This window comes from Akebia trifoliata, chromosome 3 (assembly GCF_017979445.1).
Source record: "Akebia trifoliata isolate Shusen 1 chromosome 3, ASM1797944v1, whole genome shotgun sequence".
NCBI classification, from domain to species: Eukaryota; Viridiplantae; Streptophyta; class Magnoliopsida; order Ranunculales; family Lardizabalaceae; genus Akebia; species Akebia trifoliata.
Genome location: NC_141377.1, coordinates 28,047,687 through 28,191,865, shown reverse-complemented (window position 1 = coordinate 28,191,865; position 144,179 = coordinate 28,047,687). Strand labels below are relative to the sequence as shown.

At 33.7% G+C, this 144,179-nt stretch overlaps 6 protein-coding genes across 6 annotated transcripts; 2 read left to right on the top strand and 4 right to left on the bottom strand.

Annotated features, from left to right (window-relative positions):
* Nucleotides 1-54,294: 54,294 nt before the first annotated feature.
* LOC147406273 (ABC transporter C family member 3-like) lies at nt 54,295-56,223 on the bottom strand. Its single transcript, XM_086432526.1, has 6 exons — nt 56,057-56,223; nt 55,939-55,946; nt 55,551-55,679; nt 55,121-55,335; nt 54,811-55,031; nt 54,295-54,563 (listed from the first exon to the last, which is right to left on the bottom strand). The coding sequence occupies exons 1-5, from the start codon at nt 56,221-56,223 to the stop codon at nt 54,861-54,863; spliced, it is 690 nt and encodes a 229-aa protein (XP_086288652.1). The 3' UTR covers nt 54,295-54,563; nt 54,811-54,860.
* A 3,377-nt stretch (nt 56,224-59,600) lies between these two features.
* LOC147406272 (pentatricopeptide repeat-containing protein At5g15010, mitochondrial-like) lies at nt 59,601-61,319 on the top strand. Its single transcript, XM_086434233.1, has one exon. It carries the CDS (start codon nt 59,655-59,657, stop codon nt 61,140-61,142), a length of 1,488 nt encoding a protein of 495 aa, XP_086290359.1. The 5' UTR covers nt 59,601-59,654; the 3' UTR covers nt 61,143-61,319.
* A 4,388-nt stretch (nt 61,320-65,707) lies between these two features.
* LOC147406271 (SEC12-like protein 2) lies at nt 65,708-82,958 on the bottom strand. The gene is made up of 10 exons (XM_086434232.1): nt 82,461-82,958; nt 81,903-81,997; nt 75,824-75,974; nt 69,057-69,148; nt 68,864-68,963; nt 67,975-68,050; nt 67,778-67,898; nt 66,627-66,743; nt 66,439-66,509; nt 65,708-66,190 (listed from the first exon to the last, which is right to left on the bottom strand). The coding sequence occupies exons 1-10, from the start codon at nt 82,722-82,724 to the stop codon at nt 66,108-66,110; spliced, it is 1,170 nt and encodes a 389-aa protein (XP_086290358.1). The 5' UTR covers nt 82,725-82,958; the 3' UTR covers nt 65,708-66,107.
* Nucleotides 82,959-101,532: 18,574 nt separating this feature from the next.
* Nucleotides 101,533-104,344, top strand: LOC147406270 (uncharacterized). Its single transcript, XM_086434231.1, has 5 exons — nt 101,533-101,770; nt 101,926-102,013; nt 102,127-102,200; nt 102,291-102,353; nt 104,081-104,344. Exons 1-5 carry the CDS (start codon nt 101,660-101,662, stop codon nt 104,264-104,266), a joined length of 522 nt encoding a protein of 173 aa, XP_086290357.1. The 5' UTR covers nt 101,533-101,659; the 3' UTR covers nt 104,267-104,344.
* Nucleotides 104,345-105,621: 1,277 nt separating this feature from the next.
* Nucleotides 105,622-112,411, bottom strand: LOC147406269 (putative aquaporin NIP-type). The gene is made up of 5 exons (XM_086432767.1): nt 112,148-112,411; nt 111,801-112,022; nt 110,055-110,252; nt 108,953-109,014; nt 105,622-106,088 (listed from the first exon to the last, which is right to left on the bottom strand). Exons 1-5 carry the CDS (start codon nt 112,280-112,282, stop codon nt 105,869-105,871), a joined length of 837 nt encoding a protein of 278 aa, XP_086288893.1. The 5' UTR covers nt 112,283-112,411; the 3' UTR covers nt 105,622-105,868.
* Nucleotides 112,412-121,458: 9,047 nt separating this feature from the next.
* On the bottom strand, nt 121,459-126,461 carry LOC147406268 (ARM repeat superfamily protein). Its single transcript, XM_086434230.1, has 2 exons — nt 126,058-126,461; nt 121,459-122,730 (listed from the first exon to the last, which is right to left on the bottom strand). The coding sequence occupies exons 1-2, from the start codon at nt 126,324-126,326 to the stop codon at nt 121,878-121,880; spliced, it is 1,122 nt and encodes a 373-aa protein (XP_086290356.1). The 5' UTR covers nt 126,327-126,461; the 3' UTR covers nt 121,459-121,877.
* Between the last annotated feature and the right edge of the window lie 17,718 nt (nt 126,462-144,179).

The window sequence follows — 144,179 nt, the reverse complement described above, 5'->3', positions numbered from 1 at the left end:
AATTATTATGGATTATTTTTGGAATTAGGACATAGATTAATGGTTTTTTATGGATAAACTAATGATTTTTTATGGATACATTAGAGATTTATGATATGAAATTTTATGTTTATTATATGTTTGTTTTTTCATTAGAAAATGTTACGATATATTGAATATTGGCAACCCATAGAACCTAACAAAGCTGACTTTAATTCAGCTTGAGTTGATTTGATTTCAATAGGATTTGGTTCGATTCTAGTTTTTATTTAATGGAACTAACCTATGTTGGTTCGATTCCAATTTGACCTCAATCTGAACCAAGTTGCACCCCTAGTTTTGGCCATGAGGTTGAAGGTGATACTAATCCAACATCTTTGATCCGATCTCAAGAAAAGAGGAATAGAGGTGAGAGAGAGAGAGATGTGACCTACATTATAGTCATTCCTCTTATAAAAAGCTTAGGAGGCAATAAAAAAAAGACAAAAAGATAGATTTAGGTGCTATTTGTTAAATTGAAAAAAAATAAGTGCTGAATAGCATCAAGCACTGAAACTTATAAATGCTAAATTTAAGTATTGAAAAAATTATTTGTTTTGATGTAGAATCATGTTTGTTACACATTACTGAAATTGATAAATTATCTTTTTTACCCTTACAATCATATTATACATTATTTACATGTTTCAAATGCCTATTTCTTATTAAATATAATAAAATATATTATTTCTTATAAAATTAAAATACAATTCATTTTTAAATAATAAGTAATACTCAAAATTTCAATTTATAAATAATAAATTTCAAATTAAAAATAATAATGTCATATAAGTCACAAAAATTTGAAATCAACATTGAAAGAACTTAATTTGGGATGAATAATTTTCGATGGAAATGAAGGATATATAATTATAAAAGCACCCCACACCATAGTCAATTTTTTTTGTCTTAGATAGGTTAAAGTTTTTGGAATGAACCAGTTTTTGGTGAGGATGATCTATATGGTCTAGAGATCATACTCACAAAAAATTAGCCCATTCCAAAACTTCTAACCACGTCAAAACTAATTTCTAAAAAAAAAAAATGGATGATTTATGATTCTTAAACTTGTTTTGATGGGGTTAGAAGTTTCGTGAGGGGCTGATTTTTGGTGAGGATGATCTCCTCATTGTAGAGATCATCCTCACCAAAAATCAACTCATTTCAAAACTTTTAACCCATATAAGACAAAACAATTTGACCATAGTGTGGATTTATTAATTTGTGGGGTGTTTATCTACTTATTCATGGGATATAAGGGGTAATATCATTTTATGTATAAAGGCATACTTATCCATGCCCAAAAAACGAAGGGTATACTTGTCCGTGTTGAAAAAAGCGAAGTGCTTACCGCTTCAACACTTTTTTCAGCATCAAAATAATGCTGAATTTTTTTTCACTTATTTTTAGCAATAAGCACTGAAAATATGGAGTAAATAAACGCGCACTATTTTGACAAAAAAGTGCTAAATTTTTTTTTCTAGCAATAAGCACTAAAAAATAACGCAAACAAATACCACTTTAGAGTTATGGGAAAATTTTATAGAGGATTTTCCACAAACTTTCATGGTAGAAAAATAAGGGATAGTGGTCATGAGGATGGTGGTAATCCAATATCTTCGATTTGATCTCAAGAAAAGAGGAAGATGAGAGAACCATTAAAAACTCAAGAATCGTAAAAATTGTACTCGATAAAGGATCGATTTTTAGAGATTTTAAATTTTTTTAAACTTTCATACAAAGTGATTGAAGATTCTATTGTAGATTCTATTCTTGAAAATCAGGAAACCGTAGAAATTTGAAAATCAATTGTTTTAATTTTATTAGCAAATAAATATAGAATCCTACTAAAACTAAAACTCTACCATTAGTAAATAAAAAATGTCAATTTATTAAATTAATTTTAGTTTTTTTTAGGAATCTTTACCTGTAAGAGAAATTTCTTTAATCTTAACAAATACAAAATTTTCAACGATTTTTTTAGTTATCAAATGTAAAACTCTTTTGACATACATTTTATTATTGTATATATTAATAGAAATCGGTTCGACCAAATTAAACCTCGGTCGAACCCCGATCCAACGATATTAGCAAAATTTCGATTTAATTATCAGTCTGATTTTTAAAACATTGAGAGAGATAGAGAGCTCACCCACATCATAGTCATCCACCCCATAGAGAGCTTTAGGAAAGAATGGAAAAAAGAAAAAACAGATGGATTTAGACTAGGAGGTGGCAATCTTAATATAACTCAAAAATGACACAAAATTAGTGGGTTTGATTCATAATAGTGTCATCCCATCTCACATTATTATTAAATGGGTTGTGTCTAAGTTAGGGACATCAACCTCCTGAACCTATTTAGTTATTGTGTCATTGACATGTCATTTTAAATCTGAAACATACAAGGTATTTCAAATATCAACATTTATTCAATTATTTTTTACTAGAATTTCATATAAAAAAAATGCATAATACTTTTTTTTTCCCAATTTTATAAAATAAATATGATGTTTTAGAATATTTTTCAAATTATTAAGGGTTAAACTTTTAGTTTAGGAAAGAAAAAAAACTTTTCTTACTAAATTAGTAAGAAAAGTTTCATGACTGCATTGCCTCGTGGCATCCAAAAACAAGATTCAATGCCATAGAGATGTAGAGGATAAAATCTAAAGAACTTTAGAAAAAATTTGAATGATAATTAATTTATATTTGATACTTAATTTATGTTCGTAGATTTGGTTTATGGTTCTGTGACTTTATTTTTATTAATGAGTTATTATTTTTGGTGGATGAAATAGAACTTATTTTTATCTTTCAAGATTACAATTTAACTAAATGGGTTACATGGGTCAGGTCAGGTTAATAATTTAATAAATGTGTTTCAAGTTTTTTGACACGATTATTATATATGTAGGGTTTGGATTGGATAAATTTTCAGAATACCCTTACCTCAAAATGACACGACATGACCCTACCCATTGTCACCTCTAATTTAAACTTATGGGAAAATTTTGTAAAGGATTTTTGCCCACAAACTTTCTCAATACAAAAATTAAGGGGTTTTGGTCATGAGGTTGATGATGATGGTAATCCAACATCTTCAACCTGATCCCAAGAAAAGGGGAATAGAAGAGAGAGAGAGAGAGCTCATCCACATGATAGTCATTTGGCCCACAGAGGAGAGAATAAAATATAAAAATAGATGGATCTATTCTTATGAGAAAAGATAAATTAAATTTTCATTTGTATCTCAATGAAAAATTTAACCTGATTATGTTATTGAGTCGAGGAGCCTTGATCAGTTTTTTATCCTCTACATATCCAAAAGTCTTAATAACTCTGGGATATGACTTTGTTAGTCATGTTAATCCTGCTTTATCTCATTTAGTCTATTTTTTTTTTTTTTTTTTGTATCATAAGATATTCCAAATTCCAAATTCCAAAAAGATGTGGATCCTACAAAAGTTTCTTGTTATGCAACATGATAAATTAAGAGGCCACCCAATTTTGAACACACAATTAGAGGAATCAAACCCTTGTTGTTAGTTTTACCATTGAGCTAATCAGTTTGAGGTACCTAATTCAAATCTTGCACTAATAATCCAATAGTCTAGAAATATAATACAACTAGTCACAATATACCTTACTACAATGTATCACAAAATAATTCTTCCATTCTTTATAAATAAAATAAGAAGAATGTCTAAATGTATGATTTTTTTTTCAAAGAGGGTAGTAATTATTTTATTTTAGTGTCACAGGATTTATGTTGCAATTCTGAGATGAGATGATGCAACATGTCAACTTGATCTCCGTGGGTCCCAAGATGAGATGAGAAAAAATAAATAAATAAATAATTGAAAGGCAGGTGAGGAGAGATTAGAACCAATTTTGAAGAATTAATTGAGTTTTTCAAATTCTTGGACTAGATGACGGGTTTTGTTTAAACTGACATCCATTACTCATTCATTTTTTTTTTTTCCAAAGAATTCTTGATCATGAGATTGCCCGAGCATCAAATTTGTATAACAATCGAGTCATTCAGGACATTAGACCCATCAAATATTGTCTATTTGTGTTCGATAAGATTCACTGTATTGAACCAGTTCTACAACTAAGTTGGACTAGACTAAGTTACAAATGGTGGCTCCACTTGGTGCCTTGAAAAGCCTATAAATAGGAGGGTCGGGGGTCTCTCAAGGCTTTAAACCAACTCTGCCAAGCCTTGAAACTCTACAAAACCTCATCACATTACCCTCTTTATCAAGATTTGAAGATTAAGGATAGGAGAAGACCCAAAGATCTTGAGGAAAATAATAAAGGTAGGAAGCATAATTAGGTATCTTCTCTAAGATTTTCACCTTTTAACCCTCTCTTTTTATTTTTCATTAGTCTAGAAACATTTGTGTGTGAAAAAAAAAACCTCAACTCCATTCGAAACAATTGATAAAACCATGTTTGAGGAACACCTCCGGACAAGGACTCAAAAGTGGATTAGAGGAAGAGACTCTAGATATAGAACTGATTTTTCATTAAATCATGCATAAGAGGTAGGATGAACATATTGAGGGGGGTTCACTTTAGAGTCAAGCCTTTTGTCCATGTCCAAATCATAATCCCTATGTAAGGAAAACTTGCATTCATGTAGTATAATTCTCAATAAGGTAAAATTAGAGGGATCCCCTCCTATGAAATTGTCTCCCTCCTCATCATGCCAAATTGAAACTCTCTTGAAGGACACAACTCATGCATCATTTCGTAGATTTTCACTTATAGAATTTCTCCACATTAATGGAAAAATGCTACTAAAATGGTGGTAGAGTTGAAATTTTTGGGCTGATTTAGGACATGCGATTCACCCAGATGAGAAAGGATTTTGGAGTTGATTCCAATTAGAAGAAGGTCCTCTTGAAGTCAATTTCATGCCTATCAAAAGTAGTTTGAGAGTTATAGTTGAAGGAAATTGCATATGTCAATCTTGGCAACAAGATGAGAATAGAAGCCCCCCAACGCTATATCTCTCAAACCAAAAATCAAATTAGGTTGGTTCTATTTTCTATATAATCATTATGAAGTTTGTAAATATGTAGGCATCAAAACCTTTGGGGGTTTGAGTTCATCTACACGGATTTATGAGTCACCATCATTCAATTAAGGTGTGAATGGACATCATAAAAGATTTTAAAATTTATTTTTCTTTGACTTATAGTGACTCTCATATCCAAAGGATAAGGGATTTTGGTCTACCTAGAGAACTAAAGTAAGGAGGATCAGTTGAGGGACAAGGAAGGTGTTAGGTACATTGTCCCTCCCATCCTAAGATGGTTACCAATAATTGATCAAAAGTGAAATTAGAAACTCATTTTTTTGAATAAGATAGATGAAGTTATTAAAAATTTAGGTAAAATTGACTATAATTTTATTTTGAAAAATAAGCAAAAGAAGATGATGAGCAAGCCTCTACTAGAAGTAGGTGTTTGCTGAATTTTTTTGTGAGCTTGGGACTTTGATGGAAATCCAAATGGATTTCATCATTTGGGATCCCAAAGCTTCAAAACAAGTTTATGTGCTCCCTTGAGAGACTTTATTTGTTAGTTTAATCCTTATGTGATGTTCATGGATTGAACAAAATAATATTGGAACCAAACATTAAGCATGAAATTTTTCTCCATTTTTTGAATTGTTTTTGTTGACTCTAAAGGTTAGACATAGATTCACAAGAATCTATACGATCATTTATAGCCCTTTTAAAAATGGGTGTGTGTAAGGTGTATGCATGAGATGGACTTATCAAGAAAAGATTACCTTTAAGGAGGGTTTACTCTCTTGTTCGATTGCCATCGAAAGAACAAGAAAAATGAACATCTAAACTATAAATTTAAATTGCAAAAATATAAATGCATCTACAATAAAAATTAAATTGCAAGTATAGACATCCCAATTTGAACGAACAACTAAAAAAGGGCTAAAAAAGACATATTTTGTCAAAAAATAGTCATGGGCCTAAGGGCCAAAATATTCACAATTCGATATTTAATTCAAACTAAAGGCCTTAAGATTTTCCTAATTTCTAAAATCCACCCTCATTTCTAATCAAACCTCAAGCCTAAGTTTTCACCAAATCCAATCTCAACTCAACCCTATCCTATACATATCAAATCCAACCCCTATGCCCATTGGAGTTAAACAAACCCTAAATGCAACCCAACCTAAACCATTACCCAATCCTAAGTCCAAGCCCATACTCTAACCCAAACCCATGTCCATGATCATAACTAATCAAGATTCATACAATCATTGATCATCAAGGTGGACACATGTCACCCCCACAACCAACCTCACAAAAGAAATCATTCTCATAACCTTATCATTATTCCTACATTATACCACATGCCACCACCTAATCTCATCACATTCTCTTCAAAACACTCCACAAGCCATCTCCATACCCCTCCCACATCCTTTCTTCTTAATCAATTCACCTAAAAAAATATAATTTAGCTTTATATGTTTTTTATAAATTTTCTTGTATATCTAAATATTTTCTTCAGAAGCCTGTAATATGATTGATTATCGAACTATTGAGCATAAACACTTTGTCTAAATAGATGTATCAAACAAGTCTAAGATCAATTAAGTCACAAGCATTGTGCACTCATGCCATTCATACATTTTACGTCATAATTGGATTTACCTAGAAACCTATAGGAGGGGTTCAAAACTAAAGCATTGGATGTTTTATCATCTAAGGAACAGGTAGAGAGTCCCAACCCAAGCCACCATCCAAAGACTCAAGTCATTAATGGATCAACGATGTTTGAAGGCATGGTAAGCCTGGGCCTAGAGAAACAAAAGTCGAGCCATGCATTAGACATCCCTAGATTAGATTTTCTTAGGACAAAAATATACATATTTTCTAGAAGTTCGATTCGGAAAGGTGCATCTTCCCCATTTTTTGTGCTTGTGTGTTCAATAAACTTGATATCTACCCGGACTGGATCTACAATCCAAGAATCAACCTGATCTGGATCCACAATTCAAGCATCAACCAGAATTGGGTCCACTATCCACGAACAACCTTAATTGGGTCAGACATCCATATTCGACCCTAATCAGGTCCATGATACATATTCAATCATAATTAAGTCCACGATCCATCTTCGATCTCCATGTATTCTACAATCATCTAATCCACTCTAATTAGGCCCATTATCCATCATTCATCGATCTAAATTGAAAGCAATACTCATAATGGACCCCCATGTGGTCAATCATCATCTAATCGACCCTAATCAGATCCATTATCCTCAATCGAGTTTAATCAGATTTACTATCCACGATTAATCCAAATCGGGTCCACCTTCTGTGATTAACCTTAATCAGGTCAACCATCATCCAATCAACCCTAATCGGGTCTACTATTTATGATTGACCTAATTGGGGTCAATTATCCACGATTGATCCAAATGAGATCAATAATCATCCGATTGATCTTAACCAAGTCTATTATCTTCAAGATTAATCCAAATCGGATCTATTATCTCTAAGATCGACCCTAATTGGGTCTACTACCTTTCAAGTTGACCCTTATTAGGTTTATTATCATCAATCAAGTCTTCCACTTTTTATCAAATCACGATCGATCCCAATTGGGTTCACAATCGCTCGATCGACTTGAATGAGGCCAACTATCCTTCAATCGAACCCCAAACAGTCAACTATCCTTCATCGATCCTTTAGACACCCAAATTTGGATGGGCTCTCAATACAAAATGTCTCAAATCTACAAAAATGGGAATGAGCCCTAAAGCCCAAACCTTCAAATTTTTTATTTATTTTTAGTCGGATTTACTATCTATGATTGATCCTAATCAAGTCCATTACCATTCGATCGACTTTAAAATGGTCCGTTATCCTTTGATCGACTTTAACGAGATTAACTATTCTTCAATAGACCCCAAAGAGGTCAAATATCCTTTATTTGTCCTTAATCGAGTCAACTAATAATGATCGACCTCAATCATGCCCACCATTATCCGATCAATATTAATCAAGTCCATTATCATTCATCAATCCCAATCAGACTCACCGTTCCCAATAACTTTTTTCTATAAAAATTTAAAAAATCGAGGAACTACCTGTAAGGGTCATAAGAACTCAAACACCTCATCCTCTTGCTTCGTGTTGATGCCAACTCCATGCTGATGGATTTTTCTCTCTTTACAAACTTTTTCAGCTCCATGCTTATGCTAGTTCCATGCTGATGAACCTCCAACTCTGTGCTAATAAACTTATCATTTTTCAAGCATTTTAGTTTTGTGTTGATGCCAGCTTCGTGTTAGTGGCAATCTCATATTGATGTCAACCTCATACTAATGATCTTCTCACATTCCATTTTGAGAATATTTATCAGACATTCATCCTCAAGAAGGTATTAATTTAGAATGTCCATCTTTAAAAAAAAAATTCAAAAGAAAAAAAATATGCATTTCCTTCCTAGGAATATTTATCGGACCTTTGTCCTTAAGAAGGATATTAATTTAGAAGGTCCATTTCAAAACAAAAAAAAAATTATTATTATCTATCTCAAAAATATATATTTTTTCAAAAATAAAAAAATCAAAATATTTGTTTCAATTATGAGCTTCATGACTACAAATAATTTGGAATTAATGAACGACATGGGTGTCCTATTAAATATTGAAGGGTTAGACTCGATTCAGTTAGAGAAATAAAGATGACCCAAAAATTTGAAGATTATCGTCATACTGTTTTTCAACCCATGTTGCTTACTTTTGACCTGTATGCGTATAAACTGTGAACGATAAAATCATAAAAAAATTTGTATAAACTGGGACGTTTTCCATATTTCTCAATATAAGACAATAAAAAATCTCATTCATCCACCAAAAGCCTTTATTTTCAAAATATCAAGTCTGATTTCAACCAACCACTTATACCTCAATGTTAAATTTCAAGTAGAACTCGCAACTTGAAAAAAAGTTGATGTCAACGATGTACTGATTTGTTCTTCCTTAAAGACCTTTCTTGCAAAACTTATCTAAGATGAGAAGAAAAAAATGTATGTGTCAATTTAGGGGCAAGCCTAAATGAGCAATCATAGGGATACTTAGAAAGCATATCGAAAAGAAGAACGTAAAAAAATATCGAAAAGTAGAGCAAAATAACGAAAGTATGGCAAAATAATTCAACCATTGTGCGAGGAGAAAATTCTAGTCAAATCATTTAAGGACCAGTCACCATCAAGGATTCAAATCTGTAAAATTTATATCTCTTGAGCTGACAAATATTAGTTACAATCAAAATTAAACATTCTTGAAAAATCAAATCTCGAAATAAAAAGAGGTCTTCCTTCTACTGCCCTAATATATCTATCGCTAGTCAACCCACTCGAGCATTTATTATCCTTCAATTACCTAGAATTAACGGGTGTCATTCCATACTGGGGAAATTTAGAAAAAATGAAAAAAAAAAGAAAATGCCATTTTAAAAAAGAAAAAAAAATAAAGAAAATAGGATCATGTTCAAAATGAATCGGATCAAACTCGACAAAACATAGTTAAAAGCATCAAGTACGAGATTTCAAACGAGTTTCACACCATGAAATTGAGGAATTAATAAGCGAAACCCTGTTCGACCCTATATTTGGGTAGTCATTTTCTATCAATCACTCAATTTCATAAAATCCAAGATTTCAAATAAGCTCCATACCACGAAATCAAGGAATTCAATGAAGGTAAACTCTGTCAAATCCCATGCTTGGGCAGTTGTCTTCTAAATTTACCATCCCACTTGATGTTCTCAAATGTGCGTAAACAAATTCTTTCTGACTCACACAAAATGAGATTTAGTTTCTTTTATAAGAAAAAAAGGAATTAAAGGTAAAATCCCAGTTCAACCTATCCATTATATCAAATTTTATATTTGAACCTATATCATTTCTTTGTGAACCTCAATTTTATCCACGTTATCTCCTAAAATTAAGCCATTTCTAATCGAGAAATGATTTGAAAAAAATACTTCTACCTTGAATATTCATTAGCAATGAAGTAATATCTATCTATGAGAAATTTACAAGAAGTGTATCGTGATTTGAAAGGACACAGTGAAAACCTACAAAGGCACTGTTAGTAAAAAAAAAAAAATCAAATTATGCAAAATCAAATATGATAGGCATGACAAAAACCTAAAAGGGCATCGATGCGTAAAAAATTATGGAGCTGGGCTTGGTGAAAATCGTAATTGACACCAGGGGCATAAATAACAAATAAAAACGAAAAAAAAAAAAAAAAAAAAAAAAAAAAATATATATATATATATAGATATATATATATATATATATAGATATATATATATATAGATATATATATATATATATATATAATATATATATATATATATATATATATATATATAAGAATTATAATCTCTATTCACCAATCACTTTCTACCTTGAAAATGTTTAAAGTCTGAATAATCATCGATCTATCAATATCTCGAACAAATTTTAAAATCTACTACTAATGATCACACAATCATTTATCCCATCATCAAACACCATCCAATCATTTTATATCATTTCATTGATAGATGATGGTAGAGATGACTCTAGAAGACCTTAAAGAGAATTGAGAAAAACTACTCTCTATTTGATAAGCACACCCTGGTCAGTATTAAAGAATATCAGATTCTTGATTTAGTTATTTTGCTCATACTAAAAAGATGATTTTAAAAAAACAAACACAAAAAATAAAAGAAATAAAGAGTTTTCTACATGAATCATGCGAACTAGTATTTTGGACCTGTTACAAAAAGTTAAAGTTATTCCCTAAAAATAAAATATCAAATTACATGATCCTAATAATTATCAAAATTATTTTGTATAAGCACTTCCTTTGCATTGTTGTTCCTTAGAAAGAGCCTAAACTACATATGCTCATTAGTAAAAGCCTAAACTACATGTTGCTTCTTAACAAGAATCTAAACTGTATACTGCTCCTTAGTAAGAGTCTAAATTGCATATCACTCCTTAGTAAAAGTCTAAATTATATTTTACTCATTTAAAGAGTCTAAACTGCATCTCACTCCTCAATAAAAGCCTAAACTGCATGTTATTCATCAACAAGAGTCTAAACTGTATTATGCTCCCCAATATGAGCCTAAAAAACTCTTACTCATTAATAAGAGCCTAAACTACATGTTGTTCCTTGTCATATGAGTATAAAATATACAATATTCTCAATTTATAAAAAATAAAAAATAAAAAAATAAAAAAATAAAAAATCGAGGATAAAAGAATTTTAATTTCCTTTATATTTCACAAATTTGTCATTAAAGCAAAATGTGTCAAATCATTCTAGTCAAAACATACTTAGATTGTAACTCGCATCTCACTTTTCATAATTGTTTCAATCTCTGTCAGACTCCTAGCCTGAGAGACCGTCTTATTTATAATGGATTCCATCCCCTATTAAACTCAAAGCTTAAAAGGATCATATTTTTTTCCCAATCATTGCAATTAAATAATATTATGGTGAGTTTAAAAAACTCTTCCGTGTAGACCTATTAAAGGATCATCACAAACTCCTTAGTTCCTAAAAAAAAAATTTCTTATTTGAACATATCTCATTTTTTTTAAATCATAAAAAATCAAAATTTTCAAAAAAAATATTTTCAAGTTACAATCAATCCCAATTTTTTGAAACATGACCAGAAACACCAGAAATTCAAAATTCATCAAATTTTTATCAAATTCGAGATCTCAAATGAGATTCATACCACAAGATCAAGGAATTCCAAGGCCAATCTTGTTAGATCCTATGCTTAGGTAACAAATTTTAACAAATCATCAAATCATGCGGTGTTTCAAAATTATGTTTTAACGAATTTTTGAAGCCGTACACATGGGTTAAGTTTATTCTTTGTAGTTTTTGCACGCAACTCCTGCAAAGGGGGGCAGTTGTAGACACTCCAATTTGAACAAATCCAACTATAAAAAAGTTAAAAAAGACGCATTTTGTCAAAAAATCATCAACGGGTCTAAGGGCCTAAATATTCAAAATTCGATATTTTATTCAAAATAAATCTCTTAAGACTTTCAAATACTCATATGGATCCACTATAAGGCTTATCTAATTTCTAAAACCCACTTTCATTTCTAATCTAATGTCAAGCCAAATTTCTTACCAAATTCAATCTGATCCTATACATATCAAATCCAATCCAACCCCTAAGCCCATTGGACCTAAACTAACCTTAAATGCAACCCAACTTAAACTATTACCCAATTCTAAGCCCAAGCTTCTACTCTAATCCAAACTCATATCCATGATCATAACCAATCAAGATTCATACAACCCTTGATTATCAAAGTCGACATATGTCACCCGCACAATCAAGTTCCCCAAAAAAATCGTTCTTACCACCCCATCACTATTCCCACATCATACCATATGCTACCACCTAACCCTATCATATTCTCCTCAAAATACTTCACAAGTCATCTCTATAGCCCCTATACCCCTTCTCTTTAATCAACTTACCTAATTTATATACCTTTATCATTCACCCACCCAAAATCAAAATACCTATCCCCTTACATAATCATTTTTTCAATCAACACCCACACCCCTTAACCTTACCTAACACTCAACTCATTTGGGTTAAGAGATCCAACTCACATGGGTCAAATAATCCATTTCAACCCCTTTTTACTAAGGTTACCCTCCCCTAATTACAAATTCCTTGCATTTTATTCACAAATTTCAAGTTATTTACCATCATTTTTTTATTTTCGCCCTATTCTTCCCCTAAAAAGTCTCTAAAAAAATATGTAAAAGCTCACCCCTCCCTTACAAATCCACCAATGCTTGAACAACCCCCTCAAGTCATCTCTCTCAATCTCTAATTCTTTCAAGCCCCTCAAGTCTTATATCTCTTCTCATCTCAATCTCTCTAAAAATTCATAAAAATCCCTACAAATCTCTTCACTCTCTTTTCCTTAAAATACAAAAGAATTCTACATATTTTCCTAAAGACCTAAGGAGAAAAAAGAAAAGAATACAAAAAAGGCTCAAGTTTCAAGGTGGGTGTGGGATAGCATCGTAAGATTATGTAACTCCCCTCTTAATCCCCATCTTCTATCTTCCTCTCCCACTTCTTTATTTGTTGTTTAGAAAATCCAAAAATGTAATGTCAACCCTCTCCCAACTCTGATAGATCAAACATCAAATCAGTCAAAAGTGTAGGGGTTGAAACCCTTTTAAAATAAAACGTAGCATTAATCCCTATTCATAAGTGCACACACCACAAAAACATTTTGAGGCAAGCGATAGTTGAACCCTTCTCATTCTATGAGAATGAGTCCATAATCACAAAACCCATACTTTTCCCAAAATTATGTGAGTTTGAGACAAAAAACATGATGGGATATGTTCTCTTAATGAGACGACCCCTCTAGTTTAAGTCGATATCAAAAGCCCTTCACATCCGAGGGCACAAAATTGTTGTTTAATCAAAAAATTTATTTTCTTTTATTTCTTTAAAAATGACTAAGCCACAGGTTACCACTCAACGTGAAGGAAATAGGGTACCTAGCACCTTTCCTATTCCCTAAAACGGACTCCTTACCTAGATCTTAAGTAGATCAATGTCCATTATTCATATAAGAGTTACAACAAACAAAAATGATTTTTCAAAACTATTTTTCGGGTGTCTATTCACACTCTACTTTTTTTTTTAAAAATGGCGACGACTCCAAATCCAAGTAGAAATTAGATTTTCAATGAAAAACCTATGTTTATAGCTTGGTGACTCCATTGGAGAAATGTAGTTCATAAATCATCTCTCATTGGCCTTGACGGTCTTTCACTCACTTATGGGTCTGACTAGCTATGATGGTCAAGGGATAAATTAGTAAAAGCTAATAATTTCTACAGAATTTCTTACGGAGAGTAGAATGATCTTAGACCCTAGGCTTTGAGTCAATTGTGAAGGAACCTAATCAAATGACATGTAAATAAGTGAAGGTTTTTTTATCTTTTTAGTCATTTCCTTTGAGAGAATCTCCAACAAACTAGGGATTAAAGAGTCATAGCCATAAATTCTAAAGAATTCTCTAAGGTGGATAAAAGTATCATGGGTCCTTGAACATGGTAAAATCATATTGAATGCCATAAAAGTTCTTTGAACTTTTGAAAAATGTTAGAAGGATAAAAGAGGGATTAAGGAGGGATTTCTTAGAGAATAAGATAATAAGAGAGGGGTTTAAGGAGTTATTTTTCTTAAAAAAATTCGAGTGCACATGGGTTCTAATTGTTTTAATTGTCTTAGCTAATCCTAAGTTCGACCAAGCTAAATTTAATCTTGGCCGAACCTAAGGTTCAGCCAAACAAAACTTTAGGTTCGGCCATACCAAAAATTGTCTTGGCGTAGGTGAGGTAATTCCAAAATTAAATATGGCCTGACCAAAACAATGTTCTACCAAGTTTAAAATTTTCTTAAAAAATAGCCTACGGGCCATCTGATTTCTCGAAAGCTAGGTTTTAAACTTTTTTGAAAAATTCCTTGGGTCAAATCCATATTCGAAAGGTTTTTAATGCTCTTGGGCTCGACCTAGGAAAAAAATAAGATGTCTACAGTTACCCCTATTTGTGAGAGTTGCGTGCAATGAATTACAAAGACGTAAACTTTGACTCATTTTTTGTCTGGTCGAGCTCGAGCATCCTTGTTTGTTCGCATCTCACTTTAGTGAACTCATATTGAATCTATTAAATCAAAGACTCAATTTTCCCACGTTCGAAGTCTAACAGGGATTAAACCTAATTTCTAGGTTTCTTGGCACGATGCATGGTATTTAAAGCTTTTGAAAAAAACAAGTTTTGTGATATGATGTAGGGCTCTTGAAATTATTTGATAAAAGAAATGATTTGAAAGTGAAAATTTTAATATGCGTTCACTTTGGTAAAAATTGACTTTACATTTAGAGTTTAATAAACTTTTCAAGATTGGGTTTGACCTAGGAATTATTTTGATGATCAAAAATCCACAGATAGATTTTAAGTGAAGAGAACTTGTTCGAAAAATAAAAACCTTACTCTTTTGAAAATGTGCCTTAAGTTTGAACACATGCCTTTTTAAGGGACCTCAAGTTCTTACACCAATGCCACACCCTTGATGGTAATATCATATTGGATTTATCTTCAAGAATTTCTCATTTTTTTATTATGTTATATTTACATTCTTTCACATCCCTTTGCTTATGTGTTTCGAAATGGTTTTCTAGACATTTTTCCTTCTTCCTAAGTTGTATGCCCCTACATTAAACCAACAAAACCTTTTTTATTTTAGTTTTTTGGCTTTTTTTACTTTTTTGAATTTTTACCTTTTTTTTGTTTTGCTTCTTTGAGTTTTTTTTGTTTCTTTTTGAATTTTTACTTTTTTTTTATCTTTTTTTTTTTCCAACTGGATTTTTTTTCATTTTGATGTACTCGTAGGGGAGGATATTTTTCGTGTATCATGTCTTACTCACTTGTCTCCATTTTTTGTTGTTCTTGATGAATGTACATGTAAGAATAATCATTTAAAAATTAGGAAACTTCACTAGGGATTAAATAAGACTAATTTGCGAGAATTTATTATGACCATTAATCGATAAGTGTACGTTATATTTTGAAACAAAATCGATCAAATCTTTATTCAAAAATTTAGGGAGCTCCCTTGGGGATGACATAATTTTTTTTTAAATTAATGCTTATAGATTCATCCAAAATGGGTTGTACTCATTGGGGATAAGATTTTTATTTTTATTTTTTTGAAATAAATGTTGTCAGGTTTGACAAAAAGGTGAGGATGTAGTCCCTAGGGAAGAAAAATCAACTTTTTATTTGGAAAAATGTTTGGGGGATACCACTGGTCCTTAGTAAACTAAAGAAAAGTGAGAGCTTGTTCTAGTCTACGGGCAAGCCCACTCTAAAGAGTCTCTCAGACATATCATAACACTTTCTGACTGTGATGATTGAAAAAAAGAAGAAAAAATGATCTTCCCCTGTTTTGAGTTTGATAGGGATGGGATCTGTTGAAAATGATTTCTCAGGCATGGAGTCTAGCAAAGATTGAACCGTTGTTAAAAAAATGATTTCATAGGCACGAAGTTTAACATGGATTGGACCAGATAAAAAATGATTTCCGAAGCTCGGAGTCTGATAGGGATTGAACCATTTCTAAAGGTAGAAACAAGCTTTGTAGTTTGAGTGTGTTTTGATATGAGTGATTCAATGCTTTTAGCTTTAAGAATGAACTAGTTAAGATAGAGGTAGGTTAAAATTCATTTTCCAATTTTTTTTATATTTTTTTTTCAATTTTTGAAAAATAAATTTTTTTTAAACAATTTATACTCATGTTGAGGAGTGACAAGTAGTTTAGACTCGTACTGAGGAGCAACATGCAGTTTAGGCTCATGCCAAGGGATTGTTGATGGAGGATTCCTTTAGAGGTATTTGTGATTTTTTTAAAGAATGCATTTTGTAGACACCCCATTTTTGCATCCGCCTGATTAATCAACTCGTCAACCGATCGCAATGATTCCCAATGATGGATGTGTATTCCATTGCTTTACTTTGTTACCAGATTTGTTTCAGAAATCCAGATGAGGTATCTCGAATTGACAAAACCTTAGAAACCACGCTACGCTAGGAAAATACGACCCCAGAAACCTAGAAATCATCATCTTGCAGACCAAAAAGAAGCTTCACGATAAAAATCACTAAAAATTGACCAAATTACCAAAATACCCCTAACCTCAAAATAACCCTAGAGCCTACGTTACGCTTAGGAAAACTCTCTCGAACACATAAAATAACAAATCGGAACCAAATAAATCATTTCACCAATTTTAACAGAATTTGACAAAATTACGAAAATGCCCCTCGTAAAGTTCACAACCATTTCACACAAAAAAACTTCATAAATAACAAAAACTAATATTTCCATTGAATTCCTTACGAAAAATCGATTCTAAAACATCCTGGAACATTAAAAACCGACTTGAAACGTGAAAAGTCCTCTCCGGGGGTAAAACAGTAATTTCACAATTTTCATAATTAAAAAATTCGAAATTAATAAATAAAACATTAAATAATTAAAGTGAAACATTAATGAAATTAATTTAAAATTTTGAACCTAAAAAATCGATCAATTGGGTTCTCAGGCAAAATTGTTGAGGGTTCGTGAGATATTTCTTTAAGAACCCCTCAATTTGGGGGTCCAAAGAATTAAAGAAATAATGAAAGGGGCCTTCTCCAAAAATTAAAAGTAAATCAAGCAAGACTAAAGTCAAGGTATTAAAGTCAATCAAGTGAGACTGAAGTCAAAATTAAAGTCAATTAAGCAAGACTGAAGTCAAGTCAATCAATTAAGACTAAAGTCAAAACATTAAAAGTCAATCAAATAAGACCAAAAGTCATAATAGAATTCTAATTAAATAATAACTCTATCTAATAGAGTTCTAACTTAAAAATAATTCTACCTAAAACAATTTGAATTAAAACACAATTCTACCTAAAACAATTCTAATTAAAATACAATTCTACCTAAAACAAGTCAAATTAAAACACAACTCTAATTAAAAGATCTCTAATTAAATACTAACTCTATCCAAATCAACCCCTAAAAACATCTATAAATAGAGGTGCTCACACCCTATTTTCGTATCAAATAATAAACCCTAGGAGAAGTAGGTCTAGAAGCTCCCCTAGCCTCCCATAAACCCTAGTTTTGGAGCCCCAACTCCTTAACTAACATCCCTCCTTCAATTTTAGTCTAGAAAACACCCAAAAGCCTTCTAAAAACACCCCCAAATCCGCAACGAACTTGAAGAGTTCAGATTCAAAAATAAGGAGATACCTTGCCTCGGAGATCCGAAGTCAAATCCGGAAACAGAACGAAGCAAGGGAGCACGGTACAAGGAGCTTTTTTGTCAGATCTGAGGGAACCAAGTCCTTGCCATCGGAAAGGTAAATTTTTATTTTTATTTATTTTTTTTATCTAGGTTTTAGCAATGTAATTTACTTGGGACTTTAGTAGAGACCGGCTTTGGCCGGGCGGGGTTGGTGCCTAACACCTTCCAACCCCGTAACTTGATCCCCGAATTCAGATTTTTTATGGTAGATTAGTTCTTTTTATCCATGTTAGAGTCAGTATGGTTCCTAGACCACAATAACTAGGTGGCGACTCCCAAACCTCAAGGGTCAAAAGCGGATCCGCGCACCCCGCGGATCGAGGGCGCTTTCAGTGGCGACTCCACTGGGGACTATTGAGGATCAAACCTTAAAAACCCCAAGTATGGGAGCATTGCCAAGATGACCTAGTTTTTTTTTATTATTTAGTTGGATTTATTTTATTTATTTTTTCTGTTTATTTTTATTTTTATTTTTTGATTGTAGATGATTTTGGGTATTGCATTTTTTTTTTCTGTCAATTAAGGATCACTTTTTGATGTCCCATAAATAATGAAAGATTCAAATTGATGGAATGATGAAGGTTGGACAGAAATATTAAAACGTTTTTAGAGAATATTCTAGTGAGAATTAAGTCTGAGAGCCTCTTAATAAAACATAGATCTCGTCGAGTAGATTAATTTAGAATCTGAGTTCACTTAATTTCGTTATCGGAAGCCTTAGATATCATCGATGCAAGTTCAATCTGTAAATCTGGAATTATTTCTGAATGAAAGTTGGGACAGCAACGTTAAAATTTTTTTACAGAATATTCTAGTGAGAATTAAGTCTGGGAACCTCTTAATAAAACGTAGATCTCATCGATTAGATTAATTTAGAACTTGAGTTCACTCGATTTCGTTATCGAGAGTCTTAGATATCATCGATGCAAGTTCAGATTGTATTTTCCTAATTCACAGAAAATCTGAATTTATCTAATGTTGGCACAATTAATGTTCTTGAGAGTGAGCTCATCTCAACCATTGTCATTCTATCATCAATGTAACACCTATTGGAATCTCGATTTATTTTGGATCACCTAAAAGTGATTATTGATTGGCCTTAAAAATTATGCCTATTGCAATGTTTGTTTGATCATTATCATATGCCATATTTATTGATTAATTTACCATGATCTTGCTTGAAATACATGATTGATGTTGATCGTAATGTTAATGTGCTTATGTGATGGGAATAATGTGATCTTAATTGAATATTCATATGATTTGAATGATTTTGGTTTTGATTAAATGTATGATTGGTTTGATTGGATCCATGGACCCATGTGTTTGAAAAAGGCCCCGGGCACACCCCACCCTACTTTGCACACACCACATGCACGTTTACCGCTTTACTCACTTACACGTCTCATTTAGCCAACGTGGCACTAGTGCGTGGCCCGGTCTCTTCGGAGATGCGACGTCATTCATGAAACCCACAACTCCAGTCACGTACCTTAGGGTATATCGAACTGGGGCATCAATACCATCTGATCAGGTGATTCTGAGAGACATATTGATGCACCCAGGCTGGGGCAACCTGAGCCTTTGTCCTATTGTAAGCCACACAGTCACATGTCCCGATTGCCAACGTAGTACTAATACGTGGTCGGTCCCCTCGTGGGATGCCAAACCATTTATGAAAGCTACAACTCTTGACTCGTACCCGTAGGTATAAAAGGTAATCTAAGTATAACAATTGCACTTCTTGGTCAAAACCGGTGCCTAAGCAAGATCTTGCCCCGCTGTACCCTACTGTACGAGGGGGATAGACTACGTCTATTCTAGACGAGAGGTATTTAAGTGGGCCCTTGCTCAGCATTGTGCGCCACCTCTCAACTGGAGATCAAACTGGTTGTTTTTGGCTTCAGAGAAGTGAGTTGAGGTTTTAGATTATCACCTATACGGTATATCAAACCAAGTCACCATGTATTGAAAGGTATATAGGTGTGCTTGGGCAAGGATGGCTAGATAAAAATGCATTGCACGTAGTAAACCTAAAGTCTAGAAGCCTTCCTATAGGTCACGACCCGAATTGACTATGGGTGTTCCTAGGTTGCTTTATTCAATCCAACCAACAGGTAGGTGGGCAGACCGATCCAGAATAATCAAACAAAACCCGCAATATCGGTCCTACCCAATCGGTGAAATGTACTGATTAATTTGAACCACTTAAACCAGTTGACCCAATTGACAAATGGATCAAACTGATCAATACCAAATCAGTTGGACTAATTGGTTTCACTTTTAAAGATCCAGACCACTTTATCTAGAAAGATTCGATCTTAAGATCAAATTAATTTATCTGATCAAAGGTCCAATCCCAATCAGGGGTAGACCCGCATCTAACCTTTCTCACTTTCTTGGTCATTATAAACTTATAGTGTATTTGGATTCAATATTTTCCACTGGACTTGGGCTATTCTATATCGAAACTTTAATCATGTGGTTAAGAGTCAAACTTTTAGAGTCAATGGTTAACCTTGATTTACTTCCAATCAGGTGATAATTAGTCCCTAAACGTTCTAAACCCTCATCTGTGTCATTTTGGGTCCTTTAAAAGAGTCATTTAGTCAAAGTACCAATGTTAAGTTCAAGTAGTCCATCCACCCAGAAAGACCTTCTCTCTTTGTAGATAATTGTCCCTGAGTTTTCTTTGAGTTTCAATCCAGTTTTTGTCAGTCTTTAGATCCAGTTAGTTGTCTCAGTTACGTTAGCCTTTCTTCAACTTTCAAATTTTAGTCGAGTTTGTCAGTCTATGTTTTTTCAATTCCAATAAAATATAGAAGCTTATGATTATCATGCGTGTAATAATTATTTGAACATACAATCTAACATGAGAAATGACTTAAAGCTCACTAATCAAATTTGATAAATATTGGAATTAAAGAGTACACTCAAGAAGTGTAAATTGGTGATACATTATCCTCAGGAGAACACATGAGAGAGTAGTAAACTTACTTGAGAAATTCAACAATATTTCTTGCATGATCTCATAAGGATATATGGATGGATTATATAAAAATATAGATCAAGACATAAAGTCGAGTGATTTCAAAGTCAAAGATTATTGGTCAAAAATGATATAGCTGAAAGCATCAACAAAGATGCTAAGACTTACAAGTGGATCTACCATGTTTTTCACTCAAGTGAAGAAAGTTCTCATTCAAAAAGAATATGAGATTTCTTTTGAAGTTTGGAAATAGTTGAACGAGTCAATGTCAAATACAAAGAACAGTCTCACTCAACACCGTAGAAAAAGACTGAAGATTACTCTTTCTCAGAAGAAGACTGAAGAATATTCATTCTCCAAAAGGAAATCTTAGTTGACAGAGTAATCCAGATATCGAATTCCTAAAACTTTGACCGAGTTAAGCAGCATTCACAAAAGGAGGCCTTCTTTGGTCGAACCATTTTCCTGTCTTACCAAGAAAAAAGAAAACCTTCTTTAGCCCCTTGCAGCCTCTAAAAAAATCAATAGCCTATTTCTTTCTAAACCACACCAACCAACCTTGGGAGGGAATCTTAGTATGAACTACGTTTTGACCTGATCCCAAAAGGAAAAAAAGAAATATTTGGGGTACGTAGGCAACCTGAGAAGTTACTTCAGGCCCGGTCATTAAAAGAAAAATGTATTCTCTTAAGGAAAGTGTCATCCAAAAGAAAAATCTACTATTGAAATGTTCAAAAGAAAAGAATGCCAAACTAAGGGCATTAGAAAAAAGAATCAAAAGAATTGACAAAAAGAAAAGAATGCCAAACTAGGGGCATTTAGAAAAAAAAATCAAAATAATTGATAGAAAAAGAGAGAATATCAAACTAGGGGCATTTTGGGAAGTTGAGCCTTATACCTTTTCTTTCTAAACCATATCCTAAGCCCACCTATTAAGTCCTCCTGAAGGCTAATTGACTCGGTTAAGGTGCAGGAAACTGACAAATCGTCGATTTGGTTACACAAGATCATCAAGAAAAAAAGAGAAGCCCGCTAAGTCGAAAACCTGAAAAGGCGGCTTAGGCAAAATTTAGGGCATAACCATAAAAAAGAAAGCCTGCTAGGTTGAAAACCTGAAAAGGCGACCTAGGCAAAAATCAAGGTATCATCAGAAAAAGAAAGAGCAAAGCCCGCTAGATTGAAAACCTAAAGAGGCGATCTAGGCAAAAATTAGGGCATCATCAAATGGGAGGAAAGATCCCGTCAAGTAGAAAAATTCATAAGGAAGCTTGTGCAGAAACTGCAGAACCATTCAAGCCACGATATTTGTCTTTTAGCCAAGAGCTCACATCCGACAAAGACAATATTGAAGTCGAAAAAAATCAGAAGTCATCTTGAACATTGTAGGATCTTCAAAAGTATGTTTACTTGTTCAAGTGTTCGCTAATGGAAGATGTAGAATCATCAACCACTTTGAAAAGGAAGATCTTTATATTCTAATATTTATCAAGATTTTTTAAGTCCAGCTCAAGCATTTTTCAAAAGAAATTCGAAAGAAAATGATCAATTCTTTATTGCACATATGATAATCTTAAGAGTCTTAAATTTAAGAGAATGTCAGTTCTTCTATCTATCATACATCAGAGTCCATATTTTTCAAGCGTAATCCATTCCATCAGTCTCGTAGTCAAGTCCCAATTAAAGCCAACCTTGAAACTAGGGGCATTTTTGAAGGTCATTTAATTCCAAAATTTTTGTTCTTAATCACATGATAAAAAGAAAATCATACAAAAGCTTAAAAGTCCGGCGAAACCCAATGATAATTACGAATCCAGATGCATGATAAGCCAATAAAGGCCTGATCTTTCAAACTTTGAGCTCGATTTTGAATCATATAATCAATTAATAGGATTGTTTAAGTTCCTATAAATCTAAGCCCGAGAAACGTGGCTTAGTAAGTTCGAGTCCGAGAAACGAGACTCCAACTTTTTTGAATCATAAATGAATGGGCTTGTTGAAGTGCCTATAAACCTAAGTTCGAGTCCGAGAAACGAGACTCCAACTTGTTGAATCATAGAATGAATAGGCTTTTTGAAGTGCCTACAAACCTAAGTTCGAGTCCGAGAAACGAGACTCCAACTTGTTGAATCATAGAATGAATAGGCTTTTTGAAGTGCCTACAAACCTAAGTTCGAGTCCTCGAGAAACGAGACTCCAACTTGTTGAATCATAGAATGAATAGGCTTTTTGAAGTGCCTACAAACCTAAGTTCGAGTCCGAGAAACGAGACTCCAACTTGTTGAATCATATAAAATGAATAGGCTTTTTGAAGTGCCTACAAACCCAAGTTCGAGTCCGAGCGAGAAACGAGACTCCAAATTTTTGAATCATAGAATGAATAGGCTTTTTGAAGTGCCTACAAACCTAAGTTCGAGTCCGAGAAACGAGACTCCAATTTTTGAATCATAGAATGAATAGGCTTTTTGAAGTGCCTACAAACCTAAGTTCGAGTCCGAGAAACGAGACTCCAACTTTTTGAATAATATATAGGCTTTTTGAAGTGCCTATAAACCTAAGTTCGAGTCCGAGAAATGAGACTCCAACGTTTTGAATCATAGGCTTTTTGAAGTGCCTATTAACCTTAGTTCGAGTCCGAGAAATGAGACTCCAATTTTAATAGGATTGTTTAGCCAGAGTCCGAGAAACGAGACTCCAGCTTTGTTTGAAATCATATTGAATTAATAGGATTGTTTAAGTTCCTTAGCCTGAGAAGCTTGGCTACAATAGGCTCTAGTCCGATAAATGAGACTCAAACTTTTTCGAACTCTAAAGAAGAATTTCAAATAGGATTTAACGAAGTTCCTACAATGTTATAACTCCAATTACTTTTGTTAAACCTTACTATGATTGTTTTCGTTGCATAAGTGCATCTCAATTTTGAATCATTATTGTCAGTGAGAGAAGATCTCTAGGACCTGGCACATTTTTACTTAGTTTCACACAGCATCACACCATTGCACACACGTGCACTTTTGCATCAGTCAGGGAGAATCTTCTAAAATTCGAGGATCTGACATCGTCAGTGAGAGTTCAAGCTCGAGGACCTGACAACCTTTTAGTTCGGGAAGAGTTTTACGCTCAAGGATCCGAACACCCCGACGAATTACTAAATCAGGCTGCAAAATGAACTGTCATTAGCTTTGGCATTCGGATATCGCACTATCTACCAAAATAGATTTGCTATCTAGTTTGCTTCAACCCTCTGCCAAAGAGGGGCATCTGTAGACACCCCATTTTTGCATCCGCCTGATTAATCAACTCGTCAACCGATCGCAATGATTCCCAATGATGGATGTGTATTCCATTGCTTTACTTTGTTACCAGATTTGTTTCAGAAATCCAGATGAGGTATCTCGAATTGACAAAACCTTAGAAACCACGCTACGCTAGGAAAATACGACCCCAGAAACCTAGAAATCATCATCTTGCAGACCAAAAAGAAGCTTCACGATAAAAATCACTAAAAATTGACCAAAATACCCCTAACCTCAAAATAACCCTAGAGCCTACGTTACGCTTAGGAAAACTCTCTCGAACACATAAAATAACAAATCGGAACCAAATAAATCATTTCACCAATTTTAACAGAATTTGACAAAATTACGAAAATGCCCCTCGTAAAGTTCACAACCATTTCACACAAAAAAACTTCATAAATAACAGAAACTAATATTTCCATTGAATTCCTTACGAAAAATCGATTCTAAAACATCCTGGAACATTAAAAACCGACTTGAAACGTGAAAAGTCCTCTCCGGGGGGGTAAAATAGTAATTTCACAATTTTCATAATTAAAAAATTCGAAATTATAAATAAAACATTAAATAATTAAAGTGAAACATTAATGAAATTAATTTAAAATTTTGAACCTAAAAAATCGATCAATTGGGTTCTCAGGCAAAATTGTTGAGGGTTCGTGAGATATTTCTTTAAGAACTCCTCAATTTGGGGGTCCAAAGAATTAAAGAAATAATGAAAGGGGCCTTCTCCAAAACTTAAAAGTAAATCAAGCAAGACTAAAGTCAAGGTATTAAAGTCAATCAAGTGAGACTGAAGTCAAAATTAAAGTCAATTAAGCAAGACTGAAGTCAAGTCAATCAATTAAGACTAAAGTCAAAACATTAAAAGTCAATCAAATAAGACCAAAAGTCATAATAGAATTCTAATTAAATAATAACTCTATCTAATAGATTTCTAACTTAAAAATAATTCTACCTAAAACAATTGAATTAAAAACACAATTCTACCTAAAACAATTCTAATTAAAATACAATTCTACCTAAAACAAGTCAAATTAAAACACAACTCTAATTAAAAGATCTCTAATTAAATACTAACTCTATCCAAATCAACCCCTAAAAACATCTATAAATAGAGGTGCTCACACCCTATTTTCGTATCAAATAATAAACCCTAGGAGAAGTAGGTCTAGAAGCTCCCCTAGCCCCCCATAAACCCTAGTTTTGGAGCCCCAACTCCTAACTAACATCCCTCCTTCAATTTTAGTCTAAAAAACACCCAAAAGCCTTCTAAAAACACCCCCAAATCCGCAACGAACTTGAAGAGTTCAGATTCAAAAATAAGGAGATACCTTGCCTCGGAGATCCGAAGTCAAATCCGGAAACAGAACGAAGCAAGGGAGCACGGTACAAGGAGCTTTTTTTGTCAGATCTGAGGGAACCAAGTCCTTGCCATCGGAAAGGTAAATTTTTATTTTTATTTATTTTTTTATCTAGGTTTTAGCAATGTAATTTACTTGGGACTTTAGTAGAGACCGGCTTTGGCCGGGCGGGGTTGGTGCCTAACACCTTCCAACCCCGTAACTTGATCCCCGAATTCAGATTTTTTATGGTAGATTAGTTCTTTTTATCCATGTTAGAGTCAGTATGGTTCCTAGACCACAATAACTAGGTGGCGACTCCCAAACCTCAAGGGTCAAAAGCGGATCCGCGCACCCCGCGGATCGAGGGCGCTTTCACATTTGTAATCATGTTGCCATCATGAAGAGTATACTCTACTAGAGATAAAAAAAAAATTCTTATTTTTTACAAAAATTGACAAGTTAGATGTACAAACAAAAGGGGACTTCCTAAGGATTGGATCACAAGAAAACTTTATCAAAAATAAAATGGGATTCTTTAGAATATTTGAATGAAACTATTCTGGTTTGTAGGTAACCTAAGGCCAAGCCAATGGTTTGTTGGCTGAAGGTTAGTTAAGTTCTAGCTAAATTTTTGACCTGGCTGAAGGTTAGGTTTGGCCAGGCAAAAATTTGCCCCAGCAAAAATTTGCCCCAATATGGACAAAAATTTTCTACGACTTTAAAACTCGAAAAATCAAATTTTGAGGATGAAAACTGTTATTTTTTTTGCTTTGAAAACTCTGCGATTCTCTTAATATAGAGTGAAAATGGAACCTACTCAACTTCTAAGAACGAGGGATAGTGAAATTGAAGAAGGATCCAACACTCCAAGTTGTGCACCTCTTTTACACAAAACACACATTTTTTTAAAAAAGTTTTTTATAATTTCTGAATTTTTATGGATTTTAGATTTAAAACTTTTTTTGTTGATTTTGTAAACTTTTTTTTATTATTATTACTTCTTGTTCAAGTGCAATTTTGGCTCTTTGATTATCTCTCTTTCATTAAGGTGATTGAGCGTATCTGATCTTAGTCTGAGTAGAGACTATAATCTGATATTGATCTTTTGAGTGTCATTTTGAGTGATAGCGAGACTCTGAGATGTAGTGATGTTAAGAGGTACCAGGTTGAGATTGATAATCTCAAGATGAGGCTGAGCTCCCGTACCGCGTTGGTGACATGACATCTTATATTGTGAGCATAGATCTTTCTAACACAGACTAAGTGATTGTTGATTAGGCGGTTAGGATCCGAGACTAGGAGACTTGACTTGATGCTTTCTACCTTTCGCGCGATCATAAGTGATTTTCTTGTATTTTCTGCATCTTATCTCTCTATTTCTATACACTTGAACAAAATGATGTAAAATTATACAATGAATGGGAAAACTTTTTTTTTTTTTTTTGTATTATTGGCCTTAGATATATCTACCGTTTATTTTTAAAATTATTGTTCTGATACAAATTTTTTATTTTTCCTTATAGGCCAAAAATATAGTTTTTATGATAGTTTATTTTATAATGATGTGAAATACAATGTTTAAAATAAAGAGTAATTTTTGTGTTTTGTTTTGTATTATTTTTATTAGAAAGTTTGCAAAAATTGTTCAAGTCAAAAGAAGTTAAGACACGAGTACGTGAGCATGACTTGAACATCTTAGAGCATCGAGATTGAATGTTTTGTCCAAATAATTTGGATCAATTCTCAATCCTTCTTTAAATCATTTAGATTCATTCCCAAGTTAAATTGGCTTTGAAAGGCATGAAGTGGTTGACTAGATTGGAAATTTTTTGAGGTAATTGGGTAGGCTTGAAAGAATGAACAAAAGGTTGTATTTAAAATGATGGAGTTAAGATTCTGAAAATTTTGCCTGCTTGTCTTTTATTTTTTTGTATTTTTTTAAACATTTTTTGCCCCTGGTGCCAGTTATGATTTTCACCAGATCCGGTCCTCTACCTTTTTTTGAATATCAATGCCCTTTTGGGATTTTCATCGTGTTGATAGTTTGATTTTTTTACTCACAATACCCTTTTGGGTTTTCACTATGCCCTTTCAAACTACGCTTTATTTTTTCATTTTTTATTATTATTTTTGATCTAGACTCCTCTCTCGGTACTACCATTTTCTTCTATGATCTTGGGATCCGAGTTGAGTTGTTAGATTGAAAACTCTATTTTTCTGGTTGCCCATGTTGGAGCATACTTCCATTATTGATTTTTTTTCTTTTTTTATGAAGTACTTGATCTCAATTCTTTTCTCGATATGACCAACGATTTTAGAATCTGAGTTGAACTGCAAGATCAAGGACGTTTAATTTTTTTATTATCGAAATTTGGTCTAATTTCATCATTACTGGTCAACTGACCATTGGATCCTACCTTCAAATCTTCATCTAATCAAAAAGGTCTTTATTGTGGGACGAAATGTAGGCTTATGGATAGGTTAAGAAATAAAGGGATAAAAGGCTCAAAACTAATATTTAAATGAGATAGGTGGAACTGGAGCATGCATTTATTGCTTCCCCTAATCTACTATTTTATTACTTTCCTACTTTACCCTTTTATTTATTTATTTATTTTTATTTTTTTGCTTAGACATATCAATCATGTTCTCATTTCAACTTTCTCTTGGCTTTTGGGATGCGAGTCTAGCTCAGGATTGAAAAATCTACTCTTTTTTTTTCACTTTTTTTGTACTATTAGTCATTCATAGTTTATCTTCATGCGGGCCAGGAGTTTACTAGTTTTTTTTCTTTTTTAATTGCTCTTTTTTTTTCTCTTACTTTTCTTTTCTTTTATTAGAAAACTTAGTTATTCCCCTAAATTGTCTCAATGTATTATCTGGCTTGCCTTAGTATATTCATTGACTTGCCCTAATTTTGGGTGGTCAAAGAAATTATCAGGCTCAAAGGGATTTGACTAAGAAATATAGTGATTTTGAGAACTTGAAAGATGGCCTCTCATCTTTTCAGGTGTTGATCTTAGGCATAGTGCTTAATTATACCAATGTTAATCGATTCAGGAAAACTTTATTATCCATTTTTGTGATAGTTGGTGCACATCATCTTCTATTATGCTCAGTTGATCCAACCTCATTCAAATCCATTTGACTTTTTTCAGTTCTACTTCCACTAGGATCCAAAGATAATGAATTTCAACCTTAATTGGCAAAATAACTTCCAAATGCTAAAGAGCATGACATTGTCCTAGTAGATGTTATGATTAACATTTTGTATGCATGGATAACAAATAATGACATCTCATGCCAATTTTTGTAGGTTATTGTCATCTTCTATCTCAAGCAATAAACATGTTCTTGAAAGTACATCTTCAAATGATCATAGATGTAAGAATTGCTAGCGCATCTATGAATTGATTCATGGCCCTTGGCATGTAGCTGAAAGTGATAAAGAAGTTGGAACTCAACTTTTCAATATCCTTATGATGCAGTTCTGATTTTTGTTCACGTGTCTACCATTCCCGACAATTTGGTAGACAACTAAGCTTTAACTACCAAACGATTTGAACTTGTTAACTTCTCTTTCTATCACTACTTTAAAATTCACATTATATGTCTTGTACCCTGCCTTCGTGCATCAGAAACATAATCTGTGAGATCTATTTTACTTTACTAGAACTGCATCAATCTCATTAGCTTTATGATTGAATACTCATTCAAAGCCTATTTACTTTTTCCATATAATCAACGAAGCTTATGTTTGGTAAGCTTGGATTCAAAAAGATAGGTAAATAATAACAATTAGGTCAATGTCGAGTCATGATATTGTTGCAAGAACTCAATCATTTTTTTTTATTTGGGGATGAAGAAGGTTTTAATTTTTTACAATTTTGGGTTATCTTCGGAACCAAGAATTATTGAGTTTGTCTCAACACCTTTATCTTGACGCTTTATGATATCAAAGCAAAGTCATACTCATCTTGCTTAGGTTCCACTCCTTCTAACTCAAACATTCTTGTAAAATTTTAATTTTATAATTTTTTGGATTTTTGTTAAGAAAGGCGAACCTTTTAAATTAAGCCATCCTGAGGACAAAAATGCATTAGAATCCTTGGGAGGAATGTGAACACTTAAATGAATTTTGTTTTGAAAATACTTATTTTTTTGGATTTTAAAGGTATGAATGACCTAAAAAGTGACTGAAAGGCCGGCTTACCAGCATTTACATGAATCCTTGATACCTTGATAGTATGAGTGATTAGATTAGCATTAGTAACTGATCAGTGTCTCAAAACACTGATTGATCTACAATTTTCCCACCTATTTATCTCGATTTCCATCCCTATTTCATTAGATTAGGTAAATAATTGTGTTAAGCCTCAATTTATCATATTGCATATTCTACCATGTTAATTAGGCTTAATTGCACAAAATTAATGTCTTTATCGGCATACTGATTACATGTGTTCACTGTATATGTCAAATATCAAATCATTAAGATGAATCGCTAAATCAATTCATCAAGTGTGCACTACAATCTAAAAGACCAATCAAGCAACCATGCAAAATTGGAGATCAAAGTGTCTCTAGATCAATGTGGCGCAGTCCATAGCCAATATGGGACAGTGTTTTTCGAATAGAACATCCTAAAATTGTTTCAGTGTGCTCCATACGTGATATTATACGCAAGAATGATGATGACTATTTTTGGATCCTTCTAAAACATTTAAGACCTATAAATAGATCATTTTCCTAATTGAGAAAGGGTCTTTGGCCCTAGGTCCATTCTCTCTTCTCCTCCTAATGCCCTTGGCATTTTCTCTGTAATTTTTCATTTTTATATTGGTTTTATTTTAATAATTCTCTATAATTTCTCAAAGAAGGAGATAATTTACATTGGTTATTATATGAATACAAGTGTTGGTTTCATGACTTCTCCTTGTATCCTTACAATAACCATAGACTAGACTCCCTCCATTAATGAGAGGAGAAAACTTAGGAGCAAATTTTTAATTTCGTGTTTATGTTATTTATCCTTCCATATTTTTTATGATTATAAGATTTTCTTCAAGATTTTATCCAACTCCAATGGATTAAAACTTTAAATGAATCTCTAAATCTCTTATGTTTAATTTAGATGTTTTATGCTTAGATAAAAACTACTTAATTTAGATAATTGGTAGTAGGGACTTCACATATTGGTGAGTGAAGGTGTCCTAACTATTATATTATTTCAAACTTCATACCATATTTTCCAACCCAATGAGTTCACACCAAGCCCTTGGGATTGAGTGCAAAGAAGGATAGAATATAGATATAGTTTTATTTGCTAATCCTAGGTTATTCTAAATACGAATGGCTTTATTATCTTATTTCTTAGTATAAATTTTCTTTCTTTTGCTTTATTTTCTAACAACATTTACTCTCCATTTTTATTTCACAAGTTAAGGAAAGTGTAAATATATTAATTTCTAATGAGATGACAAAGACATCAATAACATCATTTAAGAGAGAATAATTCATTTTATCATGGTAAAATTGTAGTTAAGTTTGTACAGTAGTCCTTCCCATGGGAAAATCGAAAGAGACCCTGAAAACTTAGGTGAAAAGATTATAAACATGAGATGTTCATCTTTGAACCTCAATGCTACGTTGTTTGGAGTCTTCACCATTCTTTTTTGGAAATGAGTATAAATGGGCACCAAAATCAATTTTTTAATAAACCATTTTTCATAGCATTTTAGTAATTCTCATTAATGAAAAATACATGATTCACCTAAGATCTAGATAAGGAAATTCGAATAGAGAATGAGGAAGGTGTTAGGCACCCCATTCTCTCCACCTAGTGTGATTATCTTTTTAAACTTGGTCATTTTGAATAATTAACAAAACAACATAAACGCATGATATGCATGAAGTAGGTGTGTGCATATGGTGGGTATATACATATTTGAAAAAGGATTTAATATTAGTGTTGACATGGAAAATATCCTATGGAAGAGGATATCGCAAAGAGTCATCACATTTTACATGAGTTGAAATGTTGGGTTAGGATTTTTGAGAAATTCCATGGATGGAGTTCCCTTAGATCTATAACCTTGATGCATGCATACTTGACTAGAAACTTAGGCCCTATTCGTTTGGGCTTTGGAGCTGGGTTTTTTTAGCTTTTACTGCTTTTAAGTTAAAAAAGCCTGCTGGATTCCGTTCGTTTGGGCTTTTGGAGCTAATGGGACTTCAAATTAAAATCCGAAATTGAAGCCGCCTTAGAGGTGCTCCGCAAGTGTGCTTTTGAGCGAAGCAAAGACCGAAAATGGCTCTACCTAAAATGACCTAACTACCCTTTTTCTTTAAATAATATTCCACCAAATGATTTGTACCCTTCTTCTTAAATCAAATAAAAACTAGGTCATTGGCAATGTTCCTATACTTGGGATTTTTCAAGTCTGATCCTCAATATCCCCAGTGGAGTCGTCACTGAAAGTGCCTTCTATCCGCGGGGTGCGCGGATCCGCTTTTGACCCTTGAGGTTTGGGAGTCGCCACCTAGTTGTTAAGGTCTAGGAACCAAACTGACTCTAAAAAAGACAAACTAATCTACGAAAGAGAAAAAAAGTCCGGGGATCACGTTACGAGGTTGGAAGGTGTTAGGCACCAACCCCGCCCGGCCAAAGCCGGTCTCTACTAACTTCCCAAATAAATCACATTGCTAAAAACCTAGATAAAAATAAAAATAAAAAATTTATACCTTTCCGATAGCAAGGATTTTGTTCCCTCAGATCTGACAAAAATAGCTCCTTGTACCGTACTCCCTTGCTTCGTTCTGTCTCCGGATTTGATTTCGGATCTCCGAGGCAAGGTATCTCCTTATTTTTGGATCTGAACTCTTCAAGTTTGTTGCGGATTTTGGGATATTTTTAGAAGGCTTTTAGGCATTTTTTATGCTAAAATCGAAGGAGGGATGTTAGGTAAGGAGTTGGGGCTCCAAAACTAGGGTTTATGGGAGGCTAGGGGGTTTTTAGACCTACTTCTCTTAGGGTTTATGATTTGATACGAAAATAGGGTGTGAGCACCTCTATTTATAGATGTTTTTAGGGGTTGATTTGGATAGAGTTAGTATTTAATTAAAGTTCTTTTAATTAGAGTTGTGTTTTAGTTAAAATTGTTTTAGGTAGAATTGTGTTTTAATTAGAATTGTTTTAGGTAGAATTGTTTTTAAGTTAGAACTCTATTAGAATTCTATTATGACTTTTGGTCTTATTTGATTGACTTTTAATATTTTGACTTTGGTCTTAATTGATTGACTTTTAATATCTTGACTTTAGTCTTTGCTTAATTGACTTTAATTTTGACTTTAGTCTCACTTGATTGACTTTAATACCTTGACCTTAGTCTTGCTTGATTTACTTTAAATTTTTGGTAAACCCCTCTCCATTATTTCTTTAATTCTTTGGACCCCCAAATGGAGGGGTCCTTAAAGAAATATCTCACGAACCCTCAACAATTTTACTTGAAAATCCGATTGATCGATTTCTTTGGTTCAAAATTTTAAATTAATTTCATTAATATTTCACTTTAATTATTTAATGTTTTATTTATTAATTTCGAATTTTTTAATTATGAAATTTGTGAAATTACCGTTTTGCCCCCGGAGAGGACTTTTCACGTTTCAAGTCGATTTTTAATGTTCTAGGATGTTTTAGAATCGATTTTTCGTAAGGAATTCAATGGAAATATTAGTTTTTGTTACTTATGAAATTTTTTGTATCAAATGGTTGTGAACTTAATGAGGGGCATTTTCATAATTTTGTCGAATTCTGTTAAAATTGGTGAAATGATTTATTTGGTTTCGATTTGTTGTTTTATGTGTTTGAGAGAGTTTTCCTAAGCATAACGTAGGCTCTAGGGTTGTTTTGAGGTTAGGGGTATCTTGGTAATTTGGTCAATTTTTCATGATTTTTATCGTAAAGCTTCTTTTTGTTTGTAAGATGATGATTTCTATGTTTCTGGGATCGTATTTTCCTAGCGTAACGTGGTTTCTAAGGTTTTGTTAGTTCGAGATACTCATCCGGATTTCTGAAACACATCTGGTAACAAAATAAAGCAATGGAATACACATCCATCATTGGGAATCATTACGATCGGGTTAACGAATTGATTAATCAGGCGGATGCAAAAATGGGGTGTCTACAACTGACAGGAGGTGTTCTTGATTGGTGATGAGGGTGAGATGGAGATGGATCAAGAGAGTAGATGAAAGAGAGATAGGTGTTGGAAAGTATGAAGAAGACAAAGTAAGAATGGACTACTGTTTTGGAGGTGTTGTCGTGAGGATGAAGGTGCTAGTGGCTACTAACAGAAAATTAGAATGGCTATTGGCTGTTAATGGAGAGGTTGCTAGCAGAAGATTGGAATGGCCATGGGTTGAAAAACAAAAAGAGAAGAGGGATGTTTAGGATGCTGTAAAACAGAAAGGAAGATAGGAGAATACGAGATGGTGGTGCACGTATAAGAAGAGAAGGGTGAAGAGGACGAAGTAAGAATGGGGCTGCTGTTTTGTAGGTGATTGGGGCTGCAATGGTGCTGTAATGGGGTGAGGTTGGGGTTGCAATGGTGCTTTTTTTGGACAGTGAGGTTGCTGGTTTTTGGGGCAGCAAGGGAGCTGTTAAGGATGTTAATGGATGATGGTTATGGAAAGTGTTTGGGACGATGGTGAAGACAATCAAGAGATGACTGTTGTGTGAGTGAAATACATGGAAAAAGAAGATAAAAAACATGGCTGTATGATGAAGTAGAAAGAATGAAAAACCAATAATAATGGTAGGGGTGATGAAGACGATGAAGATGGAGGAACTAAAGAAGAAAGAATGGGTCATTTTTCCTTGCTCTTTTTTTTGTTTCCTTCTCTTGCTGCTATACCAAAGACGTCAGATTCTTCTCCTTTTAAAAAATGTCAGCCCTCCTTTCATCAAAAAGACCCCTAAGAGAGAAAGCTCTCTCTCTTTTATAGCAATCTTTTGCTATTTTGTTTATTCTATATCTTTCTCTCTTTTATTTATTTATTTCCCTTTATGTTTGTTCTACTTTATTTGTTTCTTTTTTTTGTTTTTTTTTATTCTTTCTTTTATTTATTTATTCTTTGACCAAAGAGAGAATATCTCTCTATTTGAGTTTAGAAGGAATGGGACCATGATCCCACGCTTTGCAACTCATGGCACGTTGGTGGTGAATTTTTTATTTTTAATGTTGGTTGATGGATTAAGTTACAATTTTTAATTTCGGATTGATTTTAATTTGATGGGTTAATTATGTTTCACATTTCAATCTTGATTGGTTGATTAAATTAAGATTTTAATTCGATTGGTTGCTTGTGTTTTAATTTGAATATCGATTGGTTGATTAAGTTTTAAATTCAATTTGAATGATCGGTTGGGTTTTAATTTCAATATTAATAATTGATCGGATTTAATTTTAATTTAAATATTGATGGGTTGATTAAATTTTAGATTGAATATTGATTTAAATTTTAATTGTTTAATTGTTTAATTTTAATTGTTTAATTTTTAATTTGAGTTTTATTTTTAATTGTTTGAATTTGAATTGTTTTAATTTTTAACTTGAGTTTTATTTTTAGTTAGATTGGATTTTTAACTGGGCTTCGATTTTATTATTTTTTCCTAAGGATCGGGATCTCTAAGTCGAATTTGGATGTAAAGGGGCATTTTGGTCATTTTTATGACTTTTCCTAAATTTCTTGTTTTCGTCGATTTGGGTCCCGTTAGACTCAAAACCCCATTTTGAGTGCAATGGAGGTACTTTTGAGACTTTTTAGAGATCCAAAATTCATGAAGGGTATTTTCGTCATTTTTTCTATTTGGGTGAATTTTGGCGTGAAGTTTCTTTCCATCGCAATGTGATTATTTCTAAGTCTCGAGGTCATATTTTCTTAGCCTAGTGAGGTCTCTAAGTTGTCCTAATGTGTAGCGAGCCTAAGCGTACGTGCTTGCTAAGTTAAGTGTATGGTATAGCGATCCTAAGCGTGCATAATTCTATGTCGCATGGTAAAGAAAAAGATTAGTAGGCAGAAGGAATTGGAAGGAGACTTCTTACAAACTTTCGAGTTCTTTGTGCTCATCATTAGGAATCCACAGCAACCAGGTGACGGATCGCTAAGTCAGGTGGATGCAAAAATGGGGTGTCTACACCTACCCATCAAGATCTATCGCAAGCGAGTCCGAGTTGAATTTCGACAAAGAAAGCAAAGTCATCGGCGTTGTCGAGCTCCACGTGTTCACTCCATTTCCATTTCGTTCTCTCGGTCTCCCACAAAAATCAGCAAGTGGATTTGTTTATAACTACTTGGAGCCTCATCCAAATCGTAGGACAGTCATTGTTTGTCATTAGAAAGGGGAAGAACACTTCCATCGAGGGTTTTGCAACCAAACCGATTCGTTTGGCATTCAAGTTCCACCAAATTCGATGTTCCGGACCGTCACTCCTTCATTTTCAAGCTAGCTTATCGTGTCCAACAACCACTAGAGTAAGGGACTCTCGATTCTTATTAATAATTATAGATTTCAGAAAACTACATTTAGGGATCTTTCGAAACTTTTGTATGTTTTAAATTTATAGAATGTCGCTTAATTTACTTCAAATTCATGCTAGAAATAGTTATGTTTGATGTGTTTTATCGTAGTTTAAATATTTAATTTGTGGGTGGGTTATTAGAATCGAAAATGAGTGAAAAACTCAAAGAAACGATAAAAAAATGAAAAAAAAACCGAAGTTTTCAGTGTTTTGACGATGCCACCGTGCACTATTCACAGTGCTACCATGAAAACCAAAAAGTGCTCGACAAAATTTTTTTGATATTTTTTTTGGATTCCTCATGCTTTTAACATGCCAAAACGACTTTTTATGGCCCCCGTAACTCTTTCAAACAAAGTAAAAAAAATAAACAAATTTTCGTCACGACGGGAATGTATTAAGTATTCGCGTGATATCTTTTGCATTACTTTGAATTAGGTTACAAAACTACATGGCTCTTCTCATATTGTCAAGGGCCTTCATTTACAAAAACCCATTTTCAATTTTGACAACTTTAAAAATTCGAGTTTCCGACACTTAGCCAAATTTTCATCAATTTTCCCAGTTTTGGCAGTTTGCCTTCGCATACTTATTGGGACCTCGTTTTAACAAAAATTGGATAGTTTTCGATCGAATGATAAAAGTGATTTTGCAAACTTAAAAAAGAAATACTTTGTTCGAAAAGTCGAGAAATAAAAATACGATAGAATGGAAAAGGGATGAATCAGTAAAATGTCAGAATCATACCGAGGGGTGATATCTGCATTTTACATTGTATGTTGTATGTAGGTTGGTGAAAGGATATCCAGATTATTAATGAAAGGGTTGCATGTTTATTTAAATTTATATTGGCGCAGAGGCTCCGAGTACTATTGATTATTTTAGGTCGGGTGGCCACAATTGCATGGTAAGAACTAGATATCCATTCTCAACCCTGTTCTGTTAATTTCTCTTTTGTCTTAAATGAAAAATAATATATATATATATATATATATATGTTACTATTTTGTGTGCTGTTAAAGGGTCTGTGAATACCTGAAGGGATAGTGCATCACATCATCCGAAGGATGTACTATCTTGGGATGTACGGTAGGGACCACCAAACTCATACATGGTATGGGACGCGTATGAGAGTCGAGTCACAACTGGAATCCGGGTCCATTCCTTTCTTATCTTTACCAGTGAACGTGTATTGTAAAGGTGGTCGTATACGAGTGGAGTATTATTTTGGGAATCATATACACGCCTGATAAGCATAGACGAAGATGATTAGTCAGTGATCACTAACAATCTAGTAGTAGTCGAACGTTCTGACACATCGAAAAGAGACCCATTGCTTACGGTCACGTCAAACGGCCAGCCTGAGCCGAATAAATGGTCCCGCAAGCGTGGTAAACAACGACCAGCCACAAAATCAGGAACTACGATGTTATTGAGAAATATCATGTCCCGATTGGGAGCGATCTAGTCGTGAATCTCAACTCTTTAATTCCAATACTTCACCAATTGTATTATGTATCTGTTGCTATATTTCGAAGTATAAACTGAAAAGCATGTATATTATTTCGATGTTGTCAACTATATTTGCATAAGATGAAAAATGTATAGTGAGTACCGATGATTGATGTGATGTAAACTTTTAAACTGTTTAGCTGTTTATCCCTGACTATATGTACCAATTAATCGTATTTTCTCTTATAAAACTTTGCATATGTTAAACTGTTCAGCATGCTTACTCGACCATGTTTAGAGGAGGTTATTAGTAGTGTAAACACCCCAATTTGAACAGGCCCCTACTCGAAAGGGCCCAAAAATACACATTTTTTAATAAAAAGTGCCAACGGGCCTCAAAAGTCCAAATCAATCGAAATATGGCATTTTGATCAAATCAAGGCCCTTAAGACCCCCTAAGGGTCTAAGGGGCCCACCAAAAGGACTCGGCTTACCCTACACTTTCCCAATATTCGCCATGTCATTCCTAAAATCGAAAATGATGAATTCTCAATGAAATTATCCGACGGGCCTAAAAAGTCCGACTTGCCAACACATGGTATTTCGATCAATCCAATAATTCCAAAAATTCCTAAAAAGATAAAAAAATGTAAAACGAGACTTGGGACTATTTCCACCTTCCTTACCCCTCACCGCTCCATCGCCGAAACCAAAATACTCTAAGCCTATTTACAGCCCACTAACTTTCATCTCTCTAAAATCAATCTCTCACCTTACCCCTTAACCTAAACCTAATTCTACATAACCTAAACTCCAAAATATCTCCAACATACCCAATCCTACCCTAAAACAAATCCTACCCCATCTCAAAATACTTACAACCTTTCTAAAACTCAAGCCCAATGCTCTTAAGCCCAAACCCATATCCAATTCACATCTAACCCACAACCCTAACCCATAAACCACTACCCACATCAACCAATCACCATCTTGATAATCAAATATGACACATGTCATCACCCCATCTCACCTCTCTCATCCAACTACCTACCCCCATTAAACCTCATCTACCCACACATCAACCCATCACCTTTTCTCTAAAAAATCACATCAACCCACACCCTCCCCTAACCTATCCTCATTACTCCCTATAAACCTCCATTCTCTCAAATCAAACACATCAACCGACACCCTCCCCCTAACCTATCCTCATTACTCCCTATAAACCTCCATTCTCTCAAATCAAACACATCAACCGACACCCTTCCCTAACCTAACCTCATAATTTCCTAATCCCTATTCTCTCAAATCAAACACATCATCCCACACCTCCCCCTAACCTATCATCATCATACCTCCCCCTAATCTACCATCATCATTTCCTATAAATCCATCTCTATAATATAAACTTACACCCATCCTCTCAAATCAAACACTCATTCACTCCCATCAATTAAATCTAAATCATTAACCTCCACACATCCTGCCACATGTCACCATCACCCTCACCCTCCTAACCACCCTCTTACACTCTCCATTCTCTTAAACCAAACACCACTCAATCAATTAATCACCCTCTTAAACACCCATCATCTCACCTCACCAAATACTCCACCCAAATGATTTGGGTAAGATCCAAATCATTTGGATCAAAACACAACCCATTTACCCTCATTACATAATTACCCCTCTCCCAACTCCTAATTTCATACCCCCCCACCTTTAAAACATATGTTATTATCTACTCTCCCCTACTTTATCCCATTATATCCCTAAAATAACCCCTCAACATCTATAAATACCTCTTTCTCTTCCCAAAAAAAAGCCCTAACTCTCACTACCAACCACTAGTCCCAACTCTCACTACTAACAACTATCACCAATTCTCACCAAGTCTACCAATCATCTCTTATTAACTCTACACCAAGTCTCACTAAAAAAAGAAAATCCCTACTCTCTCTAATCACCTCTTCACATTTTCATACTCTCATATTCTACTAAGGACTCAAGAAGACTCAAAGAAGGAGAAGCAAGGAAAGAAAAGAAAAGAAAATATTGATGTGTCAAGGTGAGTTCAAAGTACACCCCCCCTTTCTTCTTCTCTACCCTCTCCTCCTTCCTCTTCTATTATCCCCTCTCCTTTTTATTTTATTTTAAGATGGGCTTAGGATGAATGACCCCCAAGGCAAAAGTTTATAAGGATCATTTCCATCAATGGAATGATCATATAATCGAGCCGAAAGTAAATCCTTATTTAAGGTACAAATGCACGACACATGGCACTTTATTTTTTGCATTTTTTTAAATCAAATGATCGAGTTGAGTTGAGGTTACCACCACTTGGCGGGGAGAAAATAGTGCCTAACACCTTTCATTTTCTCCAACCAAGCCGCTTACCCCGAATCTCAAGATTTGATGTGTACCTTATCCATCGAGAGTCATTAAACGCCAAAATGACAATTTTTCAAAAAATGCACATCGGGTGACCATTCACACCCACTTACAAAAATGAATAGTGGCGACTCCAATCCTTAGTAGATGTGGTCATCGTAATGGCAAAATTCACATATCTACAAGTAGGAATTGGTTGTGGACTTACTGGGTAACCAACGTTACTCACCTTTCCTTATTATTTTTTTTTAGTTTCAGTACTTACAGTTACCGAGACAGACGCAGAGTTGTTAAGTGAGGAGTATCTGGTTGGTCAGATCGACGATCAAAGTCTATTGCTTGGTGAGCATTAGGACTAAATCCCTTAGTGATGTCAGTTTCGTCCAAGATGTATGTAGATTTTGGAGTGAGTGTTAGGTTAGTATTAGAGTAAGAGTACTTTGGAAATCTTGTATATTGTTAAACTTCGGCACTCTGATATACTCATGTATTAAATATTTTCAGTCTTCCGTTGTTATTTTCGTGTTGTCTTTATATATAGTTAGAATTTGTGGTATATTAGATTACGATATTTTCGAGTTCCGTGGAATACTAACATAAATAGAGAGAGTCATGCCCAAATTTCGAGGTGCCACCTAGTACCTTGGGATTTGGCCTTGGAATTTGTGTTAGTGTTTGGCGAGGCGTCACACCAATATTCCCCAAATATATGTTCGGGTGATATAGTGGACTCACCATTCTATAAAATAAAAAGTATAAAAAGAGATGGAAAGAAGGAGATGGAAGTAGAGTAATTGTAGGAATTTACCTCAAAACAAGAAGTCGATAGAGGAGATTAATGTTATCTTGCAATCACAACAAGATGACCTCACACGATCACAAGAGAAAAGTCAAAAACTAAGTAAAATTTGTATATTCATTGATTTTTTAAAAAGAATACTACAAATATATATATATATATATATATATATATATATATATATATATATATATATTCAATGCAATGAAAATCCCTACCCTAAACAAAACTATGAAATAAAACCCATCATGGAACTCTTTTTCCTATTCCAATTGTGGAGTACTAGAGCACTACTACATGGGCTAACAAAACAATTATTCCATGATTTTGTTGTCTTGTTATCCAGTTCCTATGAAACTTTGAATTGGTGAGTTCAAGTCCAACTTTCCAACAAACCAAACAAATAAATAAAATTGGATTGGATGTGATAGATAATATAAAAATAACATTACTTACTTCTAGTAGAAAAAAAAGTTTCTATAATTATAAGAGATTCTTAAGGTATAAAAATGTGTGTCTAACGTTACTTGACTAATCACAGACAATGTACATATCAATTAGAATACGAAACTATAGTTTTTGAGAAATGAGAATAAAATGCAAACCCTCAAAGAAAGTACTCGGTGCTGCAAAACCAATCCTGTGTAAGCCAAACCACAAAAGATTCAATTTCTAAGAACTTAAAATTCCTATACTCCATATATCCTCTCACTTCTTTCTATACTCCATCTCCAATACTCTGTATAGAATGAATTTCACATTTTATGTACAACATATTTGGTGGGAATGCAAGTGGAATATTTGGTAGATTTGAAGCACATTTTTTTGTTGTCATAAATCCAGATATGGGCATGTAAGATTACATATGCAAGTGAAAAAGTTATTTGTAGGCACATGATTACCCACGTAAAGCTTTTTTAACCCCTGTTTTTTTTTTACTTACCATTCCTTGGGAAAATGATTTTCTCGCGTCATAATGTTTTCCCCACCCCCAAAACTAATACTCGACTTAGATGTCCATTCATTTGAGTCTAGCAAAATGCGTTGTCTAATTTTATTTTTTCTCTGATTTGGTGCATTTTTTAATCTAACTTGATGTTTACCTAGTTGACTTTGCGAGTTTGTTCTATTGAATTTTGGGGTTGATTCACCTTGAGATGCAAACGAACATACTGTGTTCATTTGAAAATGAATTTCTTGCCCATGAAAAGGAATTACAAATTTCAAATAAATAGTGGGCTTCTAGGCTTTTACAGCTATCAGTGAACCATAACCACCAAATGGTGTTTCTATTTTTGGAGATGCCTTCACTTGTATCTTTAAGATGGGTGTAAGTTGTGAGTTATCTTTTAAATAATTTACCAAAAAATTTGTTCAATTCAACCTGAATGATTGAATGCCTTCTTAGATTTGTAAGTTCATGGGCTACCAACACCATCCCACCCCCTTATACGTACTAGACCCAATAATTAGAATAAATGTATGATTATGGCTGTTCGATTAACAGTTTTGATCGTTCATGAAAATTACAATAAAAATTCAATGAAATAATTTATCAGTTTGAATTATTAGAAACACCATTAAATTAATTAATATTGTTGCCCCTCACAATTTAACAACTTATATAAGATTCTCATGAAATTTCACCTATAAATACGTAAGTTGCAGGTTGTTGTTGGTATGGTAATTCTGTTTATGTATGCCTATGATATGTCATCCTTCTCGAAAAATACCATGTAAGCAGTGAATATGTAGTGTTTCCATATGATTTGTGGTCTTGATTTTTTATTTACAGTAAACAGATTTGAAATCTTGTAAAAACTAGATGATTCTTTGAATTTAACATCCCATCCCTCCATTCGAGAGTACCTGAGATTAAATCCCTTGATTTCCTTCATAATAGGTTTCAGTTTTTCATGAGCAGACTCTATGAAAAAATGGAAGAAAAAATAATTCATATCAATGGAAGATATGATTTGTACTCACAACAGTAGGTGATCCAGAAGTCTGGGTATCCGGTAAATTAGAATAAGCATCTTGACCACCATAATACAAAGGCGAACTGAGATAACATGGTTGTATAGTCTCATCCTAAAAAATCGAACTTCGGCGTGCTATGGTGTTCTCCTTTGTTGCTTTGTGAAGTACTCCTTGAAAAAAGAACATACATGCCAAGGACATATTTTGCAATGTCAAAAGTTCATATGGAGTTAGAATTCATCTTAATTAGGTTTCACAAGAACAAAACAAAGAGTTCTAGTTTTAGTAAGCAAATCAAAGAAGAAAGTTCGCTTGAAATGGGCTTGAACCAAGTGGTAAGAAATATAAACAATTGTGAACTTTTGACTCCAATACTAAGCTAACTAAAAGCTAACATTAATTTTTAATTTTATTTCAGTTAAGGAGTAAAATATATTCTATTTATTCAAGACTTGAGAAGCGTAAAGTCACAAGCACAAATAGAGTCAAATTGCCCAATTCTACCGTAATCCAAAAATTATGAAAATTTTCAATTTCTATAGATTTGTAATGCATTTACATGCATAGTATAAGATACATGTACATATATTGTAAGGCAATATTTTACATAAATTAAGAACACCATAGAGCAATCAAATAACTTAACAAAGATAAGTAGATTTATCATTATCATCATCAGAAATCCTATCCCAAAGATTTGGGGTCAGCTAATTAGCCTTATCATTATGCAATGTTTTGCCACAGATTATGAAAAGATCCGAAACAACAAATATTACAATACAAAAGTTTAGCAACACAAATAAAATGCCATGTAACTTGGTCACCAATAAATTTAAAAGCAACAACAAATTAGACATATAAGAAAGATGAGCTAATTAAATAGTGAACTCTATACCTATTTCAAGACACAATCAGAAATTCCACCTTGAAAAAGCAAGTTCTAAGAACTTGAAATTTCATCTTTTTTTTTTTTTTCTGTACTTGTCTCAATATCTTGAAGCTAATCAATAAATGGAACCAAAGAAAAAAAGTGTCAATTTAATACTAATGCATGCACAAGAAAATCAAAGTAAAACAACATAAAATTAAAAATTGCTTTAGAAGATTATGTTAATTTAATATGTATTTATTTTATTCATTCTAATCAACTTTTGAGTTGTAGAATTTTATAACAATGATATAGTAATTAGTAATGGAACATACTAATTAATGATGACTCAATGTATGCCATGCATTGTATTACATAACTTCATATGCTCTAATATTATTCTAATTTCTGAATTTCATTTGTAGAACTTAAGGATCATAAAGCTTTAAATACCTAAATCTAATACCTATATATCACTCGCAACACTATTTATTTATTTATTTGATAAATCCACTAAGATATGGTTTAAAAGTTCTTCACAGGTTGGTTGAAATAACAAATTAACTCCCTTTTTTGACCACTTGTACTTATGAAATATGCTCATCAATAAATTCAAACACCAGCATCAACCACAACAATTAATGTAAAAGGCAAATCAATAAATCATACCAACAAGATAGTACAACAACATTGTTTGATACTAAAATGTATATTTGGGGTGAAAGAGATTTTTTTAACAACATTCTTGAAACTTTTTTCATTTTCTCATATTTATTTCATAGTTGCTATAAAATTTGGAGTTACTAGAAGAACTAATTATCAAGTAAGCTTAAGGTGATGGAGCCACTCATTCATCCTTGAAGCAGACTCTGTATTTGTAATTTGTGCCCATAGATTGAAAAATCATTTCAGCCTGTGACTCGAGATAATCTCGATGAAAAAAATTATAGGAATCTAGAAATCAAATGACAATGACATTCCTCCTAAACAATGATGTAACCAAAGGAGTCATATTGATCATTATTTGGGGTGAATGTCACTGTCATTTGATCAGCCAAACCCCTAAAATAATTGAGAAAAATCTAAGATTCAATCAAAAGCCTTAATATATACCTAAAGATTCGATCAAAATTTGAGATAGATCGAAACTCTAACATGAATTCATTGCTAAATTTGGGTTTTGATTGAGAAATCTAACAAATTTGTTGGAAAAATCTCACTCAAGCATGGTAAGTTAAGAAATCCTAATTCAGAAAAAAAAAATCCATATATCAATTCTAGAAAAAAATTTCTCCAATATCGAAATTCCTTTAAAATAAATTAGAAAACATCGTTCGCCTAAACCAAAGCAAAATCAAAAAAAATTATAGAGAACAGATTCATGATAAGTTGTTCTGGAAACTAGGAGTTAATGTGGATTCAAGCATCAAAGAAGTTTCTGAAATCATCTCCAACTATCTTGAATGGAGAATCGTGCCCTAGAACTCAAAATTTGATTTGATCTTTGAGAAATAAATTTCAAAGAATCTCAAAAATAAATCCTAGATTTCTATATCTCCGCTCTTCTTCTTTCGAACGATTATCGAACTATGTTGCTTTGGCAAGCAGTTTAGTTTCTTCAAAATGAAGATAACAAATAGTTATTTTACCCTCAACGAAACGACTGTTCCAGTTCGTGAGTTAAGAAATCAATTGTTTCTATTGCAGCGACTGATGTAGTCCCCTCACCTTAAAATGACTATGAAAACACCCTTGATCCGCGGGGTGCACCGATCTGCTTTGGACCTTTGAGGTTTGGGAGTTGCCACCTAGTTATTACAATCTAGGAACCGAACTTGGACTCTAAACGGATAAATCAACTAATCTACTAAAGAAAATAACTGAGTTCGGGGATCAAATTACAAAAGGTGTTAGGAATCAACCCCGTCCGATAAACACCGATCTCTGCTAATTTCCAAATAAACTACATTGCTAAAAGACTTAAGTAATAATAATAATAATAAGAAATTTGTATACCTTTCTGAAGAGAACGGTCTTGTTCCCTCAGATCTGATAGAGTAACTCCTTGTACAGTACTCCTCGCTTCGTTCTGTCTCCGAATCTGATTTCTGATCTCCGATGTAAGGTATCTCTTTCTTAGATCTGGATTCTTCGGATTTGTTTATAGATTTTTGGGTGTTTTTGAAGGATTTTTAGGTATTTTTCGAGCTAAAATTGATGTATGGGTGTTAGGTAAGTAGTTAGGGCTTCAAAATTAAGGTTTATAGGAGGTTAGGGAAGCTTTTTGGCCTACTTTTCTTAGAGTTTATTCTAGAATACGAAAATAGGGTGTGGAGACTCCTATTTATAAACTTTTTTAAGTTCCTTTTAGATAGAGTTAAAGTTTAATTATAATTCTTTTAGAGAGAATTATTGTTTAATTAGAATTCTATTAAATAGAGTTATTATTTAATTAGGATTATTTAGGGTTTTAACTTAGTCTCGCTTGATTGACTTGGAGATTTTGACTTTAATCTTACTTGATTGACTTTAATTTTTTGGAGAACCCCCCTTTATTATATCTTTAATTCTTTGGGCCCCCAAATGGAGGGGTCCTTTACTAAATATCTGGGCAACCATCAACAATATTGCGTGAGAGCCTGATTAATCAATTTTTTTAGTTCAAAATTTTAAATTAATTTTATTAATATTTTACTTTACATTATTTAATGTTTTATCTATTAATTTTAAAATTTTTAATTATTAAAATTGTAAAATTATCGTTTTGCCCTCGAAGAGTACTTTTTGTGTTTTAAGTCATTTTTCAATGTTCCAGGATGTTTTGGAATCGGTTTTTCGTAAGAAAATTCAATGGGAATGTTGGTTTTTATCATTTATGAAGTTTTTTGTGCGAAATAGTCATGAACTTTATGAGGGGCATTTTCGTAATTTTGTCAAATTTCGTGAAAATTGGCGAAATAATTTATTTGATTTCGATTTGTTGTTTTATGTGTTTGAATAGATTTTCATAAGTCTAAAGTAGGCTTTAGGGATGTTTTAAGGTTATGGGTATTTTGATAATTTGATTATTTTTTTAGTGATTTTTATCGTGAAGCTTCTTTTTGTCTGAAAAATGATGATTTATAAGCTTTTGGGGTTATATTTTTCTAGCGTAGCATGATTTCTATAGTTTTGTCAGTTTGAGATACCTCATCCAGATTTCTGAAACATATCTAGTAACAAAATAAAGCATTGGAATAATCATCCATCATTGGAAACCGTTGCAACCAGGTTGACGAGTTGATTAATCAGGCGGATACAAAAATGTGGTGTCTACATACTAATACGAACTATCATTTTTGCTATGGTATTTAACGCAATATGATGTAGTGTCACCTCGAGATACAAAATAAATTTTTTAAAGACATTACATTAAACCTTTCTAGATGCAAAGAAGAAAAATAATAATAAATGAAAGAGAAAGAAGAAGAAAAAAAAATCATTCAATACCTTTAGGTGGGGGAAATAAACAATTTAGGTTAAAATACATTTATTAGGTATGTGCAATTAAGTATTTTAAAGTTAAGTTGGGTATCACAAGCAAGTGGGTACAATTGGCCATTTCGGTGTGTGCAAATCGACCAACCCAATAAGATTGATTCAATTACAGTGGCAAACCATATACCCAAATTTGAACTAGCGAATCAAGTAACATAGGTTTCATTTGTTAGACAAACTTGTTATCTCGTCCGAGAGTTCGCAAATCTCGGGCGTGGTAAGCAAGATTCTCATTCTATGTGTCAAAAATCCAAAAAACAAAAAAACAAAATTTGGAGAAAATTTTGCATAGAAAAACACTTTCCTTACTAGCATAGTAAGATTTTAAGCCTTATTAAGGGACACTTTGTTCAACTGGATTACCACATTAGCAATCCAATACCACAATCCTCAAGTTTCATCAACAATCTTACATCCCACCCAAAAAAAAAAAACTTCTTTTGAACTTGATCTAAGGTTTTGAAAGTGAACAGTTACCAAACTACCACATAACTCCCAAATTTAAAATTGAAGTTCAATGGTGAAAATACCTTTTATTGGATTTTTTTATTTTATTTTAAAATTCATAGAATTTTGTCTTCTACAACCCTGAAGCATGTGATCATGTTTTTGGATGCCAAAAATTGAGCACCCTTGTTAAGTGTGGAATCCTTACTAGATAAGGTTGGTTGGACTCATTTGCCAAAAAAAAAAAAAAAAAACCTTTTATTGTACAAATGGTACCATTGGTTTGTAGCTCCTCAAAATTGTAAGAAATCCATAGGCTGAAAGCTTTTTTGTTAATGTTCACAATTACCCCTTCTGTTTATTTGTTAATGTTCAAGCAATGAAATTTTTCACTCTTTTTTTCCTTGATAGATACAATGGTGACAATCAAGCATTAATTGTTTTTCTCTAAAAGCACTGATTATGAGAGTGATAAAGTTATAAGGGATATAAAAAAAATCGAAGGACCCATTTCTCTGTGAACCAAGTTCATGGTACTACCATTGAAGGTTTCTCTTACTAAATATAATAGAAAAAAATCCATTAGATTTGGTAGGAAAATAATTGTTGGCTTTGGTTGTAACTTGCAAATCTTCAAAAACCTATTAAAATATTTATTTTAATGAATATATATAAATGTTGATCGATATTCAATACTGACAGCTATAAAACTATATATATATATAGAGAGAGAAAGAGAGATAGATAGAGATGTACTGGGCAGATCTATCTATTGTAATTTTATTATAAAAACTCCTTTATTTTACCATATTTGTTACTTGAGAAAACTTTACTTTATAAATATTAGCATGACTAACATAGTAAGATTTCAAATCTTACTAAGGGTTATTGGGCCTACATGAATTATTAAATTAGCAATCCAATACCACCTTCCTTGTAGATTTCATGTAAAAACTTAGATTCAAAATAAAACATTAAAAAATAAATAAAAGGTTTCTGAGTTTGATGGTTGGTGTTAAAATAGATGGTTATCGAACTCCAAAATTTAAAATTAAAATTTAATGATGAAAATTAATTTTTTTTTTCTAATCTATTTTTAAAATTCTTAAAATTTTGTCTTTTATAACATTATGTCCTACATCATGATTTTGAATGCCACAAATTGATGTCATTAGAATCCACTCCAAAGTGTTAATACAATAAATTTGAATTTTATGACATGAATGGACTCCAAGGTTTTCTCTGGGTAACAAACTTGATAAAGTGAGGTTTGATAGGTTACTTGGGAGTTCTAGCTTCAAGTCTGCCCGGTAAATCTCTCAAAATTATATATATATATATAGGGAAATGTTCCGCAACAAACATTTTGACAAACATTTTGGCAAAACATTTTTCAAAACATGGGTTAGAGGTTTTGGAATTGGCTGATTTTTTGTGAGGATGATCTCTACGGTGAGGAGATCATCATCACCAAAAATCAGCCCATTCCAAAACTTCTAACCCCATTAAAAAATGGTTTACAAAAAATGGACGGTCCACGGTTTTTCAACTTGTAAACTGGGGCTAGAAGTTTTGAAATGGGCTGATTTTTTATGATGATGATCTCCTCACCGTAGAGATCATCCTCACCAAAAATCAACCCATTCCAAAATCTCTAACCCATGTTTTGAAAAATGTTTTGCCAAAATGTTTTGAAAAATGTTTTGCCAAAATGTTTGGAAAAATGTTTGTTGCTGAACGGGACCCATATATATATATATATTATGGGTCGCGTTATTACGACCCCCTTTGCGACCCCCTTTTTGCGACACACCTTTTTTGTCTATATGGGAAAAAATGTTTGGAATGGGCTGATTTTTTGTGAGGATGATCTCTATGGTGAGGGGATCATCCTGGAAAAAAATCATCTCATTCCAAAACTTCTAACCCCATCAAAATTGATTTACAAAAATTGGACGGTCTATAATTTTTCAACAAAAATTCGGACGGTCTAGAAGTTTTGGAATGGGATGATTTTTTACCAGGATGATCCCCTCACCATAGAGATCATCCTCACCAAAAATCAGCCCATTCCGAAACTTCTAACCCATGTAGGACAAAACGCGTTTGTTAAAGTGTGTGGTAAAACTTAGGGGTGCCGAACGGGACCCTCTCTCTCTCTCTCTCTCTCTCTCTCTCTATATATATATATATATAGGCTAGCGTTCAATGGCAAACTTTTTAGCAAACTTTTTGGCAAAACATTTTTCAAAACATGAGTTAGAGGTTTTGGAATAGGCTGATTTTTGGTGAGGATGATCTCTACAGTGAGGAGATCATCATCACCAAAAATCAGCCCATTCCAAAACTTCTAACCCCATCAAAAACAGTTTAAAAAAAAATGGATGGTCCACAATTTTTCAGCTTGTAAACATGGGTTAGAAGTTTTGGAATGGGCTGATTTTTGGTGAGGATGATCTCCTCACCGTAGAGATCATCCTCACCAAAATCAGCCCATTCCAAAACCTCTAACTCATGTTTTGAAAAATGTTTTGCCCAAAGTTTGCTAAAAAGTTGGCCATTGAACGCCCCCCATATATATATATATATATATATATATATATATATATATATATATATAGGGTCGCGTTCCTAAGACTCATATTGCGACTCACATCGCGACTCACGAAGACAGCCGTTCGATATTCACTTGATAGACGGTCCAGATCGCGATTTGATTTTAAAACGATGAAGTTTCTAAATTTAGAACTACCTCCCCGTTAACAAAATAAAAAATAAAAACAAAATTTCAGATCTGATTTCTCCATCCATCTTCGTCTTCTTCTTCACTCTCTCCTCTCTCTTCCTCTTCGACAGATCGAACCATCTTCGTCTTCGTTTCTCTTCACTCTCTTCTTCTCTTCGACAGATCGAACGACATCTTCGTCTTCGTTTCTTCACTCTCTTCCTCTTCGACAGATCGAACGACATCTTCGTCTTCTTCTTCACTCTCTTCCTCTTCGACAGAGAGTTCTCCATCTTCGTCTCTTCTTCCACTTCTTCGTTTCTAACCTCGTTTCAGCAGCACAAATCGATCTCCATCTTTGTCTTCTTCTTCCTCTTCAAACTCACATCACCGTCTTGGATGATGGGTACCGCTGGCGCAAATATGGGCAGAAAGTGGTGAAAAGGAACCCTAATCCTAGGTATGTGATTACATAGTCTACAAGACATACAGTTGCAGAGAAAATTATCTTATTTATTTTGGGTTTGTTTCCCACCTTTAGTTTCTATACCCACCCAATCGATTTTATGAAATTTCAAGGTGCACATTTGGCTTTTTTCTTCCACTATACAGACTATGGACGATCATTAGTGCTCTGATTGTGACTGATTTCACACCGAGTCATTTAAATAAAATGAAATAGATTATTATTATCCATTAAGGCTTCCATGAGATCCAAACCTTAATCAGTCATTGGTCAAAAACTTTAAGAAGTAAGCACACTGTGTTAGATTTGTCTATGTCAAATGCTTGAGTTGGTCTGTGACGAGATTTGTTTCTATCCTTCCCAAAAATTTGGGGTCGACTCTTTGTTTTTCTATAATTTTGTTTTTAACAAAAATAAATGGGAATTATTTTTATTACAAGAAACCACACAGATTACTCGAATATGCACAAGTGGAATGTCTGTGGATAAAGACTATGATGTTCTCAATTAATAGAATTTTTGAAAAAAGAAGATTGTGAAATCAAATATGCCACCATTTGCACTCCACAAACTTCACTCAAAAATCCTCTTTGCACTTAGTGTATGATTGCACTCAGAAAAGAAAAAAAAACAAAAACAAAAAAGGCAAAAAGAAAGAAAGAGAGGCTGCACTCGTTCCCCTTGCAGCATTGTAAGTTTACCCTAAGAGATACATCCACCGTATTTTGGGTAGGATTGCTCCTTTTATTCTGTTTTTCTAGGTTTATGATGATTCTTAACATGATCTCTTATTGTGTAGGAGTTACTATAAATGCACAAATGTCGGATGCCCAGTTAGGAAACATGTGGAAAGGGCGTCACATGATCTGAAAAAAGTTATAACCACATACGAGGGAAAACATAATCATGATGTGCCTGCTGTAAATACTAGTAGCCATGACACAGCAGGACGTACAATTTATGTCACAGTTACAAACGTTTTGTCGAGGACTAGATCAGAAGAAAACAACCCAATTAGCCTTAGTCTTGGGGTTGGTATCAGTTCAAGTCCTGAAAATAGATCCAATGAGAAGCAGCAAGCACCAAATGTGGAACCTGCCCGAGGCCAATCCCACATTGCCAGCCATGGCTGCAGTAAGGTGATTCAAGCAACCCCAGTTTCAACATATTGTGGCGGTTTAAATAACAGTGTAGATCTGCGTGGATCCAAGGAAAATGGGGGACGGAATCTTTAGCTTCCAGACTAGACTCTCATCTTTAAATCATTCCCCTAAACCTAATCGGCGGGATATGGGATGATTAATACAGGTCTATAAGCTATTCCAATGGGTACTGGAAAAAATAAAATAAAATACGTTCATCAAGATAGGCAAAATTTTCTTGTTGAAAGTGTATGCATCGTGGTTTCCTATTTATGAGCACTGTTTTGCGCTTTCTTCCTTGTCTAAAAGCTGTATATTATTGTGCATTTACATCTGTAAGTAGAAGATTTTTGTACAAAATATTTCTGAAATCAATACGATCAAGGATAAACAAATACAATTCTGTACCTCCCCATTTTACTTTGGATAAAGTTGATACAACGAATGTTATATTTGTCCTTTCCTAGCTATTCTTCATGATTGTTGCTCCCCCAAATTGCAGACACCACCTAAACTTAAGGATGTTTAACTGTCTCACACGCGAGCACACACCGTTGGATGCTTTGTAGCTGGATGCATGCCTGCCAGTCTTTGAAGTTGTATTACTCAAAGGTCTCTGCTTAAAATTGATACGAGGGGCATATTAAGTCTTTTGAGGCTTTAAGCTGTCATTCTTATTTAAAGATCTAGGTAGTATTTCATGCTGCATTCACTATAACACATCAGTTGAAAAACAAAATTGGAAAGAAGTTCCAAACCATTCAGATTCCAGTTTCAAGATATGGATAAGTCACCCTATTGGACATAGAGAGTTGAGATGGATTGTCATAATGTACCAAAAAAATAGGTGCTAAAGCAGATTTTTTTTTTTCTTTCTAATTGGTAGTTTTTTTTTTTTTTTTTAAACATTATTTTTTAGGCCAATTCAAACAAGCCCTAGTGCTTAAACCTATCAGGTTCTATTTTCTCTTTAGTTCTTTGACTCCTGCTATTCTTAATGATAAAAAATGACAAAGTTCATCATCAGAAAATGGACTCCACTTAAACTGAATGTAGGCATTATTACAACCAGGTTCCTCCAAGCATAATAGAATCTTGAAATAATTAGAATATAAGCAAAATCAATCCCACTAACTATAGCCATTTTTCATTGTAATTTCCTTCTAAGATAGTGCAATGGACCCACACATTGATTGTAATGGTTAAGCAAATATTCCCCTTGAAAGAATTTTATCTGTTACATGCTTTTAAAACCAAAGCACTTCAAGATTCTCCTTAATTAAAAACCTGATGATGCATCATAAACCACACATCATATTGAACACGTATCTTCTTAGCCATCTGATGTTGAAATGAAATTAATTATTTAAAAACATGAAGGAGAACTATAATTGCTTATTCACTTAATTACTATCAAGAAAAATGATGAAAGAAGAACATCACATAAGTAGTTCCTCTACATAGAATCCTGCTTCAAAATGTGTGAAATTTATGACCAGCACAGCATAGCAAAGAGGAGCTCCTTTGCTAATTCATAGTTCAATTCTTAGTAGGTTATTATCTCACTGCCTCGAAGTTGCTACACAGGAAAAAAACCTCATTCGCACCTCCTTATTTTGCTTTCTCTGCTATTTTATCTACTAAGTTTTAAAACATTCTATCTAAACATGTTTCCCAGTCTGTTGTTGTACCCTTGTTAATGAATATTGTTCATCCAAGAAATAAAATATGACTAGGAATTATAAACCAGAGAACCATTCTGCTTCATTTCAAGATTTCGAGGTTTTACACCAAATTTTCGAAGTTTGAAGCTTTTAAGATATGGCCCCTTTAGGAAAAGAGCTACACAAATATACACAATCTCAGCAACCAATTGCTGCCCATGGTTATAATTAGTAATGAAAGCTATAATTAGATTACAATTTTTTTTTTTACTTGTTCAATGTCCCTCGACCCCGAAAAACAAGCATTAATCAGCTTCTGATCTTCTTCATCTCCATGCACTACATGCAACCAACTCCCTGTTCATCCAGCCAAGATAGAGCGCTCCATCTCTTTCTTCAAGGCTATATTTGTTGTAGTAGTTCTCCAACAGAGTCTTGATGGTGCCATTGACCACTGAGCTCAATGGATAAGGAGTAAACCCAGCCATTGTCAACCTAGACCTCCACTTCCCATGAAGCTCGTGTCGTTCAATTCTCTCGGCCCCCTCGCACGCTATGATATTGACGACGTCTCGGGCCAGGCAGTGCTGCTCAACATTGATCCGCCTTGTGATCCCTCGGGAGTGCCAGATCAATCGACTCGAACATAGCAGTATAATAGCCAAGTGTCTCGAGGAACCGTTGGAAGAATGGAGCAGTGTTAGTGTTAGATTCTCATGGATCAGTCCTTTACATCAGTAACACCTTCTGTAGAGATCTGAAATCGTGCTTCAGCTTCTGCAAATTAGATATTAGCAAACATCAGAAGGAAAAAACCTGTAGAATCAAGCTTCGCCTCCTTCTTCCTAACTTCGTCTCCAAGTTGGCACCTATCCAGAGCCTAAAACAACAGAGCGATTTGTTTCAGCAACTTAAGCTAATGTAAGATGTAAATAGCATCATTGATGAAGCAGATATGATGGATGTGCATAATGGGTGCAAATTGGCCGTGAGCAATCATCATATTATTTTGACCGAACTGAACCCTCATGTAATAGCATCTATGTAGAAGAGTATCCTATTGGTGAAACCTTTGTGCAAGTTAAAGTTCAACACAGTTTTTAGTATTCGTATAAATGAAAACCCACCTCCCACATCTGTTCATTAGTGTACTCTTTGAGTGGGTCGAGGTTACTTCCTAAATCGGGGAGATGTTGATACCATCTATCAGAATCTGACCAGCAGCGGGTTCGACAATGCGAAAGAGTGTCTGAATTAGAGTTGATTTACCACTACCCGTTCTCCCAACAATACCCGTCTTGCACGTGAGACCCCGTAAGACAAGTGGCATGTGTGGGGCATAACGGACCTACATACATGTGGCATAGAGATTCGATATGACTAGGAGTCATGTGTACAAGTGAGCATTGCTTATGTTTGACATAGAACACATAGTACCTGCAGATCACAAATATCAACTTCTCCATTTGATGGCCAACGACTGTCTGGCCTATTTGCTTCTATAACAAGAGGAGGTTCACTTGGGATACCTGTGTACTGAAGTATTCTCTCCACAGATATAATTCTGTTCTCAACATTGCAAAGATTCCATATGACTCTGGCTTGTAACATGTTCAAATTAAGTCCATATGTCACCGCTAATCTCGCAATGCCTATAAAACAAAAGAGAAAGAAAAAAAATAGATTAATGTTCTTTCAGTGGGTCAATCGCTCATAGTGCTTCACAATGTAGCGGAACATTAGAGCTAATGCGATCAACAGCCAAAGCATACATAATTCTACAGTCACTCCAATTAGTATCATGTATTAAATAACAATAATCTAGCCATAAGAAAGCATTTGAACCAAAAGAAAGAACAATGCATACCATGAGAGGACTCAACATCCAAAATCAAATCAAGTGCATAATCATAGTAAGGGACTTGACCACTTAAGTTGCAAAGATTGAAATCGTCTTGGATGTAATCATCATCAACTTCACAGAAGAATTCATTCCCTCAAGATTACAGAATCATGAGATCCAAGATGTGTCATCCCCATCAGATCCACTAACATCCGACTCTTCACTATCTGTTTCAGATTCCTCTCCAAATAATTTCAGCCAAGAAAATCATCACCAAATCAAAGAGAAGGATGACATCATATTTAGTTATATGTCACAAACCCAAAAAAAATTCAGTACATAAGTCAATGTGAGAATGCTCAAGAATCAGGATATGAGTTAATGTAACTTGTCCTTGTGGATGAGTAGCAACCAGTTACTCTTGTACCATTATAAAAGAAATTCAAACCAAAACAACTTAACATCAAAATACTAAGCAGTGCTGTATTTGTAGTACGGTAGAGGGATGTGAACCAACCATAATTACCTACATGAGAACATGCAGTAGTTTCTCATCAACCACAGGAATTAAAAGCAGCAGTTGGAGGAAAACAGATCTTTTCTCATCAACCATCCAATAATTGCTCCCAATCTGAAGAATCTGAAAGAGAATCTGTGATAACAATATCAATGGCACGAGAGCTCCTTTATATGCCATAGTAATAAATTTCCAGTACACTTGAAGACCAACTCTGCCTTTCTCTCTCTTCCTCTTGAACAATCTGTGCTTTTGGCCTAGCTATCTCATCTGTTTTTTTTTTCTTTTCTGAGTGCAATCATACACTAAGTGCAAAGAGGATTTTTGAGTGAAGTTTGTGGAGTGCAAATGGTGGCATATTTGATTTCACAATCTTCTTTTTTCAAAAATTCTATTAATTGAGAACATCATAGTCTTTATCCACAGACATTCCACTTGTGCATATTCGAGTAATCTGTGTGGTTTCTTGTAATAAAAATAATTCCCATTTATTTTTGTTAAAAACAAAATTATAGAAAAACAAAGAGTCGACCCCAAATTTTTGGGAAGGATAGAAACAAATCTCGTCACAGACCAACTCAAGCATTTGACATAGACAAATCTAACACAGTGTGCTTACTTCTTAAAGTTTTTGACCAATGACTGATTAAGGTTTGGATCTCATGGAAGCCTTAATGGATAATAATAATCTATTTCATTTTATTTAAATGACTCGGTGTGAAATCAGTCACAATCAGAGCACTAATGATCGTCCATAGTCTGTATAGTGGAAGAAAAAAGCCAAATGTGCACCTTGAAATTTCATAAAATCGATTGGGTGGGTATAGAAACTAAAGGTGGGAAACAAACCCAAAATAAATAAGATAATTTTCTCTGCAACTGTATGTCTTGTAGACTATGTAATCACATACCTAGGATTAGGGTTCCTTTTCACCACTTTCTGCCCATATTTGCGCCAGCGGTACCCATCATCCAAGACGGTGATGTGAGTTTGAAGAGGAAGAAGAAGACAAAGATGGAGATCGATTTGTGCTGAAACGAGGTTAGAAACGAAGAAGTGGAAGAAGAAGACGAAGATGGAGAACTCTCTGTCGAAGAGGAAGAGAGTGAAGAAGAAGACGAAGATGTCGTTCGATCTGTCGAAGAGGAAGAGAGTGAAGAAACGAAGACGAAGATGTCGTTCGATCTGTCGAAGAGGAAGAGAGTGAAGAAACGAAGACGAAGATGCCGTTCGATCTGTCGAAGAGGAAGAGAGAGGAAGAGAGTGAAGAAGAAGACGAAGATGGATGGAGAAATCAGATCTGAAATTTTGTTTTTATTTTTTTATTTTGTTAACGGGGAGGTAGTTCTAAATTTAGAAACTTCATCGTTTAAAATCAAATCGCGATCTGGACCGTCTATCAAGTGAATATCGAACGGCTGTCTTCGTGAGTCGCGATGTGAGTCGCAATATGAGTCTTAGGAACGCGACCCATATATATATATATAGGGGGCGTTCAAGGGCCATATGAGAAAACATATGAAAAAACTTTCGTTTTTCAAAATAAAATTAGAGGTTTTTGGATTGAGCTGATTTTTTGCAAGGATGGTCACTATGATGAAAAGATCATCCTCACAAAAAATCAGCTCAATCAGAAACTTCTAAATCCATCAAAAGTGATTTACAATTAGTGATAAAAAATGGTAAAAAATCGACGATCTACATTCTAAATCACTTTTAATGGGGTTAGAAGTTTCAGATTGGGCTGATTTTTTTTTTTTGGATGATCTTCCCATCATAGAGATCATCCTCACAAAAAATCAGCTCAATCCAAAATTTCTAACCCATATTTTAAAATTTTTTGAAAAACGAAAGTTTTCTCATATGTTTTCTCATATGGCGCTTGAACCTGACCATATATATATATATATAAGGTCCCGTTCAGCACCCTAAGCTTTACCACACACTTTAACAAACGTGTTTTGTCTTACATGGGTTAGAAGTCTTGGAATGGGCTGATTTTTGGTGAGTATGATCTCTATGGTGAGGAGATCATCCTCACCAAAAATCAGCTCATTCCAAAACTTCTAACCCCGTCAAAAATGATTTACAAAAAAAGGACGGTCCACGATTTTTCAACGTGTAAACATGGGGCTAAACATTTCGGAATGGGCTGATTTTTGGGGAGGATGATCTTCTAATCATAGAGATCATCCTCACCAAAAATCAGCTCATTCCAAAACTTCTAACCCATGTAGGACAAAAAACGTTTGTTAAAGTGTGTGGTAAAACTTAGGGTGCTGAACATTTCCCTATATATATAGGGAAATGTTCAACACCCTAAGTTTTACCACACGTTTGTATAGGGAAATGTTCAACACCCTAAGTTTTACCACACACTTTAACAAACGTTTTTTGTCCTACATGGGTTAGAAGTTCAGCACCCTAAGTTTTACCACACACTTTAACAAACGTTTTTTGTCCTACATGGGTTAGAAGTTTTGGAATGAGCTGATTTTTGGTGAGGATGATCTCTATGATTAGAAGATCATCCTCCCCAAAAATCAGCCCATTCCGAAATGTTTAGCCCCATGTTTACACGTTGAAAAATCGTGGACCGTCCATTTTTTGTAAATCATTTTTGACGGGGTTAGAAGTTTTGGAATGAGCTGATTTTTGGTGAGGATGATCTCCTCACCATAAAGATCATCCTTACCAAAAATCAGCTCATTCCGAAACTTCTAACCCATGTAAGACAAAACGCGTTTGTTAAAGTGTGTGGTAAAACTTAGGGTGCCGAACGGGACCCATATATATATATATATATGTGGGTCGGGTTATTACGACCCCCTTTGCGACACACCATTTTATCTTATATGAGCAAAAATATTTGGAATGGGCTGATTTTTTGTGAAGATGATCTCTATGGTGAGGAGATTATCATTGTCAAAAATCAGCTCATTATGAAGCTTCTAGCCCCATGTTTACAAGTTGAAAATTTTTAGACCGTTCAATTTTTGTAAATCAATTTTGATGGGGTTAGAAGTTTTGGAATGGGATGATTTTTTGCCAAGATGATCCCCTCATCACAGAGATCATCCTCACAAAAAATCAGTCCATTCCAAATATTTTTGCCCATATAAGACAAAATGGTGTGTCGCAAAGGGGTCATAATAACGCCATCCTATATATATATATATATATATATATATATGGGGGGCGTTCAAGGGCCAACTTTTTAGCAAACTTTTTGGCAAAACATTTTTCAAAACATAGGTTAGAGATTTTGGAATGGGCTGATTTTTGGTGAGGATGATCTCCTCACCAAAAATCAACCCATTCCAAAACCTCTAACCTATGTTTTGAAAAATGTTTTGCCAAAAAGTTTGCTAAAAAGTTGGCCCTTGAACGCCACCCTATATATATATATTAAATTTTTTTCAGAATTTTTAAAGAAAAAAAATATGTTGTCTCGTTAACAACCGAGATGACTCGTACGAATCATCTCGGTCTCCTCCACCAACGAGATGAGTTATCCAACCGAGATTTCAAACCATGAATTTAGGGTTCATCACCGTTTCTTTCATGCAACTCTTTCCAGAACAAAAATCACTCTCTCTCTCTCTCTCGCATGGCTGGAAACAAGAGACCTTCTCATGGAGAATCATCTTCAAGACAAGACCAAAGAAAAAGACCTCAATCTCCTCATCCATCTTCCCCTCCAAGAAAACGCCCCACATTCTCCTCTTACCATGAAACCCCCAATTTACCTCCCAAAATCAAACTCCTCTGTGAAATCCTCGCCAACACTCCTTCTCTCAATGTCGAATCCACCCTCAACGACACTGGTATTAGGGTTTCCACCGAAGATGTCGAAGAGGTTCTCAAGCTCTCTTACAGCTTCCCAGGCCCCACTGTTAAGTTCTTCCGTTGGGCTGGTCATCAACTCAACGACAACCACAGTCCGTACTCATGGAATTTGGTTGTAGATTTGTTAGGTAAAAATTCTCTCTTTGAAGCAATGTGGGATGCAATTAAATCGATGAAAAAAGAAGGGTTGATCTCGCTTGCAACGTTCGCCTCTGTTTTTAGTAGTTATGTGGTTTTGGATCGTGTTAACGAGGCGATCATGACGTTTGAGGTTATGGATCAATACGGTTGTCCACGTGACATTGTAGCCTTGAATTCGCTTCTTAGTGCGATTTGTAGAGAAGGTAAGACGGTTTACGCTAGAGATTTCTTCGATGTTGCTAAAGAGAAAATTGGACCTGATTCCGATACATTTGCGATTCTTTTAGAAGGTTGGGAGAATGAGGGAGATGTAGTTAATGCTCATAAGACGTTTGGGGAAATGGTGATGGTGTTGGGTTGGAATCCCACGAATGTCCCAGCTTACGATGCGTTCTTGAATACTTTGTTAAAGGGTCGTGATGGGTTGAATGAGGCGATGAAGTTCTTTAATGTGATGAAGGAGAAGAGATGTTTTCCGGGTATGAAGTTCTTTCGATCAGCGTTAGATGGGTTTACAAAGATGAACGATGCTCGTCAAGCTTATTCTTTGTGGGAAACAATGGTGAAGAGTACAAGATGTAAACCCGACACTCAAATGTACAATTCGATGATCGCTTTGCAATGTCATCTTAATCAAACCGATGTAGCATACCAATTCTTGGACGATATGGTCTTCAATGGTACATTCCCGGATACTCAAACCTATAACATATTGCTTCAATTCTTGATCAAGAATAGAAAGTTACGAGAAATTCCATTGATATTCGATGAGATGGTTAAAAATGAGTGTCTCCCTAATGACGCCAATTGTAATTCAGCGATTAAAATTTATTTGGATAAAGGTGATCCAGATATGGCTATAAAGGTTTGGAAATGTATGGTTGCTAATGAAATGGCGGGGGTGGAGGATACTGGAAACATGTTGGTTGCTGAGCTTCGTGAGCTTAATAGGTTGCCCGAGGCACGAAAATATGCTGAAGATATGATTGATAGGGGAATCAAGTTGAACTCTTCGACGTTGGCGAAACTTAAATCTAGTCTTTCTAAATTGGGTAAGGGATATGTATACGATGAATTGCTAAGGAAGTGGAAGTCTAAATCTCATTAGATAGTTTTAGGAGTTTACATTCTGTAATATACAGATATGCTTAACTTGTGGAATTTCATATTTAGCTCCGAGAGGTTTGTTCATGTATAAACCTCCTGATACCCATCATATAATTACTTGAAAATAGATGGATGGTAATATAAACTGCGGCAATGGATTTCGTCTTCTTTCTTTAAAGCTATGTCTTTATATGCAATGTGAGTGAGATACCATAACATTTTTTTAATATCAGCTTCATTAATTTGTATGTAGATGGGATTTCTGGATTTCATAATTTTGGGTCTGTTTGTGTTATTGGGATTGGGCTATCATAATAGTTGACAGGGTTTATTGTGATTTGTGTTTTGTTTTGGGTATTTCTCTTGATAGGTCTTCTCGACTGCCTTCTAGATCATTCACTTGTCTTTGTATTCCATTTCTTCTGCTTTAATGCATATATTTTACTTATCAAAGTGCTGTTGAATCTATAAGGAATTTCCAGAAAAGCGGAAGTTTGGGATGAATATATTTCAAATTTTCTTTTTTATCTTTCTTTGTAGCTATCTATATGTTCCTATGAATTTTACCGGCCAATAGCATTGTAAACATTTCATCATTTGGAGATAATTGAGCTTATCATGTATTTAACCCCAAGGGGTTGGCCTAGTGTCAAGCCGAGCCTTGATAAGCTCCTTAGGTAGGGTGGGCCAAGTTTTCAAAACCCCACAAAGCTATGAATTCCTTCGGGCCACTATCCAGAGTCCGGTTGACCCGCAACTCAACCAGTTGCACGCAGGACTTTCCGAGGGGGTGGTGCGTGTGACTGTGGGATTAGTCTCATCCTAAGGATGGGGATACCCACAATGTGACCTGTATTGCATATCTGTTCTAGTGACCTGTATTACCTGCTATGAGCTTTCTCTTTATTTATTAACATTGCTTTTGCCCCATTCTGAACCCAAATTCTTAGATGAGACTTTGATCATGGTAATGATTTACAAATGCTCCAACCATAATACTTTTCTCTTATAATTTTTTACCTTTGTTCAGGTAGGTCTCTTTGACCTCTTTAGTTTATTCTATCATCTTTTACTATTAGTAAAATCTATACTTTTATTAGTAATAGATGCAACACTTACATCTTGATAACTACACCACATGATATTTGGCCTTCCGTTCACTTCTTATAGCCGTTGGCTTGCACAAAAGGCATCAATTTTACTGGTTCCATTCATGGTCTTCATACAATGCGCAAATAACCCGTATCTGAGATTTTTTTTTTTTTTAGACCAAAAAAAAAATTTCTAAATATCAATACCCAACATGTGATAGGACTACACCAAATATCAATAGAGCACTCTCGCAACTATCAATGACGATATTACATATAAATGAATAGGTCCTGACTACACAACAAAGGAGGACGTAAAACTCTGTCAAACTTTGGTCACAAGTGAAGGATGATATCAGTGAAGCACTCTTGCGGGAAACAATGACGCTAATATATATATAAATGAATAGTTCTTGACTGCACAATAAAGGAGGCAAAAATCTGTGTAAAACTTTGGCCACAAGTGAACAATGATAATACTTTGTAATAAATTTTGGGAGCAAGTTCTTACTGATCACCTAGCATTGATTGCAACCCAATACTTTAAAATAATCCCTAGCAACAATTTATTCCTGCGTCAAGAGAGGGGCTGAGATGGGGGTGGGAGAAAGGAAAGCTAAGATGGGAGATTTGAGAGAGGGGTTACCTAGAAGAGAAAGATTTAGTCTCAAAAATTGGAGATTCATCATCATCAATCAAATCACATAAACAATTCTTCTTCAACTTCAAATAAACCAGTATAAGTTCACACTTGCTACTACAAAGCTCTAGATCTTAAATGACAAAAGGTAGTCAAAGTCATAATTTTCATTAATGCAAATCGACTTCAAATTTGAGTAAGCTTTTTTGAAATGTGGAATAATTCGTACACACTTTCATCCAAATATATTAAACGATGAGCCCCTCTCGTGACCCAATCCAACCCAACCCACACAAAATTTTAGAGACCTTATCCATACAAAATCAGTAATTAAAGGGAATATTATTTGATGGATCTTGATGAGGGACTTCTTCCTAAGTACCCTAACTTTGATAGCGGAGTTGGGAAAATCCCTCCCAAGCCCACCAAACCTATGCTGTATGGTACAAAACAATCTCAACTGTGTTCATGTTAGTTGCTTGATTTAGGATGGATGCATGGTATGATATGCACACCAAGGGGGTGATATTGTGCAAATATACACTCATGAGATGACAGCTGATGATTGGAATAATTTCACTCTCTCCAAAATGTTTCGATCGAGATATTCTAACTTCAGCTGAGATCAGAATTAAACATTACAAAGCATAAAATTCTTCCAAACTTTTTGAGCATTAAGTGCACTTAGTCTTATGGAGGCTGTTTAGGAATGCTTAGCCTGATCCAGTGGTTTAGGTGAACATGATGATCTGATCACTTCTTCGACAAAAACACGAGAGTTTATATTGTCACCCCAATTTTTTCTTGAAAACCATTAGACAATAAAATCGAATATGGTCTTAGGGTTACTGATAAGCATTCTATTTCTTTTAACAACCACGCCAATTTCCATTTTCTTTCTCATAAAAAAAAAAGAAGGGTTCGATCTGGATTTCTACTGAGGTTCTCAAACTTTTTGTGCTCTAAAGGAACTGTTTACAAGAGATCAATGAAGAAATAGAAGATTCGTTGTCATTGGATTACCTCCAAAGTAGCTCCCTTCTTCCTATACTCTTATTCCTTCTGTTAATATATATATATATATATATATATATATATATATATATATATATATATATATATATATGAGTTGAAGAATAGTGAACCATCCATTTTTTGTTACCCACTTTTGAGGGGGTTAGATCATCCTCATTAAAAATCAGTTCATTTTGGTAGACAATTTTGTCTATAGCTAAAAAGTTTCGGAATGAGCTGATTTTTGTGAGAAGTATCTCTATGGCTAGAAGATCATCTCATAAAATATCAGTCCATTCTGAAACTTCTAACCCCATGAAAAGTGATTACAAACTAACTATCAAAAATTGATGGTCCATGATACTTCAACTTAAAAACTAGGGTTAGATATTTTATAATGGGCTGATTTTTGTGAGGATAATTTCCGCACCATAGAGATCATCCTCATAAAAAATCAGGTCATTCTGAACCTTTTAGCTCATATAGGACAAAACACGAACTAGACCTTTGTCTACAAAATATATGTAGGGCTCCATGCAAAAAGATCTATGGTTTTGTGCACTTTAGAGGTGCAACTTGGTCCGGTTCAAATCGAGAACCAAACCAAACCGATAGTTTTAGGGTGGTTTGGTTTGGTTTGAAACAAGTTGCGGTTCGGTTCAAGGTTACGAAAATGAAGAACCAATCAACTTGGTTCTATTCTCGGATCAAGCTTGTATAGAACCGAACCCCTATGTATATATATAATTCTTTTAGGAGTTGGGATATAGATTAATCATCTTTTAAGAATAAACTAATGACTTTTTATGGTTTTATGGATGGATTTGTGATTTATTGTATGAAATTTTATGTTTGTTTGTTCATTAAAAAATATTACTTACAATTTATAGCATATTGGCAATCCATAGAACCGAATCAACTTTAATTTGGTTTGGGTCGGTTTGGTTTCAATCAAATTTGATTCGGTTTTGATTCTTATTTAGTGGAACCGACCTATGTCGGTTCAATTCCAATTTGACCTAAAACCAAACCGAACCGAATCAAGTTGCACCCCTAGTGAACTTGTCAGGTTGACCGAGAGAAAATTTTCAAGTAAGAAAATCACAACTCATTTTTTTTTTTTTTTTCCTTTTAGTAGCATGTAAATAACTAAATATGGATACTAATGGGCCGGTCCATCATGGACCATGTTTCACTAGTGATCCTAGGCCCATTTAATTTTGGACCAGGATGTACTAGGCCCACCCAATTCATGTTTAGGGGTAGGCCTGGGAGCTAGACCCTTTCCTTATTTTCAGTTCTGAGTTCTGACTGAAGCAGCAGAAAAGGATGTATGTAGAGAAGAATAATCAAATAATAGAGGTTTCCCAACCAGCCAACCATCCTTTCTATGCGTTGATCCTGATAAGACATTTTAGAAGAAGATGACACAAAGATGGTTAGCAACAATGCAAGAATGTGGAGAGAGACTTAGTTACAAGAGTAATTAGACGAAGGAGAGAGCCAAGTTCCTTCATGAATGAAGAAGACAATCTGTCTGTCAAGGGGAGAAAAGAGGCACCTTGGTTGAAACATAAAACATAGGCAAGCTGAGCCTCCGTTTGCTACACCAGGGAACTGCCACCCAAGCTAAGTCCAACGCATTACAAGTGCAACACAAGCAGAGTAATTGAAGCACAGAAGAAAGCCTAAGTTTGATTCTTTTAAACCACAGCCTACAAGCAGCAAAGGAGACATAGGAATTGAACAAAAAAAGTAGAGCTTTCAATAACACCTCATACACACAAAGCTGGCGAAACCAAAGAGAGTAGAACAGGATCATTTGAAACCCAGCCTGGTCCGAACTATTGATAGCCATACATGTATCCTTATTGTGTGATACATAATTTGTGTTATAAAAAAAAGTTGGGTCAGAGAATATTATCAACTATTAATGATTGAAACCGCTAATATTAAAGTTATCCACAAAACCTCATTCCAACACATTTAATTTATGGCATCAGATATTTCAGCTAATTGCTCTTGTTCTCATCATAAGAACCTCCAGGGCCTCCCATGAGTAATGTATTCCTCAAGAAACTTCCTGAAAACATAACAAACTGATGCAGGCACCCTGATGCCGCAACTTGCTTCATTAGGGTTCGAGCTCCTGCTAGTAAAACTAAACAGTTGGTGCACTAAACATGAAGTGGAGATCGTCCCGTTTTATCAGAAAACGCAGCTACGGGCTCCCTCCTCTACTCTTCAGGAAATATGCCAAAATGGCTAGTAGAACAACGAAAACAATGACCCACATGCTCAAACCTGTTTAAAAAATGAAAAAAAAAAAAATTATATATATATATATATATATATTAAAAATGGCCTAAACAAAAAAGAAATACATGAAACCAATAAAACTATACTTAATACTGAAACCAAAAGAAACGGATACTATTTTATATATTTCAAATTTTATACTGATATAAGCTATATATATAATATTTATGCTACATTGTCCCTTCCGTGCAAAGTAATGGTAAGAAGATTTGAAAATCGCAGGAGATACATACCGCTCTTTTTCTTCTCGTGTTCAGTTAGTGTCACTCTTGCACTTGAGTCCAAGGACACAGAGACCAAAGATCTGTTTCAAAAGCCACATTTTTCATTTGTAAATAGTAATTCTTGGACAGGAGGAACAATCAGTACCCCCACTAACAACGACTATGAAAGATATGATGAAACCAACAAAGAGGTTAACCTGGAATCTGGAGAGAACGTTAGTGCCGTAACGAGCCCAAGGTGTGCTTTTCGAACCATTGTCTGCACCCGCATATTGGCAGAGTTCATTATAAATATATCTCCTTGAATCGTCCCACTGCATATTGACCAATAACATTGGAAGAAGGTTAATTAGAGCATTTGCAAGATTAACCGTAAGAAACAAAATGATTTTACTAACCAAAGATCAACAATATAGAACTCAAAAAGTAGCGTTGATGCTGAAAATGTTATTAAAGGGACTTTTCATAACTGAAGAAATCACAACTAAGAGCAAAACGTCATGGAGGTATAAAGACACTACATTAGGAAATGTATAATGCATGAGATATACTACTATCAATGGATCGGATCAGGAAAAATCCGATTGGATATTTTAACAGACCGGTTCTGGATCAACTATGTCCTGCTCTGATAGGGACCCAATCCATCAATACCTAAAATATATATGTAAAGTAAATAATACATTTTGTTACCTATCAAACATAATTATACATTTTTGTTTAAATATCATAAATCTATTTATCAAATTGATTTTGATCTGATTCGGACCCAATCTGATCGTTATTGGATCGGATTTAGACTCAAATCTTGAGATTGAATAGCACCCAGTCCAATACATTAGCAGATGGGATACAGATACGATGGGATATGTTCCAGCCTTAATGCTATATCATCGCATGGACCTCACAATCATCATTGGAGGGATCCAGGGTATTTTATTCTCAGGTAGGATAAGATTGCATTTGGTTCCTTATGGATAGGATTTATATTGAATCCCAAAATCTTGCTCCAAACCTGATCTGAGAACAGTCAGATGGGGTCTGGATTGGATTCGTATCAGTCTGTAAACATAATCTAGATATATTAGCCACAAACGATAATATAATATAGTGTATATACTTTCCCATAGACAATCGGATTGGGTCCCAAGTGCAATCATTCGATCTACGAACATGTGGTTAGTTCACCAAATCATTTCTCATGGCATTTGAACCGGATCAAATTTTTATCTTGGATCTCCGAGTAAGGACTAGGACAATCAAAAGGTGGATCCCAACAGCTTTTTTCACCACATTTACGTTAGGGTAAAAGTGAAGAATACTTGATAAGAGACGTAGGAAATTTTACATTGCAAGAAATTTTCCATCAGCTGAAACATTGAACGCAGAGATAGGATCCCGAACTATTTGCTTTGATCGAACCCTCCTCCATGAAGTGGTGTCCCAAAATACAATACTTCCTCCTTTATCTATGTAAAACGATGTAAATGATTAGCATGTAAAACAGTCCGAATCAAGGAATTGGCATCAAATATTGAAATTCACCTCGCATTGTGGTGATATAAAGAATCTCATTACTGTCACCAGTTCGAGAAAACCGACAAAAGCCAAAAACCTCATCCTGGATATGAATGACAAATGTTGTTTAGAATTCAAAACCCAAGAAGGAAAAGTTCAAGCACACTTTTAGGCAGAGAAAATTATCGTGCCCTCCAAAGCATGCACACGAGGATAATATATAGTTAAGTCTGTTCTTTGTTCCTATTTGTTCTCCCATTTGTGGGGCCCATATGGATAACATTGTAGATGATACAACATGTACACAACAATTGTCACTAGCAAGCATTCCCTTCTAACATTGCTACCAACTTAAAAGAGTTAACCTAAAATGATGGTTTAAATAACAGTCCAGTTTTTATCAAATTCAAGTAAACTTTTCACCAAGTTAAGAATGTCGCAAGGCATTGACATTTTGTGATGTTGGTCTCCAAGGTTTGGACAATTCATTGTAAGGATAGACCATCCAAAATTATCCATAATATGACAAATGTCCCTAACAATCATTCCCTTCTAACATTGCTAACTGTATAAAAGAGTTACCTAAAATAATAGTCCAGTTTTTCTCAAATTCAAGTCAACTTTTCACAAGATTAAGCATGTCATAAGGCAGTGAAATGTTGTAAGGATGGTCTCCAAGGTTTGGACAATTCATTGTAAGGATAGACCATCCAAAATGTTTCTCCATATGGGCCCCAGAAGTGAGGGTAGTAGGAAGTGTGTGTGTGAGACCTAGGATCTCCAGGTATGTCATGAACCTAGGATCTCATAGATGGGTTGCAATTTGTAGGTTCCAAATCCCCTGTATGTGTGCACTGAAATATTTCTTTTTGAAGACTAACCCAATTTTCCTTTAAAACATATATAGACTTCTCACATTTTCTTTTGGTAACGCAGCTACAATATTTGACGAAGTCACATCCCAAACCCTACAAGGACCACCACTTCCCAAGGATACGAGAAACTTCCCATTGGAGCTGCGGGACAGGACCTCCGTATCAGGATACCGGACATAACAAATAAATTGAAGGAAAATAAATGTCCCATAAAACAATAATACATCCATGTACCTGAAATCCAAGTCCTTCACAGCTGCATGAACTTCAGTCTCATCAAGAATAACTTCCATTTTAGGCCACTTGTAGACTCTTAGATGACCATCCTGTGCCACACCAAAGGTGGTGCATTAAATGTTGTATACACTTCAAAAAAAATAGAGATCCACCTCAGTAGGATTGAGCTCCAACCCTTTAGGGGAGGTGGACCTACATTCCACCTTACTGGATCTTTGTATTTTTGGTGGGGAAGCTATTTGATACAGGTGCAGATTTTGATATTTTAATAAATGTGCAATAGTGCACAAAAATAACCACAAATATATCATCCTCAACACTCACAAAATGCTAGGAATAGGGCTCGAGGCATTAAAATATATTTCAGAACAAGCATAGAATGAGAAGCTTAATGAGGGTTGTGATGGTGCTACAGGCAGTAGGGGAGCCGATGAATCTACATTATTATGAATTTAAATTTTCTTGAGTATCACAGTATACAAAATTGAAACCATAAATTTCCCTTAATGAAGACAAATCAGGACAACAGAGAAGGTCATTGTGAAGTTTAATGCCATGTTATTCCATTGGTCCACCACACTAAAAGAATATGAGGAGATTATTTTGAGGATTTTTTTCTTAAATTGAGATGTCGCCATCTTCCAATGTCAATAGCCCAATGACACTTCGAGTGTTGTTTTATGTTTGATCTTTTGTTGCCATCTAAAATGCCCATGGATATGAATATGTACATTGGTACGAGAGCAGTGATACGACTCATTCCCAAAATCAGGACACAAAGATCCCATCCATTATCTTGATAATCTCCTCTATCATTTAATTGTTTCAAGTATAAACTTTTTTGGGTTCACTCATGGCAATTGGCAGATGTACAGAAAGTTTCGATATTGAAAAGTTATTTAAAATAACATTAGTCATTTAGACTTCTTTTTTTCTGACAAAACAAACAAGGAAATTGCAGAGGTTAAGACACCAGCTAATAAAACAATAGGAAATGAGAAAATTATACTGCAGAAATATCCATGCTATGCTCACAATTAGTATGCTATTGTGTCGATATGGATAGTTCGCAAGCTTCTCAATATATAACAACATTTCTTTTTCTTCTATATTTTACATACCTAAGGCCTGTTTGTGAACCGTTTTTTTTTTTTTTTCAGTACTTAATGTAGAAATATAATTTTTCAGCACTTATTGAAAAATTAGCACATTTGTTTACACCAAATTTTCAGCACTTAATGGCTGAAAAATAAGTTGACGGGACTCACTTATTGTTGAACGCGGTAAGCAACGATATCTTTTTTCATGCGGACAAGTAAGCTTTCAACCGTATAATTTTATTACCACATATGTCCTCGATTTCTCTTTCATTCCATCGAAGCCATTCACCCAAATTTTTAGGGTTTCAGCTTGTTTCTTTGTGTTAGACGAGAAGGGTCGTCTAGCTGCGAGAGAGGAAAAGATCAACCATGAAATCGAAGATAAGATTCGCCATTAATCCTAGATTCCTCTGTAATTTCCGCCATTAATGGGTTTCTATGTATTTTCAGTAATTAATGGGTGACTATCTATTTTCTGCCATTTCTTGATTTCTCCATGATTTTTCTTCTTCCATTTTTATTCTCTTTGTTTTTTGATGATTTCTTTGTATAATTATGCTTATAATAATTTTGTGAAGTAGAAATTAGTCTGTAAATGGCATGGATGAGTGGATTTTTTTTTTTTTTTTTGTTTATATTGCAACAAATGTCCACACCTTGGGATGGGATTTGTCACCTATGGAAGTTTTCAAATGTGAAACAGAGAAGTTAGGAGTCCATCTACAGTCTCTTGAGAGTTCTTACAGAAGATGCATTTAGAATCCCTTATTGTATTTCTTCTTAGCAGCCAATCTAGAATCTTAAGACCTCTTACAAGAGTCAACCAAAGGATTATTCTATGTCTAAGAACAGCCTTTTAGGTCCACAACAGGTCTGCCCAGTCCACCCTTGAACCCCTCTCTTCAGTTTCCTTGTAAGTTGGCTTCACCGATAAGAATGTTGACTCTTCAATTTCCTGGCTCCACTGAATCTTTCCGAATACTATCCAAAGACCTTGTCACCACTCTTAGGGGATTGCACACACCACCCATGATAAGATCAGCCATAAAAGCTCCCCTGTGAAGGGGTTGCAGATCCAAGAGTACCTTCTTTGTTGTTAGTATTATATTGGGTTGGTTCTCCTTCAAATAAGAGTTTCACTATTGGGCATTGTACCTTCTTGGGAGGTAATATTTTGATATGGCTATGGTTTCCAAAAATTCTTTTATGATGAAAGGCTATACAATTTATAGAATTAATTATGTTTCCAACTTTGGTGTACATCACTTCTGCTTTTATTTCATATTTTTGTTTTCCTGTGATGCAATTTACAAGATGGGACATGAATCCGTGTATATATTTCTGTTTTCCATTGTTGTTTGTTGAATAGTTTTCTTATTAATCTTTGCTTTAAAATGATGGTAATTGATTAAATATACCTCATAAAGAAAAAAAAAAAAAAACAAGTTGGAATACGGAGCTTAATGCTATGTTTGGATTGAGAGAAATGGAGAGAAGAGAAAATAAATGAGTTCTCTCCATTTCTCTTGTTTGGATTGTTAAGTGGGGAGAGCAGAGAAAAGAATTGGAGAGAAGTGGAGAGAATAAAATGCTAGTTTTCTTTCTCTCCAAAAGTGGAGAGAAGAAGGGAAAAATCAAGAGAAACCCTATAAAATATTTTACAATTACATCTCTGCCCCTAAATTTCTTTTATGATATTTTAAAATTCAAAAGTTGTCCCAAGTTCTCTCCTATCAATTCAAACATGGAGAGAAATTGAGTTTCTCTTCTCTTCCCTTCCCTTCCCTTCCCTTCCCTTCTCTTCTCTTATTAGTAAGTTTCTCTTCTCTCCACTTCTCTCAATCCAAACATAGCCCAAGGCTTTATTTATCGACTTATGCATTAAAGAGGTCACTCGAGGAGGGAGGTCAGGAGGGACCTTGAAAACTCATTGTTAGGCAAGGATAATTAATGAGATAAAGAATACTTCTAAAGATGATTTGACTCAACAACAACTAAAGAATAAATAGGACTATCTAAAAAAACTATACGGCATTTGGGTGAAACTTACGACTACTACTAGCCATTGATACAAGCTAAGACAAATACCTTCGATTGGTCGGATCATAAATGGGAGGATTTCATTAAGGCAAACTTCAAACCTATTTTTTAAAGAAAATGTAGAGAAGCATTTTAACTCAGTTACTACATTTTATGTGTCAAGGAAGTACCTTAATGTGAGACAATTTTGTCAAAATTCATTGATGAATGCAAATAAGTTGTTCACTTTGTTTGAGTGCACGTTAGCAAGCGAAAATACAGGATGGAGTCCACATTGAGATGGATTACCCATGGATTTTGTTTCATCTACAAATTTGGTAGATGACAGCGCACCAAATTTGGAAGCCTTTAACGAGGAAGATAAAATATTAATACTCAATGCTCCAAATACCCAATATGCTTGCGCCCCCCCCCCCCCCCAAAAAAAAAAAAAAAAAAAAAAAACGGATCATATAGAAATTGTCAAAAATTCATCAACCAATAAGCGTCGCAAAGAGAATGATCTTGATGATTTTCAGAGTAGTATACAGTCCCTCATCATTGTACTTGGAAAAGAATCTAACAATAGCCCGTTTGTTCATGATTACATTAAAATATTGAAATAAATGACAAATTTGGAGAAGGGAAATCATCTTTATAACATTGCTCCAAACATGTTTATCAAATCGAAAGATTATCGTGAAACATGGATGGTGTTGGATGATAAAGAAAAGTGGTTGTCCTAGTTAGAGAGTCTTGTTTTAGTGAACTATATTACTTTGATTATATCTTTTTTTGTGTAAGAATATTTTTTGAGTGATTATGTATTAAACATTAGTGGTGGATGTATTTTATCTAATGTTATGATTTTCTTGGTAGATACTTTTTATTGATATATTTTTTGTGGATACATTTTTCTCAAAATGTGTTGTTGGATGTCCTTATTATGTTTGTATTATGGTTTAGTATATATCTGAATGGTGTCGGATTATGTTTTATGCAAACATCTATTCATCTAGTACTTAGGATACTACAAGGAAGGAAAATATTATTAGTAATAATATTAAAGTCATTATTATAAAGAATCAAGTGATTATCCATTACACGAGAAGTTGTGAATGTATCCTCACTTACCGGTGCAGAATTTATGACCGAAATTTTATGTTTACTGTTTTATGATTTACTGCTTTCAATATACTACTGCATGTTTATAATTCTAGAATACCTGGGAAGGTCATCACACTTGCAAATTTGTTTTAATTTATTTCAAATGAATTTTAAAAGATATAATCATTAAAGAAGTAATGAATGCCTATAAGATTAATCGGTAGCTCTTTTTGAAAGCAACCAATTAATTAAAAATAATAGGATTTTGATATTCTCTCCGGTAGTATGGGATACCGCTTGAGAATACCATTGTACCTATTATTCAAGAAATTTCTATCTTATCTTTATTGGAAAACAACAAATTGTAATATAAAGTTGGTTTGTAAATGACAAAATTGATTGAGTGCACATGCGTACCATAGAAGTACGATGAAGCCGGTTTGTCAAATGATCATTTACAGTGTATAGTAGTCAAACGATTGATCTCCATTAGGGATCAACCAGAACTGGAAAACACGGTCAACCAATTATGATAAAATGTCAGACTGACCATAAAATCATGAACTAACGATGAGTTCCACACTGGTTAAGTACTGGAGCATCGATATACAGATCGGTACTTTTGTATCAGTAGGATACCTCGTCATTCTTATCAAATACACCACCAGGATTGATATTCTTATGAAATATTTATGTTTCTTTTATTTTATTATGAGATAGAGAGATTTTGTTATTATTTTATTAAAGATTAGCCTGTTTCGAGTGTTATTCGTTTTTATTTACTTATTTAAAAACCTACATAATTTGTAATAGATTAGCTTGTTTATCAATTCATATTAGGACTATTAATTTGAAATGTGAATTTACTATTGAGTAACTTCCTTGTTACTCACCCAACTATCGAGATACCTATTTCTGATAGGGAACATTATATAGAGGGGTCGTAGGATTCGGATGATGAACACTACTTCTGTCATATGTGAACTAAGATTGAAGTTTAGTGAACTAGTTTTGTATACTTTTGGACTTCCTTATATTTATTAACACCATGTGTGTTGTGTATTCTTCAATGTATATGTCTAGAGTATGAGAGTTAATGTTTATAATGTGGACAACTGTTGATCAATATGAGATGCGTATTTGATCTATGTACACTTTTGGGTTGTAATTATAGTAATATTTTTCTTGAAGTGATGTATATTTGTTATGATATGATGGTTGGAATGCAGTGAATATATGAATTTTGATTATACAGGTATATTTTTACAGGTGAAAATTTTTCATAAGTCCAATTCTTAAGGGAAACTCTGTCGAAATTATTTAAAAGAAATCTATATTATATTTAAGCTTTGAAGATATTGATTTTGATTTTATTTTTTTTCTTTCGCTCCACCCTCGAGATTTGGGAAAATCTAGATCCTAAATCGGGGACGTGACAAGGTGTACTCTATACGGTGTCAGATTGGTTTAAGAAGGTGCTTTATTCATTCGTTAGTTGCTTTAAGACTAACTTGACGAATGTAGTCAAAATACTCTAGGAGTTGCCTAAAGAATCCGATAGGTTTTTTTTAAGGGCTTAATCTACCTAATGACTCATCAAATGCCGGTTAATGAGGAGCAAACCGAACCTGATCTTAGGCAAATAAAACCACCAAATCAAAAGAAATTATTTACTGATTGAACCTATAATGGGATGCCTTATTCTTCTTCAACACTAACATCGGTTAAATCAATCAAATGCCTTGCTTCCAAAGTTAGAGGTTATTTTGTTTCCTTTCTTTCTTAGGGTTTGTTTGATTGCATGAAAATCAAATTTCTTGGATTCTTGATTCATTAGGAAATTTGTAGGGAGAAAATGGGAACCATGGAAAAAAATCGATTCCATTGTTTGATTGCACTTGGGAAAATAGCTGGGGGAAAATTACAGAAGATGGAAGGAAGGAAGGGGAGGCGACGGAGGTGGTGATGAATTGTGGTGCAGTGGTAGAGGAGGTGGAGGGACGATGATCAGCACTATTGATGTGAGACCGTGCTTATAAGAGTTTGGTCTTGGTTCAAGAGCTCATTTGCATCAATTCAAAAGGTGAGTAAAGCAGGCCATAGATTCTAGAGAAAGAAGAAGAAGAAAAAATGGATTTTAGAGCTAGATTTCATTTTTCCATGGGCCAAGTGGGAAACTAAAATCCACCATTGGCTGGACTTTTTGGATGAGGGTGGATTTCCAAGGAAAATGGAAATCCTGCCCATTTCCATGGGTAATCAAACAAACCCTTCATGAATGAATAATCATGGAAATGCAAATTGTTTAAGGTTTACTGGCCTCCAGCCTAATGACAAGCTAAGAAGAGATTTATCACAAAAGTAAATTTCTAGCTTAAATATTGGAATAACTACACTCCACTTGTGCTGGAGTCCATCACTAACAAAAACGAATATTGTGAGTGTTTCCTTTTCAAATTAGATAATTCCTTACATTAGCATGGTGTTTCAATATATGGAGTTCCAATTAAAAGGAAAAATGTATAGGATGATAAATACCTCACTGCCAACAGCAAGTACAGAACCCTCCCTGTTAAAAGACAATGCTAATTGTTGCCCAACATCTTCCAACGGAGTCAGCACTTTCTCAGAAGATTTTAGCCCCAACTTCTGGGTTTCCATGTTCTTTGGAAAGTCCCATTCGAACCATCTATACAAAAATTTCACCAAAAAAACTTACAACCCTTACAAAGTTGGTAACAACTACAGTTGAAGGCTCAAATCCACAAATAAAAGTGCCTTTTACAACGAAGATAGATATAGATTGCTATTACACTCATCTCCATGAGGATTAACCATCTTATCATCATTCATTGTCTACATGTTATCCCTATAACATGAAACAATTTGACTATGAGGCAATATAAAGTAAACCTCAAATGAAAATGCAGGTGAGTGGCAATATGAGCACATTCAGTGAGACCTGATTCTATTGAATAGATGCAGTTCCAATTAAAGAGGGAGAAGTGGACTGAGCACATCATAATCATCAAATCCTTGTCCCAAAAATCTGGGATCTGCTTGATTTTGTCCGAACTCAAAGACTAATTTTTAATAAGAAGAGCCATAGTTGTAATGGTATGGGAGGTGACACACTAGGTAGAATACAGTAAATAAGTAACTAAGCATTCAACTATTGACAAATAAGATGCCTACTCAAACCAAATTTAAAGAAAGAAACATACAGAACAAGTACAAACAGCACCATTATGCACTGTTCCTTGGACATAGAAGACAGACCCAACACAAGTCTTCGACTCAATAAATACTAAAAAGCTCACAAATAAAAGACGGATCTCAGAAGCAGACACAAGAAATATACAAAAAGCGGTCCATTCTACGAAACAAATTAATAACTGAGAGCAAGTAATATATAGCGGCAGGTTCAAGGTCCAACGTGTTTTGTCCCATATGGGTTAGAAGTTTCGGAATGGGCTGATTTTTTGTGAGGATGATCTCCCTGATGTAGAGATCATCCTCACAAAAAAGCAGCCCATTCCAAATATTCTAACCCCATCAAAAGTGGTATACAAAAAATGGACGGTCCACGATTCTTCAACTTGTAAGCTAAGGTTAGAAGTTTCAGAATGGGCTGATTTTTTGCGAGGATCCTCACCATAGAGATCATCCTCACAAAAAATCAGCCCATGCCAAAACTTCTAACCCATATAGGACAAAACACGTTGGCCTTTTTGTTGGCTCTTGATCCTGGTCCATATATATACATTTGCATAATGGCAATATACAAAGAATATCTTAATATGAAAAATGCACTTGAATTATAACTAGTGGGTGGCATGTGCATTGTGTGTAGCACAAAACTTTTAAAGAAGCATTATAGCTCACTTCACATTAATGAATGCTGCAATTTATGCCTGTATTATAAGTCAAGTAAAATAACATCATGGCTTATATGGATGAGTGGGTGGGCCACTAACACTTCGATGTACCTTAATCATTTGTTATATTTCTTCTCCAAGAATTGTTAGTGGTGCTCATATTGATGAATGGGAGAAGAAATTGAGTGGGTTATCGAGAGTTGTCTAATATGAATGGAATGGGTCGGAGAGAAATTTGGTTGTTAAAGGGTTGACACAAGACATTAACCAATGAGGATCATGAGATTTATTCATTTATCTAATAGTCCAAAGTACCCGGTCAAGCCCTCCCCCTTAGTGGGCCACACCCATCACAAGGTCCCACCTCATGGGCTACCCCCATTACAAGACCCCACTTCGCGGGTCACACCGCCCAGCGTGGAGATGCTCCCTCATCAGGGGCTGTTTTAGAAACCTAGTGTGTGGAAAGGGTTTCTCTTTTTTTGTTGTGTGTGTGGGTGGGTGGGTGGGTGGGGGGACTTGGGGATTGATAGTGGTAAGTGCGGCCTGTTAAGTGAAACCATTTGTTTTTACTTTAAAATATTAATAAATGTACAAGTGAAAGCAACATACACAGAATATAACATATCCAGCACAATTGACTTTAGAAGTTATCAAAAGTTCAATTATCACAGAATGCTAAATGTAAACATGGCCATAGAAGTAAAATTAATGGGACCAACCTCTGAAACTAACCACTACATCATCCAACAAAACCACCCTCAATAGCTATTGTTGGTATAAACATTTAAGAAATGATGTGGACAGGTTAGATATTGTCTAGGGGCAAAATATTGCTATCATATATGGGTCTTCCACATGTCTTCAAAAGACCATACCTTGGAAATCTTGGGTTTTCCCAAATCAAGGCATACTTCATAAACGTACTAAGGTGCACTGACATCCAGACTCCACAAACATGGAAAATTTAAGCTACTGCTGGGACTTCTTGGATGCATTAAGTTCAGTCAATTTCAACTAAAAATTGGTAAACAAGCTGACCTTTCAACCCAACTTCACGAGGACATGGAATGCAAGCTTATATTTCACACATTACACTTTACTGAAAGAATTGGTTTTAAACACTATGGCATGAGATGAGGCATTTCAATAGCCAAAACCTTGAGGCACTAGCCTCGTGAGCATCACTTTTTAAATAGATAACCAATTCAATGTGTAAATGATAAATAGAAAACTTCTCAATAAAAGAGAACATCAGGGAGGGTAATCACATTACAAAGTTTACTAAAGTCCAATTTCCATGGTCGTCAGAGCAACACTAAAACTGAACCATAGATGTAAATTCATATTTTTCAATTTTCCAAGTTTTAATGCCTCGAACAGTAAGCAACACTTAGAGCATAAAACCACTTAAGACTAGAAGAAGTGGAGCGTAGATTCAGCATATAAAGAGAGAAATAAAAAGAAACAAAAACTATACATATTAGAATGAGAAGAATGATAAATTGCTTGAGTTGCACATCAACCTAGGGCTTGCAGAGATTAGGGCCAAAAGAAAGTGCAATATTTTCAGTTTAAGACCTATATTTAAATATATGTAATGACATGGATAACTTTATAACTACAAGTACTAATGTGTAATGATACTATAAAAACAGAGAGGGACCAAAATGCAACACGTCCCCGTAACACATGCCCCCTTGGTCAAAATCAGCCAAAAAGTTGGGCGCCACCCCTAAGTCATAAGCTTTTTCAATGCATCTTTGAACAAGGCGTAATCCCTCTAGGGAAAAATGACATTTCCTTAAAGCCAAAAGGCCTTTTCTAAAAGCCTTACACTTAGGAAAGCCAAGACATAAGCCTCCAATGCCTTAAAAACCATTGATTGGAAGTATTCCATTTTTAGGTATTCACTAGAGCAATTATGATCTGGAAGTCAATCAGAGGCAAGTTTTTGGAATCTGATCTATTATGACATAGCCATGAGGCGCTCAATGGACCATCATAATATTGACAAAAAGTTTCCCGGCTTCGGCTTGAAACAAAAAGGATTTTTTGGTGTGACCCTAGTGTAGCCAAAGTTTCCTTTTAGACGTAAATTAAGCATAATCTTGAGGCTACTTTGCAAGCACTTGCAGAAACACTGCTTTACACCCAAGCCAACTTTTCTAGAACTTGAGACCACAACTGACTTCTTAAATAGAGGTCAGGTATTGTGATGAAGTTACTGACTACTCAAATACTTATAAGAACACCTCAAGGGACCTCAACTTGCTCAAAAACTACATGAGGCATAACCAAGCCTTTATTTGAAAGATCTTCGAATAAAGAAGTATTAGTTCATCCTTCTCAAAAAATGAGAACAAAAAAAGGCAACTTGGTAGATAGATGAAGAAGATAACAGCTCATGTTAACCAAATATTCTTGGTCTACAAACGACCAAAGATTGTGATCGTACAGATAAACAATACATCATGGTTTAAAACACCATTTTGTTTCGAATAATTTGGCTGAAATGTATCAGTATTTTGAGATACCAGAATGACCCAACCAAGTTTGTTCAAAGTTGCATCTTGTATATTAACATTTTTATAACTATCTGAAATGTATCAGAATTTATTTCATATTTTGTTTGTTTTCAGAAACCTAGAAAATGCCCAAGCTATGACATTGTCATGGTCATGTCATACACAGGTTATCCCAAGCAGTGCCCAGGCCATTTACACATTTTTCTAGCTTTATTCACGTACAACCTAACTTTTTTGAAAACTTAAACAAATATTTGTGTGTTTTAGTTTGTTTTCAACATTTTGGTTGATTGAAACAACAAAATAAAACAAGATTTTGAACTATATCATAGCCAGCATGTACAAGTGTCTCTTAATTGCCTACTCAATCATATCTAAATATCAAACTGACTATGTCATGGCCAAGGATCATGCACATGACACGCACAAGTGGACGTGAGTGGTATCCAAAAAACTTATCAAATGAACCTATCTAGTCTGTATAAGGAAAGGAAGAAGAAAGTAAGAAAGAAGGAGAACATAGAGAGATATCTACAAATCTACAAATGGATCTAATCATAAAAAGGGAATAAAGTTGTCACTCCAGTGGGCTTTTGTGGTGCACACCAATAGGCTCAAAGCGCAAGTGGTAGCTGTTAATGCCATTTGTGGTAATGCCTGTGGGCATTCTCACTCAGTATCTTTAGCAAGGTCTTGTTAGTTGCCTCCGCCCATTTGTTAGCCAAGGACAGTATACGGTAGACTTCAGATGTTGCATGTAGTAGTTCTCTTAACATATGTCACACATGCCTCCCATTGTCAGAAGTCATTTGCTTGGGACCTAAAAGCAGCAAATGATGTGTTGTTTGAAAAATCCCACCAATAACAAGCCCTGGGCTGCTTGATATACATCCCTTTGGAGGATCAAGGGTTGATGTGTCCACTGAGTTTGAGTACACAGCAATAAAATGGCCATGGAGGTGTCATGTACCATATCAACATGTGTGAATAGTGGATTAAGTCCCTGAGTTCTTGGCACGTGGGCATATCTTTACAAAGATGATGGCGGCAGTGTTGACCATAATGGGCCAATAATAGCCAAGGTGCAACAGTTGGTGGAACGATCATTTCTCCCTTGGTATTCGCTAGCATTCCAACATGGACTTCCCTTAGTAATTGTTCAATCTCTTCACCATAATGACAGGGAAGTAAGGTGTCATCCATAAGTTTTTGGTGTAATATGTCATCCTCGTCCATTATAAACCTCTTAGCATACTTTTGAACCTTAATGGTCATGTTTCCAATCACGTAGAAGTTGCCCATGCTCGAGATACCGAATGTGTAGAGCACACCAATCCATACTAAATTTTATTGACTATGCTTCTTCTTGGCAGAGAGGACTTTGACACCTTGGACACAATCCTGTGGTGGTTGTGCTTGTCTAGATATATCAGGCTAGTAGTACCTTTGCCCTTGAATAAGTCTATACAGGCTTACGTCAGGCATTTTTCTGTAGGTAACGCCACCTCTAGACACAAAAGAACGAACTAGAGTCACTCAGGTGTATGGTGGTGTTAGAGCCACCCACCCTGGAAGGCAAGGAGCCTTCAATGGTGCCCTTGTTTTTAATGAAAAACGAGAATACCTCACTTACCTTATTACGTAAGTACTTCCTAAATTGGTGGTTGTCAAGAATCATAGCAAGGAGCTCTTCTATTTATTTGGCACCTACACATCTACCAAAGACACCATTCTAAAATTGGTGGTACAGCTGCCCTCGTATGAAAGTGAAAGGACAAATAACTTTCTGGAGCATTCAACGATTGTTCATCGGTAACAAGAGCTCCTAAATCAAGGATCAACACCAATCATCACTGTCCATCATCTCAAGAAATGGGTTTTGTAAAAGCCAAGTAGACTTTACAATGTACATGATGATGTGAATGTCTTTCCTTTCTCCGCCAAATTTCAACTTCAAACCCAGAGTAGCTAACACATAAATGTGGTGGTTGGAAGTCCCTTTTTCTACGCAAGATAGTAGTGTTAGCATAGAAATCAAGCAGCTACAACCCAGCCCAATATTGCTATCGGCCACACCATATTTAATGTCCTTAAAAGGCCAAGTAAAGTCAATATGAGATAGTACAATATGTGAATTTTTCGACTAACAATACGTAACCCATTTCAGTTGTTGTGTGGAAAATTTAGTGTGGGAGAGAAAGAAAGAAATACCTGCAACTTTGGGGAAAGGAACAAATAAGGCCTTCCCCACCTGGGTGGACCACCATTCGATAAGGTAAATCAGTACCAGTTCGAAGCTTAGCCACCTGAGAGACAAGGTACAATGGATTCTAATGAAATTGAATTGGTCATAATCAACTGCAAAAACTTTGAAATATTGCTATATCAATTAGTTGATGTGTTGGACAGGAATCATGAGTGCAAGCACACACACACACAGCATGCCAGCGAACGCACACACATGGGCACACGCACACAATTGACCTAAAAAAGGGTTTGCTTTGAGTCATTTCTAATAATTACAAACTATTTTGTTTGTTAAATTTGTGCGAATAGAAATTAAAAAATTATGAGAAAAAACCCTTAAAAGTATCTTCCTTTAATCAAAAATGGTGATCGAGATAAAACTTTATAATTTTAAGTACAGATTTCTAATCTACGAGATACATCAGTCATCTCGGATCCAATACAACAAAGGCCCAATTCAAATTTCAAACATAGTTGGGATCACACAATTGAGAGAGATAATTACAAAACAAAAAACTTTACCGGATCTTGGGAGAGCGAATTGGATGCGAAATCGAATTGGGCGAGTAAGAGAGAATTCGGGATCCCACTTCGGCCTTCTCCACCCCCGCCTCCAAACACTAACCAGCAACACTGCTGAATTGAATCGATTTCTTGGTCTTGTTCTTGTTCTTCTTGTTTTGATTTCTGATCATGGAGCTTGTCTGTTGGAACCCAAGAAGCACCATAGAGAGGGACTCCATATTTCTGGCAACATGGAGACTCTTCACTCTTCCGTTTCCCCATTCTCCCTCAACACTCTCTTCTCTCTCTCTCTCTCTGATCTGCTCTGCTCTGTCAATTAGGATTTTATTAGAAAGAGAGGGAGAGAAACTGTGGAACGAATACGATGCGGATGAAGCCGATTGTGATCGCCCACCTAATTCAACTTGCTTGGCTCATTGCAGTAGATGCTCGGTGCCGCAAGCATTAGGCTATGAACATAACATCGAGACAACGCTTAAGTCGTAAAACTGACTCGCTAAAAGCCAGATTTATTTAGAGAGCAGCTATTGCCACAACAACTTTTACTAATGCCACGCCAATTCACCAAAAAATTGGGGTGTGGTATTAGTGAAAGCTGATGTAGCAATAGTAACTTTCTTTACTTGTGCCAAAAGTTCTTTTCTTTTTTTTCTTTTTTAAATGTTTCCGTGTTTCTTCTCACCATATTTGTTTAGATTTATACTTTCCTTATTAATTAAGTAAGGTTACCTGAAGGCAAATCCAATGCCACATATGGAAAAAGTCAGATTCGAAAAAAATATATATATTTACATTTTAACTTCATCCGATGGATTGAAAATGAATAGTTATCAAACTCCCAAATTTTAAATTATAATTCAATTGTGAAAATTAATTTTTTCTTTTATTTTATTTTTCAAAATTCTTAAAATTTTCTCCTTTATATCTTTGTGGCATGGGATCATGTCTCTAGATACTACAATGTGAATTCATCACCCTTACTAAGATTTGAAATTATATCAAGTTAGTCAAAGTAGTTTGACTCATTTATTTATTCTAGCCTAATATTTTATTTGTCTACCTCAATAAATCCTTATGGATGGTTCTCACCAGAGGGAAAGTAGAAGAAATTAATTGAAATTCAAAGGAAAAAAATAAAAGCAAGGGATACTCTTTCCATAATTTCATCTATGACATGTTAATTCGAATACAGATTTTTTAATCCCAAAAATTGGAATTTTTTCTTTTAAATTTTTTTCATATAATATGAATGTACTTTAGCAGTTTATGTTGTGGTTTGATGTACGGAGTTATGTTAGCTTCATCATCGTGAACTTAGACAGACAACTAAAATTAGTGTACTGTTTAACCCTTCAATGTCTTTTTTAGTGATAAAGTGTTTAGTAAAGTTAATGTTTATTTATCTTTCTAATTTCTTTTTTTTTTTTGGGAGGAGGGGGGAGGGGACAATGACCGCAAAGATATAATTATCAAAAATAAGTACCATAAAGTCTTTTCCAAAAAAAATATGGACTCTTTAATACTCTTTTCATCACATATTAGTTTAAAACGGATTTTTGAAAATGAAAATACCGTAGTTACCCTTTTAATGATTTTCGAGGTTTAATAATCATGTTTATTTGAAAATATTTGAATTACTCCTATGTTTTAAAATTAATGACAAACCCCTTGAATATGGTCATCTTTTATAAAATAATGAAATATATATATATATATATATATATATATATATATGAAAAAAAAATTCCGATTTTTTCTTTCCAAAATTAATAATCTTTAACTCACATAGATGATGATGATGACTACAACAATGATGATGACGATGATGAAATGGTTATCATCATCATCAAACTGATTTGATTATGTTAGATTTATTAAAATATATAAATAATTTTTCAATTAAAACATAATTTTAAAACTCGACTTGAATGTTCATTGAATTGATTCAACTCAAAAATTAGCAAGTCAACTTAAATGCTTATAGAACAATGAAAAAAAAAAAAGATATAAATAAAAAAAAATTCTAATTTTCTCTTTCTAAAACTAATAATATTTAACTCACATTGATGATGATGATGACTACAACAACAATGATGACAATGATGAGTATGGTCGTCATCAACATCATCATCAAACTAGTTTGATGATGTTAGATTTATCAAAATATATAAATAATTTTTTAATAATTAAAACTTAACTTAAATGTTCATTGAATTGATTAAACTCAAAAATTAGCAAGTCGGCTTAAATGAGTCAATTAAAATTATATTGAATCTATGAATAATTTTTAATAAATTACATTTTTATTTTTACTTTTCACATAAATATTAATAATCAAATAAATTTTTATCTTATTCATGGCTTTCTTTAAATTTTGTACAAATTTTACTGTCAAAAATATAAAGAGCTATATCCAAAGGTAGCTCAAAGATAATCAGGTATGTCCTGATTTTAAAGATAGCACCTTGAGTAAGAAATTGTATCAGGAACCTAAGAATCCAACTTTTATACCGGATAAAGTATCAATATTTTATATTTAGATTGCATATTTTATCTTTTCTTAACTATCTTACAATTTTGTTCATTAAAACAAGTTAATTTAAAATATATATAAAAAAAAAATCTAAGTTCGAAGCTTCCTAGACGGGTAGTAAAATTCACAGATAGTATTATTACAAGACGAGTAGTAAAACCTTAACCAACCACTAAAACGAAAGATTTTAAAATTCAACTTGTTAAATGGAAATAATTTTAAAACATTTTAAAAGAAAACTACAAGTAGGAGATACTTCTTCATCAGACCTAATTAAAACAATTTCATTCAAACAAAATGATGAAATTTCATATGAAAATATTGAAAAATCAGTAAATAAAAAATTGGACAATTCCAAGAGTTCCTACAAATGAAATTTATACAGATAAATCAAAATTAAAAAATGACTATATAATAAATACAATAGAACAATCTATATCAATTTCTATAAAAATGAAAAATATTTTTGTACTTCTACAAAATTTATTAGAAAAACTTCAAAATAAAAAATATAATTATATCCACTTTGGTCTTGTCCAAGTAGCAACAGTACTCCTTATTAGAACAGACATTAATACTTCTGTTCTGGCTCATGTTAGAGACCGAAGACATATAAAACTTTACAATCAATTAATAGGAATGATTCTGACACTCTTACATAATGGTCCTATATTTTTTAATTGCTTACCAAATTTATTTGTCTCTTTAACATATCTAACTATTTCAAAATTATTAATTTTAGATGTTCAAACTAAAGGGTTTAATATGCCAAATGCTAAAACTATCACCGTGATTTATAAAATTTACTATAAATTTATGATTTCTTTAATTCCAAATGTAGCATATCAAAGCCAAACAAAAGGATTGACTACATTATTTCTATCAAATTTTAGAAATATTGTAATAACTCCAAAACAAATTCAATGGGACACCATTGATTTCAATAGCTCTTGAAAAATAGAAGAAGTACAAGAATTTCTCTCAAAAGATAATCAAATAAAAACTAGGGGTACACATGGTTCGGATTGGTTCGGATTTTGGCAAAATTGGAATCAAACCAAACATGATCGGTTCTACAACTTTGGAACCGAACCAATCTAATTACCCTATAGAACCGAACCAATCCAATCCAATATCGGTTCGGATCGGTTCTCGGTTCTCATACTTAATATTTTCAATAGTAATAAAAATCATTAAAAAATAATGAATCAATCCAATAGTAATAAAAATCATAAACCAATCCAAAATACTTATTATTTTTAACACATTAAAAATAAAAATCATGAAAAATTTAGAAAATAAAAATCATTTAACACTTACTTTGTAAGGGATGATCGAAGATCAAAGGCATTCTTAAAATCAAATGTTGCTTGTTGCTTGTTGCTTGTTGCTTATTGTTTATTTAAAGTCGAATCCATCATCAATCAAGAAAATATATCAATCTACAATAACATAAAGGACACAATTATGCATTTATGCTAATTAATATTAAATATCAAAAAGTAAAAACATTAAATAAATAAATAAATAAATTCATAATCATTAATGATTTTAATTAAAAGGCATAACAAAAATAAATATAATATGAAAATAATATAGAAATCAAGCAAATAAACAATAGAAAATGAATAAATAAATAAATACTTAACCACAATTCATGTTTATGCCAATCCAACTTGAATTCCAATAATAAATTCAAATAAGAATCGTTTATCAAACAAAACAAATGTCTCACACACAAAAATAAATACACCCATGAACATATATCTTTTATAATATAAGTCAATACAAAATGGAAATTATAACTAAAATCAAGTAAGTCCATTCCATGTCTTCTTTCATGCTCTAATCCATAAGACCTAAAAATAAAAAAATAAACATCATCATTAATTCAGTATTAAATAGGTATTTAAAAAGTAATTTACTTCATTATTATAGTTTTAGAAAAGTAATTTACCTATAATCGTAAGTGAAGAGGCATTTGAAAATCAACTAATCACTAAACAGATGGAAAGATTTCATCATCTATAATGATTGTAAAAAAAATGAAATGAATTTTCATTAAATAGAAGTATTATAATTTTATAAATGAGTAAAATGACAAAATAACAAAAATAAAAGATTACCTAACTCAACTTCTTCAAGTTCCTCTAGCATCTCTTCAACATCAATTGGAAGAGGTGAAGCATGTAACTAATCTTGTCCACAAATTAAGCATACCACTAACTTTGGAGTTAGGGAGCTTCGAAATTGATCTAGTATACGACCTCCAGTGCTAAAAGCACACTCAAAAACAACAGTGGAAATAGGAATGAATAATAAATCTTGTGCCACCTTAGAAAGTATGGGATATTTGAAATAATTCATTTTTCACCAATTCAAAATTTCAAAATTCAAGTCTTGCTTTTCGACTTTTTTTTTCAAATATTTGTCCACTTCCGATTTGCATTCCACATTTTCTTCTTCTTTCATTTATCTTAGAAACTCGGATTGGAGATACTTCCTTTGCACACTAACTTCACTAATTGGTCGATCAAGATCCATCTCTTTTGAATTCTGAGTAAAACCAGATGAAGAAGCAACTGAAGTTGAATCAAGAAGTTGATATTGTTCAAAAATTTGATTCATTATTTCTCTTACCTTCTTAACCAAGTCATAAACCTTCGTGGGTGTATAAAGATTTGAGTAACAAAATTTGACATACCTCAACTTGTAACAAGGATCTAACACCACTGCAACCAACAGCATCAAGTTTACTTTATCAATGTTCCCCCAGTATTTATCAAATTTTTGTTTCATCTTTATTGACATAGAACTCAAGTAAGGATCAAGGCTTTTAGACCAATTAGAAATAGTGCTTTCAATAACACAAACTTTATGAAAATACGTATTAGCAGTTATATACAATGAACCTGACATGCGTTTAGAAGCCTCGTAAAAAGTTTGAAAAAACTTAGCTAATACCCGAGCATAATTTCAATCTTCTTCGGTGGGAAGCTCATCTTTAAGTTCATTACTAAACTGTGGTTCTTGTTCTTCCAATCATTCAAATGCTTTTTGAAACTTTACTGCAGTTTTCAACATAAGGTATGTTGAATTCCACCTAGTTGAAACATCAAAAACTAAAGAACTCTTACACATGATTCTTTCTTGGTCAACACACTTCTTGAATTGTTGAGCTCTTGCAGGGGAACTTCTAACGTATTTTACAACACCACGAACTTTAACAATTGAATCATACACATCATTCATCCCATCCTTCACAATCAAATTCAATATATGCGCATAACACCTCATATGCAAGAACTCACCATCTAAAATGCAACCATGTCTTTTATTTAGCTTTCTCTCCATGTATCCCACGGTAACATCGTTGAAACTTGCATTATCAACCGTAATAGTGCATACATTTTCTATACCCCATTGAAGCAAACATAACTCGATCATTTTACTAATTTCCTCGTCTTTATGACTCGTAACTATACAAAAATTAATTATCCTTTTGTGTAATTTCCAATCTTTATCTATAAAATGCGCAATAAGACACATATAAGAGATATTTTGTAAGGAAGTCTACAAATCTGTTATGAGGAAAACTCTATGCACAGAACTATTCAACAAGTTCTTCAACTTCGTCTTCTCAGCTGCATATAATTGTAAACAATCTCTTGCCACCGTGGTGCGAGATACTAATTGAAATTTAGGCTGCAACATACTTAAAAAGAATCGAAATCCTTCATGCTCAACAATCTTAAAAGGCAATTCATCAACAATAATCATCCTAGTCAAGGCATCTCTACACAACTCTTGATCAAATTTTCAAGCGGTAAGATTACTATCTCCTTCTTGTCCTACCTTTTTAGAATGATACAAGTTTTTATCTTTTGTCATTATTGTATTGATACTTGGAACATTTACTCAAATGTTTTCTTAATGTGGTAGTCCTGTCAGCACTTGAATACCCATAATCTGTACCACAATAATTGCATTTAGCCATTTCTACCTTGTCTCCTTTATCAATTTTTATTTTGACAAAATATTTCCAAATATCAGATTTTGGTCTACGAGGTTTCTTTCGAGTAGGACTTATATCTACTTTTGAGGTTGCAGTGCCACAACCAATTGTAGAATTATGAGCAATAACTGGTTCAATACTAGAAGTTGGAACGTTCATGTCTTTGATACTTGACATCTAACAAAAATAATAAATCCTTAGTCTAATCTTACATCGATCTACCAATGCATACAAAATTACTAAAATTTATTTTAAAAAATAAAAAAGGAAAGAAAATACTATTTAACAATAAGATTAATAGTCTCAATATCATATATAGAAAAACATAGCATTAACGCAATTATATAGAGCATTACATTCAAAGAGTTAGTACTTTGATATTAGTATCTCATGATTTTGGTGTATTTATTTCTGTTTATGAAAAATAAAAAAGAAAAAAAATAATTAAAAAATATAACTAAGAAGCAACCAATTATAATAATAGAGAAAAAAGTTAAAACCACTTAATAGTGGCTTTTAAATGTGTTTGGAGATTAGAAAGAGTCCAATTGAACTCCTCTTCTTCAAGGTATCAAGCCCCCCAATTTTTTATATTGACTTTTTATCTCTCTTTAATGTTTATTCTTTAAAGAGAATGGAGATTAGAGAATTCCACCTCTCCATTTCTCTGGTTCATCGAAAATATAAAATATAAAATTTCTATTTTGAAATTTCTGTTCTGAAATTTCTGTTTTGAAATTTCTGTTATGAAATTTCTATTGTAAAATTTTTGTTCAAATAGAAAAGAACATCAGAAGTTTCTATTTTATTCCACCATTCCATTTCTTTAATTCATCGAAAATATAAAATTAAAATTTTCTTTTTGAAATTTCTAATCTAAAATTTATGTTCGAATAAACAGGAACATTAGAAATTTCAATTCTATTCTACCTCTCCATTTATTTAATTCTTCAAAAATATAAAATTAAAATTTTCTGTTATGAAATTTCTGGTCTAAAATCTCTATTCTAAAATTTTTGTTCGAATAGAAGGGAACATCAAAAATTTCTATTCTATTCCATCCAAGTTACAGAGAATCTCACACATAGTTAAGAAATGAAATCGCATTGCAGAATGCAGATTATTTTGAACCGAGCGAAACTCTTCGTTTTCGAAACGAATGAGAACGACTGCAACAAGAGAGAGAGAGAGAGAGTTACCTTTGTATTTTTCGACGAGGTGAGGTGATCGAGGGAGACGACCGAGAATGGAACAGACGGCGGCGAGGTTTCAAGAGAGAGAGAGAGCTCTATGTTTTCCAACAAGGTAAGGTAAGCGAGGGAGACGATCAAGAATGGAACAGACGACGGCTAGGTTTTTGCGATTTTCAGACTTCCCCCAACTTCTACTCGAAGGAGAAGAAAGAAATAAATAAAATGAATTTTTTTTAAAATCATTATATATATATATATTGGTTCGGATTTCAGATTGGTTCGGTTAGTTATATCCTTAATCCGGAACCAAACCAAATTAACTGAATTTTTTTTTCGATCCATACCCGAACCGTGGGTGTGTTTAATCCAAACCAATCCAATCCAAAAGCTTCGGATTGGTTCGGTTCTCGGATTTACCCAATCCAATGTGCACCCCTAATAAAAATTATTATTGAACATTCTGATGGTAATATTGAAATCAATTTATATACAGTAAGTCAAAAGAACTATGTTGTATTAAGACCATCAATAAGTTCATCATTTCAAAAATTGTTTGATCAAATAACCAACAGAACATATAATATTATTTTAACTCATATTTCTTATTTTGTTTACCCAAAACGTAAAAAAGTTGAAATAGAATACAATCCTACTGAGTCTGATTTCAATAGTCAATCCAGACAAGTAAATATGATTTGTTTTGAAAATAAAAAATTGTTAAAGATTGATATCATAAAAAATCCGCTACACAAATGATTTTTGAGAACTTCTTTCAAATTGAACAAAAGAAGATTAAAGAAAAATGATTTGAAGAGATGATAAAAATATATTCAAATTCCATTATTTAAATGGTTAAAAATCCAAACAAACTTAAAGTTATCTCATTTGATAAATATATTAAAACAAAAAATACAGATATGAAAAATGGTAAAAATGAAAAAATTGAATCACAATTTCATCCTTTTAGAGGTATAAAAATAATGGGTTCAATAGCAACACCCCTTAAATTTGAAGTTCAATTTCAAAAAAATATTCCTTGTATACAAAAAGATATGTCTTATCTAATTGAATAAATAATTATACTAACACATGTCTTCATCAATTAGGACAATCATTAAGATCATTATCTAATGAACCCAACACAAAAATTATAAGACAATCATCACCAATTAACTAAAAAATTCATAATCATTTTCATCTTAAAAAATTATTAACCCAAATAGAAATCTCTTCATACATTTTAGATGAAATAATCAAAAGAATCTAAAAAAATTTAAAAATAAATGTTTTGTTAGAATAATTATATATAAAAAAAAAAAAAACTAGAACAAAAGAGTTCTTCGGATACCTCTTTTATGAATTCTTCTTCTAATTTTTTAATTAATAATAAAAATATAGAATCTCAATTTATTGATAACAAAGAGAAAATCTTTCAAATCAATAAATTCAAAAAATCAAAATATTCTCGACCACGATCAAATTTCTATTCAAAAACAAAAAATTATTATTGATGACCAACACCAATTGATGTCTAATTTGAATAAACAATAAACCTAACAAAACATTATAATGATAATGAACTCTACGAATGAAACATAGATGGATTCATTGATTATCAAATATTGAACACTCTCTCTCAAATGATTATGTTTATAAATGCATGTAACCGATATAATTTACTAAAAACTCATACTGCAAGAGTCATAGTAGGTGGTTTTACTAGTCAACTCTATGGATGGTGGAACAATATGTTAAACCAAACCCAAAAAGATGATGTTCTTAATCACATCAAAACAAATGAAGATGACACTCCTATATTAGATGACAAAGGAAATCAAATTCCAGATCTCTTTCCTACCCTTCTTTCAAATATTCTCTATCATTTTACTGGTAGACTTGATGACTTAAGACAAAAAGATCGAAAAATATTAATGAGTTTTAAATGTCCAACTCTAACATATTTTAGATGGTACAAAGATGTTTTCTTAGCCAAATTTCATCAAATATCCAGATGTAATGATATTTTCTAGAAAAAAGTTTATATCTGGTTTACCACCATTATTTGTTGAAAAAGTTCAAAAAAATCTCAAAGGCACTCTTGATAATATCGACTATACCCAGTTCACTTGTGGTGAACTTATACAAAGAATCAATATGATATGTCTAAAGCTTTACTTAGATTTAAAACTTAAAAAATAAATAGAAAGGCAAAAATTTCGTAAACAATTAAGAAACTTTTACTATCAATTTGAAAAAAAAATATTTCTAGCACCTTCTACAAAAACAAAAAAGAAAACAAAAAAATCAACAACTTTCTTGAAAAAACATCATCATATTCTCTTTCAAAATTCTTAAGAAAATGGTTAAAAGGAAAAAAAATCTCATTTCTAAAAAATAACAATAAAAATAAAAAAAGAATTCAAACCAATTATTTACTATAAATGTAGAAAACCTGACCACACAACAAACATATGCCATCTTAAAAATCTTAAGAGAAAAGTTAATGAATTTAATTGTCTTCTTCTAAAGAATCTCATTCTTCCTTAAAAGATAATTGTGAGTGTTACTAGCATTTAGACTCAATCTCATCTTCATCATCATCAATAAATACGCTTGAATTAAATGTTTTAACAAAAAATAAAAAATCTTGTTACAAATATTAGATAAAATTTCTAATAAAGACTAACGCAATCAACATTTAATACAAATATTAAAAAATCTAAAAAATCAAAATAAATCTTTCTCAGAAAGGATTCCTATCTCTTCTACTTAAATTTTCATATGTTCACTAAAAGATATTTATTCAAAAGTCAATAAAATCTGTGGCATCTTGCCAAACGTTAACACAAATCCCAATGTCAAATTTCAAGATATTAGGTGGTACCTTGAAATTTTGACATGACTCCCTCTGTTTATGTTACAGTTCCACGGAACTCAAAAACTTGATAAACCAAAATCCAACAAATCTTATATATAACATAAGCCAAGAGTATACAAGACGTGGAAGTTGGTAAAATTACGAACGCCATATAGATAGATCAGAGTTGCGTAAAAAATAACAATATACAGGATTACAAAATTTATCCTCACTCTAACCTAGACCTATCACTCGGCCTAAAAACTATATACACCTCCTAGACACGATGACTCCTAATGGAAATAATCTCAGTGCTTACTAGGTAGTGGAATTGGTCGTTGATATGACCTACCAGATGATCTTCGCTCGATGGCTCTATGACTACCTCTCCGGTTGACTACCTCTCCGGTTGTAGGTTCTGAACCTAAAAAATAGGAAGTAAAGGGTAAATAACAATGGTTACTCAGTAGGTCCATAAACAATTTCTATTAATAACCTCACCTAACATAATCGAGTAATCATACTGAATTATTTAAAAAATATGTAAGTTTTACAAATTAACATATGATTAACTGATACATATAGCCAATGATGAGTAACTAAACAATTTAAAATCCTACATAACATCAGTCATCTATACTCATTATACATTTTCATTCTTATGCAAATATAATTGATAACATTTAAATAATAAATATGCTTTTCAGTTTATAATTCGAAATAGAACAATAAATACATATTACACAATGGTGGAGTACTAGAATTAGAGAGTTGGGATTCACGACTAGATTATTCCCAGTCGAGATATGATGTTACAACATAAATTTGACTTTTAGTTCCTGATTTTGTAGTCGATCGCTGCGCTTACGACATGGGTGACAATTTATTCGGCTCAGGCGAGTCGTTTGACGTGATCGTAACAATAGGTATCTTTTCGATGTGTCAGAACGTTCAACTACTAATAGATTGTTAGTAATCATTGACCAATCATCTTCGTTTATGTCTATCAGGTGTGTATGTGATTTCCAATATATACAACTCCATTCATATACGACCACCTTTACAATAAATGTTCTGTGGCGCCCCGCCAAACGCTAACACAAATCCTCATGTAAGATCTCGAGGTACTAGGTGGCACTTCGAAATTTCGGCATGGTCTCCTTTGTTTATGTTAGCATTCCAAGGCGTTCAACCTGCACCTGATAAACGACATACAATCCTGCATATACATACATAATATAATAACTAGCGGAAGCCTATATACATCTAATATCGTATAATAGATCAGAGTGCAGAAGAAGGAATTAATATACAAGATTATATAAAACTCTTCACTCTAACAAAAGTCATAATGCTCAGGACAAAATCAATAAGACTACTTGACAAATCGACCAACTAGGGGGTGTAGCCCCAATACTCACTAGGTGACGAACTCTGGTTGTCTATCTGACCCACCAGATGATCCTCACTCGTGCTCTATACCTGCCTCGCCACTGAATCTGAGATTAAAAAATGGATAAGGAAAGGGTGAGTAACAATGGTTACCCAGTAAAGAAGAACACAATTTCTGCCAATAACCTCTTCTAACATGAACGAATAAACATACTAAATTATTTTAAACTCTGTAAAATTTTATAAAAAAACTACGATTAACTGGTACATATAGCCAGGGATGAGCAACTAAACATTTTAAAACTTACATTACATTAATCAACAGTACTCACTATAACATTCTCTTTTTATACAAATCTAATTAATCAAATGGAAATATTAACCATGCATTTCATTTTATATATCAAAATAAGACAACAAATACATAATACACAATGGTGGAGTATTGGAATTAGAAAGTTGGGATTCACGACTGGATTGCTCCCAGTCGGGACATGATGTTACAATTCTTCTCTGACTTTTAGTTCTTGATTTTGTGGTCGATCGCTGCACTTACCACACTTGATTGACTATTTATTCTGCTCAGGCTGGCCGTTTGACGTGACTGTAAGCAATGGGTCTCTTTTCGATGTGTCAGAACGTTCGACTACTATAGATTGTTAGTGATCACTAACTAATCATCTTCGTCTATGCCTATCAGGCGTACATGTGATTCCCAAATATACAAACCATACGTATACGACCACCTTTACATTACAAGTTCACTGGTAAAGATAGAGAGGAATAACTCGGATTCCAGTTGTGTCTCCACTCTCATACGCGTCCCATACCACGTATGAGCTTGGTGGTCCCTACCGTACATCCCAGGATAGTACACCACTCCGGATGATATGACGCACTATCCCTTCAGGCATTCACAAACTTTTTAACAGCTCACAAAATAGTTACATATATATATATATATATATATATATTAATTATTTTCATTTGAAAATAAAAGAGAAATTAACATTACAAGGTTGAGAATAGATATTCAGTTTCCTACCATGCAAGTGTGGCCACTCGGCTTAAAATAAATAACATAACAGAAATGTAAACAGCGCCTCGCGTTAACAGAAATGAAATAAACATGCAACCAGTAATATTATCCCTGGATATCTGTTCACCAACCTACACACAACACAACAACGTAAAATGCAGACATCACCCCTCGGGTGTGACCCTAACATTTTACCGTTTTATACCTTTTTTTTCTTTTTTCGATTTTTACAGTTTTCAATCTCTTCAATAAAATATCCATTTTCTGATATTCATCAACTCAATATGAGTTCATTGAATATTAAATCACATTTTCCAATTATAGAATTTGTTTTTTTCAATAACATTAAAAAAGAATACAAATTTTATATCAAAACGGGGTCCGAGCAGTGCACAAGACCCAATTTATGGAAATAACCCGTTACAATACCCTACCCACGTATAATTTGTTAAAAATATAATTAAACACATCAAACATGCAATTTCTGGCGTGAATTTTTGAAATAACAAAAGAATTCTATATTTTAGAAATACATCCAATTTTTTTTGATAAAATCTTAAATGCAATTTTCACAATCTACGATTATTAATAGAAATTGAGAATTCCTTACAATCTCCAGACGAAAGGATCGAAACACGTGTGCGGAAATCGAGGCGATCGACATGGAAATCGAGACAGACCGAACTTCGAAGCGGCTGATTTTCGAAATCGGCCTGGTGGTTTCGAAGATCTTGATGTGCTCGTCTCTTCTCCCTTCTACGACGAAAGACGGTTTGTCCCCGAAACGGATGAAATCCGAGGTCGAAGTTACGAAATCTCCGTATATACGTACGGCTGATTTTCGACGATATGGGATGAAAGAGAAGATGAAATGAAGGGATCTAGGGTGGGTTTTATAGATGTCGAAGTTGCGGATCTTTTTCCCTTTTACGACGGTCATCGACGACGAGCCGTTTGCGAAAGATTTGAGGTAGAAAATCAGAAGAAAAACAAAATTTTCATTTTTTATATGTCTCGGCTGTTTTGACGGGTTGGGGAAGATGAGAGAAAAAAAAATTAAAAAAATTTATTTATATAAATTTGGGACGAAATCGGTATTTCGTTTATTGTTTCGATCGACGATAACTTGGCCATTCGGACTCCAAAACTGACAAATGAATATTCTATTTCGCCTAATTTTTCATTCCAGATCTAATGATACAGTCAATTTCTACAAATTATGTCTCTATCAAAAGTTTACATTTTTGGCCTGATGTGACCCCTAAACTTGACGTCGTTTTCATTTTTGACGATAATTCGACTTCCTGATCTCCAAAAATGGCATATAAATAGTCCATATTCAATAATTTTTTATTACGAATCTAATGGTATAATCAAATCTTAATAATTTTTACTCTAGTAAAAAATCACTATTTTAGCCTTGTCCGACCCGATAATCGAGGATTTTGCAATTTTTATATTCGAACTCACATTTGAACGTGCTTACAGGCTAAAATATATTTTTCGATCATTTTGAATCCAATGGTAGGTCAGATTCCATTAAAAATGATCAGAAACATTCTAAAGTTTTACCCCTAAGTCCCACTTTTAAGATTTTCTTAAAATTCCACTATTTATATTTTCCTCGAGATACGAATTGAAAATTTGGGGTTTTACATTACTAGTAAAAATATAAATGAATGGACCCAAATTCTAGTTGTGACTCCATTCTCATACGCATCCCATACCACATATGAGCTTGGTGATCCTTACCGTACATCTTATGATAGTACATCCCTCTAGATGATATGACGTACTATCCCTTCAAACATTTACAGACTCTTTAACAGCTCATATATATATATATATATATATATATATATATATATATATATATATATATAAAATTTTTTCTTTAAAAATAAAGAGAAATTAACATAACAAGATTGAGAATGGATATCCAATTTCCTATCATGCAACTGTAGCCACCCGGTCTAAAATAAATAACAGTACTCGGAGCCTCTACGTCAACATAATTTTAATAAATATGCAATCATTCATTACACCTGGATATCCCTTCACCAACTTATACACAACATACAATATAAAATGTAGATATCACCCCTCGGGTGTGATTCTGACATTTTACCGTTTTATCCCCTTTCTCATTCTTTCATCATTTTCACTTTTCATCTTTTCAAGCCAAACCTTTTTCTTTTCAAGCTTTTAAATTCACTTTGATCTTTTTATTGAAAAATTATCAAATTTTTATTAAAACGGGGTCCCAATAAGTGCGCGAAGGCAAACTGTTAAAATTGAAAAAGCTGGTGAAAATTTGATTAAGTGTCAAAAACTCAAATTTTCAAAGTTCTCAAAATTGAAAATGAAAACCTTTAACATGAGATTCAACAACATAAAATTTTTAGTCTAATTCAAAGTAACGCGAAAGATATCAATTTTTGAAAATTTGTCAAAAATGTCAAAATTTACATTATGTTCTTGAAACTAAAATTCAGATTTTGATCTTTTGAGATTTGGATCTTGAAACCATTATCATTATTTCGAAATTGAGGGTAAAACATTAATTTCATTAAAGAACTTAAAGTAAATGGAAAGTAAAATTTAAAGAGTACATTTGAAAACATGTGTAAGGCATAAGGAAGATAACCCAAAAGTTAGAAAACAATTTTGATAAGTTTTTGTCGGTAGCTATTGGTGGTAGAACCTTGATTCTATCGGTGGAACCGACAGAATGGCCTTTGATAGATGTTAGTGGCACCGACGGTTCCTGCCGACATCACTAAACCATTACATGAATTTTTGATTTTTCGATCAATTTTTCGGATTTCTCTTCCGTTCTTCGAACCCTTCGACCTGCTCAAGAAATTTAATGTTAAAACATGATAAAAATACATCAAATCTCTATCTCTAACATGAATTACAAATCAAATAAAGATTTCTAAGATTTAAAACAAATAACAAGTTTTCTTAAAATCTAAATGCACATTTCGAAATCTACAGTTATTACTAAGAATCGAGAGTCCCCTACTTGGTTTGTGGTAATCGAAGGTGATGAGCTAGCACAAAGGTCCAAGTGAGACCGCGAGGAACTTGAAATTTGGCAAATTTGGTTGTCAATGGTCAGGTTGATGTCGAAACCCTCGGTGAATATCTCTCGGGCCGTCTTAGATATGAATCTGTTTAGGAACATCCTTTCAAAATTGGATCACTCGAAAGGTCCATCCCCCACAATATTTTTCTCGGAACACTACCAATGGTTGGCATCCCCGTCGAACTGAAATGCAACAATCGATACCCATTGGTCTCTCGGGCATTGCATGGTACTCAAGATCTCTCAGGTCCTCAAAACCCACTCCTCGAGGGATTTGAGGATATCCACACCTATGTGGTCATAGTGAATGCAAACGCTTACAACTCAAATGAACCCATCATGAGTTACACTTTTTGCACTTCCAGTGGTCTTGCACCCATCATCATCAGTTAAATGACAAAATAACACTTAAAAATTGCAACAACAAAAAATTATGTGAGTTTTTCAAAAAACAAAAACCATAGATTAAATCATGATTTTTTTTGAAGACTTCATGATTTTTTGAAAAATTCATTATTTTATCAATAACTATTAAAATTGTGATTTAGTCACGTTGTTTTTAAAAAAACTGTAGATTTTTGTTACTAAGTACCAAGTCATTTCGTTTATTCTTAAGAGAAACACTTTCCATTACTAACTTAATAAGATTTGAAATCATACTAAGAGTCATTAAGCTCAAATGGATTATCAAATTGGCAATCACAACCTTCTAGATTTCATGGAAAAACTAAGATTAAAAAAAATAAAAATATTAATATTGGTCTTGATCCAAGGTTTTAAAAATGGATAGCAACTGAACTCCCGCCAAACTTCCAAATTTAAAATTAAAATTTAACGATAAAAAAGATCACCTTTTTGAAGTTCATTAAATATTTTACTTTACATCCTTATAGCATCAGATCATGTTTTTGAATGGCACAAGGTAAGGGTCAACAACCCCTAGTAAGATTTGAAATCTTACTAATAATAGCAACTCCAATTGGGCTTCAAATCTTTATATTTAGAGATGTGTCAGACTAGCCTTACTAACTTAGTGAGATTTCAACTCCTACTAACGGTCATTTGCCTCACCTTGTGGTGTCAAAAACATGATCCGATGCACAAGGTTGTAGAGGAAAATTCTCTATGAGCTTTGAAAAAAGAAAGTTATATTTTGCTCTTAAATGGTAATTTTAAACTTGGGAGTTTCTTGGAAGTTTGGTAGCCGTTCATCTTGAAAACCTTGGATGAGGCCCAATTATTATTATTATTTTTTATTTGAGTTTTTCCATGAAATCTAGAGGGTTATGGTGTTAGATTGCCAATGTGCTAATCTATTTCAACAAAATGACCCTTAATAAAATTTAAACTTTTACTAAGGAAAATATTTTTATTTAAAGATGGAATCCTCTGAACCAAACTCTAATCGGGCTTCAAAATGAAGATTTGATCTCAATATCACTTTTCACATCTTTATATATAGAGCCAAGAGAGAATTTTTAAAGCCCTTACCTCTATCATTATTCACCTTTTAAAAATATTTATTATGTCTCATTTTTCATGAATACCATTTTTGAGCATCATTTTTTATGGACCATGTTTTAAATATCATTTTTGTCCTCTACTTATTAGATTTCCCTTTTAATTATGTGAGTAATGTGTTTCAGAGAATGAATAATGATTTGAAGATGGTGTTGGTTGTAGTTCAAAAGTAATTCAGAGTTTTCAAAATGAAAAAGATGTCAATTTAAAGTCTTGTGTTGGAGTTGCTCTAAGTTAGTTTACTAAGATTTGAAATCTTACTTAGTAAGTCTAGACTTAATCTAATCTTAATTCCCTTTATTAATAAAATTATAAATTATAATTATATATGTAAGTTGGTGATTGAATGGTGTCATTACAAGCTTGAAGTCATTTTCTGTTAGAGATTATTTTATGATTGTGTACTTCTGGATAGAGCCGGTTTATTTACACACACCGTAATGGCCAATTGCACTCACTTAAGTGACTTTTGTAAAAAAATAAATAAGTAAATTACTATTTTACCATTTCGTTTTGGCTTATTGCACATACCACCATCTACCGAACAAAAAAAATTCAAAACCCACTTCTTTTTCATTTTTTCATCCTCTGCCTCTTCTTTGTATTTATCTCCTTTTTAGTTTTGTGAGAGGTTGAATCAATAGGAGTTAGGTTAATTATTTTTTTTAAATTTATCTAATTTATTTGATTATTTATTTATTTATTATAAAATCATCAAAAAGAGTGAAAAACCTCAAAACGATGATTTTAAATTGAAAAATTAGAAATTTTTTTTGACATATTTTGTTTGATGGTTTAGATCGAACTTATTTTAGTAAATTCAGTGGATACCTATCAAATAATATCCAATTGGATATAATATTCTCATGTGAACGACTTTGAATTAATTGAAAGTGATAGGACAAGAAAAATAAGTAAATTCCATATTAAAAATGCTAATTAAAATCTTTTTAGATTCAAAGAACAAGAAGAAGAATAAATGAGATAGAGATGAAAAAAAAAAAGAAGAAAAATGATTTGATATTTGTAAATGAGTGAAATAAATAATTTAGGTTAAAAATATATTTATTAGAAATGTAAATAATTATTTTAAAATTAAGACAGGTATGAGAAGAAAGTGGGTATTGGCCATTTTGATGTGTATGCAAATAGATCCATTTTGGAAGTATATAAATGGGTAAACACGTTTATCATTGATTTCTTTCTTTAATTAATTGATTATTATATGTAAGTCGGTGATTGGAGGATGTGCCAGAACAGTCCATGGAAAATATCTTGAAACAAGAATAAGCCACGTTGACGTCCATGCTCGAACATTTCCAGAAGGTTCAAGATCTCGCCTATAGAATCTCCAGATACTTACTTCTCTTCCAAAATATCTAAAGTCTCCCCGCCTCATCTCTTTCTTTATTATTATTTTACTACTTTATAAATATACCAACTTCCTCCATCATTCCTCTATCACGGACGTTCTCTCTCTCTCTCTCTACGAATTTCGTTAGACAATCTTCTAGAAGACAGTTTCAATTGTATCCAGAGAGATTTCCGCCGCTAGATGTTAGAGATGGATTCAAATCAATGGTCGGAATCTTATTACTCTGTTTTAGGTGTCGAAAGCGATTCTTCAATGGCAGATATTCGAAGAGCTTATCGAAAGCTCGCGATGGTAAATTTCTCTCTCTCTCTCTCTCTCTCTCTCTGGGTTTCCAAACCCTAAGTAGTGGACGGCGTACTTTAGCAAATCGTGCGCATATTCCCTAATTTCAGCAATATTAATTACTGATTTATTTTTATTTTTTCCGAATTTGTTCTCCATTGTAGCGATGGCATCCTGACAGGTGGACAAGAACTCCTTCACTTTTAGGAGAATCAAAGCGAAAATTCCAGCAAATCCAGGAAGCTTATTCAGGTTGTAAATTTACAATTTTGTCCAATTTCTTGATTTAATCTTTTAATTTACATCACTATACTATACTCTTTCACTGACTTGGAGAAATCTATTTGTTGTTGTTGTTGTTACAGTGCTATCAGATCAAAGGAAAAGAACAATGTACGACGCAGGGTTGTATGACTCAAATGCTGATCAGGAGGACAATGTGGGTATTATATTGTCTTTCTGTCTTGAAAATTTTCTGATTATTTCGGGGTTTATTTATTCATTTAAAAAAAAAAAAATTGATTTTCAGGGTTTTTCCGACTTCCTAGAAGAAATTCTGTCACTCGCAGTCAAGGATAGCCTCAAGAGGGAGGTATGATTTTACATCATTGCCCCTTGCATTCTTCTCTATTTCTCGCAAAGCCAGTTTCTAAAAACCAAACCAGGAATAGTGAGGAAAAAGGCTTTACTAAGACTCATCCACTGTTAAAAGTACCTCGAGATTTGATTCATATCTCGATGACTTGTTTTTCGAATCTCAAAGTCGTTTTGACGGTTTTTTTCCTCACTAGCTTAGTAAGGTTAGTCAGAGTGTCAGACTCATAATGTTTTTCTTAATCTATAAAGTTCGTTATTTATTAGGTTAATTAGAAAGGGTTGGGATCCGTTGACCCCTAAGGATGACTCAGTTAAAAAAAAAAAAAAAAAAAAAAAACCAACAAACATGATGCCAACCCTTTAAATACAAAATCCCATGGTTAAGATTTTTTATTTTATTTTATTAAAGTATTTTGATAATATTTATCTCGAAGATAAATTTTAATCATTAAATTTTGCATTTAAAAGATTGGGATCATGTGTTTTTTTCATGAATCATTCTTAATAGGCAAAGAATCCTGACCTATTTAGAAATTGAGTTTTCATAATCTAACTTAGGCATGTGGCATATTCAATTAATTTACTTTACGTGACAGGCTTGAAAGTCGTTCATATGCTCTTTTTGAGATATAAAATTGCATTTTTTTTTTAATGATGAGCCATAGTTCTGCATCCTGAGGAGAGCACACCTATGATCCAAAGCCTGTCACATCATGTAAGTCGATTGAGTTGTCATGTGCTTAAGTAGATTATTAGTACTCTTATAAATTATCCTCAGGATTTTGGTGATTATTTTGAGATAAGCTTATTTTATGATGTTATATAGAATGAGATACCCTTATGTTATACAACTTATGACATACCCCTAGACCACCTGATCACGTTATTCTCTTGAAATAACATAAATGCCCTCTTCAACATCTTTTTCTCCCAAAAGCCCCATCTTTTTTATTTGTTATTTTAAAGAATTTGATAGCAATTCTCTATCAACAACATACCAAAAAAAAATCTACTTATTAGGTTTGGAGTCGTATAATTATTAATATATATGGGTAAGACTAACCTGACTTAACTTAGTAAGGAAGGAAAAAAAAAAAAAAAAAAAAAAAGAAGAAGAAGGAATGAAGAGGATTTGTTAGGAGGATGAGTCTTAGTAAGGAAAGAGTATATACGTTGTCTATATCAGTCGTCTTTAGCAATATTTACTTTTGTATCATTATTTTTAAATCCTAGGATGGTTCTGTTAGTATTTTGTCATCAATTCCACTAATATCGTCCTCCATCTATTTAGGCTTCTTAGAGTAGCTGGCTAATTCTCAAGGCACATGTAATCCCTTTTTCCCATTCGCACCAGGTAATTTTTGGGATAAATCTGAAGCGTAGTCGCAAGGAATTCAAGACATCTGATGTGTGGAATTTGGGAAAAAAAGAAATTATCCTAAGAGATTAAAGACAATAAAATTTTGGAATTTAAAATGAAAAATTGAAAGACGAAGTCATTGGATCATTTTCTTTTTTTCAACAGTCAGAGGGGTTTGTCATTGGTTTGAAAATAGAAGGGTTTCTCAAATATTCATCGACACTTGAGGGGTTATATTTGAATTCCCTATAATAGTTTATAGGAAATTTGCTTAGATGAGATTTTTTATTATTTATTTATTTATTATAGGAATTTTGCCTTATAATTTGGAATTAATGTGGGTGTGGGTGTGGGTGTGCCAGGGGAAGAGCTATAGCATGGAGGAACTACAGCAGATGTTCATGGAAATGGTCAGAGACTTTGATGATGATGATTCTTCTTGTTTTGAGTGGTCGATGAATGGTGTAGAAGATTGTAGAAGGTCTAAGAGAGGTCGGTGGAAGTCGGATTCAACCTTTTTGAGGGATTATTCCCATGTCCATGTGTGATGTAGATAGCGAGAGAGGTGCCTAGGTTCGAGGAATTACGTGCACCAACCAACCATCCAACATGCCATACAAGAAAGAAAGAGACCATGCTTGTGAGCGCTTGAACTATTCTCCATAACTTTTGCTCCGTACCTCGTTTGTGACTTTTGTCTTCGAATTAATGATGTTCATTCACTCTATTGGAAATATGTAAATTATTATATGTTAAAAGAGTATTTACCTTTTATCTTCGTTTATTATTATAATGAAACAAGGCTGAGTTCGAAAAGTAAATATTTTTAAAATTTGGATTTAAAAAATTACCCCATTTTAACATATAAAAATAATATATTCAGGTATTTTGGTCAAAATAAATAATTTAAGATTGAGTTAAAAAGTAAATGTGATAAATGCTATCTCATTTTTAAAATTTAAGATGATTTTTTAGGATACCAAAGAGGTCAAACAATTGTACATGCAGTCCTATGTGTTTCAAATCCACGGAGACATCCAATCAGTTGTGGATCTCATTAGAAAAAAAAAAAGAGCTGTGTTGATGTACATTATAAGGGGCATTATTAACATGGATGTGTGGAAGAATCATAGATGTTTCTTTTACCAAGATACGAGCGAGATCTTAATGAAAACATTTATGATTTTGACACACATTTATGTTAAAAATGTCCTCCCATGTACATTTTAATGTTACTTCATCAAAATAGAAAATCATATCTATTTCTCAAAAAGCATGTTAGTCAATTTTTAAAAAATAGAAACATCTTTCTTATTAACTTAGTAAGATCTTAAGCTTTACCACCATTGGATTAGTTAGCATAACAACAATCCAACACCACGGCCTTCTAAGACTCGAATCTAAACAAAATATTCAAAAATTAATTTTGTTTGAAGCGAAAAGGGACGGCTATTGAACTTCTACATGAATCACAAACTTCAAATTGAAAGTCAAAAGTGAATTTTTTTTTTTTTTTTTGAAAAATTCGTTTTTTTAAGTTCATAGAATTTTGTTCTCTGCATGCGATCATGATGTCACAAGGTAAGCCCGTATCCTTACTAACTTAAAAAAGGCTAGGTGGACTCTTTGGAAAATCTTATTATATAAATTAAAAAAATATTTTTAATTATTTAATTAATACTATTAATATCTTCAAGGTTTAAAAAAACAAATAACAGTTAAGATCCAAAACGTGACACCTTGGCACAAATCAAATCCCCTATTTGTTCTGAAAAAAATTACTAGCTAACACAAAGATCTTCAAGCCTCAAAACACTCCACATGAACTTCACCTAATGCTAAAAGTACAACGTTGTATTTGTTCGAGCTCTTTCCTCAACCCCAACCATGGAAATTGGGTGATCGGATGATCTTTCATACTCTTAACACCTCTCACATTCCACTTGACATGTACATTCCCTCTCTTTATAACTTTATGAGTTGCAAACCATTAAAACAGAGATAGTTTCAATATTTGGAGTAAAAAAAAAAAAGTTGATTCACTAGAAATAACAGGAGTCACGAAGCAATAACCAAATATTCAAATTCAACAAAACTAAAAAATTGAATTAGTGGCAATTTGGGTTTCACAAAGAAGAAGAAGATGAAGTCTAACTAGCATTGTTTCTGGACATGCTTTTGATGAAGGATCCACTCTTTGTTAATTCGCGAAGAGGTTTGTCCGTAAACCTAATTAGGTTATAAGCAAAACCTCCGGCAATGGTGCCCAAGACCGGTCCCACTATGTAAACCCACAGTCCTTTAAAATTGTGCATGATAAGAGCAGGCCCAATACTCCTTGCAGGGTTCATAGATGCTCCAGAAATTGGCCTGCAATGCAGTTTTCATGCATATTATATGGTATAGTATTATATATATACTCAATGAGTCAACTCTACAACTCCAAAACTCATAGGTTGACTATTTATATATAGCAAAAAAAATTTATTAAAATTAGAGATATTTATGAAAAAATGATCAACTTTTGACAAATTTACAATTCCAGCTCACTGTTCATTTTAATTACCAAAACATGAACGATAACGAATTCAGAGGTTTTTAAAGTGACTATTTCAAATTTCACTTTAAACCTACGAAAGAGTCACTTCGTTGGCAATTAAAATAAACAGTTAGCCAGAATCGTAAATAACTCATTTTCAGTGCATGAAATAGTAATTCACCCTTAAAATTAAGAATTACTTTGGAAAATTTTAATGATAAATCATAAGACTATTTCTAATGAATAGATAGGAGTTTCTCAGAGAATTGATTCCTAAGAAATAAGTGCTAATTTCTAGGATATGCATTTATCTACCTGTTCGTTTGAGACTCGAACTTGTAAAAGTTTGTCGTCGTCATCAACATTAACAAAGCTTTATCTCAAAGATTTGGGTTGTATCCAGTGTCATTTCAAATGTGTTCACATTTGCTTTCATTATCTCCATCCACATCATGTTGGGTCTTTCAATTGCTTCTTTATAACTTTCAATCAATTTATATGTTTATTCTAATTGGGACTCAAATCAATCTTTTTATATATATATATAGGGTTGGGTTTTGTGTACACACATATCTACTCATATATCTACAACGTGTTTTGTCCTATGTGGCTAAAAGTTTCGGATTAAATTGATTTTTCGTGAGGATGATCTCTATGATGAGGAGATCATTCTCACAAAAAATCAGCTCAATCTGAAACTTTTAACCTCATCAAAAGTGATTTACAAAAAATGGACGGTCCATGATTCTTCAACTCATAAATATGAGGTTACAAATTTTAGATTGAACTGATTTTTGGTGATGATGATCTCTGTCCACGATTCTTCAACTCATAAATATGAGGTTAAAAATTTCAGATTGAGCTGATTTTTGGTGAGGATGATCTCCTCATTATAGAGATTATCTTCATCAAAAATCAACTCAATCCGAAACTTTTAACCCACATAGGACAAAACACGTTGTAGATATATGAGTAGATATGTGTGTAGACGGATCCTGATCCACACACACACACATATATATATATATATATATTTGCAAAACAGTGTTAGAAAATAATGTTTTCAAGTCGTTGGATATAACGTCACAAACGGCTTAGATTTCATCAATCAAATAGCTGGAACCCAAATACTCTCTTGTAAAAGAGTTTATATATTTTCACAAAGCTCTCTCCATTTTTCACCTTATTAAAATTAAGTCCAGCTGTTCTCTCTTCAGAACTAACACACACAAACGGCTTGACAAATGCTTCGAACACCTCCGGACATCTCTTCACCTTTTCTCCCTCATGATTTTTTCAATTCTACAACTCATATCTTCATTCAAGGAGTGATTTTCTAATCTCTATATCTGGTTTTATTCTCTTACAATCCCCACTTTGTTTTACATCTTTTTATGAAATTAAATCACCCAATTTTTTCTATCCCTTGAGCACATTGTCTATATCCCTAGAAAAATAAAAATAAAAAATCTTCTCTTTTAAAGGAATTTTCAAGGATAATTGAGTGATTAAAGTGGCTTGGTTCTTTATTCCTATTCCTTAGCAAAACATTTATAAACCACCTTCCAATCATGTAAATTTGCCCATTCTTGTTCTACTCTTCTCTTAGTAAAAACCCACCAATTTTTTTGTTTTTTTTGTTTTTGTTTAATTCTCTTGTATTTCTTGTCTAAAGAGAGAGAGTTAGGCTGAGATTCAGACGTAGAATCACCTTTACAAAAACCAACACATCATGTAATTGTAATCCTCCTTTTTTAACTTTACCTGCTCTCTTCTCCTCTCCTCTCCCTCTTTCTATCTCTCAAAAAAGAAAAAAAAAATTATTTGAAAAAAAACAAAAAAAAACTATTTTTTTTTATCGTTGAAAGGAGAAATTAAGGATGCCAACCCGAGAACGGAACGCCGAACGTGTCGGCACCTGTGATGCCGGGGACACCAGGAGGGCCACTATTTTCTGGACAAATGCTTCGAAGGTGTTCGAAGCATTTATCAAGCCGTTTGTATGTGTTAGTTCTGAAGAGAGAACCTTAATTTTAATAAGGGGAAAAATGAAGAGAGTTTTGTGAAAATATATAAACTCTTTTACAAAAGAATATTTGGGTTCCACCTGTTTGACTGATAAAATCTAAGCCGTTTGTGATGCTAAATCCAACGACTTGAAAACATTATTTTACAAATGTCCCTCGAACCGTCCCTTATATATATATATATATATATATATATATAGTGTTCCGTTCGGCACCCAACATTTTACCCAAACATTTGCCCAACACGTTTTATCCTATTTAGAATAGGCTGATTTTTGGTGAGGATGATCTCCTCATCATAGAGATCATCCTTACCAAAAATCAGTCCATTCTAAAACTTCTAACTCATGTAGGACAAACTATGTTGGGCAAATTGTTGGGCAAAATGTTGGGTGGTGAACATTTCCCATATATATATATATATATATATATATATATATATATATATGTATCCACCTAACTCATTAAACTTACTAGTTGACTCGATGAGTTGGTTCAAATCGTTTTGAAGGAGTAGGTCATCTCAAAATTGAATCATGTCAGGTCTACTGGTTGATTTTCGAGTCTACTGAATGAGTTTTTCTTGTATCGTGTGCGTGTGTGTGAAGAGTGAATATATATATGTTACAAAGTTGGAGGAGATTAATATATAAATAAGGTAAAATTACCCAGCAACGAAGACGTTTAGTAGTATTGTGGATCCAACTGCAATTCCAGCCAGCTCTCCAATCTGTTAATGCAACAAATTACTTTACAATTATTAGCCTAATACTAAAATGAAGTCAATCCTTAATTAGGAAACCAGCAATTACATATATAGAATGAGATTATAATATTTTAATATCTAAGGCCTCAGCTGCAAATAATTAACTAATTAAGCTTACATGCAATTAATAATAGCTTCCAAGCAAGCATTGGTTGCAATATCAAGGCTAGTAGTCGAATTCTTGGTTTTTTTTAAATAAAATTAATCAAATTTTTTTATTTTTTATCTTGAATTAATTATAAAAATGAGGATATCAATCAAAAAAATAGTAGGAGAAACAAAATTTAAGTTGATAATTAGGGTGGAATGTTGATCCCACTACCTGGGTGGTGGTTCAAAACCCGTTGAACTCACTTTCCCGTGTTGAACGAGACTAAGCCTCGCTTGCCTAGCTGAAAAAGATTACTGGACATTAACAATTGTTTGAGGGGCCGTGCGTTCGCTAAATATCCCTATGTGATTATAGTAAATATTTAGGAAATTAAAATAGGAAGTTTTGGTTGAAGCAATATATAACGTAAAATACTTCGATGGAGTAGAGAATGATTGAGCAGTCATATTTATCTATATTTTTTTTTAAATGAAAAAAAAAAATAAAATACTTGGATTGAAATTTAATATATACGTGTCCCAATAATGTATATCCTGATGATATTTATCATCTCGAGGATAATTCTCCACTTTGTATTTTATTATATTAAGATCCTGTGTTTTTTCCTGTCAGATTTCTTGGTTCAAGTAAAGTAACCCACCACACCCTTTTAATTAACTTGTCTAAGTTTACAAATTAAATATCATTTCATTGCAATTAATTCGCGTCTAGTATTTTACTTTCCAAATTACCTTTCTATTAATTTTAAATAAAAAAAATTATCATCAAAGAGAACAATATCAATCAATCACAAAAAAAAAAAAAAGTCAAATAATTCAAAATTAAATATATTAAAAGAAAAAAAAAGGAGACAAGAGGCAAGATTGATGGAGAGTGATATAGTGATACTTACCGCTCTATTATCCGTTGCAACGCCAGAGATGACGAACATCAAAAGGAATGAAATGATGAACTCAAGAACAAGAGATTGAAAATTGGATCCCACTGGAGTTGTTCCAAAGAAATCCACTGTTTTTACATCAAACACAAGACAAAGTGTGCCACTAGCAAGAATTGAACCCACCAATTGAGCTGCTATATAAGGAAGCACCTATATTTTTATAATTCATCAATCAAACATTTGTTTATAAGAACTCAATACAAAATGCCTTTAAATAAATAAAATCGAGCAAGTAAAATTACCAGCACTTATGATTCTAAAATTACTGCTCCGGTTATGTTTCTTTACCATTCATTAAAAAAATCCTACATACCCTTTTTGGAATATTTGTATTTTCCAAAACAGATATCCAATGTACAGTCATTTTGATGAATTTATTACTGTATAACCCACCCTTATTTTACAAGTTACAACAAGTACCCTTTCGGATAAGGATATATAAATACCAATAGGGTTATATGTCCTTTTAAATAAATATGTTTAGATCAATAATTTCAAAAAAAAAAAATCTCACCCCTTTCCTAGAATACCATTTAATCAGACACTTGAATATACTTTTCTTCTTCTCCTTCTTTTTTAATTTTTAATTTTTTTTTAACTTTTATTTTTTAAAATGTGTAGGACTTTTCTAGGGTAAGTTGGATATGCTGTGTCTAGCAAAATGACGATCAAGGGAAAAGAAATAGAGAGTTCTAATGAAAGTTTCTTAAGTGAATCTTTAGACGCAGGGGTGGATTTAGAGTAGGGGTTGTGGAAGCCCTTACCCCCACAAGAGTTTTTAAATTCTATGGATTAATGTGTTATTAAGACATATTTTAAAGTGGATAAAGAAATCCGTCCTTAATGCCCCCACAAATTTTTTTTTTTTTTTTTAACTCTTAGTTCCCTCTCATCCCCCCAACTATTTTTTTCACTCTTAATTGTCCCCACAGATTTTTTTCTATTCTTGGTTACCCCCACACGAGCAAAATCTTGGCTCCATCTCTATTTAGAGGTTTATATGATTGCACATAGAAAAATAAGTGAAATAATGACTATTGGTAAAAATTATGAACTTCAAGTGTATGATTGCACATTTGTTTGAAAATCATTTTTCACCTCACATTATTTTTCTCCTTTGCCCTTTATGAAAATGATTTCACTCTCGCTATTACCCTTACACCCTCAAATTAAATACTCTCCCTCTTTTTAACATTTTCTCACGTGCAATCAAACACCAAAAATATTAAGAAACCCTTGTAAAATGTAAGTTTAGATTTATATTGATCAAAAGTCATCTGTTTTAATATTGAAATTTTGATTTGGTAATTTAAGGTTTTTTTAAAAAAGATATGTAGAATAAAATCAAATTTTCATGGTTAATTTATTAACAAAAAGGGCATTGGGGAGATTAAACCTAGCGAAAAAAAACCTTTATAACAGATTCCATACACTTTAAAAATACCTTCCTAGGTCGGCTATTCCTTGGCATTGGATAAAGAAAATTTCCAAAAGATAACATATATATGTTGATCCCTAGGAAAACTTGCCATGTTGGATGTATGATATTTAAAAGATTTGTGTACAACATTGTTAGACACTATATTTGTCCAACGAACAGCTGAGATCTGAGTGGAAGGAAGGAAGGATTACCATGATTGATTGATAATTATATATATATATATATATATATATATGAATAAAAATAAAAAAACTGACCTCTATGTATGGAAAGCGTCTGAAGATGGCCATAGTGATGGTGACAGCTGGATTGAAATGGGCACCGGAAATATGACCCACAGAGTAAACCATAACCATTACAATCAAACCCCATGTTATACAAATCCCCGGAAATGTGACTGACCCATATATCTTGTTAACAGCAACTGACCCACATCCCGAAAATATCACAAAGTAGGTCCCTAACACCTCCGCAAGCAGCTAATAACAGAGAGATCTCAAATAAATAAATTAAATAAAAACCCATGAAATCTAAATCATTCATTAATTATAAATATATTTATATTTAATAAAAAAAAATTTATTTTTATTTTTGTATCACAAACCTTCTGGGTCATCTTGACGACAGCATTAGAGGAACAAAATTGGGTGTCTTGATCTGCATTAGGAGCAGATAAACTACACCTACCTTCCTCTATTGAGATGTTTTCTTCGATTCTATCTATGTTGTTCTTCGACATTGTTTCAATCTTTTGTTTTTTTCTTTTTTAATAAAGAAAGAGAGAAGGAGAGGTTTATCAGGTTTTAAATAGATTAATTGATGTACGTTTGTTGGGGTGGGGGAAGAATAAAGAAGATTAAATTGGGAAGATTTCAGATTTCTGTTTATTTATAACGATCTAGATAGATTTTTCTATTTTTGTTAATTTTTTTTCTAATTATAATTATATGACCAGTGAGTAATTACTTTAAACAAAAAGTCACACAAAATTCACTCGGTGACGTGTCATGCGTACAGTACCATTCTGATTTTCTAAGGATACACAATATAAATAAGTATGATATCTTAAATCTGCCACGTCAGCGAGTGAATTTTGAGTGATTTCATTTGAGTGAGTTTTCATCACACATGACGAAATTTTTGACTTGGTAAGCGTCTTATCGAGTAATCCACCTGTTTTTTTTTTTTTTGTTAATTAATGAATGGACGATAACTCACTAGTCTGTTAATAATGGACTGGGGTAGAATTTAAATGGGTTGGACTTGACCCATTTCTAATCTGACCCATATGCCTGGCCTGTCTTGAATGCGTCGGGTCTGATTTGGGTCACGATATAAATGGTTCAGTGTTAGTCAGGTGACCCAAGCCCGTCCTTTCTAATGGATAGACAAAGGTGATCTAAATTCTACTTTCATTCAAACGACGTGTTATTCTATTCGCTTGGCGTTCGTTCCCAGAATGTGGCCATTCCTATCGGGTTTATCTGAAATTAGCGGGCTTAGGTTCTTTGGAGTAGATCCAAATTTAAAAAAAAAACACAGGCGTCTAATGTTATTCTATAATATTGCCATCCCATGAAAACAACAAGAATGCCCATAGCCTATAATCATGCATGAATATTAATATTTATATTTTCAAGAATCCAATTAACTGTGAGAGTCTATCGGTTATGAGTTGGATACCCAGTATGAGTAGAATCTCCTCATGGGCCATCCACGAGGGCAAACACTCACTTACCCAGTGCGGGTGTTGCACGTGCCCGGAGGAGGGACTCATATGCCTTGGCTCTTCGATTGGTCCCCTAGTCTGACGTAAGTTCGGACACCTAGTCATAAAAAAAAATCTATATTTTCAAGAAAATAAAATTTACTATTATAAAGAAAAGATATATAAATGGACTTTGTATGAGCATATATTTTCAACAATCTCTCATTTGGGCTCGAAGAATATATTTCACTGAAATCGCCTCGACCTGACAGTCGTCCGCTAAATAGCAGATAAGGGTCCGATCTACGTATCTCGGGAATTTTAAAAGAATAGGGAATCGCCACCTAGTTTAGGTATAGGAACCCAAATTAACTCCAAATGGATATGGGTCGGTCCACGGATTAGAGAGATGGGTAAGGGATTAGGTTACGGGTTTCGGAATGTGTTAAGCACCGAACCTGTCTGATCGAGATGATCGATTTCTACTACGATCTAAAACTAACCTATGATCAACAGGATAAGACTAGGCTCAAGACCATGGTCCATTCATCATCATCAGTTTATGTCTGGTTTGCCTAACGAATCTTATGGTTAAGATAATTACATAGATTCTCGAATTTCGCATATAAGGAATCCCACGATTTAATAAGGCTTACGTGGTACAAAAAATTAATGGATCAATTCGGTTACATTTTGAATAGTGTAAAATCGATTCTCAATACCACGTATACAATATTAGTGAATTGACTTATTGACAATATTTTATTAAAGAAATTCGATTTTTTAAATTGCCACATGACGACATTTTATCAAACAAAATTGATTTATGAATTGCCACTTGCATCCTAAAATCAATGAGTCAACCCACACATTTATTGATCAAAGAAATTTTGATTTTTGAATTGCTACGAGTATTAAAATCAGTGAGTCAACCCACACATTTTTAACTAAAGAAATTCAATTTTTGAATTGCCACGTGTATTAAAATCAGTGAGCTAACTCGTTGTTCAATTTCATAGGAAATTTCGATTTCTAATACACATGAAAATCAGTGAATTGATTCATTGATTTTCATTGAGAAAATCGATTTTTTAACTTTCGTGTATTCAAAACTTTAATGAATTGATTAATACCAATATTAATGAGTTGAACCACACATTATTAATAAAAGAAAATCGATTTTTTTTTAAATTGCCACATACATTAAAATCAATGAGTTAATTCATAAATTTTTTATCAAATATATCTTGATTTTTGAAATGTCACGTGTATTAAAATTAATGAGTTGACTCACATGCCCGTTTTTATAGAAAATCTCTATTGGGAATTTTCAATGCACATAAAAAATCAGTGAGTTTACTCATGCGCCCATTTCATAGAAAGTTTTGATTTGAAATTTCCAATATATACAAAATTAGTGAGTTGGCTCACATATCCATTTTATAGAGAAAAAAAAATCGATTCAAATTTCTAATGTAACCAAAATCGGTGAGTCAACTTAATAATTTTGATCAAAGAAATTTTGATTTTTCAAAATCGTCACGTACGAAAAAATCATTGAATTAACTCACATATCCATTTTATAGAAAATAAATCGATTCAAATTTCTAATGTACCCAAAATCAGTAAGTCAACTCAACAATTTTGATCAAGAAAATATTGATTTTTCAAAATCGTCACGTGCGCCAAACTTAATGAATTAGCTCATACATTTCGCAAAATCGACGAATTGATCCATTAATATTATAAAATGAGAAAATCGATCCGATAATATTAATAATCAATTGGTTGATCCATCAATATTTCAGAAAATTTAAAATTGTCATTAGTGCCACGTACACCTCAAAAATCGATGAATCCATTCAGGTACATAAGAAATTAAGAAGTCAAGAATAAATAAATGGAATAAAAAAATTTAAAAAAAAAAAGAAAAATTACCTTTGTCAAATGATTTCGGATGCTTGGATTTCTTCAACAAAAACTCGAAATAGCTTATGAGCAGTGTCATGATCTTTCGAGTTTGATGTGTGAGTCTTTTTTTAAAATCAATTTTTAATTTTTTTCTTTGAGGGTAACGAAGAAGACGTTAATGGAAGTGAGGCTATGACTGATTTTTTTTCGATGGTAAAGAGAGAGGGAGAGAAGAGTTGAGGACGTTAATAGAGAAGAATATGTGATTTTTTTTTAGAAGGAAGAAGAAGGTTGTAGGTTTAATGGGTGAAAAAATGTTGCTATATTTTTAAAGAATAACCTTAAAAACGTTTTTTCCTCTCTTCAATAGTTCCTTTGATCCTCTTTTATGGTGGTTCTACCATCAAACATGAGAGAGGGAGAAATGAAAGTGATGGTGGAGGACATTGGTAGTTATGAGAAGTTGAAGAGAGGGAGATGGAAGACATGTGGAAGAGAGAGTTGGAGAAAAAATGTGTGTTCACGTATTTTTTTTCTCTTTTATTTTTTTATTTTTGGAAAATGGGGGATGGTGATCCCATGCTACTGCCTTAATGATCTCTCATAGACCATTAAATTGATTGGTCAGTTGGAACTCGATTTTAATTGAATCGGATTTCGATTTCAATTTGATCGAGTGAATTTTTTTTTGTTGATTGATTTAATTTTGAATTCGATTGGTCGATTTTAGTTTTGAATTTGGTTGATTGATTTTAATTGGATTTTAATTTTAATGTTAATAGATGGATTGGATTTTTATTTAAAAGTTTGATTGATTTTAATTTTCACTTTGCTTAATCAATTGAATTTTAATTTGACTTTTGTTTGATTACAATTTGATTTTGAATTTTAATTTGATTTGATTGATTCAATTTTAATTTGATTGGTTGATCGATTTGATTGATTCGAATGATTTTCAACTTGATTTTGAATTGAATTTCGATTGGTTTTTGTCGATATTTTAATTTGATATTTACATTTTGATTTAGATTTTATATTTCAATTTAATTTTAAAATTTAATTTAATTTTGATTTTGTATTTTACTTGGTTGATTAATTGGATTTTGATTTGATCGAATGTATTTTAATTGGTCGATTTTGTTGATTGATTTTAAAATTCAATTTTGCATTTTGATTGGTTGAATGATTTTTAAATTGATTTTCAATTAATTTTTTTATTTTGATTTTGTATTTTTAATCGATTTCTTGATTTTTAATTTAATGTAATTTTTATTTTTTATTTTAATTGAAATTTAATTTAATTTTACGATTTTAAATTGATTTTAAATTTTGGATTTTAATTGGATTTTAGTTAAATTTTAGTTTAATTTTCAATTTGAATTTTATCTTGGTTTAATTTTTTGTTTGAATTTTATTTTCGTAGGGATCAAAGTCTTTATGTTAGAGTTGGCTGTTAAGGGGCGTTTTAGTCATTTTTACGATTTTTGATGATTTTCTTAAATTTCTCTGTTTTCATCGATTTGGGTTCCATTAGACTCGAAATCACATTCTGAGTGCAATGGAGATACTTTCGAGATTTTTCGGAAGTCCAAAATTTATGAAGGGCATTTTTATCATTTTGATGATTTTTTACAGATTTTTTTTGAATTTTAGCGTGAGGTTTCTTTCAGTTACTGTGTAAGCATTTCTAAATTCCAAAGTTATATTTTCCTAGTATAGCGAAGTATCTAAGTTGTGGAACTGTGTAGCGAACTTAAACGTACGTGTTTGCTAAATCGGGTGTAAGGTGTAGCGATCCCAAGTGTGCGTAAATTTCTATATCGATTCGTGACGAGTAGGAGGATGAAAAAACTAGAAACAAAAGGAATGAAGTAGTACTCACAAGCCTTCGAGTTCTTTTATGTTTATCATTAGGAATCCACAACAGCCGACTGACGAATTATCGAATTGGGCAGATGCACAAATGGGGTGTCTACATTCAACATTAACTAGAATTTTTGTTCTAGATTACCCTAAAATCAACTAAACACACCTACAACACTTAAATATTGGTCTCATGCGAAGCATTGAATACATTAGACTCACTATAAGAGATGGATTAGGGGTTCTCTAAGTTCATTCTTTTTCTACTTATGCCTTCGAGTTTTTTTCCTAAGAGAGTTGCTTCCATATCTGCAGGGCCGGCTTGAAACAAGTTGAGGCCTTAGGCAAAATCTCAAAACGAGGCTTTTTTATATTTAATATAAATAATAATAATTACTTATTTAAATAAAAAAAATATATTTAAAATTCATAATGATGGTTTGAAAAAAAAAATTTCATTTAATTCTTTAGATCCAAAATCAATGCTTACCTGTATTTTTTGGCAGTTTTGATTTCAATTCCACTTATTTTAGATTTGGAACCGACAAGAATTGGAACCAAAAAAATATGATTCTAAGAATTGAATCGGAATAGACCCATTGACATCCCTAGTGGGTGGATTTGAGTTATTTTTTAATTTTAATGTGGAAGATGTTAGATACTTACAATCGTGCAGAAGAGATAAGGATTAAAAAGTGGTTTTTTTTTTTTTTTTTTGTGGGGGGGGAATTTAGGAGATGTTAGGATATCTTATCTCAACTTCTTAATCAATTTATTTATTTAAGGAAAAAAAAAAAAAAAAAACAACCTCCCAATTCAAACGTTAAAGGGGGGGTTTAATTAAAAAAATGGGAATCTAAAAGATTTTATCCCTGATTTTTAGTTTTTCTGTTTTGGAAAATACAAAAACACTCAAATCCAAGTTCCAACACCTAAGGGTGTTTAAATATTAAAAAAAAAATTCTGTCGTTGCTAGTTTTAAGGTTCATTGCCCCAATCTCCACCGTTTATAACATTAATGATTTACTAAAATCAAACAAATCCTTAACAAAATAAATGTGGGGGTTCGTGGGAGTGGGAGAATAAGGGGATTTTAATCACTTATGTTGAACTTATTTGCCGATTTATCTTTATTTATCCCGACCTACTCCAAAATCAAAAGAAATCAAAATAGATGGAGGTTTTGATATACTTAGTAGTTCCATTTTTTTATTTATTATTTTAATGATGATAGATAAATGGTTGGAGCACAACTATAAATTAGGTAGAATTTATTTTCAACTGATTAATCTTCCCTAAGATTGAATAGTAGATTTCTTCGATCCCTTGTCTTCAACTTGTATTAAAATCTCTTATTTTTAACCCTTGGAGGGTAGATTTTTTATTTTTATTTTTATTTTTGTAAACTACTGCTAGCTCAACTTTCTAATTAAAATACTTCAATACTTATAAAAAACCAAAAAGGTCTTATCATGTACTTGAGAAATATCAATATTGTTGAAGCCTTCGAATCACAACTATTGCTAATCTTATCTACAACATAACCACAAAATCTAAAAATTGTACCCTCCAAATGAGGTTAAAGAGAGACATTTCAGAAGGCTTAAAATCTGTTACATGAAGTTAAACAAAACTAACCAAAATATTGTGATACAAATTAAAAAATATATATGGAAAAGACCACTAGCTCTTGCAACATTGATTCTCATTATAATTATAATTTTTTTGCTTTGAAAAATCGTTTTGAAGAACCAGGATGAACACGGTGGTCTTCAAGAAAATGTTGAACGTGTTGCTCTTCAATAGAATGACGAAAGTAATCGTAACACATTCCACTTAACCAGAAACATATATGTGGTATTCTTCCCACGTTTCTACGCCCCCACAAATACAACATAATTCTTTGCCATGTTTTTTACACTTGAATAGACACACATCAAGTTTAAGCAATTAGGCTGGGCCATCAACATAATACCCTTGTGATCAATTCAAGGGATCTATCACAACACTTTTAACTTTCAATAGCAAATTAATTAAGAGAGCAAATGAATCAAGAAATATGTATAACCTAATAAAGAGTCAACATGATGCAGTAGTTTACCATAACAGAATCAAACCCACAAGCAATTTTATCTTTGCAACGTGGATGTAAGAGACCACAGCTTTACCATCTTCAGCTGATAGATTCTCCATATTTCATGCACCTACCTAGCAGCAACAGCAAGCCAACAACGAGTCCAATAGGCAAGAACCATAAACTAACATATTCTTAATACAGAAACCTCAATAGGTTTTGGCAAATGACAAGTTTTTGTGCAAATTCCATAGTTGAATATCATTTAACACTATAAACATATACAACCATATCCCCATGGAGTATGTTTATGAGTGCCAATTAGTTTAGTTATGCCTAAGCATTAATACTTGTAGCTTTTTGGATAAACTTTTTCTCTTCTCATCTGCTCCTTGGGTAGTTTGTTTGATCACAAGTTGTATATACTTGAAATTTTCTCTTTACCAAATATTATATAACAAGAAGAATGTTAGGCTCAAATTTTCAAGCCATCAATTGGGTTGGAGTTTTTCAACCTCAAAATCTAAAGTTTTTGTAACTTTGTTTTATGTGTGCATTCAAGAATCAACTATATCTTCTTCTTCAAATCAGAAGTTGAGTCGATTGTCTCGATTCAATCTTTGAATACCTACCAAAATCCATCGTAACCCTCAACATTCTTACACATGAGTAAAACAGAGGGGAGCCTAATAGAAAAGAGACCTAGTGGGGAGATTGGCCAGAAAGGGGAGAGAGAGAGAGAGGAGACACAAAGGAGAGAGGACTTAAGGTATAGAAGACAGACAGACAGGGAGATTTTGCCCAATCATCAGAGTTTAGTCTCCATCAGAAATTGATCGCTGGTCGGAGCAATTTGCCCGTCTTCATATCGGAGAGACTAGGTTGGGGCTTATAGGAGTACGTGGGATTAACAAAGATGATGTGGCAAATAAGCTCGAGATAAGTGATTAAAATCCAGTGGTTACCACTCTCATTCGTATACTTCTCTCCCACGAACAACCGTGGGAGAGCTGGACTCTTCTTGGAATCTTACATGAAAACTTGACCAACATCTATCTAACATAGTTGGCTTGGCTCAATCCTAGTGTTCTATATATATTTTTCAATCTAATTAAAATGTGTTTAATGGAATATAAGATGTTTCCCCTAAAATCTTTCATAGCGAACCGTTTGGAAATGGTTTTTCACTATTGATAACATTCGAATATCATTCTCATGAGAAGGATGTTATCAATGCCTGGAACAAGATACACACCTGCCCTCCCACAGTCCCATCCAGATTTGAATTAAAATCAAACAAAATGATTGATTGATCAGCCAAAGCAATAGGTTCAAATATATTTTGCTTGATTAATAGTATATTTAGGTCATATACACCATGAAATTTCATGCTCGTTAGTATTAATTAATAGAGAATAGTTTTGTTGGATAGAATTGGGTGCCTGACACCTTCAAATCCCTTAACCTAATCCCCTAATCCCCTAATCCCCAAACCCAAACCCCTGGTTTGCTATCCACCATGCCTGAAACATATTTAAAGTCATTCTTCAGTTTTTGGGCCGCAAAACTAAGTGAGAACTCTGTTTTTTTACTGTTGATATGTATGGATTTTGCTTATTGAAGGAGAAAATCAGGGAAGTAGTGAGTAATCGACAAGTTGATTTGTTTTTTCTTTTTTTCTTTAAAGAAATGATTGAGGAAAAGGAACTTGGATGCAAGGTCAAATGCCTCGGGTCGGACAATGACAGAATTCGGTATGTATTTGGAATTTACAGTCCAGTGCCCTCACTCATTCACTCACTATAGCAAAATGAAGTGTCATAAAAGGAAGAAAAGACATTTGGGAAAAACGTGAGAAGATGAAGACGAATAGACCTTCGAACCAATAATTCAAATGGGTGTTGTCTCATCGAAGAGTTGATCAAACAAGTCTTTGGAAAATGAAAACTACAAATTGAGTATTCATCAAAGATCACAATTTGAAGAGAGAGAACAAGATCAAGAGGCCTACTATAAGAATATAGCCTTTGATACCCGAACTGAACTCCAAGTATCGCAGATATACAAATAACAAAATTGAATTGAAGTTAGAAAACAAAAGACTTCAATTTGGTCAAAGAATTAAGATCGTTCAAACAAACTAGAGTTTCAGATCATAGAAAGCGACGAAAGAGAAGATCTAAGCTTTAAAGAAGATTGTGACTTTAGATCTAAGGATAGGTACAAAACATCACTTGTCATTTAATGATCTCCAGGGATAGGTACAAAGCTCAACTTGTCATTTGAAGATTTTCACAGGATTGAGTTCTGATTATTACAAGTTACTAGTCACTTGTACAGGGGTCAAGGCTATGGCAGATGGACAAGAAAAATGTATTGAAATTGATTAATAGATTGTACGCTGAAAGCCTCCCTAGTTTCTAAAGTTGGGCTCAGCTTCAATGCGTTTGCCGCCGCAAACTATTTTACACTTTGACCATCAGACAATTTTCTACACAACAGAATAAACAGAGGCTTACACTCGGAAGAAAAAAAAAATCAGTGTGAGGAAAACAGAACTTTTTACCGATTATATCAGTTGACGTATATGCTCTTATTCTACAAACCATGAAACCTCACAAATGACCCCATCATACACAGCTATATATCGACACTAACCAGTCACCTGATACCAACGTGGCCTGGACTGGCACTCTTGGCTACTATATCTTATTTCGTCACTATGGAGAATGACAACTCCCACTCTTTTGAGAAAGATGAAACCAACCACCAAAACACTCACTTCAAAGAAACTTCCGAGGTACAATTAGTGATTGGTAGATCAGTTGAGGTGCAAACCAAAGCTCTCTGCTGCAAATGTCTTAAGCTCTGTTCCATGCTAACTTGCACCATCTCCGCTAGCATCTTTTTTGCCTTCCCATCTCGATCTTCACCATCGACCTGAGAGACGATATTGCAGACAATGTTCTCTAGTGTGTCTGCTTGAAGCTCAGATCTTGGGTATGGAGAATCCCTCAGTAACCTTAAGAGAGTGTGTGCTTTTGATTGAGATTTGGGTGTCCCCTGAACGGTCAACTCTAGAAGACCAGGGATGACACCTTCCTTAAGAATTGGTTCCCTATATCTTGACCGGTCGCTCTCGCACATCGTTAAAAGTGCACCAACTGCGTGTTCTCGACTTAGGAGGGACCCGTTCTCAAGAACTTCGACCACCGTGAGGACTCCACCTTCTTCGGCTATCAATGCAGTCCTCCCCTCATCAAAACCCAATAAGGATTCTAACAAGGCACTACACTTTTCAGCTGTTTTTGAAGATTTCTTGCAGCTTTTGAGCAAGTTAATTAGGGGAGGGATGGGTTTCGATGAGAGTATGGTGGTGAGGTTTTCTGGATGAGTGGAGAGATTGTAAAGAGTCATCAACGCATCAATCTTGGCTTGTTGGCTTCCGTCACTTAGGATTTCGACAAGGTGAGGGATGGCACCAGAGGCACTAATAGTTGGCTTGTTGACAGCAGAAGCAGAGAGGGTAAGCAGAGTAGCAGTTGCATACTCCCGCAAATTCGAACTGTCCGACCAAAGAAAATTGATGAGTGGTTCAAGAGCACCAGCGTCTACAATCTTGATCTTATTCCTGTAAGATGAAAGAAAATACCATTAAACAGAGTGGAACTTCAAAGGTAAGCCAGTTTTATGTTTCAAATCAAAACTAGGACTAACAATGTGACACACGAAATCAGCTGGCACGGTTTAGAAGATAATGGAAGCTTTAAACAATAGCCACCTTGTAGTATTACCTAATCACGTCAGCACACTGGATATCCAGAATAAAATGAGAATGGAGATAGAATGAACATTGGAATAAACATGTATGATACATTATTTCCACTCCTATCCAAGGCCTAAATCTCGTCTCAATATTTTCTTCGGTCAGCAGAAAAATCGAGACTATCTTGACTGAAACATTACAAGTTCTTCGTTTAAATTTCCAACACATCAAATGGGTCCTTTTTAATGATTTAGATTCTAGATGTGGAAAGGAGAGGTAGATATCCTATTGCGCACCAACAAAGCCAAAACTCACAAAATAAGCTTCATAAATTACTAATATAAGAATATGTCCAACTCATTTTTGTTACAAGTACGATGATGAATTAAATTTATAGAGTATACTTGGACCCAAGGGGCAAAGGAAAAAAAAAAAATCACTTTGCACTAAAATTTTCTTATAAGCATAAATTGTTTTGGACTACCCTAAGAGTTTGTACTGCATTAGTTCCCAAACTTCCCATCCTAGTCATATTGTTCGGAACTTTTGGATTTGAGCCTCCAAAGATTAGGTAGGCCACATCACGACCACCAATGAGAGGTATTACCTCCTTTACGTAATGGGAAAATAAAGCATTTTTGGAGATTAGAAAGGTACTACCAAACACTTCCGCAAGAGTTGTTAAGGTGTGCCATAAATAGAGAGAGATGAGGTCTTAAGGGGATCTTCTACACTTTTAATAATTTTAAAGACCAAGAATCTTTCGACGTTATTTCATCTTCCATTTTTTGTTTTCACAATTTCTCATTGCATGTGAAGACTTCACTCTGATTCTGCTTCCAATTCATCTTGCTGAATTCCCTAAGACAACTTTACTCATACCTGTTGTTGCAATGAAGGTAATATTTAGATAGGTTGCTTGAATGATTATAACTTTATGTTGCTTCTTCAACAATTTCTAATCTCTAGTTGACCTCTCAATAGGATTCGACCCCCCCATTGCATAGTTTTGACCATTGCCTATTTATTAGGTTGTTCACCTATGGAATTGTCCAGTGTGATGCATCATTGATGGTTTAACAACACTTTCAAAACAAAAACAAAAAAAAAATCGATGGTTTAACACTCAGGATGTAGAACAAGAGTTGGAAAGATTTAAGGAGAGAGAGCGAGGTTTTAAAAAAGTTCACAAAATAGGGATAGTACTTGGGGTGGCTATCTCTAGGGTTTAAACCAATTTTACTTAAGTAGCCTAATTAGAAAAGGGGGAAGAAAGAGTTTCATAATTAAAATAAATCTTTGTTCATACTTTAATTTTGATTAGGAAAATACAGGGAGAGATAACATTATGGAGTGAGAAATTAATGATAAATTTCAGCTAAGAAAGAGATTTAAGAGGGAACCATGCTCCTCTTTCCATGCCCAAACCATGTTTCAACATTCTTCAACTACAATTCTATCTGCGGTAGGATGTTCGTTGCAGTATTGGTAGTGTGATCTCATTCGAATTGCTATGTTCATCGGTTTTCAAGTATAGCAAGCTGAGTATCCTCCATAGAGTTCTTTGAAAAAGACCCATGCTGAAAGTTTATTCTTTTTGAAGTTATGATGCACATTTTCCCAAACTGTAGTTAGCCCCTGTGAGGCAGATCTTTCAAGTGGTTTACTCTTGTTTCTTGACAGAGCTCTCTTCAAGTATAGATCCTTGAACTAGAAGTTTTCTTTTCTTTTTTCCTTTCTTTTTTGATAGATAAGCTAGACCTGAGTATGAGTGTCACCAACTATTACCAGGTCAGATCTTATTGTGACTGGATTCAATCAACATTAGTTCTCCTTCCGGCCTCAATTAAATCTTGTTATGAAGCAAAGAACAATATAGGTATCAAAAACAATTCCATAATATTCTAGCAAGCAATGTTGACTTCAGCAAAACAAAAAGGCAGTTCAAAGCATCATTTGCTTAAGTGAAACTGGACCCTTAAGAACAACTTCTTTTGGTGATGATATCAATCTTATCTTTAAAGTTACTCCAATCAAATACATGTACCTTTATTTATCTCCACAAAAGACACTTTAAAACACCATTTCAGCCACGTAGAGTTCAACAAAGCAATCACCTACTTAGACAATTATAAGTTGAAAACCAGGAATCTAATTCTGATTCTGGTGTCTGACCGAACAAAACCCAAAACCAACATGACTCAGCATCAAATAAGAATAGGAGTCCTAATTCTAAGCCAATTCAATGTCAAATTAGTAAGATATACTAACTTGACCGAGACGCTTACGTATAAAATTGTAATCGGTATTCGGTACAACCCAAGAAACTGACAATTCGATCGAGATGACAAGCTAAACTTCTCACAGGGGCACAATCACATATGCAGTTGATGTTTCGTCCTGGCCAAATTCTGCATCATTATCTGCTCTAAAGTGGGATTTTCTAAATAAACTATAGATTTCCGAGGGTGAGTCAAAACCCATTAAAAAATTGTGAGAAATACCATAGTAACAGTTCGGATTTGGTAATTATTCGGTGGGGGTTCAAACTGGTTAATCCAGATAAATACGGGAAAATTTTGTAAACGATTCGGGAAACTTTCGAAGAAAATACAATTTATGTTTTAGAGTTTTTTTTTTTTATTTTTATTTTATTATTACCAAAACCCACCGTCTTCTATCTTCCTAAAAATCTATTTGAACGTTGAAAAAAATATAATTTCGAAGGTGAAACATAAAAATTAACAGAATTTTGTGATTTTGAGAAATACCAAGGAATCAATTTAATGATTTATATTAATTATGGACTATGCTTCAATCTCTATTTCCAATACAAATCATTCAAATCCACTATTTATTTATTTTTCCTTATTTTCAAAATTATTCCAACTTTCTTCTTGCAAATCCAAAATACTTCAATTAAACTGATATAATTAGACCAACCCAATTCAAGAAATTTATCAATTTTAAAGTATTTAAATTTCTTCCTTCGACATGACAATTTAAAGAAAGATAAAAAGAAGATAAAGCAAAAGGGGAAAAAGTAGAAAAGCAACACTAATAACATCTGAGCTAAAGAACAATCTTTAATTTCGAAGCACATCACCATAACCAATAGAAAATCGAATTACCAACAAACTCAATAAAAACCCTAATATATTAAAAATTAAAATTAAATATAAAAAAACGTACTTTTCATCCTTGACGGCAAGATTGAGGAGAGCGAGAAGGGCAGATTCGTTATATTCGAGAGAAACAGATTTAAGCATCGAAACGAGTGGTAAGATTGCGCCGGAAAACTGACGACGATACTTCTGAGAGGTTTTTGTGAGCCGTCGTATTTCCCTTGCAGCTTGAATCTTGGAATATGGATCGTCGGATTGGATGAGTTCTATGATCTGGTTTACAACGGTCGGATTTCTAACGGAGTCGATGCCGGAAATCTGACTCTCTGACTCCATCTTCTAACTTTCTTCCCAAGAACTAGAGAGAGAGAGATGTGTGAGAGAGAGAGAGAGAGAGGTAATAAGTTAGAAGTAAAACCTGCGTGCGTTCGAAGAATTTAAGAGAGAGAGGTGAGCGAGGCGTTAAGCAACAGTCGAAACCGGTTTTTCTCAACGGCTTTTGGCTCGGAAGTTGGTTTGGGTTGGGTTGATTTGGTTCGCTAAGAGAGAGATATGAGATATTCTCTCTTCCTTATCTTTTTCGTGCAAATTGATTTTACCTAAATGTCCTTGTATTTATTTGAAATGACTTCATTATCCTTAAGTAATTGTTATTTTTCTTTCATTTTTTTTAATAGTTGCGGTTACCTGCCTTATCCTCTTAAACTGATTACTTTTCTCTTCTCTCCTTTCTTTTTATATGGTCACTTTTTTTTTTTCTCCTTTTTTTCAACGCATGCTAGAGAATCACTTGTGAAACACTTCAACTATCAGGATTGTTGATGGATCGGATCATATTTAAATCCAATCCATTTTGATCAGGGGCGGATTTACATAGGGGGTTGTGGGTGGGGCACTCCCCCTCTTAAAAGATGGATTAATAAACTATTTCAAAAAAATCTGTCATTATTGTTCCCACAAAAAAAAAATTTCCTCTTACAATTATTATTTTTTCATTCTTAATTATTCCCACACAAAAATTTCTATTCTTGGTTGCCCGCACATCGGCAAAATCCTAGTCCTACCCTTGCTTTTGATTCAATAACTTAAGATCATATCAAGGATTTGGATTTGATAAAGATCCCAACAACATCAGATCTATTTTAAATCATTTATGTTTAGATCCTATAATATTTGAAAAAATATATATACAATATGTATAATTCATATAAAATTAGAAATAAATGCATTCAAGAAAACGTAGAAGTAACTCCAATAGGTAATTGTAGATGTGTAATTATATCTAATGACATAGATTAACACAAGAATTTCACCAAGTAACCACTAACATATAAAAAGGTTGAATCAATATGCATGGAAATAATAAGATAATCAAATTGAATTAATATAAGAGATTTCTATAGATTTTTAAGATCCTGACTTAATTATAGTCGTTATCGAACCAAATTTGAAAAGGACTAGTATAAGGAAGAACGGAAGATTGACATAGAATGAAGGAGACAATAATAGAAAAATCTTAATTCATGTAGGATACTAAATATTCACAAGATTTTCATAAAAAATGAATTTTTTTTACTCGTTCTCAAAACTCAACTTTCTTTATTCTTGCTAACTTGATCGTTAGAAGGTCTCGATTTAAGAAATCCTCCTAAATTTGAGATTTTTTGTAGGATTTAGGAGGAGATCGTCATCCAGATACGAGTTTGGGGGGTGAGCTAATCTTTTTTTTTTTATACCTACAATAATAAAATAAGAGAAAATTGACTTTGATGATTTGAACCAGTATTACGAGATTCATCCCTATTATGTAAATCCACAAATTGGCAAAAGTGAATCGATTCTCAACTCGAATAGTATTGGGTTCGTGGAAAACAATGAACTTGTATGTCTTTTTCGTTTGAATCAATATTAGAGATGCCCCCCCCCACGTTTGATCAATATTAAAGATACCCTTGTATTGAAAAATAATTAATCCCTCTGCACTTTAGTCAATATAATAAATACTTGTGTTTTCAAAGTGATGGATTGCCCCTTGGCCTATGTCTTTCTTCTCTAAGACTAATGTAAATGACTTAAATTTCCTTTACAAAATGAATTCTATAAATTGGGTTCAATCTAGAGCAGGAATCGCGAACTCAAATTGGAATCAAGTGAAACGAGCTTTAGGCATGTTCAATGCATTACAATCCTAATAAGAAGAACTGATTTAAAATATTAAGAAGAAAAAGATTTGATTACAAACAAAGCGTAATGGAAAGACAATTGGTTTGGTTGATCCCAAATTTTCATAATAAGATTTTGATGGTGATGATGAATGATACATGTATAAAATCAATCCAATCCTGATTCCAATGTGATCCAATTGTTATTGGATAGGATTTGAATCCAAATATTAAGATTATACAAATGAAATATGATCCAATCCAATAAACAACTGATTGGTTCTGATCTAACTTTAATCTTATCAAATTAATCCCAAACCAATTTGAACAGGATCCGTTGATAGTCCTATTCCATGTTAGCAATTTGAAATATAGTAAAATTTTGAGTTCTTTTCGATTTTGAATTGTAAAAATCAGATAAAAAATTCAATAAATGAAAAATATGCAACATATGCTTCATACATATATTACCCGTCTCATTTAAAAAATTTGAAAATAATGGTAATATGATAGCGATGGTGATGATGATATATTGGTGATGGTAATAATGATGGTGGTGATATGAGGGTATTAAAGTTATTGTTCCATTAGATTATAAAAGAAGATCAAAATCAAGGGACAAATCATCAATTTGAAAAATTAAGGTATAATCTCAAATAAATGTAGAGGTTCATGGCATTATTTTTTAAAATATAAAAAGGAGCATTTGTCACAATTTTGCAACATACAACAAATTATAGTAGCAATTTTTTCCATTGAGTTTTATAAAAATTTATAAAATTGGTAAAAAAATACATTTTTTTTTTCATCTTAAAATGTGTGAATTATTTAGAATAATTCAATAATTCAAAGAATAATACTTTCATTAAAAAAAATATATATATGAAAAAACGAGAAATTTTAAAAAATTAAAGGAGAGATGTCTAACAAGAGTCTCCTATTAGGCATTAAAAAACTTGCTTCAATCCAATCCACAGTAGAAATTCTAGTCCTTTGTGAGCAGCGGATATTGGTAGAGATCCACCAATATAGGTTGGGCAAAAATCCATGGGGTCTATGGGTCAAAGTGTGCCACGTGACATAAGTAGGTAATGACTTCAGTCCAGACGTGTCGTATAAAGAATCTATGACCTAATATTTCATGGCCAGGATTCTCTCACCCACCTAATAATAAATCTAAAACTCTTCAATTAAGAATGCCAAAATTCATAGGGTTTAGGAAAATATTTGATATACCCTTTTTATAATAAATAATAAAAAAAATTAAATATTTTATGATAGACTAATAAAATGACCTGAATGTCTACCACATTCGATATTCCATCTTTAAACATGAAGATTTTTCTACTTCAACCTTCAAATCTCTAAGGTAAAATAGAATTTTTTGAGAAAATAAAAAAAAAATTCAAAGTAAAATCAAAGGTTTAGGTAAAATTGAAAAAGTTGAATTGAAGATAAAATTGAATGGATTACAAAATTTTTACCATATACATTAAAGAGCTTTAAGATGGTGAATTTTCAGAGATTTTTTGGATAGAGATTGAAGATGAGGACATTTAAGTAATTCAATATTAGCCAATAAGAAAAGACTGAAGTCAAAGTGGGGCCATGTCAACATTTTGGAAAAACATAGGTGTATGTCAAATATGCACCAACGTTTTGATTGTGCTTGTCGGCAGCTATGGCTGGGATAATAAATATATATAGTGTGATATTCTTTTCTTTGGCGTCAAGTATGTTTTTCTTTGTTAAAAGGCATTTATTTGCAAGAATGATATCCTCAATTGTGATTTGTTTTTGTTTGGTGTAGTATGATGCAATTGGTAGTGATTGCCATATTTTCAACTGGTTAGGTCATACAACAAATCAAATGGCGTGATATACTATACAAGGCATGGTTTCAAATCTCATCTAGCCTCATTCTTGAGCAAGATCGAGTTATCTTGGATAAGTCATCTCATCTTGGACGAAATAAACCATTTTTACTTAGTTTTTGTTATATTTTATTTAGATAATAAATATTTAAATTATAAATAATTTAATATTTTAATATAAAAAAATACGAAATCTCAGTTGACTAATCTAACTTTTATGAACTCGTTCGAGATTTTCAAAATATCATCTGACTTATCTCATTGTTAACCGATCGAAATCGAGCATCCATTCTTGGACGAGATCTGAAATCATAATATCACATGTATGATCAATTATGTCCACATTATATATACGATGATATGTACTTGTATAGTTAATAGGACACGTGGAATGTAATTGTATGGAGGATGCCATCCACATTGATTTTTTTTTATATATGAAGGGCCCGTCTTTAATAACTAGTTAGGTGAGCCTAATTGTACATGAGACAAGAAAGAAGGTAAAGTTTGATGGCTGGGAAGGAGATCTAGAATACCTTGACAATGTCATGTTTCTTTCATTGATATTATATCAATTACTATTTTGTTTTTTGGATTGATAATGTAACGTCATGAAATTTATTATGCATATCGAAAAAATAAGTCAACTATATTGACTTATTTTCCTATAAAAAAAATTATTAAAAATAAATCATTATATTATCGATTTTAAATATCAATTTCTAAAAGAAGAATTTGTTAAATAAAATACACAATTCGAAAAACCTTATCATGATTATGATTGAAGAATTAGAACATTTAGTCAAAGTAGATAAAATTCAAAATTTTATAGAGAGCTCTTTTGATCAAACATACATTACCGTTGAATTCAAAAGCATCAAAAAACATAGTTTAAACTATCAATATATTTAAATTCAAGTTTAATATGATAAATTATAAAAATATTAATTTTATCAAAAAAACTTAGGATGTAAGGGAAATTTTAGTCAATAAAGAAAAATTGATGAGTAATTTCGAAAATTCGAGAAATACAGTTCAAATTGGTCTAATGTAAAGGACATAACGAAAAAAAGAAAAATATATGAAAAAAATATATTACTTCATTATTTTATATTATTAAAATATTAAAATAAATTATTTTATTAAAATTAGATTTAATTATAATTATTTAAAAAAAATGATAGATTTGAAAATTTTAAAATTTTAAAAGGGTAGAATGTAATTAAAATAAATATAAATATTATTATATATATAATATATTATAATATTACAAAATATAATATAATATTATAAAAATATTACAAGTTAAAGTGTGTTAGAATGTGTGATACATAGTTGTATTCATCTATATATATATTATATTATATTATTATAAAATTAACAAATTGATGTTCATTATACCTGTGTGATTGAAATCGAAATAGAAATCGAGTGAGTTCAAAAATGAGTTCGCGTACGTTGCGTTCAATCGAAAATTAAATGCATTTATGATGAGAATTAATATCCGACACTGAAGAAGAAAATACCTATGACTTTAAGATCTACTTAGTCACCGGATTATTTAGACGAATTGTCGAAGAAATTAACTAAAAAAATTATTTTAATGTCGTAGGGACAATGTAGACACTCCATTTTTTCACTTGCCTGATTAATTAACTCGTCAACCTGATCGTAATGGTTCTCAATGATGGATGTTTATTCCAGTGCTTTATTTTGTTACTAGATATGTTTCAGAAATCCGGATGAGGTATCTCGTACTGACAAAACTATAGAAACTACGCTACGCTAGGAAAATATGATCCCAGAAACATAGAAATCATCATCTTGCAGATAAAAAAAGTTTTACGATAAAAATCACTAAAAAATGATTAAATTATCAAAATACCCCTAACATCAAAACAACCCTATAGCCTACATTACGCTTAAGAAATTTTTTTCAAACACATAAAACAACAAATCGAAATCAAATAAATCATTTCACCAATTTTCACAGAATTCGACAAAATTACGAAAATGCCCCTCATAAAGTTCACGACCATTTCACACAAAAAACTTTATAAATGTAAAAATTAACATTCCCATTGAATTCCTTACGAAAAATCGATTCCAAAACATCCTGGAACATTGAAAAACGATTTAAAACGCAAAAAGTCCACTTTGAGGGCAAAACAATAATTTTACAAGTTTAATAATTAAAAATTCTAAAATTAATAAATAAAATATTAAATAATGTAAAGAGAAACATTAATAAAATAAATTTAAAAATTTGAACCAAAAAAATTGATCAATCAGGCTCTCAGGCAAAATTATTGATGGTTGCCAATATATTTATTCAAGGAGCCCTCCATCTAGGGGCCCAAAGAATTAAAGATATAATAAAGGGCGTTCTCCAAAATATTAAAGTCAATCAAGTAAGACTAAAGACAAGATATTAAAGTTAATCAAATAAGACTAAAGTCAAAATCTTAAAGTCAATCAAATAAGATCAAAAGTCAAAACTCTAATAGAGTTCTAATTAAATAATAATTATATTTAAAATAATCCTAATTAAATAATAATTCTATTTAATAGACTTCTAATTAAAATATAACTCTACCTAAAATAATTCTAATTAAAATATAATTCTAACTAAAAGAATTATAATTAAACACTAATTCTATCTAAACAAACACTTAAAAAATCTATAAATAGGGGTCCTCACAACCTATTTTCCCATGAAAAAATAAACCCTAAAAAAAGTAGGTCAGAAAGCTTCTCTAACCTCCTATAAATCCTAATTTTGAAGTCCTAACTCCTTACCTAACATCCATACCTCAACTTTAGTTCAAAAAAATATTTAGAAGCCCTTCAAAAACATCTAGAAATTCATAAACAAATCGAAAAAATTCACATCTAAGAAGGAGGTATTTTGTAACACCCCGTGTTTTTTAACTCGTATCTCGAGGAGATCAGATAGTATTTATTCGAAGAATATTCTTAAAAAAAAGGAAACTTAGAGTAAAGTGCTCGGATTATGTTATGTTCGTTTTTGTTGAAAATCGACTTCCCCATTAGTTTCAAAACGATCAGAATATATACTTTAGCCTGTAAGCAAGTTTGAATTCAAGTTTGGGTGAAAAAGTTAACAAAATCCTCGAATTTTGCATTAAGTGGGACCAAAAATAGTAAAGTTTCGTTAGAGGAAGACTCAGAAAAAATTTGATGACACTGTTAGGTGTGTAACGAAAAATTATTCGAAACGGTATACTCGTTTGTCATTTTTCGAGTCCGGACAGTCAAGTTACGGTTGAAACTAGAAATGAGGGGAAAATTACAAGTATGCCATCAGCTTTTTATAAAAGAAAGTAAACTTTCTTTTATTCTCATTTGTTTCCCTTTTCTCTAAAGAATCCAAACTCAGATTTTTCTCAACCTAGGTTCTCCTCTCTTCTCCTCAAGATCTGTTATGAACGAAGGACCATTGAACTCTGACGAAGAAGATAAAGTTGTCAGCTACGACGATAACTACAACCTCACACTCATTTATTTTCCCCATCCTCCATCAAAACCCAACCGTGTGATTCAAGTGAATCTTAACACATTTTCACCGAGGGTTTCATCGAGTAAGAGTTATGTCCACCCTTCATTGTGGAAGCAAAGGAGAGTGCTGTCGTCAAAGGAGTTGCAAACCCTCGCTTACCTTGCATCAAACTCAACTCAACATTGACTCTCTTGCCACCAACTTTGATCCTTGTACGAGTTCATCACATTCGATGTCCACAAACAAAGTAGGGGACTTTTGATTTCTATTGGTAACTTTAGATTTCGAAATGTGCATTTAAGTTTTGAAACAAAACTTATTGTTTGCATTTAAATCGTAGAAAGTTGTTGTTTGATTTCAAATTCATGGTAGAAGTAGATGTTTTGATTTTGTTTTATCAAGTTTTAACCATAAACTCGTGGGTGGGTTGAATGATTCGAAGAACGGAAGAAGAATGTAACACCCCAGATTTTCAACTCATATCTCGAGGAAAGTAAATGGTGAGATTTGGAGGGAAGTATCGAATGAAAGACTTAGAGTAAAATACTCGAATATTGCTATGATTAATTTTGAGGAAAATCGACTTCGCCATTAGATTCAAAAGGATCGAAATATATACATTAGCCTGTAAGCAAGTTTGAATTCGAGTTCGGAGGAAAAAGTTATAGAATCCTCGAATTTCGCGTTAAGTGGGACCCAAAACAGTGGAATTTCGTTAGAGCGAGAATCAAAAAGATTTGATGACACCATTAGATCCGAATCGAAAAATTATTCGAAATGGTATATTCACTTGTCAATTTCCGAGTCCGAATGGTTAAGTTACGAACGAAGTTAGAAATGATGGAAAATTACAAGTATGCCATCAGCTTTATTATAAAAGAAATCTTATTTCTTTTATTTCATTTCATTTCTCTTCTTTTCCAAGGAAACCAAACGGTAGCCACGTCTCAACCCAAGGGTTTCAACCCATTCCCTTCAAGTTCTAGCCCGAACGAAGCCGAGTTGAACATCGACGAAGAAGACAAAGTTGTCGGCCACGTCGAGAGCTACAACTTCACCACCTTTGGTTGTTCATTCTTGTTTGTTTTCCCCATCCTCCATCAAAATCAGCCGGGTAGCTCGAGTAAACCTCCACATCTTCCGTCCGAGGGCTTCATCGAGTTAGGAGCTAGGTCTATACTTCATTGTAGAAGCGAAGGAGAACGTCATTGTCGGGTACCTTGCAAACCCTCGCTCGTTTCGCATCCAAGTCAGCCCAACCTCGGCTCTTGAGCCATCCAACCCTGATTTGTAGTGCTAGCTTGTATCCTTGGCGTCCACAACCAAGTAAGGGACTTCCAATTCTTATTGGTAGCTTTAGATTTCCGAAATGTGCATTTAGGATTTTAAAACAAAACTTATTGTTTGCATTTAAATCGTAGAAAGTTGTTGTTCGATTTCAAATTCATGGTAGAAGTAGGTGTTTTGCTTATGTTTGATCGAATTTTGATAACAAAAATCGTGGGTGGGTTGAATGATTCGAAGAATGGAAAAGGAAATCGAAAAAGGGATCGAAAAACTCAAAAATCGCGAGTGAGGTTCAGGTTGTAGGCGGGTAGGGTCGGTTCCACCGGCACCTACCGAAGGCATTCTGTCGGTCCCACCGACAGAATGGAGCTTCTGCCCCGACGAAGCTAAACAGCGCGAGAAATTTTACACTGTCGGCAGGACCGTCGGTCCCACCGACATCTGCCGATGTGTATTATGTCGGTTCCACCGACAGCATCTTGTTCCTGCCGCCGACAGCCACCGACAGACACAGTTCTCTTCAGAACAGTGTTCTGACACTTGGCTTGACTTCCTCACACCTTATACACTATTTCTCACCCTTTATTTCATTAAAAACATTTAAGTAAATGTTTTACTTTCCATTTACTTTAAGTTCTTTAATGAAATTAAGGTTTTACCCCCCATTTCGGAACAATGGGAATGGTTTTAAGATCCAAATCTCAAAGGATCAAAATCCGAATTTTGGTTTAAAGAACAAAACGTAATTTTCGACGTTTTCGGCAAGTTTTCAAAAGAAATAACTTTCGCGTTTCTTTGAATTAGATTACAAAAACTATATGGTGTCGAATCTCATGATCGAGACTTTCATTTCGAAAAACCCGTTTTCAATTTCGAGAACTTTGAAAAATTGAGTTTCCACACTTAGCCAAATTTTCACCAGCTTTTACCATTTTTAACAGCTTTGGTCTCGTGCATTGCCGGGACCTTGTTTTTGAATAAACTTCGATGGTTTTCAATGGAAAGACCAAAAGAATGACTTTGAAAGATTGAAAATGAATGGTTGATTTGAAAGGATGAAAAATGAGAATGTTGAGAGAATGGGAAAAGGGAATGAACGGTAAAATGTCAGAATCACACCCGCGGGGTGATGTCTGCATTTTACATTATATGTTGTGTGTAGGTTGGTGAAAGGATATCCAGGTTATTAATGAAAGGGTTGCATGTTTATTTCCGATTATGTTAGCGCTTGCGCTGAGTACTGTTGTTTATTTTAGGCCGGGTGGCCACGGTTGCATGGTAGGAACTGGATATTCGTTCTCAACCCTGTTCTGTTAATTTCTCTTTTGTTTTAAATGAAAAATCATATATGTATGTAGCTATTTTGTGAGCTGTTAAAGGGTTTGTGAATGCCTGAAGGGATAGTGTGTCACATCATCCGGAGGGGTACACTATCCTGGGATGTACGGTAGGGACCACCAAACTCATACGTGGTATGGGACGCGTATGAGAGTGGAGTCACAACTGGAATCCGGGTCCATTCCTTTCTTATCTTTACCAGTGAACGTGTATTGTAAAGGTGGTCGTATACGAGTGGAGTGTCATTTGGGAATCACATGCACGCCTGATAGGCATAGACGAAGATGATTAGTCAGTGATCACTAACAATCTAGTAGTAGTCGAACGTTCTGACACATCGAAAAGAGACCCATTGCTTACGGTCACGTCAAACGGCCAGCCTGAGCCGGATAAATGGTCACCAGTGTGGTAAGCGCAGCGACCGGCCACAAAATCAGGAACTAAAAAGCCAGATTTATGTTGTAACATCATGTCCTGACTGGGAGCGATCCAGTCGTGAATCCCAACTCTTTAATTCCAATACTCCACCATTTGTATTATGTATATGTCGTTATATTTCGAATTACAAACTGAGAAGCATGTCTATTATTTTAATGTTGCCAACGGTATTTGCATAAAATGGAAAATGTATAATGAGTATGGATGATTGATGTTATGTGAAATTTTTAGAACTGTTTAGTTGCTCATCCCTGGCTATATGTACCAGTTGATCGTATTTTATCTTGTAAAACCTTGCATGTATTAAAAATACTCAGTATGCTTTATTCGATCATGCTTAGGAAGGGTTATTGGTAGGAATTGGCTGTGGACTTGCTGGGTAACTTTCGTTACTCACCCTTTCCCTCCTATTTTTTTTTTTTTTCAGCACTTGCAGCTACCGAGACAGGCGTAGAGTCAGTATTTGAGGAGTATCTGGTCGGTCAGATCGACGATCAGAGTTTATTGCCTGGTGAGCACTAAGGCTACATCCGTTAGAATTGCTAGTTTCATCCAGGATGTATGTAGTTTTTGGATTGAGAGTTTAGGCCTATGTTAGAGTGAGAGTATTTTGTAAGCCTGTATATGATTAGATCTTCCGCACTCTGATCTACTTACATGTTAGATGTAATTAGTCTTCCGCTGTTATTTTTCCTGTATCTACATTTTTATATACAGGTTTTGTTATAAATTTGTTTATCAGGTTTGAGTTCCGTAAAACGCTAACATAAATAGAGGAGACCATGCCGAAATTTCGAAGTGCCACCTAGTACCTTGGTATTTGGCCTTGGGATTTGTGTTAGCGTTTGGCGGGGCGCCACAAAGAATCTGAAAAAGGGATCGAAAACTCGAAAGTTCGAGTGAGGATTTAGTGCAGTCGGCGGGAAGGGTCAGTGCGACCGGCACCTACCGAAGGCATTTTGTCGGTCCCACCGACAGAATCAGGGTTCTGCCAACGATGAACCCAAAGCTCGCGTGAAATTCTATACTGTCAGCAGGAGGCGTCGGTCCCACTGACATCTGCCGAAAGCTATACTGTCGGTCCCACCGATAGAATCCTGGTTCTGCCACCGACCATCTGCCGATAGAAATGATTCTTCAGAACTGACTCCTATCTTTTGTGTTGCCCTCCTCACACCTTATACTTGATTTCCCACCCTTCATTTCATTAAAAACATTTAAGTAAATGTTCCATTTACTTTAAGTTTTTTTAATGAAATTGAGATTTTACCCCCCATTTCGGAAAAATGGGAATGGTTTCAAGATCCAAATCTCAAAGGATCAAGATCCAAATCTCAAAGGATCAAAATCCAAATTTTGATTTCAAGAACAAAACGTAGTTTTCGACAAATTTTTAAAATGTAATAACTTTCGCATTTCTTTGAATTAGATTACAAAAACTATATGGTGTCGAATCTTGTGATCAAGATTTTCATTTCGAAAAACCTGTTTTCAATTTTGAGAATTTTGAAAAATTGAGTTTCCGACACTTAGCCAAATTTTTATCAGCTTTCCTTGTTTTTAACAGCTTTGGTCTCGTGCATCACCGGGATCTTGTTTTGAATAAACTTTGATGGTTTTTGATGGAAAGACCAAAAATGACTTTGAAAGATTGGAAACGAATGGTTTGACTTGAAAAGATGAAAAGTGAGAATGTCGAGAGAATGAAAAAGGGATGAATCGGTAAAATGTTAGAATCACACCCGAGGGGTGATGTCTGCATTTTAAATTGTATGTTGTATGTAGGTTGGTGAAAGGATATCCAGGTTATTAATGAAAGGGTTGCATGTTTATTTAAGATTATGTTAGCGTGTGCGCTGAGTACTGTTATTTATTTCAGGCCGGGTGGCCACAGTTGCTTGGTAGGAACTGGATATCCATTCTCAACCTTGTTCTGTTAATTTCTCTTTTGTTTTAAAAGAAAAATCATATATATATATATATATACGTAGCCATTTTATGAGCTGTTGAAGGATTTGTGAATACCTGAAGGGGTAGTGCGTCACATCCTTCGGAGGGGTGCACTATCTTGGGATGTACGGTAGGAACCACCAAGCTCATACGTGGTATGGGACGCGTATGAGAGTGGAATCACAACTGGAATCCGGGTCCATTCATTTTTTATCTTTACCAGTGAACGTGTATTGTAAAGGTGGTCGTATACGAGTGGAGTGTCATTTGGGAATCACATGCACGCCTGATAGGCATAGACGAAGATGATTGGTCAGTGATCACTAACAATCTAGTAGTAGTCGAACGTTCTGACACATCAAAAAGAGACCCATTGCTTACGATCACGTCAAACGGCCCGCCTGAGCCGGATAAATGGTCACCAGTGTGGTAAGCGCAGCGACTGGCTACAAAATCAGGAACTAAAAGTCAGATTTATGTTGTAACAACATGTCTCGACTAGGAGCGATTCAGTCGTAAATCCTAACGCTCAAATTCCATTACTCCACCACTTGTATTATGTATCTGTGTTATATTTCGAATTATAAACTGAAAAGCATGTTTACTATTTCAGTGCTGTCAACTATATTTGCATAAATGGAAAATGTATAATGAGTATGGATGATTGATGCTTTGTATAATTTTTAAACTGTTTAGTTGCTCATCCCTGGCTATATGTACTAGTTAATCGTAGCTTCAATTGTAAAACTTGCATATTTTGAAATGATGCAGTATGATTATTCGATCACGTTAGGTTAGGTTATTAGTGGGAATTGGTTGTGGACCTACTGGGTAACCATTGTTACTCACCATTTCCTTCCATTTTTTTAAATTGTAGATCCTGTGCTTGGGGAGACGAGTGGTGAGCCATCCATCGAGGAGCATCTGGTTGGTCAGAACGACGACCAGTGCCTATTACCCAGTGAACATTGGGATTATTTCTCGTAGGAGTTAGTTCGTCCTAAGAGTTGTACATAGTATTTTGGGCCGAGTGATATGACTATGTTAGAGTGAGGATAAATTTTTGAAATCTTGTATATTTTACCATTTTGCGCCACTCTGACCTCACCTTACGCCATTCGTCACTCATTCTCTTCCATACCTTATATATGTTTGTCACATGTTATATACAGGATTTGTTTGATTATTGTTTTATCAGGTTTGAAGTTCCGTGGAACGCTAACATAAACATAGGAGACTATGCCGAAATTTCGAGGCGCCACCTAGTGCCTCGAGGCGGCCTTGGGATTTTTGTTAGCGTTTGGCGGGGCGCCACATATTTTGCCTTGGAAGTCTGAAGCGAATCCAGTGACAGAAAGAAGCGAGGAGTACTGTACAAGGAGCTATTCTATCAGATCTGAGGGAACAAAATCGTTGCATTCGTAAAAGGGAAATATATATACATTCTTACTTATTATTTATGTCTTTTTAGTAATGTAGTCTTATTTGGGAATTAGTAGAGACCGGCGTTTGCCGGGCGGAGTTGGTGCCTAACACCTTCTAATCCTGTAATGTGATTCCCGGACTCAATATTTTTAGTAGATTAGTTATTTTTTTTATCCGTTTTGAGTCAATGTTTGGTTCCTAAACCGTAACAACTAGGTGGCGACTCCCAAACCTCAAAAATCAAAAGTGGATCCGCGCACCCCGCGGATCGAGAGAGCTTTCAGTGGCGACTCCACTAGAGACTTTTGAGGGTCAGACTTGAAAAGCCCCAAGTATGGGAAGCATTGCCAGTAGAGACCTTTTTTATTTTTATTTATTGTTTCAGTTTATTCATTTATGGTTATCCTTCTTTTGGCTCTATTATTGATTGTTATGTTTAATATTTTGATCAACATATTTTTTATGATTCAATTTAAGATCATTCGGAACGACTGTAAACAATGCAGAATTTCAAGAGAGTAGTTTCATTGAGGATAAAATAATGATTGTTGGATCATGTGAGGTTTAGTTTATTTTATTTATTTGTTTATTTATTTTTTAAAAAGAAGTTTTTTTTTTGTTTGTCTTAGGTACGTGTGTAGACTTACCCTTTGGAAAATTTTTATTTTTTTGTGTGTGTCGATCTGTCCTTTAACAGTATTTTAAATTGGTTAGGTATGTTAATATGTCTTTAGGCGATATTTCTTTTTTATATATAAAAAAAACCACAAAATTATTTTTTATTTTTTATTATACTTTGATATGCCTAATAGCAGCAAGCAAATAGAAATAAAAAGGAACATTTTCAATGTCCTGTTAGCAAACAGCATCTACTCGCGGTTTTAAAGTCGATTTTAAGGGTGGTGTGAGAAAGGGTTTTGTCAGAAGAATCAAAAGAAGAAACGACAAAAGGTCCGGCACCTCACACAGAAGAGTAAAGAACTAGGTATTATACCTCTAACTCTAAAACAGGAACTGGAAGAGAGCTCTTACCTCTAGTTTTTTCCTATAACCAGGTTTTTTAGTTTCCGGCGAAAGAAAGGTCGATCTTTCTTGTATACCTGCCCGTGAACCCTTCTCTGGCTTTCTTATATCTGCTATTTATTGCGGAAGGGCCCCAAGCGGACCGTACCGTGCCTCTCGAACGAACCTTCCGGTCGGGTCATAAGGAGAGCAATCATAGACCAGGGGAGAAACCAGTTACAGGATCAGGAAGGTCCGAGCTGTCAATCCCTTTGCCCCTCATTCTTCGAGAATCAGAAAGATCCTTTTCGAGTTTGAATTTGTTTATTTGGAATCTGGGTTCTTTTCTTCTACTTAATTGAATATTGAATTTATTCATTTTTATTTACTTTGTAGTTCTCATATTACATTGACCCTCCCTAAGGTTCAACGAATGAATGAAGCTATGATCGTACCCAGCAAGATACGGCCATAACCAGAACATGACGGAACTACACCTATAAAGTCTCCGGAGGGGCCTTGCTACTGGCGCGCTACTTTCAGCCTCCGCTTGCTGGGGGGCCGGAGTTTGCTACTAGCGCACTACGGCTTTCATTGATTGCCCCGGGCCGGAGTTTGCGTAGTATCTAAAGGAGCGCTCTACGGATAGTGTAGTACCGTCAGGTGTAGTGTAGTCAGGCTTCCCCCTCTCTATAAAGTGTCTCCAAGCCGGCCATAATAGAATAGATAGGCGAAGCAGCCAATAGCAGTCTCTTCTCGCCTATCGATAGATAGCAGGTTGCTTCCAAGCTCAAACCATTTGAAACTGAATATGAATAACAAGGCAGGCCCCACATCTTGATTCTTTATTCTAGCCGGAGGGGGCTTTCTCTGGACTCTGAATGCGGTGAGGGTGCTCGTAGATCAGATTGAGCTTTTTTTTTTCCGAATCGAGTCGTCAGGGCGGGCAAGAGTCAGATTGAACTCGATTGGGGTTATCCAATGAACTCAACCTGCTCGAAGATCGTCGATGCGCCGCCCGCAATCCCCTACGCCGGGATAACCACCTCTGTTCCGGGTCTGATTAGATCCAATGTTTTCAAATACAACCAGTTTTCCTTGCTTGTAGGTTTCTGGCTCACTCCTAACAACCCTTTGAACTCCATAACGAGCAAAAGTCTCGCTTACTTATACTTTACTTAACTTATTTTGTTTCGCCTTTCGACTTAAAGCAACAACACTCTCACTCGTTTGACCCATATACGATCCAGTTCTACATCTTAGCGCTGAACTAATGAATAGAGATTGAGCTTCACTTCGCGAGTCGGGAATGCCATCATTTATTAAAAACTGCTAGCGTTGACAAGAGATGAGCTAAAGAGGTGGCCGGGCAGTTGACCAGGCCCTACCACATACAGACAGCAAGCAAGAGCTGCGCCGGCTTATCCGGAAAATCTCATTGTTGCCACCCTAAATGCTACTACCTCTTTGCTAAGCACAGGAATGCTTGATCGAGAAAAGCAAGCAAAGAAGCAGCAGGATACGGAATATGAAGGGGACGCCTCAGACTCAGGAGATTCCATGAACTCCCTTCACTCGATGTTATCCTGGGTCTAAAATCGAAGCCTCCGGCTCGTTACAGTCTCGTCTCAAGCTGTGGTATAGTCTCCTTTCCTCCAAAGTGCCAACAGAAACTCATTTTTAATTGCTGAACCCTTAAGGTGGTGTGTTGTTAGCGTTTTTAAGATCTTCCTATTTTCATCTTCTTCTCCATATATGAGAAAGAAGAGACGGTAAAGAAGTAAAAAAAAAAAAACGGAATGAATTGTTATCTTCAATCTTCGTATTATCAGGATCGTTTAAAAAAGAATCGGCTCATTTTCCTTTAATTCTTGATCCTATTTTCCTCGATCTGATCTTGAATTACAAGCTGCAATGGCAGCGTAGGTGGGACACCGATTAACAATGTAAACCAGAGTGTTTTTTTGTCGGTCCGATCTCAAATTAAGAGCTGTAATGGTAGCATGGGTTGGACATCAATTGATGTGATAAATCGAAGTTTTCGATTTAATTTCAAGTTGACTGTAGTAATGGCAACACAAATTGTTTGGATTTTTGGATCACTTCGAACCCCACCACACAGGCGTTATCTATATCATCCGAATTCTCGGTCTTTAGTTTCTTTTTTCACATTCGATTTGGGGAATCGAAGAGAAGATTCAATAGGTAAAACAAATTTTTTTTTTTGAATGTGGGTGATATTGATAAAGATGGATTGCGAAAGTAAGAACTAGTAGTGGGTCTGTAAGCTGCTTTAGTTGCTGGTTCTGTTACTATTTGTGCCACCAATCTGACTCTGGATCATGACTCAACCATTAATACAACATCCTTGGGTGCACCAGCACCTACTTAGATTAGTGGCACACCAAGTGACCATGTTGGATATGTTGGAGGGCATGGAGGTTGAGGTGCTTCCTGTGTGAAACACAATACAACAAATTGGGGTGGGAGGTATGAGATCAAGGACTGTCTTGTATCAATTTGCAGGTTGTTTCTGTTTGTTCAAAGGCAGGGAAGGTCCGTAGAAAGGTTAGCAGGCTACTTAATAGTGGTGGTGGTTTTTGTTCTAAAACTTTAATCTGTTAATGCACCCACTAATTAGTGGTTGGTATTAAAATAAAATAAAAATCCGTGGCAATGCTCTAGAGTGAACATGAGGAGCGTATAAGATGGGAGTTTTGGAGTAATGTGGTAGCAACAAAAGGACTAAGAATGTTGTATGCTGGCAAGGTAAAAAAAATGTGTTGTGTGTGCTATTAATAATAGTAAAATAAATTAAAAAAAAGGTTGAGTTGAAGCTCACTTTATGAGCCATGCTATCATGACTCACTTAGTAAGATTTTAAATCTTACTAGGTGTCATTGGGTCCACTTGGAACATTAAATTAGAAATCTGACATCGTAGCCTTTTAGATTTCGTGAAAAAACTCATATTTAAAAAAAAAAAAAAAAATTGATCTTAATCTTCGATGTTGAAAGTGGATTTCTATGATCTCCCAATTTGAAAATTGAAATCCAACGGTGAAAATTTATCAATTTTCAAAATTTTTAGAATTTTATCCTTCCTAATTTGTACACTTCATCATAGAGTTTTGATTCTAAATTTGGGATTTTGATGAAATTTCTTAGCCACCCATTTTCAAAATCTTGGATCA

Coding starts and splice junctions, on each gene's coding strand:
- LOC147406272 (XM_086434233.1), top strand. CDS start 59,655: ATGGCTGGAAACAAGAGACCTTCTCATGGAGAATCATCTTCAAGACAA.
- LOC147406269 (XM_086432767.1), bottom strand. CDS start 112,282: ATGTCGAAGAACAACATAGATAGAATCGAAGAAAACATCTCAATAGAG. Junction 112,023..112,147: donor TCGTCAAGATGACCCAGAAG/GTTTGTGATACA, acceptor CTCTGTTATTAG/CTGCTTGCGGAGGTGTTAGG. Junction 110,253..111,800: donor GACGCTTTCCATACATAGAG/GTCAGTTTTTTT, acceptor ATAAAAATATAG/GTGCTTCCTTATATAGCAGC.
- LOC147406268 (XM_086434230.1), bottom strand. CDS start 126,326: ATGGAGTCAGAGAGTCAGATTTCCGGCATCGACTCCGTTAGAAATCCG. Junction 122,731..126,057: donor CTTGCCGTCAAGGATGAAAA/GTACGTTTTTTT, acceptor TTCATCTTACAG/GAATAAGATCAAGATTGTAG.
- LOC147406270 (XM_086434231.1), top strand. CDS start 101,660: ATGTTAGAGATGGATTCAAATCAATGGTCGGAATCTTATTACTCTGTT. Junction 102,014..102,126: donor AATCCAGGAAGCTTATTCAG/GTTGTAAATTTA, acceptor TTGTTGTTACAG/TGCTATCAGATCAAAGGAAA. Junction 102,354..104,080: donor AGGATAGCCTCAAGAGGGAG/GTATGATTTTAC, acceptor TGGGTGTGCCAG/GGGAAGAGCTATAGCATGGA.
- LOC147406271 (XM_086434232.1), bottom strand. CDS start 82,724: ATGGGGAAACGGAAGAGTGAAGAGTCTCCATGTTGCCAGAAATATGGA. Junction 81,998..82,460: donor ATTCGCTCTCCCAAGATCCG/GTAAAGTTTTTT, acceptor CTTGTCTCTCAG/GTGGCTAAGCTTCGAACTGG. Junction 66,510..66,626: donor ACGTTCTCTCCAGATTCCAG/GTTAACCTCTTT, acceptor CTTTTGAAACAG/ATCTTTGGTCTCTGTGTCCT.
- LOC147406273 (XM_086432526.1), bottom strand. CDS start 56,223: ATGGCATATAAAGGAGCTCTCGTGCCATTGATATTGTTATCACAGATT. Junction 55,336..55,550: donor GGATGTTGAGTCCTCTCATG/GTATGCATTGTT, acceptor TTTGTTTTATAG/GCATTGCGAGATTAGCGGTG. Junction 55,032..55,120: donor TTGATATTTGTGATCTGCAG/GTACTATGTGTT, acceptor ACATGTATGTAG/GTCCGTTATGCCCCACACAT.